Genomic DNA, 144,179 nt, shown 5'->3' on the forward strand with positions numbered 1-144,179 from the left:
ACGAATCATAAGTTTACCCATGCCCAAATTGGTCTACATAAACCATAAAAGAGTTCGGGAGCGAGGGTACTAAAATAACGTTCCTTTTAGGGAGGAATCGCTATTCTAGCCCTAGTGTGGCCTCTACTAGCTCTTCCTTTTTCACAATTTCATCACCAAACAATATATGCAATGTGATAACTAAAACTAAGTTAGTTGATTTTATTTACACGCATTAATCATGTAGGAATTACATTGCAAAAGTCGTTATTCTTATTTAATCAATATTTGTGAAAGAACAATAAATAAACAATATTCGCCTTGTCTTAAGTGATAAAACAACAATTAATTATTCAAATTCTAGTATTGATTAACGAAACAGTACTTTATGAATTAATTAATTAAAATTTTGTTTAAAGTGATCAAACAACACTAATTAATCAATTAAAGTTATTTAAAAAATAAAAGAAAAGTGATATATCTAAGTGCTCAGCAAACTAACCGTTCTTCTTTTATGTTAAATCTCCGTTTAATGTGTTTATGGACTTTGTTTCTTCTTCGTACCTTCAATAGCTTCAATGGATGGATTAGGGTTGAAGATTAGTTGGGAAGAAAGGGGGAAAAATAGTATGATTGTAAGAAGGCTTGAGAGAGATTAGAGTTTTCATAATTTAGGGTTTAGTATTCTGATTTTTCTGTGTCTTTAGTGCTGAATGAAGACCCCTATTTATAGGCGTAGGAACCTATGTTTAGAGTTTTAGATCCGTGGAATCAGGTAGTGCACGCAACTATTTGAGTCACGCTTGGTGCCGCGAGCATCTCAATGAGTCGCTCGCGCCAGGCACGCCGCACACGCAACTTATTGTGTTGCTCTGCTTTGCGGTTTGCCTTTTACCAAAACGCGTTTTTAAAACTTCCATAACTTTTGATTGCAAAGTCGGATTTAGGGGTGTAAGATATCATTGGAAAGCTCTGGATGTCTACTTTCGAATGCCGGTTAAAATCTGGTATGGATAAAAGACATGGCCGTTGGAGTGCAAGGGTGTCGGTTTTAAGGCCCGAGTTAGTGTTTTAATCATAAGTTCTTACTTTTAGATCAGAATTGGGCGTATAATATACTGTTGGAAATCTCTTTGAAAGGGTTATCCATCTGTATAGGACTTGCATAAGATTTGATGTTTGGTTCATCTGTTTAGCTCAGTTTTTCAACAATGTAGGTTCTATTGGATCCAATCATTGCATTGGACGCATTTGGATCCGTTATTAATCAAGTTTAAACATGTATGAACATGTTTTAGGTTTAGTTATTAATCGGACAAGGCTCTAAGATAAATTGGTCTCAAATATGTGTTTTACCTTACTTCATAATTCTTTTCATAGTCCATAAATACTTTAACTTTAATCTAGCATGAAGAACGGATTTTTGTAACATCATCGCACTTCCTTTCGGGACAAGAGACCAAAAGTAGGTGTCTATAGTTATCCCCAACTTTGACCGAGTGTAGAATAGACGATGATCAAAGTAGTCAAGGAAATAAATCCGAGACTCATTCTGTGAATTTCCCTAAGAATAGAGAATCTTTCAGAAATCTTAAGGATGTCGAAACGAACCTTGTTTTGCTAAGTGTTTGAAACAAGTATCTATTAAGGATAGAAAAATTTATCTATAGTCTCAACGCGCTAAAGAATCTAGATTGATCCTTTGTAGTTGTAGAACACTTTTACAAGTAAAGGTATTCTGGGTGATGTTAAGTCATGAGAAGAGATCGGTTTAAAAAAGGAGTAAAGGGGATGATTTCCACTCAATCATGTCATCGTTTGTCTAAAATCCCTTGATATGTCATTGAAACTTTAGCCTAACTTTAACAAAGTAAAAAGATGAAAAAGGTGTTTTCGGCATTCGAGCCTAAACGTTTCGCCGTTCGAGCCTAAATGTTTCGACATTCGAGCCTAAATGTTTCGGCATTCAAGCCTAAATGTTTCATCATTGGAGCCTAAATGTTTCAGCATTCGAGTCGGATGTCCACAAGATAGAAATACATGTCTCAAGACTGGAGGCACATATCCAAATCCAATGAGAGAGAAGAAAGTCAACAACTCTCTTAACAGTTTTGTCCACAAGATGAGTACACGTGTCTAAGGACTGGGGGCACGTGACTACATAGGTGCGACATCATCTTGTCGCTCTTTATACAGGGGGTGGACGGACACCCTATGTTGGGGTTTGGTAAGTCCAACTTACCACGGAAACGACCCCGACCCAAAGAACCACTCGCAATTAATAAAATCATAAAGCATAACAAATAAACATAAAAGGATAAAATCGGAATTTACCTTTGACGCGTGCTTCCCCCGACCTAATGGGACCTTACTTGAAAGCTTTAGCTTCGAAAATACCGAGCCTCCAACGGTATCCACCCACAAAGGACGAACACCGACTTTTTAGATCCGCTACCTTGGAGTTAGCAAGGTCCGACCAAAACCCGAGTGATTAAATGAGTTTAAAGGTTTTCACAATGGTGATGCGTTTTTCAACTCTCACTCAAGTGATTTTCCCAATACCCCAACTTGGGTATTTATAGGGAAAACAAGAGAGTGAAAAAGCTCTCCCATCAATGAGGGAGAATTTGATTTTTCCATTTTATTTTAAAGCTAAAATAAAATAAATAATCAAACTAGTAATAAATCAACAAGTGGCAAGCTCATGAGAGAGGTTAGGTGAGGACCATTTGGAGGAAGGGGGGACCAAACTTGCTCCCCACTCCCTCTCCAAAAACCGGTCAACTCATCCCTCAAGTCTCCTCTTACAATGCGCCACATGGCACCACACTTGGGCACCAAGGCACCCAAGGTGGGCTGCCATGTGCGGCTGCCAGCAGGCCCAGCACAAGCGTGATGGCTGCTAGGCGCTGCTGGCCAGCAAGCCCAGCACGGCTTGTGCGGGCTGCTCGTGCACTCGGCCAGCAAGCCGCGCATCAAGGATGCTCCTTGCGCGCGTTGGCAAGCGCTGCTAGCATGCGATGCTAGCATTGGTGCGCTAGCACGCACCAGCCAGCCACCATGCTATACCAAATGCCCCTAGCACTCGGTTTGCTCGGGCATTTCGATGCTAGGGGTATTTTGGTCTTGTTGATTTATTAATTTCATGTCTCGTCTTTTACTATTTTGACTCGAATTCCCATGCTCGGTTTCGACGCTCTAAGCTCGAATTTTCGACATCTAAATATTTAATACTCGGGCGACGATTTTAATAATGAGAAGAATACTTTATGACGATTTTCAATCTCTAAAGTATTCTCATAGGTCGATCAAGTATGATTCTAAACCAATACATGTGCAAATGATTTATGACAATCATGTACTCGTAGCATAAGAAACAATTCTATAAATCAAACTACACACTAATCTCAATTGGTCATTAATCGTCCATTGTTTAAATGACCTCGATTAGGGAAAATTTTCGATTATAATATTCAATGTTTACTTAATAGGTGTTTCCTTATCAAGACTTGTCTTGATACCCTATTTTGAATATTCCAAGAATCGAATGGACTCATTATTTAATCCTAAACCACAATTAAATAGCAAACGGAGTAATAAAATATTGCATGAAATTTATATTACTCCAAAACTTGAATGATTTTTCTTAGTGTCTTACATTAAATGTTCAAAATTTAACTAAAACACTAAACAGGGAAATCAAAGCCAGTCTCCTACATGCCTGATTCCCATTGCCTCAACGTGCTTGTTGTGCTTCACTTGAGGCAAAGGTTTAGTAAGTGGATCGGCTACATTGTCATCCGTTCCAACTTTGCAAATTTTGATTTCACCTTCTGATTTTCATTCTCGAATCATGTGAAAACGCCGTTTGACATGTTTGAATTTCTAATGTTCCCTCGGCTCTCTGGCCTGAGCAATAGCTCCATTGTTGTCACAATAGAGGGCTATTGGACCCTTTATATAGGGTACAACATCAAGTCCACCAATGAACTTACGAATCCAAACAGCCTCCTTAGCCGCTTCAGCAGCTGCTAAGTAATCGGCTTCAGTTGTAGAATCTGCAGTTGTACTCTACTTGGCACTCTTCCAACTGAACGCTCCTCCATTTAGATAGAACACATATCCAGATTGCGATATGAAATCGTCTATGTCTGTCTGGAAGCTTGCGTCGATATAACCTTCAAATAATTCTTCTGAACCACCATATACCAGGAATTTATGCTTGTTCCTTTTCAGGTACTTTAGGATATTCTTGGTCGCAGTCCAATGGGCCTCTCGTGGATCTGATTGGTAACGACTCGTAGCACTCAAGGCATACGATACATCTGGCCTAGTACATATCATGGCATACATGACCGATCCAATAAGCGAAGCATATGGAATCAGATTCATTATTTCCCGCTCATCAGGTGTCTGTGGACACTGCTTCTTGCTCAGGGTTATGCCATATGACATCGGCAGGTGACCTCTCTTGGCCCCTTCCATGCTAAATTGAGCAAGTACCTTATCAATTTAAGTAGTTTGACTCAATCCAATTATCCTTTTTGATCTAACCCTATAGATCTTGATGCCTAGTATTTACTGAGCCTATCCTAAGTCTTTCATTGAGAAACATTTTCCAAGCCAGGACTTTACAGACTCTAACAACGAAATGATGTTTCCAATGAGCAATATGTCATCGACATATAAGACTAAGAAGGCAATGTCACTCCCACTGACCTTCTTGTAAACACAAGATTCATCTGGATTCTTGATAAAACAAAACTTACCGATGGCTTCATCGAATCGCAGATTCCAACTTCTTCTAGCTTGCTTTAGTCCATAAATGGACTTCTTAAGCTTATAAACCTTCCCAGCATTGTTTTGGTCGACAAAACCTTCTGGCTGTGTTATGTACACAGTTTCTTCCAAAATACCATTTAAAAAGGCGGTTTTGACGTCCATTTACCATATTTCATAGTTATAATATGCAGCAATCTCTAGGAGGATCCGAACGGATTTAAGCATTGCGACTGGTGAAAAGGTTTCATCGTAATCAATACCATGAACTTGTCTATAACCTTTTGCCACCAATCTAGCTTTGTATATGAATACATTTCCATCTTTGTCGATTTTCATCTTGAAAATCCACTTACATCCGATAGGTGTATAACCTTCGGGTAACTCAACCAAGTCCCAGATTTGATTTTCAAACATGGAATCCATTTCAGATCTCATGGCCTCATGACATTTAGCAGAGTCGGTGCTTGCCATCTCTTGTTTGTAGGTTGCCGGTTCATCTCCATCCATAATCAGGATGTCCTCTGATATCTCAGTTAAAACTAAACCAATATATCTATCAGGTTGAGATCTTGGCCTCTGAGACCTACGTAGGGTAATGGATTGAGCATTTTTATTGTCGGTTTGACTTTGCACATTTTGATCATTTTGACCTGCGTCAACAGATGTTGTTTGAGCACTTTGACTGTCATTCTGATTTCGTTGCTCATCCTCACGAACTTCATCGAGTTCGATTTTCCTCCAATTTTGGAAAGGTGTCCATTCTCCAAAAAGACACCATCGCGAGCAACAAACACTTTGTTATCCGATTTGTTGTAGAAGTAATACCCTTTGGTTTCTTTTGGGTAGCCCACAAAGTAAACCTTGTCAGATTTTGGATGAAGTTTGTCAGAAATCAATTTCTTGACATATGCTTCGCATCCCCATATCTTTAGAAAAGACAACCTAGGATGTTTCTTTGTCCATAATTCATATGGAGTCCTTTCTACAGCTTTTGATGGTGCACGGTTCAGTGTTAGTGCCGTAGTTAGAAGTGTGTGTCCCCAGAAAGATATAGGAAGATCACTAAGACCCATTGTTGATCATACCATGTCCAACAAGGTTCAATTTCTCCTTTCGGATACTCTGTTCCATTGAGGAGTTCCTGGAGGTGTCAATTCTAAAAGTATACCTTTTTCTTCCAGATGGTCATCGAATTCTTGGCTCAAGTATTCACCACCTCGATCTGATCGAAGGGATTTGATTTTCTTGCCAAGCTGATTTTCAACTTCACTCTGAAATTCTTTGAACTTTTCAAACGATTCAGATTTATGTGACATTAGGTAGACATAACCATATCTACTACAGTCATCTGTGAAGGTGATAAAATATCGGTGTCCATTTCTTGTGGTTGAGCTCATTGGTCCACATACATCCGTGTGTATTAAACCTAATAAGTCTCCTGCCCTTTCTCCTAGCTTGGAGAATGGCTGCTTAATCATCTTGCCTAATAAACATCCCTCGCAATTCTCAAACGATTCTAAATCGAAAGAGTCAAGAACACCTTCTTATAGAAGTCTCTTGATGCGTTTGATGTTAATGTGGCCAAGACGACAATGCCACAAGTAAGTTTGGTTTGACTCCATGGTCTTAGCTATTTTGGTATTATCATAAACAATTTTGTCTAAACACACAAAAGGTGTAATTTCCATAAATATAAACAAGACATTTAAACAAAAGGTCTTGTGATTAAGGTTTAAAATGACGTTCAACGTCGCAAGATCAAAGTATGGTAGATAAAACTTAACAAGTTTTAGACAAAATACATGAGATTACAAGCTTTCTTTGGATAGACTTTCTTCATCTTCCACTTGTGTACTCATGACCACTTGAAAAAAATCGCTCATTTCGTTCCTGAAATAAGATCATAAAATGAGTCAATTTTTCGGTATCTAATTCCTTATAAATTGGTTATTTTTAAGTGTGTGGATGATACCTAAGATTGAGGCTATATTTCCTCTTGCCTCATCTTCCAGATACTCGCTACATTCTCTTTTGTAGTGGCCTTGCTTACTACAATAGAAGAAGCGCATCTTTGCCTTGTTTTTGAACTCCTTTTTCTTGAGCCTCAGAGCAAACGTAGTCACCTTGCAAGAACAGGTTTTCTAGAGCTCTTGGACAACTTCCTTGTAGGACAGTTTGTTCCGATTGTTGGTAAGTCGCATCTTAATTGCAACATACCCCGAGTGGAGTGAGCTTAGAAGCATATGAGTCGCTTGCTCATCCTCCACCGGTTTACCAATCAGTTTTAGATGGTTAAATAACCTTGTCATCTTTTGCACATGGGCTTGAAGTGGCATCTCGGGTCTAAGTCTTGCACTATAGACCCTAGCCCATACTTCTTGCCTTTCTTTGCTAAGACATCCATCTTGTGGTGGCTTGATCCTCATGTTAGACAATGACCTAGTCACTTCTTCCACGAGTCCATCATAGTTGCCCTTGTCGCTCTTTGTTACCCTCAAATTGACCACATCTTCCAGAGCCTTGAGAAGTACATCCGAAAGGTAGTTGGAGAATTTCTTCTTCCACTGTTCCGGAATTGAGTTTTCCATGAGTCGAGAGACTCTCTTGCTATCATAACTCAACTCCTCATGAGCCATATTGCTCATAATCCCTTTTGAGTAGAAACTCGGGATGGGAGTATCCAAGATATGCTCTAGGTAGCAATTGCGGAGGGTCAAACGGAGTTCCTCTTCCCATTCCTTGAAGTTTACCAAATCAAGATAAATGATAACTTCTCAGGAAGTTCTGGGAACATACGATTGTTGTCGATAGTTGAAGACATGATTCTACATTTGAAAGAATTTTGAAATGAAAAACCATTCATGAAATTTAAATAAGATTGAATTCATGCGTTTTAATCAAACTTATTTAAAACGTCTTATTCACACATTTAAAGTTGTCCTCGATTTGTTGAGAATAAGTCGATTCCAAGATACAAAGAAACAAAGAGTGGTTAAGCATGCTTTGGCTTGTCTTAACACTTAATCTCCTAAGGTAAGCAACGCTTTGCTAATGGCTTCAAGCTACTCTTGGTTGAATAAATCGTCGCATCTAATGCTCTCTCAACAATTTATTCACTTTGCCACGACATGTTAAGACTCCATCACGACATGTTGAGTACAACCAAAACCAACTTGCATACCCGGTATGCCTTACTTCCTAGGAGAGGTAGTGATGCCTCGCTTTGGCGTAGCCCACAACTACCCTCGTTCGGCCGGTAAGTGTTGTTTTGGAATGACAAGTTTTTACTCAATATTTAGGGACCTAGGGTTTCTATGTTGGTTGATTTAAGTGAACTTAATTAATCATCACAACATTTGAAATCCTAAACATGCATCTAACATATAATTCATATACATAAACATATATATATATATACATATATCGAAAAACATAAATATAGATGCATTTGGCAACTAGCATGACCCCTTGATATCTTCAAATCTTCAAAAGGTCTTCATTTGCAACTTTATGGCTACGTCTTCCAAGAAACTCCATCTTCAAGACTTGACCATAATTAAATGCAACTACTAGTATCTACGTTTGGGACTAATCTAAAAATTAAGGTACAAAAATACTCAATGGTACGCAGACCGTATTTAGATTTACAAAAATACATCACGGATCGCAGTCCGTATTTTCTATCCTAATCGGGCCCCGCTAGTTGCCATTTCATAAAACCTGTGAGAGAATATACATTCCATTCATCCATTCACTATTTGTGAATGGCCTATGCATTTTACAACGATAAACAAGTAACAATGCAAAAAACACGCGTGAACTAGTAACTAATCTAGGTGGTTAATCCAATTAACATGCCTAATTAAAACTAGTCAAAGTTGTTTTCACCGGTTATGTAAATAATCGCAATTTAACATTTGAAGCTCCCACTAAATTTCGCATCCAATTTAATTAATCCAATTAATTAAGCCGGTAATTCCCAATATTTGTCAAAATAAATTTTGCCAATGCCGCTCGAAACCGAGGCCTGGACTCCAAAAATTTATTAAAATAATTAAAACAAATTAGATCAATAAAATAATTAAAACGACAATTATTAAGCAAAAATACGTAGTCCAAAATGTCTAAGTGCCTAGCACTAAGACACGGAGTGCTCACATTTCGCACAACCGTTAGATGCTCAATGAACGTGGAAGTGGGCCCGATGTCGCTAAGCGTTACACAGCCCACATCAGCAGACTTTCACACATCAAAAAACGTGGCCCTTGATGGCCCATGTTGAACGAATTCATTGCACTACATTGCTTCGCAAGCAACGTCTACGCAAACCCCTAATTACACGATCCATGCACCAAGTCCCAAACGATGTACCATGTGCTAGTGCCCCACATACCCGCGCCAAAGCAGCCCCAAGTACACGCAACACAGCACACACGCACGCACGCATATGGCAGCGTGCTGCTGCTGTGCTGCGACGCTTGTGTTGCTGCTGCTTGCGGCCGTGCGCACCAGCCACGCAAAGGCTGCACGCACAAGGCATGGCAGCCCCTTTGCAGCCACATGTGGGCTGCTATGCAGCCCGGCTAGCCAAGGGCGCTCATGCCTTGTTTTGTGTGCCATTAGCCTCAGGATTTGATCCCAAAATTTTGCGTGACTTTTGCAATTAATTCTAAATTAATTTTAGAACTAATTTAATGAGCAAAATTAAAAAATTTAAACAAGTCTAACTTAAATAAAATTTTAAAAGTGCATGTAACCAAAATAATTCCCAAAAACCATTCTTTAATTTAAGTGGTTTAACTTGGTGCAACAAAATTAATAGGGCAAATACTCACTATTAATTTAATTAATTTAAATTAACTTTGAGAGTTTTTGACAAAATAAGAGAAAGTTGGAAAAATAAACATAAATTTAATAAAGATTCCAATTTTAATACTTGTGAATCCTTGAGAAAATTATATCTTCCAATATGAAGATAAACAATTTTTCTATCACAGAGTTTCAAACTTTATGATTCCAATCAACTAAAAAACGATTAAATCAATAAAGTTTAACAAAAATTCATGGAATTTAGTAATATAAAGTTTCAATCACTTAACATAATTAAAGATTAAATCTTTAATACTTGGAAGCCTCAAAGAACAACAATTTCACACTTAATGCAATTAGTTTGCAATTATGTGAAAAAATAAAACCAAGCATTCAAGCACAAATTACTACAAAGTAACCATGCCTAAAAAGGTTTAAAATTGCATATAAAATATGTATTGAACCAATTACATAACCACGATAAATATGCAATTAATTTTCAAGGTTAGAAAGACTTAAAATTTTTCGTAAAAACGAAAAAAACCTTAGAAAATAGCATTTCTGGTCGTTTTTTGGCTAAAAACCGCTCCCTTAAAGAAAAAACCATTTCTAGAACACATTTTCCACCCAAAATTCACTATTTTTGGGTCGAAATCTGGGTTCGGGGCTGAAGGTAGCTTAAATACGAGGTTAAAATAGATAATACGAGCTACTAATCTAATTAGCAACTTAAACCAGAAAAATTAAGCCATAAAAGTCACCTTGAAAAATATTATGATTTTAAAAATAAATGAGCGTGGCTCCGATACCGCTGTTAGGTGATGAGTGACATTTATGTCACTCTTAGGGAGTAGTTTTAGAGTTATTTCCGTGTTTATTTTCCCTTATTTTCCTTTTATTCTCTTGTTTTCTCTTTAATAAAGTTTCTAGTTTATTTTGGTAATTTTGGAGCATTTTAGTTCATTTTCTTTTTTTTTATTAATTTTAGTTTATTTTTGTATTTTATTTTACTTTATTTGCTTGTATAGTTTTTTGTTTTATTTTTAGTATTTTCTATTTCATTTTGTTTATTCCTAATTTATTTATTTTATTTTATTTTATTTGTCTTGGTTTTGTTTTATTTCGTCCTTTATTTATTTTCATTTTATTTTATTCTTTTTTTCTTTGTCCCAATACTTTCTCGGTTTTGTGTGTAGGTGTTCGGGTTTCGTGTCAAGTGAGTTTGGGTTTCAATTTGAGTCAAATGCCACCTTTCCCCTTTCACCACCGCACAACAACACCAGAACAACCCCTTAATTTCAGCCACCACCAGCCTCCAATCTACCACCAAACACCACCAATTTCACCTCGGCAACCAACACAGCTGCTGCCACCAACACCACCACACAGCAGCCGTAACAATCACACGCACATCTCCACCTTTAGCCACCTAAATCGGCACACACATCAACCCACCAAAACCAATCAACATCCCCTGTTCCTTTTACTTCCACTCACACGCACCTGACCACCAGCACCACCACCTTCACGCGCAGCCGCAACAACAACCCAGCCTTTCCCCCGCAATTCCAACACCAACGCGCAACCCCACAACCACCAACAACAGCAACCACAGTACTTTCCACCACCAATCCGCGCACCCACAAAAACCCACAGCTCTACCACGCAGCACAGCCACCAGCCACCATCACAATCCCCTGCTCCTTCGCCACCACAATCAACCACAGCAGCCACCAATCACCCCCGTAACAATCACCCACTCACCTGGGAACAACCGCACCACCATTCTCACGCACCTAAACCAGCAATCAGCCGCACCTGCACCACCGTCAACAACCAGCATCAATTAAGCAACCAATCGACCCAAAAATTAGAGCAAATCACAAATTGATCGGGTTCGAGCAAACCGTTGAGGGTTCGGTCGAAGTACGAGTCAGAGACTTTCAAAGTTCTGTAAATTGAAGAGGTGTGGTCGAACACACCCATGGTTCGACCGAACCAACCCGTAGTTCGGCCGCACCAACCCATGGTTCGACCGAACCACTTCACGAGCCTCGCACATGATTTTTAATGAGGATCGAACGATTGAAGCTTGGTGATGGTCGTTGATCTTTGATTTGCGATGATGATGTGCGGTGATGATGGATTTTGATGAATGGTGAAGATGATAATTGAAGCAGCCAATTTCGAAGAGGAGAGTCTGGTTGTGTTTTGTGGGAATTGATTTTGGTTTATTTTCTTTTTATTTTTATTTCTTTCTTTTCTTTTATTTTTTTTTTCTTATTTCTTTATTTTTTTTTATATATTAGTTTTCTTATTTTACTTTTCCTTTTTAATTTAATTTATTTTCTTTTCTTTTCTTTTTCTATTTTTCCTAGCTTAGTATTTATACACATTTTTTGGGGATAATTAGAAAGAATTCAATTACTATCTATTCCACTCTCTAATTAGTTTTAGGAGAGCTTCTCTCTCTAGGTTTAGGTTAGGATTAGGATAGTTTAGAGAGAGAAAGTGAGGGTTTCACTATTGTTGAGCTTGGATATTAAAGAAGAAGATTGACTATCTTGTTTGTAGATTTCCACATTCAATCAATGAGAATCTCTAACTCTCTCTCCTCTATTTTTATTTGCTTTATTTTGATTATTATTTTAGTTGTTGGTATTGTTTGTTAATCATGTTTATCCTTGATTGTTTGTTAATTAATCTTGATATTAGCATGATTAGTGAGTAATTTCCCCATTAAGGGTATGGTTGTGGTGTAGTTGAATCTTGAGCATGTTTAGTTCATAATTAATTCAATTTATATGCCTTTGTTTATGTTCAAGTGAATGCTATACCTAAACCATTTCCCTTAGTGTTTTATTTCTTGTTTTAGCATATTTAGACTTTAGTTTATTTATCTCCTATTCCGGACTAGCTTAATTGTCTTTTGGTGGTGTTTATCCGTTCTCTGTGGTTCGACCCCTATGCTTTCCTTATACTCGTATTAGGTTTGTTTAGGTTGTATAAATTGTATTTGATCTAGGGATAGACAATTGACGACGCGTTTATTCCCTGTCAAATTGGCGCCGTTGCCGGGGAACGGCTTCCATTACCGTTATGTTATCTTATTGAGACTAGTCCATTGTATATATTTTTCTTTTGATTTGTTTTTGTTCTCTTTGTTTTGTTTTTGTTGTTGAAAAATGGCACGTTTTTCTTTTCCTCAATATGATGATGAGTCTTTTTATGTCTACTTCCATAGACTTGTTGGGTTTTTGAACTACAATGGTTGTAATCCTTGTGAAGCTTGTGAGATTTGTTATTATGGCATGAATGAACAAACGAGATATGAAGTTGAAAGTAGGTTTAATGGCGAATTTCAAGCATTATCGGTTCATAGTGCTTGGAGCTTTTTTGTACGGTTTGCTAAGGAAGTACGCAATAGGGCATGTAATGTTGCTAATTTTGATTCTCAATGTGATAATAGTTTTATTAGTGGCATGCATCCCCATGATTTGTCTTGTGATCCTATTTTTGAACCTAGTACAAGTGATTTCAACTCTCTATCTCCTATTGTTGATGATGAATCTCATTTTCTTGAATATACCCCCTCTCCCCAATATGATGGTGCTCATGTTTATAATGTGAATGATCCTCCCTCCTCATCTTCTTGTTCTTACATGGCTTCTAATGATTTCCCTTATGCTTCTAATGAGTCCTTTTATGAGGGTAATTCTATGGAAAATTTGAAGGAAGAGAAGATAATGAAGATAATGGAGATGATGGAGAAGTATAACGAGATGAGGGAAGTTGAGAATAGGGAGACGGAAGCTAGAATGAAGATGCTTGAGAGCCAAATTCTCCAACTAGCCAACTCTCAAGAAAATGCCCTTCCTTCTTCTTCTCTTCCCCATATGAGTGAGGATCTCATTAGAGAGCATTCGAGTGATGGTGAAGGAGTTGAAAATGAAAAGAGTGTTGATTTTGAAAATCCTAATCCTTCTTCCCATCTTGATAATTCTCAAGTGTATGTTTGTGACCCTTCAATCTATGAGTATATAGACTCTTTTGAGGTAATGTCCCACACATTTTTCGAGAGTCATATGAGGACTTATAGATTATTGGATGATTTCATCGAGAACTCTTCTTGGGACTTAGATGAGTTTGAGATGAATCTACCTCCATTCATGCACGGTTTTGGGACCTTGGGTTTTGAGATAGTTGAAGGAAAGGTTGTTTATTGTGGTGAAAAGGAGGATAAGGTTGATTCCCTTGGAGTTTTTGAGCTTGAGGGAGATGTAGAACATGAGGGTTCTTCATTTGAGGATTCCATGATTGATTTTCATTCCCTCATTAGTGATGTGAGATCTTGTGATGAGGGATTAGCTACCCCTTTTTCCCTTTCTCATACACCTTTTTCCCAAAGGTTTAACCATATCTCCTCCTATCCTATGTTCCTCCCTTCTTTTCTCAAAGAACCTCTTAGGGATCCTCTTCCTATTCATGCTTCCGAAGCCCCTAACTCTTTCATTGTTGATGAGGAAAATAGGCTTAAAGAAGCTCTCAAGCTGGTAGCCTAGAAAAGCAGAATCTCTAAGGCTTTCAACAAGAGAGTCAGGCACCGAGAACTGCTACTCGAAGACTTGGTCCTCAGAAGGACAACGACAGTTGGGAGAGGAAACTAGCATGGAAAGTTATCAGCCAATTGGGAAGGCCCCTTCATCATTCATGAACAAGTGGGACCCAGAGCTTTCCTCCTTGCAGATCAAGAAGGTCAGGTCTTAAGGAATAGTTTCAATGCTGATGCGTTAAAGAAATACTATGTTTAAAAAAGCAAGTAGCTAAGTAGAAATCGGAACACTTTGCTTTAATTATGCAAGAACCTTGTTTAGTCCATATCATGTTAATCAAGTCATTCAAGCCATTTCAATTCAATGAAGTACAAGCCTCTACGTGAGGAGTATATTACATAAACTTGTTTAAATATGTTATGCTTTAGCATTACGCACTAACATGCAGAAAAGACTATACAAGTGTTAAAAGCAAAAAAGCACCACAACATGGTGCAGCAGAACAACAATAGGTAGAAAAGAGCACCCTTCCTTGAAGTTTACTTTATCTGCTAAAAGTAAAACAGGGAACCACCTTGGGGACGCTTGAGGTGGAGGCCTGACACGTTTAACTTAGGCAAGGAAAGATAAACGAAGCGTAAAAAGATGAGCTGAGCGGGCAACACTTAGGTTCTCTTAGTCCCACTCAGCTCACCTCTTTGAGGGGGGGAAAGGAGGAGATGGACAAATGATAAGCCCTTACAAAGATAAGTAGGAGGCATAAAACAGCATGTCGCAGCAAGATAAGCTGAGCGACAAAAATAAGTTGCAGCAGAAACAAGCTGAACGACACAAAAAAGTCATAGCGAAACAAGTTGAATGACGCAAAACGAATAACTAAAAAGTTGAATGACATGAATAAGTCACAACAGCACAGGCTGAACGAGGCCCAAACAGTTTAAATAAACTAAGTAGTATGCAAGCAAGTCTCTACAAAAACTAAGTAGAGTACATAATGCACAAGCATCTAGCATGAACAAGATAGGAAGAATAGAGCTCATCAAAGTTCCGGCTAAGTATTGCAAGAGGCCAGAAAACGAGAAGGGCCTCTACAACCAAGTTAAAAAGAAAAGTTAGAAAGACGGGGAGGCCCAACCTACGAGGCTTCACCGGGCTCAGCTCGACAAAGGGGTTGCTTAGCCAAGGTCTAGGTACTACACCATCGCCTAGAAACACATCCAAACAAACGTACAGGCTACAAAACAAGTAATAGATGAAAAAGTAGAGAAATTATTAAGTACATGTAATATAACAGGTAAGAGTAAACATTCAGTAGGAAAGTTATAATATTCACAAAGCTGAACCCTCGCCCACCAAGGCAAGGAAACATTCAGCCAAATAGTTAAGAAAATACAAAGTTCAAGTTAAGCTGGACAAGCCCAGCAATAAAAAAGTAATAAAGAGTTATTGGAAAGTATGTAGAAAATATAATCTTTGGCGGCTATACACCCCAAAGATAACAACAAAAGCTACCTAGTGACCACATACCTAGGAGAAGGAGACTCCGATGAACCGCTGAAGTATGGGGAGAAATCCGCCAAAACCTTTATGGCTTGTTAGCCAAAGTCTCCACCCCAATGGCCGCAGCAACATCGGCGCACAAAGGCACCTCCAAATTCAGCACAACATTGTTAGGAACTCTGCAAGTAGTAACGCGAGGATGAGTAGTTGTTAAGTCAAACAGGCCAGCCTCCCCATCAGCCTCAACCTTGGCCCAAAACGCATTAAAACAAACCTGCTGCTCCTCACCTTCGCCATAAAGACCACTCACGCAACGAGATGCAACCTCCCAGCCTCCATCGTGGCGATCAGCAAGCAGCTTGGCAAAAGCCGGAGAAAGCACAAAAGATCTAAGTGCCTCCCTCCTAGCAGCCTCAAGCTCAGTCTCATGCCTAGCTCGCAAATCAGCAATCTCCGCCTCCAACGCTTGCACTCTGGCTTGAGAGGTCCCCAACTACTCCTCGCGCTCCACCAACTTGGTTTTGGTTAGTTGAAATTATCCCAGTTGGAGTTGTTGGGCATCCGCCTTCTCTCTCAGCGAAGTCATCTCACCGCCATTGCACCCCTCTTAGAACGAGCCTGCTGAATCTCCTTACTGGTAGAATCAGCAGGGAGACAAACCCCCTGAGTAAGGCGGTATCCCAGAGTGTCGCCATTCTAAGGGTTGTCCACAAACAAGGACTCGTCAGCCCTAACGTTCATTAAAGGGAGGAAAAGAGCATTCTCAGCTCTAGTAGGGCACATCAAGGGTCGGAGTGAACCATCAATGGGCACTTCAGAGAACTCAATGGGTCCAGTGGGACGAAAGGTACCTCCAGTAGAGAGTGAGGTCGTAGAAAGCAGTTTCTCAAAAACATCACCTAAGAATTGGTGAACGAAGCGATTAAGTTCGCTGGAATTCTTAGTGACAACCTCCCTACCAGCATTCTCAACCTGGAGCCTAGTGTTAGTAGAGTGAGAGGTAAAAGAGTCGAGGGCTGAAGAAGTTCGAGCCTTTTTGGCAGCGGGCTGATCAGCATCAGCCGCGGGAGAGGTCACACAATTATCCTCCAAATTTATGACTAGCTGGTCCTGCTTTTGAGTACTCCCGAGTTGAGAGTAATCGTCCCTGCTAGCACTCCGCAGGAGACTCCGCAACCCGGATGGGCGAGGTGAAATCCGGGGAAGCTCCATAATAGTTTCATCGGGGAGCTGACAATCAAAGGCGTTAGCAGAAGGGCCAGTAGTGTCCTTAGCAGCAACAGTAGCATCGGTCTCAGTAGAAAAGAGCAGAACATGCTTAGCAGAAGTTGTGGGCTTCATACCCGCAGCGGTAGCAGTCTCAACCTCCTTGTAGGGAATAATTTCAAGCTTTAATCCCACTAGCTTGAACCCCACTGTGATCATACACTAAAGTACGGTGGCGTCCAAAAGGGAAGAATATAGAGCAAAAGAGTCGCCAACAAGTTTTTTAGGAACTTGTAAACCGTTCATAGGATGAATGTTACACCCCTTAATGATCCAAGAGATCGTCAACTCCATAAGGTCTAGAACCAAATAAGGGTTCGGGGATGAAGGTACAAATCCAACCTAAAAGAGATTGAACCTGCTCTAATAATAGGCCTCTACTTTATTCAGATGGTATTCATGTGCGCTTTTTAATTAACATGCAATCAATAGATTTAACCAGAACCTGTTTATCTATGTTGGTTGAATTTAATGCACAAACAAATCGATTATTGGCGATCACTTGAAATTATAATCACATTAACCCTAAACAAGATTATTAAATATCTTATTAAGCGTGATTACAAGTACCAATTCCCTTTTAAACATGCATAAAAGGTGTGATCAAGCAATAAAAATAAATGATCAAGAAACATAATAATAAAAATCAATATCTTGAATAACAATTAATAACCATAATAATAATCATGTTGATCATAATAATAATAATTATAACAACAATAAAATTATAATCATAACAATTATAAATATAATCATAGATCATGTTAAAGCATAATAATAATAGCAAGATCCTAGGCATGATACTAACAAGATTAATAACAAACCCTAGCATGTCACTAAGCAATAAAAATCAAATCTTTAAACCTAACATGATACTAACAATCATAAATATTAGGAAGAACATAGGAAGCATCACAACAATCATATTTAATATTAAAAATACCCTAGACATGATACTAGGAATATCATAACAATAATGTAAACATGATTTCTAAATCATAATATCAATTAATCAACTAAAGTACTTACTTTGATGCTTCGTACCTCTTTCTAATAACAAAATACACACATTAGTAACTTCAAGGAAAATAATAAACAAACAATTAAATTAAATAATTGAAATAGAGATTTGGGACCAAACCCTCAGAAATTAAACCTTTCACGTCTAGGGCGAAGGCAACTTCGAATATGGCTAGGTGTTTCTAGATCTTGCGAATGCGGAATCTTGTATGAGAAAACAAAGTTTAGAAAAAGAGAGAGAGAATTATCAAGAAAATCTTGATGAAAGTTGGTCAATGAAAACGGAGTTTTTAATAGGATATTTATAGAGAAAATCAGCCAAAAAGATAAAATAAACAAAATAGAGTCTGACGCACAAAAAACAGAGTTAGCGCAAACCCTGGCTAATTGGCGCCAGGCACCAACACTAGCGTCAGGCGCCAGTGGCTAGCGCCATGCCTGGTTCTAGGCGCCAAAGCCACTGGAGGATAAAATCATATAATTTCCTCAAAAATTCTATTTGATCTTAATTAAAACTCTGAAAAGTCAAAAAGTCAATTTATCAATTTTAATTGAATTAGGAATGAAAAGAACCTTCTAGAAGATTCTAGAAGACTAAAACCATTTCTAATTGCATTAGGAATGATAAATCATATTAGACCCTCCCTAAGATCATTGGGCCATATATAAAGCTCAAACCGGGCCCAATTTAGTAAATTGGCCATAACTTCCTCAATATTCATCGGAATTGGGCTTATAATATATCGTTGGAAAGGTCTTTGCAAACCCCATCCAACTACACTACTATTGGACCCATATCATGGACCAACCAAACTGGATTGGCTGTTTTCTTAAAATAGGTTTTCAAAACAGAGAGAATAGAAAAGCAATTAAAACTATCCGCAACACTAGACTTTCCACACTTTTGCTTCATTCGATTATGATTCGACGTGAAAGGTACTCATCACTGGGTTTGGTTTTGGGGAGACACAAATGGGTGTCTACACTCCTCAAAGGGGAACTAAAGAACACTATCTGCGAAATCGTCAACATTATTTTTTGAATCATCTAAAGCTTGATTAAGTGGCTCCTTTGCCACAGAATTCTGAGGTTCCACCTGGCCAAAAGCCGTAGCAGACTGCTTCTTAGGAGAAGCATCCTGCGCCACTAATGCCTCAGACCCTAAAGCAATTTCCCTAGGTGCAGGGCGAGTCTCACGCCGACTCCTAATAGTGCTGGAGGAAGGTTCAGCCTCAGCATGGCTAGACCCTGCGCGGTCAGCAGCTGTCACAGTACCAAAGACAGCCCGCAGCTCGGCTGGAGCCAAGCGCACCTCCTTCTTCATAGAACAAGCATAAACATCTAAGGTCTTAAAAAGTTCTGGGGGTTATCAAGAGTGGCAGTAAGGGGATCCTTCTAGTTGTCAGCCGGCCCAAGAATGCGCTTGTCCCGCTTGTCGTAACCTGAAAAACAGCTGGCCAAGAGACAAAAGGCGTAAGGTAATAAAACAGAAAGAAGAAAAAAAAGAAGAATACTTATTAAATGTGCAAAAAAGAAAAACAAACCTTACCAGACTCATGTGTATAACATAACTGCATGGCAGAGAGCTGCTCGTTGCCTACAATGTATAGAGAGTTAGGCAGCTAAATTTTGGAAAACTTTGCATCACCCGTTCCCGCTCCCTAAAAACCATCAAAGGCTTCTGTATCACGAACAAGCTCAGATGGGGAAACAGTAACACCAGCCATGTTGGTGCAAATCTTCCGAAAGTTACGCGGTACAACAAAAGAGGAAGGCACCTTAACCCAAAAGAATTTACTAGTATAATCCCAAAAGCAGTCAAGCTTCGGGTAAAAACTCTGCCCTCCTTGGGGGCCACGTAATGCCATCCAGACACAGAATCGGAAGCAGACCTTTTCAAGCTCATTAAAGACGTAAATAGGTGCAAGGACTCAAGATATCTCCGAAACCGTAGAAACCAAAACAAGCATATCAGAGTATACAGAGTAGTAGGGTGCAGCAAAGCAATGCAAAGGTTGAAAGCACGAGATACCTTCTCCAGGGTGGGGTCAAGAGGAAACCTCAAACCTAGGTCGGCTGGGAAGCAAATACTGCACGCAATGTGACCAGCCGGAGGAGCAAACAGCTTTGCACCCTTAGCAGGAAGGACTATCTCATAGCCTTGACCTCCTGGCATCCTTACGCCAATTAGAATCCAGCACACAGCTCTTGGGACCATGGCATTTTTCATCCAAAAAGAACTCAGATTTGCCCTCCTCAACAGGCTCAACCACATATGTAGGCTCACAATCATAAAAGGCGCGCTTACTGGGAGACTCGGCCATTCTGTCTGAGGCAGCAGCAGGAGAAGGAGACAACGAAGTCGTAGCAACGTTCCCACCACGTACTACATATTGGTCAAACCGATGTATGTCATCCATGTGATCAAGCCAAGCAAAAGAGTTTAAAGGGTGAACATGGGGAATGGGGCTAATAAGGGAAACATCAGGGGGATTAGCCTTAACCATGTCAGCCAAAATCTCATGGCGCATCGCGCACCTCCTTAAACGGGCGAGGTGGGGAATGGGCACCCCGTCCTGGAATAGTTCCCGTTTACAGTAAGGGTTGAAGAAGTCAGGACGAGGACTAGGTCGAAAAGGGCGGAACGCACTGCTTTCAGCATGGCGACTACTACCCGTCTTAAGAGGAGAAGAAGAAGCCATGGGAATACCCGCCCTGCTCGCAGCGGGGGATGATCAAAATACATAACCATTTGAATAGGAAGGGCGGAAGAAGCAAGAGAAGTAAAAGGAGTGTGCGTAGAGCGCTCACCTAAACGAGAATACTCGGAAGAAGAAGAGTCTTACTCAGTGGCCGCGCGGGGCTCTTTCATATTTTGACTATCAGAAGCGTCAGACATTCTAAAATCTACAAAGACTAAAAAGCCCCAAAAGAAGAATAAAAAAATGGGGAGCCGAAAAACAAAAGTCAGTTTACTTGATAAAGACAATGGGGAAGAGTGAAAAGAAAGAACCAAGAATACAAATACAACAATAACAGGGGAAAACATGATAATGGCAGTCAAAATCGACAAAAAGACGCAATTTTACGAGGAAAAATACACAAAGAAGCAAAATTGGACATACAAATACAAGAAAAGGTACAAAGTTAATACCTTTATGACAAGAAGTTGCATAAACAACAGGTTACAACAACAATGGCAACCCAAGAAACCAATCAGAGAATAAGCTTTCAAACTGCAACCAAAAAAGAAAAGCAATTCAGCGAAGAAGAAGTGTAAAAGGAAGTTAACAAACACAATAAGAAAATAAATCAGGAATGAGGATGAAAAGCAAGAACTTACCACAGCAATGGAGGAGTGACGCACGTCTGAGAAGAAGATGAAGAGCGAAAATTTTGAAAAGAACGAAGAAGGAAAGGAAGATGAAAAATATTGTGAGGGTAAAAAGAAATGAAAAAATGGATAGTGAATTTGATAGGGAGTAAATGGGCGGTTGGGCAAGAAATGAAGCGAAACTGCCATGTCACTTCAATAAAATCAAATTGACGGCTCGGATGATCGACACGTGTCCCACTCATGCAAACACTGTTTTCGCAATAATAAAAAAAAAAAACTTCAGCAGGAGTGATCTAAATTCCTCTCCGCAAGTTCGTCACTTCTCTAACTTCAGCGAGAGTGATCGATATTCCTCTCTGCAAGTTCGTCATTTCTCAGACTTCAACGAGATTGATCGAAATTCCTCTCCGCAAGTTAGTCATTTCTTAGACTTTAGCGGGAGTGATTGAAATTCCTCTCCGCAAGTTTGTCATTTCTCAGACTTCAGCAGGAGTGATCGAAATTCCTCTCCGCAAGTTCGTCATTTATCAGAATTCAGTGGAAGTGATCGAAATTCCTCTCCACAAGTTTGTCATTTCCCAGACTTCAACGAGAGTGATCGAAATTCCTCTCCGCAAAGCTAGTCATTTCTCAAACACTAGCAAGAGGGATAAAAATCTCTTCTTGCAGTCTTGTCATGCCACAACAAGGCAGGCACATCATAGAAAGAAGAAGAGCCATCTCTAATAACCAGCAGTACAACCGCGTCACCACCAAAATTACAACCTGTAGGGAATATTTCAAGCGTTAATCCCCTAGCTTGAACCCCACTGTGATCATACACTAAAGTACGGTGGCGTCCAAAAGGGAAGAATATAGAGCAAAAGATTCGCCAACAAGTTTTTTTAGGAACTTGTAAACCGTTCACAAGGTAAAGGTTACACCCCTTTAACGATCCAAGAGATCGTCAACTCCATAAGGTCTTGAACCAAATAGGGTTCGGGGATGAAGGTACAAATCCAACCTAAAAGAGATTGAACCTGCCCTAATAATAGGCCTCTACTTTATTCTGATCGTATTCATGTGCGCTTTCTGACTAACATGCAATCAATAGGTTAACCCTAAACCTGTTTATCTATGTTGGTTGAATTTAATGCACAAATAAATCTATTATTGGCGATCACTTGAATTATAATCATATTAACCCTAAATAAGATATTTAATTATCTTATTAAGCGTGATTACAAGTACCAATTCCCTTTAAACATGCATAAAAGGTGTGATCAAGCAATAACAATAAATAATATCAAGCAACATAATAAATAATCATAGATAATAATAATAATATTCATAATCACGAAATTATAATCATAATATTCATGTTAAAGCATAATAATAGCAAGATCCTAGGCACGATACTAACAAGATTAATAACAAACCCTAGCATGTCACTAAGCAATAAAAATCAAATCTTTAACCCAAACATGATACTAACAATCATAAATATTAGGAAGAACATAAAAGGCATCGTAACAATCATACTTAGTATTAAAGTTACCCTAGACATGATACTAGGAATATCATAACGACAACCTAAACATGATTTCTATATCATAACATCAATAAAAACCATTAAAATACTTACTTGGATGCCTCGTACCTCTTTCTAATAACAAAATACACACGTTAGTAACTTCAAGGAAAATAATAAGCAAACAATCAAATTAAATAATTGAAAGAGAGATTTGGGACCAAACCCTCAGAAATTAAAACCTTTCACGTCTAGGGCGAAGGCAACTTCGAATATGGCTAGGTGTTTCTAAATCTAACGAATGCGGAATTTTTATATTTGAGAAAAGCTAGTTTAGAAAAAGAGAGAGAGAGTAATCAAGGAAATCTTGATGAGAGTTGGTGAAAGAGAGAATAAGAGAGAATTGATGATTGTAGGTGAACACTGGTTTTTAGATGAAAACTAGTTATCGAAAACGGAGTTTTTAGTACGTTATTTATAGAGAAAATCAGCCAAAAAGATAAAATATCAAAACAGAGTCTCGCGCACGTGAAACTGAATTAGCGCCAACGCTGGCTATTGGCGCCAGGCGCCAATGCTAGCGCCAGGCGCCAAGCGTAGCGCCAGGCGCCAAGCGTAGCGCCAGGCGCTACAGCTGGCGTTTGGCGCTGATCTGGAAATTCACGCGTTTTCTTAAAATCAGATAAAAATTGCCGTACAGGAGGATAAAATCGTATTTCCCTCAAAAATGCTCTTTGATCTTAATTAGAACTCTGAAAAGTCAACAAAAGTCAATTTATCAATGCTAATTGAATTAGGAATGAAAAGAACCTTCTAGAAGAATCTAGAAGATTAAAATCATTCCTAATTGCATTAGGAATGATAAATCTATATTAGGCCCTCCCCTAGATCATTGGGCCGCATATAAGGCTCAAACCGGGCCCAGTTCAGTAAATTGGCCATAACTTCTGAAAATTTTACCCTACACCCTAGTGTAGGGTGTGTTCCCTACACCCCCCCTATGCTACGTCGTTTTGTAGCTGGTATTGAGTTCCCTTTTGCGATTCTTTCCTTTTTTTTTTTTTCCTTTTTTTCTTTTTTTCTTTTCTTCCTCTTTTTTCCTTTTTCCTTTGATTCTTATTATTCAATTTATGTATATATATGATTTTAAACCCTATTTTTTCTCTCTCTTCAATTGATCAACCAACCTCCATTTTTGATCTACATTTTTCTCTCGCTAATTCATCTTCTTCATTTGATTTTTTGAACGAATTCGTTAATTGTTACCGATCATCAATGGCGAATTCTGCATCTGGAGATTGCGTTGATTTTGATCGCGATTGCGAGCGTGTGTTTCCTTCTGGAATTTGTTTCGTTGATTCGTTTGTGCAACAATGTGAGTAATTGTGATCATAATTTTTCAATTTTTAATTATCCCTAATTTGTTCTGTTATAATGCTCTGTTAATTTGAACTTAATTGATGTATTATTATTCACTTTCGATTTTTGAATTTACTACTTTGATTACATTATGATGAACGTTTTTGGATTGTTGTACTTTGTATGAACATTTTGTTGCTTCATTTGTTGTTTCATTTGTTGTTTTCTCTGTGTTTTAGAATTGTGTGTTTTTGTCGTATATTTTGTAAATTATACTTTCAATTAATCGTTTATGTTTTCTTATTCATTGTTACTAATGTGTTTATGTTCAGTCTTAAAGTAATTTTTGATCATTTATTTTTACATTTTTATATCGATATTATGTGTAGTGGTAAATAATGAAAATATTGTTCAAAATATTATGTGCTGAAATTCTTTTTGCAATTGATCATGTGCTGTTTTGATATTGAACATTTTACTTATTTGTTATTGTTCATTCATGAAACTCTTTATGATCATTTATAATTGTATATTGTGCAGTGGAAAAAATGATGATATTATGTATTTAGAAGCAGAACAGTCTGAATTAAAGGATAAAGAATTTAAATCTGAAGATGAAGCTTTCGAAGCGTATAATGAATATGCTTTTAGGAAAGGTTTTGGAATTCGAATTGGGAAGAGTAAGAGAAGAAGAGATGATTCTTTTTTGATGAAAAGATTTGTTTGTTGTAATGAGGGATTCAAAGATAATAAGTGTAAGAATAAAAGGATTTATGAGAAGTTGGATCATCGAACTGGTTGTTTAGCTTTTGTGCAGTTTCATATTGATCATTTAGGGGTCTATACATGTACAAGACATGAAATGGTTCATAATCATGCTATGATTCCTCCTGAAAAAAGGCATTTGATAAGGTCTCAAAGAGATGTGAATAAAGAGCAGCTTCTTTTCATTTCAACAATGAAATTGAGTGGAGTCAAAGTTATTGATTCTTTGAGGGTTCTAAAGAAGGAGGTTGGGGGATCTCCTAATCTTTGTTTTACTGCTTCTGATGCTTATAATGCATTGTCATCTGAAAAAGATGCCCAAATTGAAGGATGTGATGGTAACCAATTGATTAAATATTTTGCCAAGAGACATGTGGATGAGACAGATTTTTATTATGATTTTGAACAAGATGATAGTGGTGCTTTAGTTAGTTTTTTTTGGCGTGATGGTAGGATGATGAGAGATTATCATTACTTTGGAGATTTGTTGGTTTTTGATACAACTTATAGAACTAATAAATATGGAATGATATGTGCTCCATTTGTTGGGATGAACCATCATGGTAACAATGTCATGTTTGGTATGGGATTTATTCTTAATGAGCGCACCGAGTCTTTTGATTGGTTGTTTGATACATTTTTGCACTCAATGGGGAGGAAAAGTCCCATTACAATTATGACTGATCAAGCACAAGCGATTGCAGCGGGTATAAGAAACATTTTTCCTTCAACTGTTCATCATCGTTTATGTGTATGGCATCTTGAACAAAATTCTAAGAAACACATTGGAGCATTGAGAGCTTTGGAAGGCTTTACAGATTTGTTTGGATATCTTTTGAAGTATTGTGAAACTCCTGCTGAATTTGAATATTTCTGGAAAAGGTAAATTATTGTTTTTTGTATTTATTTTTTATTTTTATTATGTGATATATTTGATTATTATGTGATATATATATGAACATTTAGTGTTTTACATATGATCATACAATTTACTTTGTTATGTATGTTATCATAATATTATTAGTGTCCATATTGTTTATGATCATTATTCTTTACACAAATGTACATATTTTAATTTATATTTTGTTCATTTTTAAATTAATATATGATCATTTCTGTTATACAGGATGTGTGATAAATACAAATGTGAAAATGATGATTGGTTATGTGATTTGTATAAAATAAAGGAAATGTGGTGTCCTGCTTATTCTAAGAAGTATTGGTCTGGTGGTATATTGTCTTCTCAACGTAGTGAAACTACTAATAAGTCAGTTTCACAACGTCTTAATAAGACTCAAGGTTTATGTGATTTTTATCATGTTTTTCTTGATGTCATTTCTGAGTGGAGAAGTAAGGAAGGTGCAAGAGATTACAATACCCTGAGGGGTAATAGGCACCTAGCTTTTGCTAATATTGGTATATTAGTTCATGCAAGATCATTGTACACTATTCAAGCTTATGTTCTTTTTGAAGAGGAGTTCATTAGGGGGACAGCTTATGATCATGTTGATAATGGTTTGCGTTTTCCAGAATATTCATATCTTCTTTGGAGGCCTGGGAAGGATATAATTAAGCATGAAGTTGTTTTTAATAAGGAAACACATGCAATTTGTTGCACATGCATGTACTTTAGTGAGACTGGTTTACTTTGTTCTCATTCTCTTCGAGTATATCATTTGCATTGTGTGCGTAATATTCCACAAGAGTATACAATGAAACGATGGACAAAGGCTGCCATGTGTAGTCATGGTATTGAAGAACCTACTTTGAGGACAAATGTTGTGGCTACTAGTGTTTGGAGGTCACAAACAATCAGAAAGTTTGTTAAGTTGATAACAAGTTGTCAGAATTCTTTGAATGCAAGGGCAGAGGTTGAGTGTTATTTCAATCTGTTAAAAGAAAAGGTTGAGAGTGTATCAGGTGTAATTGACTTTAGTGAACCTGTTAAAGAGGTTGAAATTGTTGATCTTGAGATCAAGAATCCTCCAAAAGCTAGGCCTAAAGGTGAGAGGAATGTAAGGCCTAAGAGTACCTTGGAGAAGCAGTGTAACAAGGCAAAGGGTAATTTCAAGAGGAAAAAGTCTCTGTACACTCCTTACAAAAGGGGTATAGGGCAAGCAGTTGTACAGGTATATGATCATTTCATATTTTCAAATTGATCATTTCAGTTTTCGTAAATGATCATTTATGTTTTTTTTTTTTAAAATAGGAACTTGATGAGAACGGTTGTGTTGTTACTTATGCTAATTCTATTAGTGATCCCATTGAATTGATTGTTTTGAGCAATAAACGGGCTCAGGTAAATTCAAATGTGCCAAAAAAAACATTTTATTTATATTTTATTAATATTGATTTTTATAATTTAAAAATATAGGCCGGCTTAAAATCAGCTGTTGTAGAAGAAATTCCTTCTAGTTCTAAGGAATCAAATCATAGTATTTCCAATGATTTTGATCAGGTATATGAACATTTATGATCTATATTATAATTTTTTTTTATTTAATTTTTTATTTTTTATATTTTTTTTTGGTTTTTTTGTAGGCTACTGGTGAAAGCTCTCTTTCATCTATCATATCTATTGATGTTGATATTTCATCTATTGCTAAGGTTTTTTTTTTCCATATTTGTTTGTATAAGTGTTTGTAACTGATCATATACTGGTTTATTAATGATCAATTTAATTTTTTTTAAAGGCGAAGGATTTAAATCTTGAAGGTGTTTCTGCTGTTCAACCTTGTTCTAATTTTGGTGCAAATAAAGGTGCTTCTGGTGTTAAAACTTACTCTCAAATTAATCCAAGAGTTCCAATTCATACTAGTGCGTCAACAAAATCTCCTGTTGTTATTCAACCTACTGTTCCCAGGAATGTTCAAAATCAAACTCAGAATTGTTCAAACACCAATCCAGAAATGATCATATCCAACTCCAGGAATGTTCAATCAACAAATGTTCAAGTTATTTCTCCTACGGTTCAAATAAATGATCAAGGATTTCCTGTTCAGAATGTTCAAGTTACTCCTCCCACAGTTCAAAGAAATGATCAAGGTGCTCGTGTTCCAATTCTTCAATCAAGAAATGTTCAATTAGGTTCTAAAAAGATTTCTTCTAAATATGATAGGTTGTTAGCCTTTTTTGATACAAGTGTAGCTAAACGTTTGGCTAATAAAGATAAATAATTAGTATTCCAGAACTTTATAAACATTAGACTTTTTTGTAATGTTGATTTAATTACTATTTTGTAATTTTGAATTTTCGATCTATTATATAAAAAACTTTCATTCAAAGATTAAAATGAAATATCAATTACAATAATATTAAAATAAAATCCATAAGTCTACTTCTAAAAAAAAAAAATAGTCATATATAAGAAAGGAACATATACATAGTTGTAAATGAACATTTGAAACTACAAAGTTGCAAATTTTCTAGCTTTCCTTCTATTTGCTCTTGATTCAGTGTTTTCTTCAAATAACATCAGTTCTGCTGTGTATTGGAGCCTTAGATTTCTAATTTGTTCCACCTGTTGAACAAAATGAATTGTCAAATTTTAATTAAACAATCTTTACTGTTTCATAAATGAATATTATATCTTAAATAATTGATCATTTATAACTCTTACATTGTTTGGTTTTAAATCACAAATCCAGCTCTCATTAGGATCAGCAGTGAAGGTTTCCATATGCTTCATAATGTAAACTCCACAGTTTGTATAGTCATTGTTGCTACGCCATTTCATCTTTTCCAAAACAACTGTGTAGTCTTCAATTCTTTTTGCATCTTGATATCCAAGGTGTTTCATGTACTCTGCCAATCCTTTTAACTGATAGAAAAAAGAGTAAAAATTGTTTAGAAGTTTGTATTGTGATGAAGACATGAACAATTAATAAAATATAATTGATCATGTAGTCAACTATAAATGAACATATTATCTCACCATCATTTTTGGTTGTTCTTCATATTTTTCTTGGACTGATACCTTTTTTGGTAGTTTTCTATTGTCAATTATATGAATTTTGTCTTCTATATGATTGACGCACAACAGAAAAAATGTTGAGAAGTTGATACTGGGAAGAAGACCTGAACAAATTATATAATGTTATTGGACAATATATTGAAGGTAATTGAACATTTGTATTAAACAAGAATTAATACCTGTTTATATCCAACAATGCTGTCAATTTTATTCAACTTCAGTTCATTGTCAATTCTTTCTATGAAGGCATTAATTCTTGTCTTCATTGATGATCCTTCTTGACAAACTCTATTTGTGCACATAATGTGCTGTTGAAATACAAACAAACATATAGAAGTTAAATGAATTTTTAGCAATTATTTATCATAGGAAAATAGAATCAATAATATAAAAAAAGAAGAAAGACTAACATGAAGCACTGTTGAGAAATAAATCTTGTTTCTCGGCTTTTTATGATTAAGAAACCTTGCCCATCCATCTATGACACAATTTGTCACTTCAACATCATCTCCAAGAGTTTTCATTTCATTTCTATTGATGAGATTCAAGCCATCATAGTATAAGAGTGCACTGCATTATGAACATTTAATAATATGAATGTGAACATATTTTTATAAAAGATATTAAACCTTAAGTTTAATTAGTGTAAGTAATTACCTTTCATCTTTTCCACCAAGAGCAAAGTCTACTGCAATTTGGTTCATGGCTTTCTCATCTTTAAACAGATCCTTGTACTTGACCAAGTAAGGAGATCGGAAAGCAGGAGGAATTGTTTTCTTTTCGCGTTTTGGTCTTGTTGTTCAATATAAAATATTGTTAAATTAAGAAAATTATGAGGAACATAAATGAACATTTGAGTGTATATAAATAAATTTGAAATTATACCTTTCAACCTTTTCCTTTTCAGTTTTTTTCTTCTTTTCTGCAATTGACTTTTTCTTATCATCATTCCTGGTCATATTACATAACACAAATGTACATTTAGGTATATGAAAATGTTCATTATTATTTTTGAACATTTACTTAATATAAATAATGTACCTTTTTGTGACTTTTGAGGATGAAGCAACAATCTTCTTGTTTTCACTGAAAAGTGAAACAATGTCAGTACATATTAATAAAATAAAAGCTTCTTATGTAACACCCTGAATCATTTTCAATTCATAAAATGAAAGATATTGATTTAACATAAACCTATTGATTTAACATAAACCACACATTCATATTACATATTCAACAAAATAATGTTCACACATACAATAGTTTGAGAAACACCAGTTTCAAGTTACAACACGATAGTAACATAAGTTAAATTGTTCCATCTAGATATTTTATCCTACACCATTACATAACCCTAATAGTAAGACATGTCTTCAGGATTTTACCCCTCCACTTTTTCATCATTTTTTGTTTTTTCAAAAACATCTTCCTTGTTTTGTTTTCCACCTCCAACTGTGTTTTTTGGATCATCACTTTTTTCACCACCATCTAACCTAGGGTCAGCATCAACCACTGAACCAGATCCTGCATCTAAGAAAAAATTTAATTAGATATAATATAATTTCTTTGTAAATGAACATTTGAGTATTTATAATTGAACATTATACCTGTTCTAGGCAATCCTTCATTATCTGACCTAGTGTCAGCATCAAATTTTGAACCAGTTGCTGCGTCTAACAAAAAAATACAATTAATAATGAATATTTCTTGTTTGTAAATGAACATTTTACACTTTTTAATTGAACATTATACCAGTTCTAGAAAATTCTTCAATTCTTTGTTCTGAAGCTGCTGAAGTTTTACCCACATCCTTTTCTCCAGCTGTATTATAAATCATCATTTTGGAGATACACTAAGTTAATAGTATTTACACATAATAATTAGAAATGAACATTTCTACTTAAGTTTATGTACATTATTATTAAATATATGAACATATTACCATTTGTTGAAATTATTGGTTGTTCAATTATATCACCAAGTGTTGAAAAGGTGGGCCCTGTTTCTGTTTAGGACAATTTAGACCACAAATTTAGAATTTTTCATATAAAAATTAGGATATATAGTCTCTTTTAGTTAGAATTTACCAATGGCTGGAGAAGGTGGAGTCAACCCCAAGCTGAAAGCTTTTCTGATGTCATATTCTTGTTCTTTTTCCTTTCCCTTTTTGGTTAATTTCTTCCCAGTCATTTGCTTCTCAGTTGTTTGCTTTTCAGACCCTTGCATCAGATTCTTCTCAGCTTGTGCAAGTGCATTTAGGAAATCCTCACTGCCAAAGAATTCTTCATCTTGGCTTAGAATTGATGGTTCCCTAGCTACCACCTTTCCTAAAACTTCATCAACTTTTTTCACCAAGTCATTTCCAGGGAAGATATCCTTTGCCTTCACCAATTTTGAAGAAAGCTTTGACAGGTTTGAACAAGTTGTTTTTACCAGGGAAACAAAATCATCCATAAAAACCTATATGAATGAATATTAAAAATTATGCAGTTGAACATTTCAGATTATACAAATGAACATTTATGTTAACAAAAGTGATCATTTTATAACCTTAGGACTTTCTTCAACTTCTGCAGCAATCCTTGGTAGAATTTTCCCTCTCCCAAATCCCAATTCTAATTCAATCTTCAACCTCTCAAGAACCATGTCTCTATTCCATGCAGATATGATAGGAATTGTTCTTGGAGGCCTTTTGTCTAACCTCTGAACTCTATCAAAATAGAACAACTACAAGAAAAAAGAAAACATGGAACAGAACATAAACAATAAAAAAAAGTGCATTTATTTAAATTTAAATGAACATCTTGTATCTAAGAATATACCATCAGAAATTGAAGAGGGCCTTTGTAGAACCCCTTGCCTTGCTGCTTTCTCCAATCAACATGACATTTGATAAGTGAGTCATATACAAACTGACACCAGTTCAAATTTTTTATGTTTTCTTTGTCCATCATAGAATAAAGAAATTTGAAATGGCATTGATTGTTTGATACACATTTCATCAAGCAGTTCACAGCCACTGCTAAAAAGTTAGTAATGAAATGTTCACTTGGTGGTCTGTTGTTGGTGAATTTATCATTTATGTATCCATTCACAATCTGCAAACAAAATGAACAAAACATTTATACTTTTGATCATTTAATGTATTTAAAATGAACATTTAAAACTGATCATACCTGACTCACTGATGGAGTTTTTCCTGACCATGATTTTCTCCATTTCTTCAGAAATTCTGCATACTCCTCACTAATTTTATCAGACTTTGGCTCAACAATTGGAATTTCTCCTGTAGGCAAGCCATAAACTACCCTAACATCCTCTACCTCAATTTCTATTTTTTCATTCTTTGGTAGTTCAAAACACTGGCTATTTTCTTCAAAACTTCCCAATAACCAGTTACAGAACTTTTGATCAAGTTGAGGTAAACTAATGTCAAGAAGTGATCCTAACCCTATATCAATAACTTGTTGTTTTTGGGTAGGTGTCATCTTTTTTATCCATGCAATGAACTTCACATGTCCTCCTCTCTTTGAAGATTTCTCTTCCTCAAATTCATCTTCCTGAATTTCCTCAACTTCATCAGTTTCTATTGCTTGAACCATTTCAGTTTTCATTTTCTTTTTTCTCCTACCTTCAATCTTTCCTTCATCATACAGTACCATCTTTTGCTCCTCCTTTTCAACCTTTGCCTTCACTGAATTCCCTTTCTTTGCCTGTTTCTTCCTTGGCTTTACTTCTTCCTCTTCCTCCTCTTCCTCCACCTCATAATCATCCTCACTGACAGGCTCTTCTTCTGCTCTATAAACTGACTCTTCACTATCATCATCACTGTCAGTAGAACTTTCATCAGTAGGATCTTGAGAGGGTTCATCTGATGGTACTTCTTGTATTTTTTTTCTCTTTCCAGCATTTCTCTTGGCAGGACTGACATCTGAAAATTAAATATATAATTTTGTTTAAGTATTGAAAATGTACAGTAAGCAAATGATAAAATGAACAAAATTGTTTTCTCAAATGATCATTCTATATATAGAAATTGAACATTTATAATATATCATTATATACCTGCTTTTCTTTTGCCAGCAACCTTAGAAGTTTTCTTCACTTCTTCTAGAGTTTTCTTTTTCCCACCTATATATTGAAATTGAACATTAATGATATACCATCATAAATGATCATTCTATACATTAAGATTGAACATTTACCCTTTTTGCCTTGGTCTGGAGGATATTCAGCAGGAGCACCTGCCATTTTTTTTATTGGAGTAGGTGCTGGAGGTGGTGCATCAGCTTCCTTTTGAATAGGAAAATTCCTTGTAGACATTCTTCTCTTCTGTCCTATTTTTGCGGTTTCTTTAGCAGGTTCAACATCCTTCTTCAGGCTTCCCTTTTCAGATTCATCTAACAGAACATCTATTGTTTTTAAAAAAATTTATGTTAGTATATTTGAAAGTGTAATATTTATTGTGTAACAGAAAAGTATTATGATTACCTTGGCTCCTTGTAATTCTACCACTTGGCACAACAACAAGGCTTTTGTTTTTGTTTTTCCTTGCAACCATTTTGTATCTTGTTTTCATTTTGGTTGACTGATCACTTTTTTGTGATGATGGAGCTGTCTCCTCACTAAGTTTTGTGGAAACTTTATCATCATCTTGATCTAGAAGATAAGTTTCATCCTCAATTTGAACAAAATCAGGTGCAATTTGTGCTGCATATGAAATGATCAAATATAAAAGATTAAATAAACATTTATTAAATTGGATGACAAATGTTTACTATATACAATATAAATGAACATTTCAGGTAATGAATATGTACATTTTCCACTATTTACCTTTCGGATCTGTTGTCTTTGTAGACTCATCTTCCACTGTTTTCTCTTTAGGGATTTTCTCCTTTTCAGGCTCTTTTTTTCCCTCTTGTCCTTCTATGAAAATTTAATTAGTTAATATTTATATATTTTTTTAATCTTATTGAACATTCAATATTATGTAGATCCAATATGAACATTTTATGTAATAAAAATGTACATTTATAAATTTTTACCTTCTACATTTGTTGTCTTTGGAAAGACATCTTCCACAGTTTTGTCTTTAGGGCTTTTCTCTTTTTCAGTCCCTTTTTTTCCTTCTTGTCCTTCTATTAAAATTTATTTAGTTAAAATTTAATTTTTATAATCTTATTGAATATTTAATATTATGCTTTTCCAATATGAACATTTTTTGTAATAAAAATGTACATTTTAAAATTTTTACCTTTTTCCACAGTTTTCTCTTCTATTGGCCCTTTTTCTTTCTTTTTTGCTTCACCTTCAAAAGTAATAGTATTGTTAAAATTGATATTTATGACTATTAAACAAAAATATTCAATAAATATGATCATTTACCTTTCCTGATTTCCTTGCTTGCCTTTTCCATTCTTTTGAGATTTCTCATAATTCTGATTGTCGATTCTTTGTACTTTCTGTAAATGTATGATATTAACTTTGAAATATATTCATTAATTGATTAAATTAATTCAATTATTTAAATTTAAACATACTTTGGGTTTCTCTCTATGTCTAAATGTATTTCTTGCATCTTGTCCTTTAATGTTGTTATTCTTGAATCATCTTTGGGTTTTCTGATATTTCATTAAAAATATGTTTGAATTTACAATTTTGATTAGTAAATAAAAAAATGAACATATAACTTATATTACTATTGGCCATGAGCAAACTTTTTTGTACTGATTTTCAAATGAACATATAGTCTATCTAAATTGAACATTTAAGTTTTCTTACTTTTGGCCAAGACTATTCTTTACTGGATTGCTTTGCACTTTTGGTTGAACTTCTTCTTGCTTGCTGAAATCAATATTAAGAAATACTTTAAATAAAAAATGCACATAAATTGTACATAAAATATACTGTTATAAAAATGAACATTTGTTTATATAAAATTGATCATTAGTAAACCTTTCATCCCTACTCTCTTTGTCAGTTGTGTTATGTGTAGCAGACACACTCTTAGTTGTTGCATTAGTAGCAGGAATGTTCTCACTTTGTTCACTTAAAAAAAACAGAATTATTTTATATAATATGATATTAAAGTATGAACTAATTTATACAATGAAGAAGATAATTAGTTATTTTGTATAAAGCTTTTATACCTTATTGTTTGATTTGTCTCTGGTGGTCTTGATTTTGACATAACAAATTTCACTCGAACCTTTTTTTTCACTAAAATTTTAAGAATTACCTAATAAGTTTGGTATATATATACAATGTACAATAATTGAATGTAAAAACAATTATTTTATACATATAAACTTACTTGTTTAAAGTGTATCTTTCATAACTATTACCATATTCATTTTGTTCTATAACCTTCTTTAGAGTTAATGGTTCAGATTTCCCATCTCTAAATTGAAGCAAGTGTATCACTCTAAATGGCACATCACTACATTATAAATTAATTACATGACATTAGTTTGAATGCATATCACTGAAATGATTATTATCATATTTATATATGTGCATGATGATTTAATGAAATGTATATTTGTTATTTAAATCTCAATGAATACTCAAATGAACAAATATACATATATGATCATAATTATATCTATAAATGAACATTATGAGTATCAAATATGATCATATACAATGATGTTTCAATGAAATGTACTTTTTTTTTAAATCTCAATAAATACTCATATGAACAAATATAAATATATGATCATAACTATATCTATAAATGAACATTATGAGTATCAAATATGATCATATACAAATAACATATTAAACAAAGATAAAACCAATTTTATCAAATACAACTAGCATATTAGACATGAACATAATATATTCTGTAAATGACTAATTACCTTGGTAGTGGAGACATTGTTAAATCCGTACCAATTGACTTGTCAATATCTTTTAAAAGTTCCGGATCTACAATTGGATCATTTTGGCGGTTTTTTTTCAATTTGTCTACTCTTGACTGAAGAGGTACATCATCATCATCGTCTCTGTTTTATTTAATAAATTGTTAATGTTTTAGTTATTTTCAGTAAAATCTTAGAACAATTACTACAATCGCAAAAAATTTTAACAAAAATTAGGTTTTACAAATAAATTCGCTCTATAATTTTCATCGCAAGAATATGAACAAATTAGGTTTTACAAAAGTTAGGGTTCATACATTTCTTCAGAAATTTTCAACAAATTACTCGTCTCTGAAGTATTCTTCTCCAAAATCATACTACAATTGCAAAAAATTGAACAAAAATTAGGTTTCACACATAAAATCGCACTATAATTGTCATCGAAAGAAAATGAACAAAATTACTTACTCTTTAGATACATTTTGCTCCGATTTTGCAGTTTCTTCTTGCATATTCTTCTCTGTAGTGGTTTTTTGCAAAATCGCACTACAATCGCAACAAAATGAACAAAATTAAGGTTTCACACATAAAATTGCACTACAATCTCAAAAAATGAACAAAACTAACGAAATTACTTACTCTTTTTGTTGTGATTGTTTAATTTCTTCTCGAATATCAGACATTTGAAGCAATTTTGGAGTATTTTGAAGCAATTTTTCAGTGATTTAAATTGAAATTTGTTCCGATTCGTTGGGTTTGATGAGAGAGAAACTCTAGAGAAATGAAGAAGATGGTGTTTAGAGAGAGAGAATGATTTGAAATTGATTTTTTTTTTTTTATTTTTTTTATGTATATATATGTGGGGTAGGGGAAGTTAGTTATGCAGTTACTGTGGTTATTGTGGGAGTGGGTAATTATTGTGGGTTAGTGGAGGGGGTGTGGGTGTGGGTAGTAACTCTAAACGCTGCGTTTAGAGGGAGTGTAGGTTGGGCTACCTACACTAGGGTCTAGTGTATACCAATTACATAACTTCCTCAATATTCATCGGAATTGGGCTTATAATATATCGTTGGAAACCTCTTGTCAAGCCCCATACAACTACACTACTATTAGACCCATATCATGGACCAACCAAACTGGATTGGCTGTTTTCTTAAAATAGGTTTTCAAAACAGAGAGAAGAGAAAAGAAATTAAAACTATCCGCAACACTAAACTTTCCATACTTTCACTTTATTGGATTATGATTCGACGCAAAAGGCACTCATCACCGGGTTTGGTTTTGGGGAGACACAAATGGGTGTCTACCCAACCTGACCTCCCAAGCCATAAAATCGCATCACCGGTTCAGAGACTTGAGGGGCTAGGAGCGTATGGGGTAATTTAGCCAAACGACTCGTTGATCAACGGCAGGTGAGGCTACACGCTCAGAATAGCTGGCATGGATGACCTCACACCATCTCTTGAGGGGCTAGTTGTAGGGGATAGCTCCTGCTGAGCTGTTCCTTCCTGATGAGATGTTCCAGCTGGGCTCAGAAGGAAAGACTGCACCGTGCTGACAAGAGCCAGCATGAGTGACCTCATACCACCTCTTGAGGGGCTAGTTGTATAGGGTAGCTCCCGCTGAACTATCTTCCAACTCCCAGGGTGCGCACTCATCACTAGAAGAACGACTAAGAGGGGCTCACCAGCCCGATAGAGTCAGCCCGCAGGATTGACCTGGTAAGACTCTCCACAAAGGAGATTGTACATATAAATAGAGGACAAAGTACAATGGAAAAGAGGTTAGACACACAAGTTATTACATTCTCTACATCTCTTTCAGTACACTTTCTCTCTCTAAACACACTCTAACTTATGCATCGGAAGGGGGGTTCCTCGAGCCACCCCGAGGGTAGTTCACGTGTGTTTCCCTGCGTAGGCTGTTGACCAGACCCAGCTTACAACAACAGAACCCTTGGATCCATACCTTGAACAATTATTATCATACATCTTCCAAGACCATCTTTATTCTTTCCTTCTTTCTTTTCCAAGTTTCTTCATCGATGCTAAGATCCCCATTGCAGTCCCAACACAGTAAATCCCATTTGATAAGGGTCAGCTCTATAAGGCCCAACTTTATAAGGCCTAGCTTTATTAGTCCTTTTGTATAATAAGGCCCAGCTTTATAAGGCCCAGATTATAAGGCTATTACTAAACTATACGGCCCATGTTTAATAATTGATCATTATTATAATATTCCAACATTTCCATTGTAGATGATTGTGTTAATATTATCAGTAATGTTACTAAAACTTGTCAAATTATGGCAGATATCAAATTATGGCATGGCATTTGTAATTCAATTTACTTTTAACTATGTACCTTATGATAAGCTTAGTTTAATTTACAACTTTGTAGTTTCAAGTACCTCATAAATTGACACAACAGGTAGGCAAAAAATTTACACTTTTGGCCAATAATATAATAGGGTAAAAAAATTGTTCAATACCTTATAGTTGATAGAGTTTAGTCCAAAAAAAACATCAATTAAAGTCACACGACCTTTATACATTGTTGAGTAGCTGTAAAACATCTTCCCTTGACTCGTTAAACTCTAACAAGAGGTCTTCACATACCACCCATGACCTCTCGAACTCCATATCATAAATCTGCACGAACATGGTTGAGCTTGGTTGAATAAGTTTAATAATATTATTAGAAATTCAAAAGCCAAAGAAACTAGAACTCACTTCGGCCGTCTCTGTCAAAACCTTGTCAGCGTTTGCGCTTAGTTGCAATTAACATATGAATTCCATAACTACATCGGGGCGAGGGGTAACATGTATAATGATTAACTAAATAGAAGTTGTATAGATTAAGTAATTATTGAAAACACGATAATGCAATGTAACGTACAAGTTTCCTTGGGTGTTCATGTTAAGGGATGACTGTGGCCAATTAGAAATGGTTCGTGTTTGCCACTCTTTGTCCATATTCTGAAATGCAAGATCCATTGCTGCAGCCTGAAATGAACCACTGAATGGTTAACTTAATTGAAGAATAATATGTGTAGACATCAAACCACCTGCGTTTTATTCAATCCCACCAGGTGATCTACTTTACATTTCCTACGTGAAGCCGCACTGGTGGTTAAAATGGAATCAATGATGAGGACCTCCTGTCTGTTAATTAAGAATGCAGCGCACCACTAGTGGTGTTTGCGGAAGACTAGCACAAAAACCTATCAAATAAAGGAATTGTCACACACACAACCGACCTTTGACAAGGTACATATAATTCCAATTAAAGAGTTGTAAATTCATACCACATTGAATCTGCTTGAGCCAGTTTCGTACATATAGTGCGTGTAACTATTGAAAACCTTACTGACCTCTAGGTTCACCTTTTATTTGTCCCTTTTCGTATTAAGAGCCTGCAAAACCAACATCTACAGATAAACAGCTAACTATGTCAGCTGTTGATTTATGTCACATTAACCAAATCCAAAGTAGGTAATCAAGGTTATAAATGCAAATGCAGGTTCGTCATTATCGCCTGCTGCGACCCGGGAATTTCCTCTCCCACACCTTTTGATACACGTATCCCACAACCCCTGACATACTACAAAAAGAAAATCACAATTGCAGTCAATTTACATTTCCTAACAAGTCATTACCTTAAAAATAATACAACCCTGTGAGTATCATACCTAATCACTAGCCTCCTCAAGATTCTTAATCAAATGGCCACATAAGGTAAGTTTTACAAAGTCACCATCACAACTAAAGAACGTCGGTTCATTCCTGCCATTGTATCACATAAATTAGTATATTACATACAATGAAAATGAAAGGCAAAGTTAAAGATTTTCAAGACTCCAAACTCGTCATTTTTAATCTCTCGAATGTTGTATGACATGTGTTCATCCAAATAATTATGCAGAGGCACCCTAAAATGAAAAATACCCTTAAGCCGCCAATGATTGATACACGAAACAGGTAGGGTAAGAGGCTTTGTTATCTTCCACTGTTTCCTACTTAATTGGAGCATCTTCTTCTGCGAATTTGTCCTTTATAGCACTAGAGTACTAGGTTCTTCTTCAGAATCATAGGTGGCATCAACTTCCCAATTCTTAGGGCTTTTCAGGATAGCGCTACCTACCCCCAATTCTTCTTGGTTTCCCCCATCATCGGTTACAACCTTATTTGGAGCACCGGCAAGACTACCTTCTTCCCCTTTTGAAGCACCAACAAGGCTACCTTTTGATTTAACAGGCACTATTTCTAAAGCACCAGGCCACCATCAAGAGCACATTTAGGAGGAGTTAAATTCTCAAAAGCACCACCATCTGGAGCACATTTAGGAGGAGTTGAATTCTTAGAAGCACTAGTTTTAGGAGCAATTCAAGAGCCGATGAACCCAAGACTCCAGCATCAGTTCGAAGAATGTACTTCACTCTAACGCGTAGAGGGTCATTCTTTACGCAAATTGAATCACAAATTAAAGAGTCAACACCTTGATTTTTAACGATCGCATTTATGTCTAATTGATCTAGGTCTGACTGATCAAGACTTGCGGACTCAACGTTTGTTTCAGTGGTCGGCTCTGTAGTAATTGGTTCTTGGTCATGCTCATGACTCACATTATCCTTAGGCTCTCATCACTAACAACCTCTGCCTCCGCCTTAGGTTCATCATTATCAGCCTCCGTTTTAGCCTTAGGCTCATCAGTAACAGCCTCCGCCTTAGGCTCATCAGTAACAGCCTCAGCCTTAGCCTTATCACTAACAACCTCCGCCTCCACCTTAGGCTAATCAGTCACAGCCTCTGCCTGAGGCTCAGCACAAACACCCTTCACCTCAGACACATCACCAATAGGCCCATGGCCATTTGTTTCCTTATCAGTTTCTTCTTATTCTACAATTAAAAGTTCATACCCAATTGCAAAATTGAATACAAGTACACAAAGCCAATTGGAAAATATTTAAAATGACGAGAATAGGACATTATCTTCTGTCTTCTTGTTCTTGCTCGCATCCTCCTCCTCCTCCTCCTCCACCTCCTCACTGACCCCATTTGCTTCTGCTGGAACAACCAGATAGTAAAAGTTATTAAATGACAATTTAAATTTTTCAGATGAAAATTTAAATTTATCAATTTCATAGTTTTGTATTCACCTTCTGACTTATTCTTGTTGTTGTCCTTCTTCTTCATTTTTTTTCTTATCAATCACCTCATTTTCTTCTGAACAATTTAATAATAAATGTTATTTCTCTCTATTATTTTGTAAATGATAAATTTTATTAATGCAAATGACAATTTAAATGAATCAAATGACAATTTATTCACCTTTTTCCTTCTTATTGATATTTCGTTTCTTCCTTTTGTTTGTTGCTTCAGGGATTTGAACCTCATTCAGTAATTCTTTACAACCAAAAAAATGAAATAGTTATAAAACTATGAACCATCTTAATAACACCATTAACACGACAAAATTATGTAGTTACCTCATAACTTCTTCTTCCTTTGAAATGCATACTCATCTTTAACCAAAGTTCTTCTCACTACAAGAAAAATCTCTTTTCGTAGCGATTGTACATTCACTACAATATGCAGGTATGTTTGTGAGATAATTAAGGACGTCGTATCATTTTTACAATTGCCATGGTTTTCCCATATAAAATCGATACGGAAAACATAATAATACATATCCAAACTATTTTTACACATTTATATCATTTTGAGAAATCGTATCATTTACAATCGCCACTAAATCCTAAAAATCGATACGAAAAGCCTTTCCAACACTAGATATATAAATATTGTTTGACAAAGAATACATAAAATATGTCATAGCTTATTGGTGAAAATTTTAATATAAGAGTTTGAAGTTGCATGTTCGAATCTTGTAAAGATCATACACAAGTTTTTTTTTTTTGAAGAAAATGAGTTAAACATTTATAGCGATTGTAATCGCTACAATAATCACCACGATTGGATGTAGTTTTTCGTATCGATTATTGAGGCCAACCCCAGTGATATTGAAAACCACTACTAAAGGCTAAGGCAACGGGGGATATTGTATCGAATTACCATTCGTTGGGAAAGCTTTTTGTTGCAATTACAATCGATACTAAAGGTTAAAATAATCGCTACAAAAAGATTATTTTCTTGTAGTGTCTATTTTTCACATCTGTAGTAAGCCATGCCAAATCCTCATCATCAATATAAGCTATTCCTTTATCATCCTCTTCTATTTTCCTTTTAGCTAGAAAACAATCCTTTGCCTTCAACGGGTGACCTTTATCTCCCCAATGCGACACGTCTAGACACTACTATCCACAAAAGACACAAAATTACAGGTTAAAAGTCACCAATTCTAAACCAATCTTCTTTAACAAATTAAGCAAATAAAATAAACAATTACCCCCATTCTTCCAAAGTCACCCGTTCCGAATCGATCTTCTTTACAAGCTTTGATTATCTCCTTTGTTGTCTATACTTTTAACCTCGGAAACTCATCCTACTCAAGTGGATTCCTGTTCAGTCTATAAAGATACAACAACTACATTTTACATAAACAAACATAACATCAGGTATATGAATTCTAAGTGAACTGAACATTGGTTTATATTCAGATCTTTTCAGGAGTCAACTTACTGACAAAAAACAAAGTACACCCACCACTTCCACCTGCAAACCCATTATTGTAAAACCTTTAAGCAAAGCTTCCCATGCATGTAATAACTCATCCAAAATGAGAGAGCACCAATTATACTGTGTAGAATCATTCGCAACTGCAGCTGCATGCAAATGTTTTCGCTTCAGGCGAAGACAAGTTGTTGAACATAGTGTATTCATCATCAGCAACACAAAAACCTGCTGAAACTCGTCCTCATCAGTTTATGGAGCCTCCAAAGCCTCAATCAAAGTCATCCTTGTTATCCCTTATGTCCTAGAATTGTAAATGGTGTGGTACTTTATCCACAACCTGTATTCTAACTCCTCATCAACTACCTTCGTTGTTACCGGATTCCGTCCGTGAGGTAGACCCATAATCTAGTAAACCTGAACAAAAGAAAAAGGGAAAACTGTCCCATCTGCAAATCAAAGGAAATTCTTATCAACATCTACCCAAGTACAAAGCTAGTCGCCAAAAGTCGAGGTAACCTCTTCCCAACAGCATAACATAATGTGCCAAAACCCATTTCTCTAACTAATTGAGTCTTTGTTTCATCAAATTTGCCTAATACCCTACCAAATGTCTTAAAAGGGAAATTTACATACATTGACTGCAAAATAAAGGCAAAGTTTTAGAATAAATAAAACTCTCAATGTATCTCATAAAACCAACAAAGTCTTAACAAACATACCGTCTTGTCATATTGTTGGAACGTTTCGATAACTTTCCCAGCCTCCTTTAGCCTACTGCCTACACTTTTTGAATTATCCTTTTGCCATAAAAATAAAAAGAAATGATCCTCATAATACAACTCATATCAATTAAACTGAACAACAAATAAAACAACATATAAACAACTCATAACAATACCGTATAAACAATTGGCTTAATGTCTTTTATCATGTTCTTCGACTTCACCAACTTCGCCTTTCTCTTCACCTTCACCTAAATTGATAAACAAATATATACACTCATTGGTAAAACAACAGTTATTGTACTATACCACAAGTAAAAGCAACTTTACCACTCCCTGAATTATGTCCAATTATAGGTTATCAAAACAAAACTAAGCATCAAATTATCCAACTTTAAGAACAAATATCAGCGCATCACAAAATTTGATCTCAATCATTAGGTGCACTGTAACACCCTAGAAATTCCTTTCTTTTAATACCCACTTTACTTTTTTAAATACGATTTAGGAATATCTAAGATATTACCGCCACCATGAAAACGACTAAGGCAACTATCAAAGATACACAGCGGAAGACTTTAAATTAAAAACCGTTTAAACAAGTCAACTCAAAAGTCAACCAAACGAAAGTAAAGTTTAAAACCAAACAAACAAAGTCAAATAAAATCAAATTACAACTTGGAACCATTAAAGGCCCTTATTCAAAACCGTTCCAAAACCAAGCTTTCGCGTTAATCCACATGAAAAGTATCATAAATAAACAAAGCATAAAACACATCGTAAACTATTGGAAACTAGCATGATTCACTCTTCACTCATGCCCTGTCATGAATATTCTTTAATACCTGAAAAGTTTATCTCTACTTGTCCCCACTACTCTCCATTAAAAATGGGTCATCATAGGGCCAAGATAAAGACATGGCCAAACACATAAACACACACAATCAGCAAAGCTGAGTACGTAAGCATAATTAAACACACTATCATGCTTTCACCTATTAACACACACTTACCACAATGCACCTGTTTACAAGCACACACAACAATCAACAAGACACTTTAACTAGACACTAAATAATTCATTTAGCGTTGATTACGCATCGAACGGGTTTCCAACTATACCTCCCCCAAATAAATTGAGGTTAACTGACACGGGAGCTAACCGTGCCAGCGACAAAACCACTCAAAGGTGGCGGAATTCCTGCGCATAATAATAAATAAAAAGGAACGTACAACGTTCTGTACTCCATTAGAAGTTATGGTTTAATATAAAACCCCATAACTCCCCCCATTGTTCATACTCAAGGTATATACGTTCCAAGAGTTTTGGTGCGTAATCTCTTTCACTTTACGTTGTTTACATGTTACTGGACTTGGTGATGACTCTCAAAGCATAATAAATCAATCAACAATAATTATTCAATCAACCAAACATACCAATTTAATTCTTGAATAATTAGTGACCACATATTATTTAATGTTGAACCCTTTTTAATTCTACCTCAGTGTCAAAGACACCTTAAACACATAAAGCGCCAAAATCCTATCCCTCGGTTTTAAAAACACCTTAAGTGCACAAAGGCACCAACATACAATTTATTCCTTGTGTACATAGACACTTTTATAGCTCCTTCCTCGTGCTTAAAGCATCAATAAAAATTATTTGAACCATAATAAAATTCCTTTTTAATATTCCAAACATAACTAAGCATGTAATTTAATTAATCATGCATTCTAACATTCCATAAATAAAAGTGTGGTTCAAACACAACATGCCAAACATTAATTTTCCAACTATTAATCCATCTCAAATAAATCATGCTTTCTAATTTAATTACCAATATCAATAATCCACAATTTCCAATCATAAAACTTAACATGATACTATTTAGGATTAATTAAATCAAGCCTATCATGATACTACATCACCAAAAATATGCTAAGTACGCGAACGTACCTTGAGTACGATTTTAAAATTGCCACGACTAGAAGAAATTGCTTACTTTAAAGTCTCCTACACATTAAAATCATAATAGAGTATTAAAATCCACTCTAAACAAATTTCCAGCAATATATACTATTTTAAAACCCCTCATAATTTAATTAAAGTAAGCTGAAATTATATTTAAAACACCATAATTAAGTCCCAATTAATGGGTAATTAAAATTTCTTCAAGAAACATAATATTAAGTGTTCTACATAAAATTCCAACACTTTATTTTAATTAGGAAAATTTGTCAAGAATAAGCCAACCTTTGTCCGGTTCGCTCAAAATAAGCCAACCTTTCGATTAACTCAGAATAATCCAACCTTTATAAGGTATCCACTTTAAATGAGTCAAGTGACCTACAACCATTTATTAACCGGTTATTAATGTTAATTGTGACACGAGTCATCACGTGGTTCGTCATTTTTCTTATAATAATTAATTAGGAATTATTATATAATTAATTATTAAAAAATCTAATAATTATAAATTTAAAAAAAAAGAAAAGAAAAAAACCCCAACCCCAGCTCACCCCCCTCCCCTGCCAGGCTGTCGGTGCCCGGCGACCACAAAATTCCCTGGCGCCGACACCGACGGCCTCTACCGCCCACCCACGATGCTCCCACCCAACCCCACTCCTTCCCCTTCCCCATTCACCTTTCCCCACCCCGACACGACACCACCCCCTCCCCTTCACCCCCTGCCGGAAACAACCCCCCTCCCCTGTCTCCCTGTAGAAGTCGACCCCTCCCTCCCCTTCCTTACTATCTGTCGACCCCCCAAACCCTTTAACCCACCCTAACGAAACCCTAACAAAATCGGAATCGGGGTTCAAGGGTTTTGGGGTGTCGATTGACGGTGGGGAAGGGGAAGGACGGGGGTAACGGGGTGGGGAAAGGGGGATGGGGAAAGGGGAAAGGAAAGGGAAGGGGAAGGGTGGGGGCGTCGTGGGTGGGTGGAGAGGCCGTCGGTGCCGGCGCCGGGGAATTTGTGGTTGCCGGCTATCGGCGGCCTGGTAGGGGAGGGGGGTGAGCTGGCAGGGGAGGGTGAGGGGGTTGGGGTTTTTTCTTTTTTTTTTTATTTTTTTTTGAAATTTATAATTATTAGTTTTTTTTTATAATTAATCATATAATATATCCTAATTAATTATTAATAGAAAAATGAGGAATCATATTCTAACACGTGTCACAATTAACCTTAATAACCGGTTACAACAGGTTTTGACTCATTTAAAGTTAATACCCTATAAAGGTTGGATTATTCTGAGTTAATTGAAAGGTTAACTTATTTTAAGCGAACCGGACAAAGGTTGACTTATTTTTGACAAATTTTCCTTTTAATTAAAACTTGCTGTAATTAAGCCTTAAAACACTTAAAACAAAGGTCTACCCCAATATACATCATAATCCTTCAATAACTCATAAATCAAGAACCTAGGGTTTCAAAAATTGGGGCTTTTTAATTAAAAACCAAATCTGAAAATTAATTAACATAATTATAATAATCAAACATCAAAATTAAATCTCAAAACTCATAGTTTACAATTAAATTAAAGCATAGATTAAATTTGAGCAAGAAAGATTTGATTTTTAATTTTTTTTTTCGAAACCCACGACTGCTGACAGCAGGCCGGCGCCACTGCCGGCTGCTGCCAGCACTGGTGGTCGCCGCTGCTGCCGGCTGGGTGGCTGGTGGTCGGCGGCCCACCGGTGGTGGTGGTTGCCGGTGGTGGTGGTGCAAAAACAAAAGGAGAAGGGGAAGGAGAAAGAAAAAGAAAGAAGAAAGAAGAAAAATAAGGAGAAAAGGGAGAGAAGTTTACCTTGGGTTTTCTCCACTCTGGGCAAAGTTGAATTGCCTCATAAGAGGGATATTTATACCCCTTCTTTATCACCCTTTTACCCTAAACTTTGCTCCTTTAGTTTTTCCTAATCCCTTCCCTACTAAAACTTGTTAAAATCATAATTTCCTAAAATAAAACCCCAACTTTTATAACATAAATAATTAAACAAACTTTCCTTTAGTAAAAATATTTCCAAACTTACATAGGATAAATAATTAAAGCACCATAATTAGAATATTAAAATTATTTAAATACCCTTTTAAAATACATATTTTAAATAAAATACATATTTTAAATAAAATACGTATAAAAATACGGGGTATTACATGCACACTCAGTCACAAAAAGGGAAACTCAAAGGTGAGCTTAATCATTAAGTGCACATGCACATTGATAATCACTATGGCAGAAGTACCAGGTGCACACATACACAATGATAATCACTAAATTGCACACATATAGCAACAAATAGCTTAATCATTAGGTGCACATACACATTCATAATGATTATGGCAGAAGTGCGAGGTGCCCACACACACAATGATAATCATTAAGTTGCTAGCTCAATCATTAAGTGCATTATTTTGATCTCAATCATTAGGTGCTCAAAAGGGATGATATGTACCAAGACAACAATATCCTCATTTATTAGTTTTACATTAGTCTCTGCCCTCTCTACTTAAACCTCCCTACTTAAAAAGGACCACATAAGAACCAAACCCAACCCATGCGGCAAGAAGGGGATGATAATATAATGTTCACTCAATAAATGTCATATTGACCAAGTGTTATATCCCAATTTAAACCTCTTCAAACCTTGTCATACTAAAACTTATATTACTTACTATTAAAATTCTTGTCATTTATATTTCTAATATGTCATAAACCTATAATAAAATCTATAAAAATCTATATTACTTACTATTACACTTCTTGTCATTTATATTTTTAATAAAGACATATTAAAATCTATATTATTCCTAATTCACAAATTATCACAAACCTGTCTCACAAATTATCACAAACCCTAATTCTGCTAAGTTTTTAACGAAATTTCAAGTACCAAAGCAACTAAATTTGTTGTATAAAACCGAAATTTAGTACAAACTTAGAATCAAGAAAAACTAAAAACATGCAACCACCTAAATTTCAATAATTCGAAAATGCATCTTTCACAAAATTGCCTAAATTAAGTAAGAATTGTAAATTAACTTGATAATTGCTAGTATATAACCAAGTCACATGCAATTTTAACTAAAATTACATAGATTAAGCAATCAAAGGCTCACCTCGACGCCTCATTTTCGTCGGTCAATTGCGCACGAAATTGTCTGAACTAATCTTTCCTCGAACAGGTTTTGATCGCGAATCTCTTTACTCGACAATCTACGCGCATAAATAATTGGTCTACTCTCGATTCTTGGGACCTCAATTGTTCAACAAGCTTCAGAGAACAGAAGCGACTGTGAACAGCTTAGAAATTTTACCCTATGGGCTGAGACCGACTCTTAAATTAGTCCACCCTAATAATTACCCTCTAACAGCTTCTCTCAATCCAGGCAAGGCCTTACCATCACTCCACCCCTTCCATTGAAGCGTACTCAAAATTGTTAAAGCAGCTTATGAGCTTTTTCTCGCCATTAAAGCAGCTTCCAAGGTTAGAACTGTTTTTGCCTCTTTAATCATCGAATATCAAATCTAATCTTTAATTTAATTGTCGGTATAATTCAATTTAGGGTTAGTCTTAGGTAGATTATTGTATTGGTTATTATAATTACAAAAGTAATGATAAATTATAACTAGCGATTTCGTTGCTAAAATTCTTCTATTCATATACTTAAGTTCAAAGAATGTAATTTGATTTTTCGAACTTACTCTGATACACCACCAACAACAACAACAAAGTCTTGGTCCCAAAATGATTTGGGGTTGGCTAACTTTAATCGCAATTTATAGACCTTACTCTGATAATTGAGTAAAATTAAATTTAATTTGTCGCAGGAATTTGTTTATATAACTCTTTAATGTTAGGACGAAACTATGAAAATGGACCTTTTCTTCCGGGTTCGGGGCAGTTGCTGCTCCTGCCCTGGCTCACGGTTCGGTGATAAATGGGTTGTTGAAATAATGTTTGAATGTTTGTTTGTCATCTTAGTTAAGAAGCATTGCAATCTATGGATTTTAAACAATTTCTAACTGGGGTTTTTGCAGTTTGAAAAATGGAACAGAGACTAGCTAATACTTGGCACATGTCTATAAATGAGAAGAAGTTTATAGAGACTGCATTGCTTTCAGATCTTAGAGCTGATGGAAGGTGCCCATTTGACTACCGCAAATTAACAATTAAGTTCGGTAGGTAAGTGTTTTGTACAGCTATGTTCGTGTCCTTTTTGAATTAGTTCTAAAATATGTTAGTCCAACATTGGTATAAGTCATGGGGAGGTCTGTGTTACTATCGGAGATTGGTCAAACTCATATACTTGTAAAGTAAATGCACTAATTGAATTTGTGGTTAAAGTATAAGGTTTTACTTTGTTCATGTATGTTAACATAGATTTCGTCTAAGTGTTAGCCTGTGCATATTCAAGTGTCAAACATGGGTTTGAGGACATAGCTAAATGTTGTATATGAAGCTAGTAGGAACACACGAGTTGATCCATGAGGATGTGAGTAACTGATGTACTCAACACAAACACTATTGAATTGTAATATAAGGATTTGATGAATTAATGAAAACTTAATTAATAAAATATCTGAATTGATAATTAACTAACGATTAGTGGTAATTGTCATTCACAGTGTAATTAACGTGAAATAACTCACAATAATTCCAGAAAATTTTATTAAATTTTGTTCATGGATGTGTGTGTTAATGGTGAAAAATGTATGGGATGAACTCTATTACTCAATCTCACAAATTAAAGGGTATCTTCCTAATCAGATTATTAATAATATACAAATCATATCAAATGTTGTTTAGATTAAGCAAACCAACAAATCTATGAAGTTCTCTTTGTCAACAAGCTATGCTCAATATAATTCCATTTAAATTTCGGTTTTATTGAATGATATGCATGCCTGTAAATTGAATAATCTAGGATCCTTACTAAACTGAGATTTGAATCTATACAGTTAGATCTAAAAGATAATATTGACTAATTAAAATCCTACTGTGACTAGACCACAAACCTGACTGACATGGCAGAATTGTAAGTAGAATTCAAGCTGTATGAGGATTCTAATTACAAAGATAATTTTGAAAATAACAGAGTCTTACTGTGCAGGGAATTCAAGAATCGACCATTATTTCAAGAAAGCTGTTTTCCTCATAAAGATCTAAAACATCCATATAAATAAGTGATATCTTGGATTGGAGCTGATTTATGCATACTTGCATAGTAAATAAAAGTAGCCAGTTTTGGGTTCTTCATAGCTTTTATTGTCTGTAAATGACCCCAAGTACAAGAGATTTTCTGCTTTGCGTCACTTAAAACCTTCTAGGATGCATTCAAGAATTGACCATTATTTCAAGAAAGCTTTTTTCTGGAAATCTTCATAGACATCTTAAAACATCCATTTAAATTAATGGCATAATTGGAGCTGCTTGTTCCACATGATGGTTTTGAACATAAGATTGATTCATGAGGTGTTTGCTGCGAAATTAATGTATAAACTGTCTTTTAACTTTCTAGACTCTTGAATGGTTAGAGAAAATGATGTACATCTAGGTGTTCTCTGCCTCCATCCTTCGCAGGTTTAATATTGGATATATGTTATTGCTTGCTGATATGGTATGTGAAATATAATTATTCAATCATTGTGATACAATTGCAGGAAAGACGGATCAACTGAGGTACAGCTTGGCCAGACTCATGTCATGAGCTTTGTCACTGCTCAGCTAGTTCAACCTTATAGAGACAGGCCAAATGAAGGATCACTTAATATATTCACAGAGTTTTCACCTATGGCTGACCCGTCATTTGAGGCTGGTCGCCCTGGAGAGTCAGCGATAGAGTTGGGACGCATAATAGACCGTGGTCTGAGGTTTTTCCCTACTGATATTTAAATCTTACATTATTGCCGTGTGTCACCTTATTGAATCTGTTGTTAAGTGTTTGCTTCTGTCATGAAACTGAAACCTATTTTTCTTAGAATAGATTTTTTCTGGATTAATTATTTAACAGTGTGCCCTCCTGGGAAAATTTTATGATGGTCGATCTAGTAATTTTACACCCTGAATGCTGTAAAAAAAAAATGTGTTCAATTATGACAGTGTTAACCCAGTCAATTAAAATTTCTAATTGGGTGCTTATCTCTGTTATCTACTTATCTATCCCAAATTGCTATAGGATTTGAATAGAGGATTTGATTCTTCAAATTGCCTATTTGGCCTTCAGCTTTCATTTGTAGGTTTTTGTATTCCAGATGCGGTATTATGGCTCGGCCGCATCATGGCCACACTGTAAAGGTTATTGAGCTTAACGTGACCGTGATAGGCCGTGGCAGTGGCAGACCATCCACATAAACCATGAAAGTTGTTCAGTGAATTTGCAATTGCTATTACGTTCGAGATTTGAAACCATCCTACATCTTAGAAAACTCATTTGTTTGAGGTGCTGGAAATCATGTTTTGGGGTCATATATGAGAAGAAAACCATTTCAAGGTTCACTTGTGTCTCTCAAGGATTGGGCATGAGTTAGTTGGTAATATCTTGTGTCTAATGGTGATCACCCCAATTTGTCTGAGTCCAGTCACATTGTATTGCTAGTCTAAAAATGCTTTGTAATTTTCGAGATTTGAAACCACTCTACATCTTAAAAAAATCATTTGTTTGAGGTGCTTTGGAAATGATGTTCTTGGGTCATGTATGAGAAGAAAACCATTTAGAGGTTCACTTGTGTCCCTCAATGATTGGGTTTGAGTTGTTGGTTATATCTTGTGTCTAACGTTGATCACCCCAATTTGTCTGAGTCCAGTAACATAGTATTGCTAGTCATAAAATGCTTTGTAAAATATTAGATTTGTCTGAGTCCAGTAACTGATCGCAAGTGTTGTTTTATAAAATCATTAATCAAAATACTGGATTCTCTTTTAGAATCTGATCTCTTTTGGATGGCCTTAGTGTCCACTGACAGCCTGATGCTATACTTGACACTTCAGAATTATTATTATTATTTTTTTTTTGGGGTGGGGGGGTTCATCTTGCCTGCTTTTTAATTCTTTGGTGACGCTGTTGCTATTTGTAATCATTATATTGAAAAAGATTACATCTTTTTTATTCCATCTACCATTTCTCCTTCTCTTTCTGTTTGAGTGTTTCCATGTTTAGGGGTTTGTAGATTATGATTTTTAAAAGTGTGAAAGTGATGCTGCAGGGAGAGCAGGGCAGTTGATACTGAATCACTTTGTGTTCTAGCTGGCAAGTTAGTATGGTCTGTCCGTCTCGATCTTCACATTCTTGATAATGGAGGGTAAGCTATAATATTTTTTTATCTGAAGAACCTCAGTAAGTTAATGTGACATCTTTACAATTTACAAATTATCCTGCTGGAAACAGAAATCTTCTCGATGCTGCAAATGTTGCTGCTTTGGCATCTCTGATGACATTTCGACGGCCTGTATGTACTCTTGGAGGAGAAGATGGTCAGGAAGTAGTTGTGCATCCACCAGAGGTGTGTTCATAGTTCATACCCTTTTAATAAGACATATGATTTAATCCTTGTCTATCAGTGCCATCAATGAACGTGAAATTCATGAATGTTACAGACTTTTACCCTACGTGTAATTTGTCTGGTTACTGTTGGCATACATGCTACCCTTCTCACCCTTCAATATATGTATTTTATAGTATTTAAACTAACATTATCTTTATTTATGACTTGCATGATTAAATTTCTATGTTAAATGTGCACTTCACTATACGCATGCATGTGTGTGGTGCACTCATAGAGAGGTAATGTGGAAGAACATCTGTAAACAAAATTCTTTATTCAAATCATTCTAGATTGCTTTAAATAATACAAAATATTGCAGGTCAGTTGGTGGGGGTTGGTACCCTTGGCCTAAACACTACTTGGAGAATGAGAAACAATTGATTACTAACATAATTAAATATCCCTACCATTCTGTAGACCTATACATAAATAATAAAATATTTCACCCTCCTTTTGTGTCATCGTCATAGCCTCCCTCTTAGGAAAACTTGGATCATGACCTTTGAAGAGGGAAGAATCTATGGCCATGTTAGGGTTTGTTGATCAAGTTGTCTTCATTGGGACACTTGTAGATGAAAAGAAGATTCTTGATTGATTGGTTGTAAACTTGTAATGTTCACAAGGTTGTTTGTGATCAAACATTTAGTGAGATGATATTGGGGAATTTACTCATTTTCAGGATATTCTCGATTTCTTGCACAACTCTTGCTTGCTAACTGTTTGTGCTAGTTTTGGTCCAAGGTCAAACTGCCTAGGCCACCTATTTATCTCATTTGTGAAGGAGACCAACATGATTGATAATTGTGCTTTCTGCAAATGAGGTTTGTTTAGTTTGAGGAATTGTTGAGTGAAAGGCAATGCTAGTCTATTGATGCTCTTTTTTGTATATTTGTGAATGGGCGTGTGATCTTTATGAATCAAGAGGTGTTGAGAGAACATAAGGCTTATGAATTGATTGGCTTTGATCCTTCTTATGATAGGATTATAGGCATGTTTTTATAGCATGTTAGTATCTAATAGAATGTTTTTAGGTGGTTTGTAATGCTGTTAAAGAGATTGAAATAGCATGAAGTTGAAAGTTGGTTGTGTCCGTGCTAATCTGAGTTGCGCAAGCTATTGAAGCCTTATTTTCGACCAAAGAATCTTCATGGCTGTGACGAGGGCTGTTTCTACTGCAAAAAAATTTGGTATTTCCTTCACTGCTCATTACTCACAGCTGGGGTGAGGAACTTCATAGCCGTGTTTTCTGTCCACTGCATTAATAATTATTGTAACAAGTTATTTAAGGGCCATGGTTAAGTGGTCCATACGGCTAAGCTTCTTCCTGTAACACCATTATACATGTGTAGTCAAGAACTTCATTAGCTTAGGTTTATTGTTGAGATTTAGAGAAAACTTTTCCTTTGTGAAGATTATTTTTTTTACTTATTATAATTATTATTTTTTTGGATACAAGTCGTCCTATTGCTTCATCATCACTCGTTGGATTATTGAAGTTCTTGAATTTTGCTTGGCACTTCTGCTTTGTGCATTGAAAAGCCAACTCTAAGTTCTTATTTTTCGATTATTCTCCAAATTATATACAAAAACTCAATTATATCATCTTTATGGTGGAGTAATTGAACAAGAAGATTGATATCCTACTACATGGATGTGCATGGTGCTGGGGTAAGGATCAGATGGTAGGCTATGACTGACTTTTCTCTGTTAATAATTTGCTGAGAGTCATACAACCAAATTGCCAATGTGAGCTCTTAGACAGTGAGTGGTTTTCAGTTCTAGTTTTAAAGTTAGTTCTCGTTTATCAGAAGTTGCTGACTATCAGCAACACAACCAACACATATTGTGGCTGATGGAGTATTTAGCTAAGTGAAAGTATGCATTAGCTGATATTTCTTTCATGTGCCTACTATCTAATAGCAACCGTCAAAATGTAAACAATAGGCTAGATGATTATGTTAATGAGTTTAGCTCTTGCTATGATAAAGTTATTTATGGCTATATTCATGTAACTTTTTTGTTTGTGTTTATGGTTTTAAAAATTATAAAATGCTAGGTAGTTAATTAATTAGGAAAGATGAAGCATCCTTTAAACGTGAAGTTTCTTATTACGTGCTCCAATGACACATTTAAATGCTATAATGGCTAACCTGGACTTAAATGGTTAATTTGCTTACCCCTGCATTTATTATATCAACAGCTTGCCAACCACTACCGTCCATGTTCACTCCCATGCTTGGCCCCACCAATGACCAATCCCACCATCCCTACAGGCCTACACACCTACCTTAGCCACCACATCTTCTCCTTCCTATCTTCATTATATTTTGTGTTTAGAGGTGAGGAAAGAGAAAGTAAGATGGGAGTGAAGGTGAATGTGGTTTTCAGTCGGTTAGATGGTTGTTTTGGCGGTTTCTAGAAGTTTTAGGGATTTATGGTGGTTTTTGCCTTTTTGGAGAGTTGGGTGGTGGTTTTCGGTAGGTAGATAGGGTTTTCGAAAGATGGGTGGTGGCTTTAAGGGTTGGGTGGAGGTTTCGAGGTCGGGCAAAATATTTCAGTTGGTGGGTGGTTTTATTTGGTGGTTAGCTGGTCACTTTTGGTGGGTGGAAGGTGGTTTTTGGTGCGTCGGGTTGGGGTTGTGGGTGGTCAGGTTGGGTTGGTGAGGGATTTATGGGTGGTTTGGGTGATGGTCTAAGTTGGTCAAGAGGGGTGTTAACTATGGTTAGGTTTGTAATATAATGTTAAAAATTAAAAATCAGTTATTTAATGGTGAGTTAGCCATTTTCAAATGAGCTATTGGGACATGTTATGAATATATGCATACCAATGGGTCACTTGAAAAACCAGTCAAAAAAAAAAAAAGAAAAAGAAATAGAAAAAAAAAAACCTCCTTGTGGAATTTGCATTAGTGTGAGGTCACCATGCCAATTGCCAATACCTTTTTTTCTAGAGCAACATAATGAGATCATTTTTTTGAATTGGCCTACTTAATGGTCTTAATCCATTAATGCCATTGATCATAAGGTTTGTTTTTTAATCAGTTCTTTTGCTCAGCATTTCCACACTTTTTTCTCCTTCACATATTTGTGCTGCCCACTGTTGATATTCCTTTTATCACTGTTCCTCTGTTTCGAGGTTGTTAAACTATCTTGATAAAGAGCTCGGTTCCTGCCTTTCTTGATAGTGATCTTGTTCTGGTAGTTATGTCATTTGTGATTTGTGATTTGTGTGTGTAGTATGATGTATTATCTGCCTTAAACTTTTCAATTACTCCTTAGGTGCATCGGAGAAACAGTCTCTGCTCTTGTTCTTATGATATGTGACCACTGTATGTTCTGTAGACATGTGTTGGGATGATCTATCCGTTTGATTAACTGTTTGCATGTGATGTTTCCTTTGCAGGTGCAGGAACCACTTCCATTGATAGTTCACCATCTTCCTATAGCTGTGACATTTGGATTTATGACTGAAAACATTTTGGTAAGAGGTGAAGATACAAAACAATACCCTAGTGCTGTTTGGCCTTGTCATTTGGGTGGATTCAGCATGTGATGTGATGACTCAGGTGGTAGATCCTACTTATTACGAAGAGGCTGTTATGAAAGGAAAATTGACAGCTACAATTAATGCAAGTGAAGATGTTTGTGCCATTCAAAAGGCTGGAGAAATTGGCGTCGCCCCAAGTGTTGTTATGCAATGTTTGCGAATTGCTGCTGCGAAAGCTGCTGATATGACCAGCAAGATTGAAAATGCGGTAAGTCAATGTTTTCAATATTCAAAATCTCTCTCTCTCTCTCTCTCTCTCTGAAATTAGAGATAGCCAGATACACTCATGACGGTCGTGTTCATACACCTACGCTGCACTGCAATGAAAACAGAATGAGAAAAATGATTATACTAAACTTAAAGTTAGACATGTGTGAAGTGGAACACATACGGAAACAAGTAACCGATATCTTTGCTTTGAAATGCGACCAAAAATAATGACAAATTGAAAGTATTAAAGGTAGTTGAACTAGAGCTGTCAAAAACTAACCCGACCAGAGAACCCGACCTAAACCGGCAATGATCTGAACTTGATGTGTACCCGAATAATAGGGTGAAACTAGTGACCTGTAACCCAACCTGAATCGACCTGATGTTGACCGACTACCAATTTGATCCAATATTTTATGACCTAAACCCGAACCTGCACCCCGATGTGATAGTAACCGTCAACCGATTTAATAAACCCGAACTAGTACCAGACCCGATTAGAACCAGAAAAAGATTTTAACCCAACACAACGTGTTATTGACACCTTTCGTTGAGCTGGTACAGTTCTGTAAACCCTCAATCCTTGACAAAATATTGGTACAATTTGTTCAGCTTATTATATACCTTTTGTTCTCTATTACTTCGCATATAGGCTTAATAAAATCTTAATAGTGTTTCATCGAATTGTAAAAGGGCGTAATTATATAGGCTCAGCTTCACCACATCGATATTTATTCGAATTGAACTTGAACCAAAACCAAGAATGATCAAACTTTAAGATTATCCGACCAAATAATTATCTAACCCAAACCTAACCCGAACCTGAATTTACCATCTATTAACCCGCCCAAGCCCGACTCATCACAACCCGAACCTGAAATTGAACCCGATCTGAATTTGACTCGAATCGAACCCGACCTATACTCGAAAAGGTAAACAACCTGGAATAATCTAAACCGAAATTGACACGACCTGAACCTGAACCTGATGTGAGGCTAGATTGACCCGACATAACCTGACCCTAATTCAACTCGAAACCTGATTTGACCCGACCCAAACCCGACTTGAATACCCAAATTGACAGCTCTAAGCTGGACTCATAAAAGAAGTGAATGGTTTAATTTGGGACTTCAGAGAGTAAACTTGAATTTAATTTTATTATATTTTATTATTTATTTATGTATTATTATTTATTTTTTTTTGTTGAGGTTTCCCCTGATTCCTTCATTTTCTGACTTCTGAGTTTGAGTTTCCATGTTCCTGAAATGGGAAACTCGAGCTTCATCAAAGAATTTTTCTTTTAGACAACTACCTTGTACCCTTACTGTGATATTGGTCTCTTTCACTGTCTCACTCTTGTATAAAACCATTAGCATCTGACTGGTGTGAGAGTGTCAGACTGACACTCAGAAACCCTTAAGACCACTCTTGTCAACTGGTATTGCCTAACTGGTAAGATAAGTATTTCTAGATGCTATGTGCTTTGCTCAAAGAGTAAAAGATTTAATACCATTGGAGCACTTGTCAGAGACTCCACAGCTGAATCTCAGGCAACATCACTAACCATATGATAAGGTATTGGGTTGTTATTGCCAGCATGTAACAGTTTCGCGTGGGGAATGATCTGCTGGCTGCAACATTCAGACATTTCACCAGCCTCTTTTTAATGCAAAACCTCAATTCTCTGATATCTGACAGCTTATCCCATATAAGCCTAGGTGACCTTTCTTAATTGATGCTAAATGGCCCTTAAATCCACTCTATCCACGATATTTGCTCTCTGTTCTGACTTTTGAGTTGAACTTGATGTTCAGCTGGAGATGACATCAAAAAGCGCTCTCATTGATTTTAGGCCACCCTTGTATGTAAAGTAATTCATTATTTAGAAAATTCCTTGGCATAACTAACATTCAAAATTTCACACAAACTCCATACCTAAGGCTTGTTATCTTCTCAAGTGCATTATATATATATAGAGTCAGACTTGAATATATATATGGCCAATTGACCATATTGGTATAAAAGTTAACACCCTTATGACAGATTGGTATAAAAGTTATTGACGGCGACATATTGGTATAAAAATTAACATGTGGCGACATGTTGGTATATAAGTCAACAAATCGCGACATTTACCTCTATTTTCTAGTCGGAGGATATGCGTATGATACACACGCTTAATTTTAGTGCTAATATCTTTTATTTGACATTTTGTTTTTTGTACTTTTCTCTACGTTTTATATTAATTTAAAAAAATTATGAAGTAAAAATCCAAAAAAAAAAAAAAGTTGAAAGCCCAAAAGTGATGAGAAAGAAACTAGGGGAAAACGAATAGGAAAGCTTGAGTAAAGGGATATAAGCTTGAATGTATTGAGGGCGTTGGAGCCGTTGGTCATTGAAGCATCACAAGGGTAGAATTTTTTTTTTTTTTTTTTTTTTTTTTTTTTTTTTTTTTTTATAAAAAAAACACTCATATATATATATATATATATATATATATATATATATATATATATATATATTCTTATTATATTGTTGATTTACAAAGTTGTGGGTATAATACAAATGAAGTAATAATGAAAGTTAGCGTCTACTGGTAATTGGTTTTGAAATTAAATAACTAATATTGAGATTTTGTCTATTGTTTATTAGTTCTTTGGGGTTTTATCGTTTGATTGATTTATCAAAGTTATTGTATTGAAAGGGAAGAGGGAAAAATTATTATTTGGTGCTGAATAAGTATATTATGATAATAAATAAGATTGCAAAAGTAATTAAAACAAATTTTTGAAGTATACAACACGCTCTTTCATCCGAAGAAAAAATAGGGGTAAATGCCACAATTTGTTAATTTATGTACCAATATGTCGCCACATGTTAATTTTTATACCAATATGTCGCCGGCAATAATTTATATACCAATATGTCATAAGGGTGTTAACTTATATACCAATATGGTCAATTGGCCATATATATATGGTGGGGGAATATTAGTGTTCCAAATTTCAAATATGATATGATATGAATACACTAGGTCAAATTGTTCAACACTGATCGAGAACAGCAAAGTGTGAAGCGCCTCTCTTCTGTGGCGTTACTGAATATTAGTACACCGATTTCAAGTACTATCAATGACAACAGCCATTCTATTTGTGAACAAACCACTGTATTACAGCAAATGCGGAAGTCAGCATGCCAAGAACGTTATGCTAGTGAAAGAAATGTTATGAAAACTGAAGAACCTTCATGTAGAAGAGAGGTAGATGCAACTACTGAAGCTAAGAGGCTCATGAAGGGTCCTTCTTGTTGGTATGTGAGTAGTGTTCAAGGAAGATGTGAATTATTTTTGATTTTTTTTAAAATGGTACCGTTCTTGAGTTCATTAGCTTTATCAAAGGCTTGTGGCATTTACCAATTTTTGTTGCTTTTTGATAGGGATCCCTTTTCCAGAGGTGTGGATTCGAAACATCTGAAAGCTTCTCTTGTGTCTTGTGGTAATCATCTTGTTCAGCTAATAACCATAAAATTATAACGTGAATTTTTTGTTTCATTTATTCGCTCAAGTTTTATTGAAGATGAGGAATGCCCCCCCAAAAAAGAATTCCATTGCACCTTTGCTCTTATTGCAAATCAGTCATTTTGCGGGCTTTAGGTAGTTCAGAACTATTGAGAAATGTTGGAACTTTTCAAATTATCTATACTTCGTATTAACGTAGTCTGGAAGCTATCTAGTTGATTCAGAAGGGGTTGATGACTTGGTTGAATCTAATTTGGCTCTTCAAGCTTTTATCAATCTCTGTTCTCCATCTAGTCCAGTGCATGTTTTGTATGCGTTTTCCCTTGATTAATCTGTTCTGCCTCCCATGGCTTTACTCCTCCCTGCCCCTTTGCACTTATGATCTAACATATTGATTTGCTTACATATTTGGTTTCTTTGTAGGTAAACTAATGGAGAAAAGGGAGAACGAACAAATTGTTAAAGGCAAGTTAATGGACTCGGACTCCGCTGAGATACTAGAGCAAAGGAATCCAATAGCATTTGCTACAATAGCTACTGATGTGATATCAAATTCTCGTGAGATTAAGACCCTACAAGATGCTGTAAAACCAAAATCCAAGAGAAAGAAGTTTTCTGCTTCGAAGAGTTCGAACTGAAATTAGTTGCACTTGTTAGCAAGCTACTTTTCAATTTATTCTTTTACCCTTTTTTTTTCTATTGAATATGAATTTTATACTCTTGTTAATTATGCGGATATGGATACGATCCATATTAGCATGTTTGTTCAGACGCCTATGGCTAATTTTAATAATAATGGAGCCTCATTTTTCAATCTATTGATAGTTAACGTATCATGAAAAAAGTAGTCTTGTAAAAATTTTGCTCCAATTTCCTAAATATTTGGGAATTTTCCAATTTCCAAATTTTTTTTTTAAAAAAAAGGCAAAAGTTTCATGTTCGGTTAAATGGGAGGCTAGCCATTTCCAACACCATATTTCTCTTCTCCACCAACTACACCACCGTTAAGCCACTGATAAAAATGAAAAACCCATGAAAAAGAGGTAATTGAAGACATAGCCAGCCCTAAAGGATACGGTGATCATGTCATCTATTGAACTTGATTTTGTTGATTGACACTTCTGAAACATTGATGGACCTCAGATTTCAAACTCTAATGATAGACATTCTTAAAAAAACTCGGTTTGAGTCCAATTTAGCTTAATTGGGTCAGTCCATAAATGATTCAATTAAAGCCCAAGGTCAAAGGTTCAATTCTTCAATTCATGCCAAGTCAAGTCAAGGGTCTAGCCAACATGGCCAGCCCACTTGGCTTCAAGCCAATTTCTCCTTATTGTGCTTAATTAGTATACACTAGACCCTAGAGTAGGTACCATAACCTACACCCCCTACATAACGCAGTGTTTTGCGTTTTTCCCCTTCCCCCACAAACTACAGTAACTACCCCCACTCACCCCCACTAACCACAGTAACTGCTGTAAATTAGAAAATAACTTCCCCTACCCCACATATATATATATTAAAAAAAAACTATCCATTTCAAATTATTTTTTCTCTCTAAAAATCATCTTCTTCATTTCTCTAGAATTTCTCTCTCATCAACACCGTCGAATTGGAACGAAATTCCCTTCAAATTATTGCAAAACTGCTTCAAAACACTTCATAATTGCTTCAAATGTCTGATATTCGAGATGAAATTAAACAATCGCAGCAACATTTTGATAAAGAGTAAGTAATTTTGTTCATTTACTTACGATTTTAGTACAATTTTTGTATGAAGCCTAATTTTGGTTCTTTTTCTTGTGATTGTAGAGTGATTTTGGAAAAAAAAACGCTTTATAGAAGAACATGCAAGATGAAACTGGAAAATCGGAGCAAAATGTTACCAAAGAGTAAGTAATTTTGTTCATTTTCTTGCGATGAAAATTATAGAGCGAATTTATATGTAAAACCTAATTTTTGTTCAATTTTTTGCAATTGTAGTATCTCTTTGGAGAAGAACACTTCAGAGACGAGTAAATCAGTGACAATCCTGAAGAAATGTATGAACCCTAATTTTTGTTCAATTTTGTTCAATTTTATGTATGAACCCTAATTTTTGTTCATATTATTGCGATTGTAGTAATTGTAGTAAGATTTTACTGAAAATTAACAAAATAACTAAAACATTAACAATTTATTAAATAAAACAGAGATGATGATGATGATGATGATGATGATGATGATGATGATGTACCTCTTCAGTCAAGAGTAGAAAAATTGAAAAAAAAAAAACCGCCCAAAATGATCCAATTGTAGATCCTGAACTTTTAAAAGATATTGACAAGTCAATTGGTACGGATTTAAAAATGTCTCCATTACCAAGGTAATTAGTCATTTACAGAATATATTATGTTCATGTCTAATATGCTAGTTGTATTTGATAAAAATTGGTTTTTATCTTTGTTTAATATGTTATTTGTATATGATCATATTTGATACTCATAATGTTCATTTATAGATATAGTTATGATCATATATTTATATTTGTTCATTTGAGTATTTATTGAGATTTAAGAACAAAAGTACATTTCATTGTAACATCATTGTATATGATCATATTTGATACTCATAATGTTCATTTATAGATATAATTATGATCATATATGTATATTTGTTCATTTGAGTATTCATTGAGATTTAAATAACAAATGTACATTTCATTAAATCATCATGCACATATATAAATATGATAATAATCATTTCAGTGATATGCATTCAAACTAATGTCATGTAATTAATTTATAATGTAGTGATGTGTCATTTAGAGTGATACACTTGCTTCAATTTAGAGATGGAAAATCCGAACCATTAACTCTAAAGAAGGTTATAGAACAAAATGAATATGGTAATAGTTATGAAAGATACACTTTAAACAAGTAAGTTTATATGTATAAAATAATTGTTTTTACATTCAATTATTGTACATTGTATATATATACCAAACTTATTAGGTAATTCTTAAAATTTTAGTGAAAAACAAAGGTTCGAGTGAAATTTGTTATGTCAAAATCAAGACCACCAGAGACAAATCAAACAATAAGGTATAAAAGCTTTATACCAAAATAACTAATTATCTTCTTCATTGTATAAATTAGTTCATACTTTAATATCATATTATATAAAATAATTCTTTTTTTTTTTAAGTGAACAAAGTGAGAACATTCCTGCTACTCATGCAACAACTAAGATTGTGTCTGCTACACATAACACAACTGACAAAGAGAGTAGGGATCAAAGGTATACTAATGATCACTTTTATATAAACAAATGTTCATTTTACATACAAAATTTGTTCATTTCTCATAATACAAATTCTAATTAATGAATATATACAATATTTAGTGAAAAGAATGTAGAACAAAACCAGGATACAATTGTACCTGAAAAGGACAAACATGATGAAGATATAAGGTAATAATGAATAATTTTCATTTAATTTTTGATAACTGTATATTTTGTGTACAATTTATGTGCATTTTTTATTAAAAGTATTTCTTAAAATTGATTTCAGCAAGCAAAAACAAGTTCAGCCAGAAGAGCAGAGCAATCCAGACAGGAATACTCCTGAGAAAAAGGACAAAAATGAAGTTGATCAAAGGTATAAATATATAATGTTCATTTCATTTTTGATAACTATCTATTTTGTGTACCATTTATTTCATTTTTATTTAAAGTATTTCTTAATATTGATTTCAGCAAGCAAGAAGAAGTTCAACCAAAAATGCAAAGCAATCCAGAAAAGAATAGTCTTGGCCAAAAGTAAGAAAACTTAAATGTTCAATTTAGATAGACTATATGTTCATTTGCAAATCAGTACAAAAAAGTTTGCTCATGGCCAATAGTAATATAATTTAAATGTTCATATTTTATAGACTTTATGTTCATTTTTTTATTTACTAATCAAAATTGTAAATTCAAACATATTTTTAATGAATTATCAGAAAACCCAAAGATGATGCAAGAATAACAACATTAAAGGACAAGATGCAAGAAATACATTTAGACATAGAGAGAAACCCAAAGTATGTTTAAATTTAAATAATTGAATTAATATAATCAATTAATGAATATATTTCAAAGTTATATAACAGTATCATACATTTACAGGAAGTACAAAGAATCGACAATCAAAATTATGAGAAATCTCAAAAGAATGGAAAAGGCAAGCAAGGAAATCAGGAGAGGTAAATGATCATATTTATTGAATATTTTTGTTTAATAGTCATAAATATCAATTTTAACAATTCTATTACTTTTGAAGGTGAAGCAAAAAAGAAAGAAAAAGGCTAGTAGAAGAGAAAACAGTGGAAAAAGGTAAAAATTTTAAAATGTACATTTTTATTACAAAAAATGTTCATATTGGAAAAGCATAATATTAAATGTTCAATAAGATTAAAAAAAAATTAAATTTTAACTAAATAAATTTTAATATAAGGACAAGAAGGAAAAAAAGGGACTGAAAAAGAGAAAAGCCCTAAAGACAAAACTGTGGAAGATGTCTTTCCAAAGACAACAAATGTAAAAGGTAAAGATTTATAAATGTACATTTTTATTACATAAAATGTTCATATTGGATCTACATAATATTGAATGTTCAATAAGCTTAAAAAATATAAATTTTAACTAATTAAATTTTCATAGAAGGACAAGAGGGAAAAAAAAGCCTGAAAAGGAGAAAATCCCTAAAGAGAAAACTGTGGAAGATGAGTCTACAAAGACAACAGATCTGAAAGGTAAATAGTGGAAAATGTACATATTTTTACACAAAATGTTCATTTTAAATCTTTATAATTATAATTGTTCAAAAATATTAATGTATTTCGCTAATAAAAATTACACAGATGGACAAAAGGAACACACACAAAAGTCTAAAGTAATGGAAGATTCAACTGCAAAAGAGAAAGGTAATATTCATTATCTGAAATGTTCATTTATATTGTATATAGTAAACATTTGTCATCCTATTTACATAAATGTTTATTTAATCTTTTATATTTGATCATTTCATATGTAGCACAAATTGCACCTGATTTTGTTCAAATTGAGGATGAAACTCATCTTCTAGATCAAGATGATGATAAAGTTTCCACAACACTTAGTGAGGAGACAGCTCCATCATCACAAAAAAGTGATCAGTTAACCAAAATGAAAACAAGATACAAAATGGTTGCAAGGAAAAACAAAAACAAAAGCCCTGTTGTTGTGCCAAGTGGTAGAATTACAAGGAGCCAAGGTAATCATAATACTTTTCTGTTTCACAATAAATATTACACTTTCAAATATACTAACATAAATTTTTTTAAAAACAATAGATGTTCTGTTAGATGAATCTGAAAAGGGAAGCCAGAAGAAGGATGTTGAACCTGCTGAAGAAACCGCAAAAATAGGACAGAAGAGAAGAATGTCTACAAGGACTTCTCCTATTCAAAAGGAAGCTGATGCACCATCTCCAGTACCTACTCCAATCAGAAAAATGGCAGGTGCTCCTGCTGAATATCCTCCAGCACCTACTCCAACCAAAAAATTGCTAGGTGCTTCTGCTAAAAAAAGTTGTACAAGACCAAGGCAAAAAGGGTAAATGTTCAATCTTAATGTATAAAATGATCATTTATGATGGTATATCATTAATGTTCAATTTCAATATATAGGTGGAAAAAAGAAAACTCCAGAAGAAGTGAAGAAAACTTCTAAGGTTGCTGGCAAAAGAAAAGCAGGTATATAATGATATATTATAAATGTTCAATTCCTATATATAGAATGATCATTTGAGAAAACAATTTTGTTCATTTTATCATTTTCTTACTGTACATTTTCAATACTTCAATAAAATCATATATTTAAATTTCAGATGTCAAGCCTGCCAAGAAAAATGCTGGAAAGAGAAAAAAAATACAAGAAGTACCATCAGATGAACCATCTCAAGATCCTACTGATGAAAGTTCTACTGACAGTGATGATGATAGTGAAGAGTCAGTTTATAGAGAAGAAGCAGAGCCTGTCAGTGAGGATGATTATGAGGTGGAGGAAGAGGAGGAAGAGGAAGAAGTAAAGCCAAGGAAGAAACAGGAAAAGAAAGGGAATTCAGTGAAGGCAAAGGCTGAAAAGGGGGAGCAAAAGATGTTACTGTATGATGAAGGAAAGATTGAAGGTAGGGGAAAAAAGAAAATGAAAATTGAAATTGTTCAAGCAATGGAAACTGATGAAGTTGAGGAAATTCAGGAAGATGAATTTGAGGAAGAGAAATCTTCAAAGAGAGGAGGACATGTGAAGTTCATTGCATGGATAAAAAGATGACACCTACCCAAAAATAGCAAGTTGTTGATATAGGGTTAGGATCACTTCTTGACATTAGTTTACCTCAACTTGATCAAAAGTTTTGTAACTGGTTATTGGGAAGTTTTGAAGAAAATAGCCAGTGTTTTGAACTACCAAAGAATGAAAAAATAGAAATTGAGGTAGAGGATGTGAGGGTAGTTTATGGCTTGCCTACAGGAGAAATTCCAATTGTTGAGCCAAAGTTTGATAAAATTAGTGAGGAGTATGCAGAATTTCTGAAGAAATGGAGAAAATCATGGTCAGGAAAAACTCCATCAGTGAGTCAGGTATTATCAGTTTTAAATGTTCATTTTAAATACATTAAATGATCAAAAGTATAAATGTTTTGTTCATTTTGTTTGCAGATTGTGAATTGATACATAAATGATAAATTCACCAACAACAGACCACCTAGTGAACATTTCATTACTAACTTTTTAGCAGTGGCTGTGAACTGCTTGATGAAATGTGTATCAAACAATCAATGCCATTTCAAATTTCTTTATTCTATGATGGACAAAGAAAACATAAAAAAATTTGAACTGGTGTCAGTTTGTATATGACTCACTTATCAAATGTCATGTTGATTGGAGAAAGCAGCAAGGCAAGGGGTTCTACAAAGGCCCTCTTCAATTTCTGATGGTATATTCTTAGATACAAAATGTTCATTTAAATTTAAATAAATGCACTTTTTTTTATTGTTTATGTTCTGTTCCATGTTTTCTTTTTTCTTGTAGTTGTTTTATTTTGATAGAGTTCAGAGGTTAGACAAAAGGCCTCCAAGAACATTTCCTATCATATCTGCATGGAATAGAGACATGGTTCTTGAGAGGTTGAAGATTGAATTAGAATTGGGATTTGGGAGAGGGAAAATTCTACCAAGGATTGCTGTAGAAGTTGAAGAAAGTCCTGAGGTTATAAAATGATCACTTTTGTTAACATAAATGTTCATTTGTATAATCTTAAATGTTCAACTGCATAATTTTTAATATTCATTCATATAGGTTTTCATGTATGATTTTGTTTTCCCTGGTAAACACAACTTGTTCAAACCTGTCAAAGCTTTCTTCAAAATTGGTGAAGGCAAAGGACATCTTACCTGGAAATGACTTGGTGAAAAAAGTTGATGAAGTTTTGGGAAAGGTGGCAGCTAGGGAACCATCAATTTAAAGCCAAGATGAAGAATTCTTTGGCAGTGAGGATTTCCTAAATGCACTTGCACAAGCTGAGAAGAATCTGATGCAAGGGTCTGAAAAGGAAACAACTGAGAAGCAAATGACTGGGAAGAAATTAACCAAAAAGGGAAAGGAAAAAGAACAAGAATATGACATCAGAAAAGCTTTCAGCTTGGGGTTGACTCCACCTTCTCCAGCCATTGGTAAATTCTAACTAAAAGAGACTATATATCCTAATTTTTATATGAAAAATTCTAAATTTGTGGTCTAAATTGTCCTAAACAGAAACAGGGTCCACCACTTCAACACTTGGTAATATAATTGAACAACCAATAATTTCAACAAATGGTAATATGTTCATATATTTAATAATAATGTACATAAACTTAAGTAGAAATGTTCATTTCTAATTATTATGTGTAAATACTATTAACTTAGTGTATCTCCAAAATGATGATTTATAATACAGCTGGAGAAAAGGATGTGGGTAAAACTTCAGCAGCTTCAGAACAAAGAATTGAAGAATTTTCTAGAGCTGGTATAATGTTCAATTAAAAAGTGTCAAATGTTCATTTACAAACAAGAAATATTCATTATTAATTGTATTTTTTTTGTTAGATGCAGCAACTGGTTCAAAATTTGATGCTGACACTAGGTCAGATAATGAAGGATTGCCTAGAACAGGTATAATGTTCAATTATAAATACTCAAATGTTCATTTACAAAGAAATAATTAATATCTAATTAAATTTTTTCTTAGATGCAGGATCTGGTTCAGTGGTTGATGCTGACCCTAGGTCAGATGGTGGTGAAAAAAGTGATGATCCAAAAAACACAATTGGAGGTGGAGAACAAAACAAGGAAGATGTTTTTGAAAAAACAAAAAATGATGAAAAAGTGGAGGGGTAAAATCTTGAAGACATGTCTTACTATTAGGGTTATGTAATTAGTAAGGATAAATTATCTAGATGGAAAAATTTAACTTATGTTACTATCGTGTTGTAACTTGAAACTGGAGTTTCTTAAACTATTGTATGTGTGTACAATATTTTGTTGAATATGTAATATGAATCTGTGGTTTATGTTAAATCAATATCTTTCATTTTATGAATTGAAAATGCACACAGAGTGTTACATAAGAAGCTTATATTTTATTAATATGTACTGAGAGTGTTTGACATTTCAGTGAAAACAAGAAGATTGTTGCTTCATCCTCAAAAGTCACAAAAAGGTACATTATTTATATTAAGTAAATGTTCAAAAATAATAATGAACATTTTCATATATCTAAATGTACATTTGTGTTATGTAATATGATCAGGAATGATGAAAAGAAAAAGTCAATTGCAAAAAAGAAGAAAAAACTTAAAAGGAAAAGGTTGAAAGGTATAATTTCAAATTTTTTTATATACACTCAAATGTTCATTTATGTTCCTCATAATTTTCTTAATTTAACAATATTTTATATTGAACAACAAGACCACAACGTGAAAAGCAAACAATTCCTCCTGCTTTCCGATCTCCTTACTTGGTCAAGTACAAGGATCTGTTTAAAGATGAGAAAGACATGAACCAAATTGCAGTAGACTTTGCTCTTGGTGGAAAAGATGAAAGGTAATTACTTAGACTAATTAAACTTAAGGTTTAATATATTTTATAAAAATATGTTCACATTCATATTATTAAATGTTCATAATGCAGTGCATTCTTATACTATGATGGCTTGAATCTCATCAATAGAAATGAAATAAAAACTCTTGGAGATGATGTTGAAGTGACAAATTGTGTCATAGATGGATGGGAAAGGTTTCTTAATCATAAAAAGCCGAGAAACAAGATTTATTTCTCAACAATGCTTCATGTTAGTCTTTCTTCTTTTTTTATATTATTGATTCTATTTTCCTATGATAAATAATTGCTAAAAATTCATTTAACTTCAATATGTTTGATCCTATTTCAACAACACATTATGTGCACAAATAGAGTTTGTCAAGAAGGATCATCAATGAATACAAGAATTAATGCCTTCATAGAAAGAATTGACAATGAACTGAAGTTGAATAAAATTGACAGCATTGTTGGATATAAACAGGTATTAATTCTTGTTTAATACAAATGTTCAATTACATTCAATATATTGCCCAATAACATTATATAATTTGTTCAGGTCTTCTTCCCAGTATCAACTTCTCAACATTTTTTTTCTGTTGTGCGTCAATCATATATAAGACAAAATTCATATAATTGACAATAGAAAACTACCAAAACATGTATCAGTCCAAGCAAAATATGAAGAACAACCAAAAATGATGGTGAGATAGTATGTTCATTTATATTAAGCTACATGATCAATTATATTTTATTAATTGTTCATGTCTTCATCACAATACCAACTTCTAAACAATTTTTACTCTTGTTTCTATCAGTTAAAAGGATTGGCAGAGTATATGAAACACCTTGGATATGAAGATGCAAATAGAATTGAAGACTACATAGTTGTTTTGGAAAAGATGAAATGGCGTAGCAACGATGACTATACAAACTGTGGAGTTTACATTATGAAGCATATGGAAACCTTCACTGCTGATCCTAATGAGAGTTGGATTTGTGATTTAAAACCAAACAATGTAAGAGTTATAAATGTTCAATCATTTAAGATATAATCTTCATTTATGAAACAGTAAAGGTTGTTTAATTAAAATTTGACAATTCATTTTGTTCAACAGGTGGAACAAATTAGAAAGCTAAGGCTCCAATACACAGCAGAACTGATGTTATTTGAAGAAAACACTGACTCAAGAGCAAATAGAAGGAAAGCTAGAAAGTTTGCAACTTTGTAGTTTCAAATGTTCATTTACAACTATGTATATGTTCATTTCTTATATATGAATCTATTCTGTTTTTTTTCATATACAAATGACTAAATAATCATTGATAAATGTAGAATTTTAAAACATATAAAATTCTAATGACTAAATAATCATTGATAAATGTATAATTTTAAAAACATATAAAATTCTAATATAAAGTTCAAATATACTAAAAATAGTACTATATAAAATATAATATTTATGTCTTTTACATAATAGATCGAAAATTCAAAATTACAAAATAGTACTTAAATCAACATTACAAAAAAGTCTAATGTTTATAAAGTTCTGAAATACTAACTTATTTATCTTTATTAGCCAAACGTTTAGCTACACTTGTATAAAAAAAGGCTAACAACCTATCATACTTAGAAGAAATCTTTTTAGAACCTAATTGAACATTTCTTGATTGAAGAATTTGAACACGAGCACCTTGATCATTTCTTTGAACTGTGGGAGGAGTAACTTGAACATTCTGAACACGAAAGCCTTGATCATTTATTTGAACCGTAGGAGAAATAACTTGAACATTTGTTGATTGAACATTCCTGGAGTTGGATATGATCATTTCTGGATTGGTGTTTGAACAATTCTGTGTTGGATTTTGAACATTCCTGGGAACAGTAGGTTGAATAACAACAAGAGATTTTGTTGACGCACTAGTATGAATTGGAACTCTTGGATTAATTTGAGAGTAAGTTTTAACACCAGAAGTACCTTTATTTGCACCAACATTAGAACGAGCTTGAACAGCAGAAACACCTTCAAGATTTAAATCCTTCGCCTTTAAAAAAAATAAATTATATGATCAGTTACAAACACTTATACAAACAAATAAGGAAAAAAAAAACCTTAGCAATAGATGAAATATCAACATCAATAGATATGCTGGATGAAAGAGAGCTTTCACCAGTAGCCTACAAAAAAACAAAAAAAAAAAAAAAAAAAAAAAAAAATTAAATAAAAAAATTATAATATAGATCATAAATGCCAAAAAATAAAAAAAATTTATAATCAATAACAAACAAACATACCTGATCAAAATCATTGGAAATACTATGATCTGATTCCTTAGAACTAGAAGGAATTTCTTCTACAACAGTTGATTTAAAGCCAACCTATATTTTTAAATTATAAAAATCAATATTAATAAAATATAAATAAAATGTTTTTTTTGGCACATTTGAATTTACCTGAGACCGTTTATTGCTCAAAACAATGAATTCAGTGGGATCACTAATAGAATTAGCATAAGTAACAACACAATCATTCTCATCAAGTTCCTATTAAAAAAAAACATAAATGATCATTTACGAAAACTGAAATGATCAATTTGAAAATATTAAATGATGATATACCTGTACAACTGCTTGCCCTATACCCCTTTTGTAAGGAGTGTACATAGACTTTTTCCTCTTGAAATTACCCTTTGCCTTGTTGCACTGCTTCTCCAAGGTACTCTTAGGCCTTACATTCCTCTCACCTTTAGGCCTAGCTTTTGGAGGATTCTTGATCTCAAGATCAACAATTTCAACCTCTTTAATAGGTTCACTAAAGTCAATTACACCTGATATGCTGTCAACCTTCTCTTTTAACAGATTGAAATAACACTCAACCTCTGCCCTTGCATTCAAAGAATTCTGACAACTTGTTATCAACTTCACAAACTTTCTGATTGTTTGTGACCTCCAAACACTAGTAGCCACAACATTTTTCCTCAAAGTAGGTTCTTCAATACCATTACTAAAAATGGCAGCCTTTGTCCATCGTTTCATTATATACTCTTGTGGAATATTACGCACACAATGCAAATGATATACTCGAAGAGAATGAGAACAAAGTAAACCAGTCTCACTAAAGTACATGCATGTGCAACAAACTGCATGTGTTTCCTTATTAAAAACAACTTCATGCTTAATTATATCCTTCCCAGGCCTCCAAAGAAGATATGAATATTCTGGAAAACGCAAACCATTATCAACATGATCATAAGCTGTCCCCCTAATGAACTCCTCTTCAAAAAGCACATAAGCTTGAATAGTGTACAATGATCTTGCATGAATTAATATACCAATATTAGCAAAAGCTAGGTGCCTATTACCCCTCAAAGTATTGTAATCTCTTCCACCTTCCTTACTTCTCCACTCAGAAACGACATCAAGAAAAACATGATAAAAATCACATAAACCTTGAGTCTTATTAAGACGTTGTGAAACTCAGTTATTAGTAGTTTCACTACGTTGAGAGGACAATATACCACCAGACCAATACTTCTTAGAATAAGCAGGACACCACATTTCCTTTATTTTATACAAATCACATAACCAATCATCATTTTCACATTTGTATTTATCACACATCCTGTATAACAGAAATGATCATATATTAATTGAAAAATGAGCAAAATATAAATTAAAATATGTACATTTGTATAAAGAATAATGATCATAAACAATATGGACACTAATAATATTATGATAACATACAAAAAAAAAGAAAAAACTGTATGATCATATATAAAACACTAAATGTTCATATCTATAACACATAATAATCAAATATATAACATAATAAAAATAAAAAATAAATACAAAAAACAATAATTTACCTTTTCCAGAAATATTCAAATTCAGCAGGAGTTTCACAATACTTCAAAAGATATCCAAACAAATCTGTAAAGCCTTCCAAAGCTCTCAATGCTCCAATGTGTTTCTTAGAATTTTGTTCAAGATGCCATACACATAAACGATGATGAACAGTTGAAGGAAAAATGTTTCTTATACCCGCTGCAATCGCTTGTGCTTGATCAGTCATAATTGCAATGGGACTTTTCCTTCCCATTGAGTGCAAAAATGTGTCAAACAACCAATCAAAAGCCTCGGTGCGCTCATTAAGAATAAAACACATACCAAACATGACATTGTTACCATGATGGTTCATCCCAACAAATGGAGCACATATCATTCCATATTTATTAGTTCTATAAGTTGTGTAAAAAACCAACAAATCTCCAAAGTAATGATAATCTCTCATCATCCTACCATCACGCCAAAAAAAACTAACTAAAGCACCACTATCATCTTGTTCAAAATCATAATAAAAATCTGCCTCATCCACATGTCTCTTGGCAAAATATTTAATCAATTGGTTACTATCACATTCTTCAATTTGGGTAGCTTTTTTCAGATGACAATGTATTATACGCATCAGAAGAAGGAAAAGAAAGATTAGGAGATCCACCAACCTCCTTCTTTAGAACCCTCAAAGAACCAGTAACTTTGACTCCGCTCAATTTCATTGTTGAAATGAAAAGAAGTTGCTCTTTATTCACATCCCTTTGAGACCTTATCAAATGCCTTTTTTCAGGAGGAATCATAGCATGATTATGAACCATTTCATGTCTTGTACATGTATAGACCCCTAAATGATCAATATGAAACTGCACAAAAGCTAAACAACCAGCTCGATGATCCAACTTCTCATAAATCCTTTTATTCTTACACTTATTATCTTTGAATCTCTCATTACAACAAACAAATCTTTTCATCAAAAAAGAATCATCTCTTCTTCTCTTACTCTTCCCAATTCGAATTCCAAAACCTTTCCTAAAAGCATATTCATTATACGCTTCAAAAGCTTCATCTTCAGATTTAAATTCTTATCCTTTAATTCAGACTTTTCTGCTTCTAAATAAACAATATCATCCTTTTTTTCCACTGCACAAAGTTTTAATATACAATTATAAATGATCATAAAGAGTTTCATGAATGAACAATAACAAATAAGTAAAATGTTCAATATTAAAACAGCACATGATCAATTGCAAAAATTTCAGCACATAATATTTTAAACAGTATCTTCATTATTTACCACTGCACATAATATCGATATAAAAATGTAAAAATAAATGATCAAAAATGACTTTGAGACTGAACATAAACAAATTAATAACTACAAACAAGAAAACATAAATGATTAATTGAAAGTATAAAATTAATCTAAAAAATATACAACAAAAACACACAATTCTAAAACACAAAGAAAACAAAAGAAGCAACAAAATGTTCATACAAAGTATAACAATCGAATTACATTATCATTATAGTGTAATCAAAGTAGTAAATTCAAAAATCGAAGATGAATAATAATACATAAATTAAGTTCAAATAAACAGAGCATTATAACAGAACAAAGTAGAGATGATTAAAAATTGCAAAATTATGATCACAATTACTCACTTTGTTGAAGCAACGAATCAACCAAACGAACTCCAGAAGGAAACACACGCTCGCAATCACGATCAAAATCAACGCAATCTCCAGATGCAGAATTCGTCATTGATGATCGGTAACAATTATCAAATTCGTAAAAAAAATCAAATGAAGAAGATGAAATAACAAGAGAAAAATGTAGATAAAAAATAGAGGTTGATCAATTGAAGAGAGAGAAAAAATAGGGTTTAAAATCATATATATATACATAGCTTGAATAATAAGAAACAAAGAAAAAAGGAAAAAAGAGGAAGAAAAAAAAAAACAGGGAAAGAATGGCAAAATGAAGCTGCACATGAGAACTCTACCCCAACTACAAAACGACGTAGCTTAAGGGGGGTGTAGGGAACATACCCTACACTAGGGTGTAGGGTAAATTTTTCATATTGTGCTAAGGTATAAAAACCTTAACTTCTCCCATATTGCATTCATTCACATATAGCCTCAAGCAATTAATACTCTTACATAACACTTTCTCTCTCTACACTATAGTGACTTTGACATCGGAGGGCCTTCCTCGGCACACCCCCGGTGCCACTTTACGTATGTTTGCTGTGCAGGAAATCCTCGGCTCAACATCACTTGGATAGAGCTCAGTCTTCATCCACTTCATAGGACCTTCGACAGGGTGCTATTGTTTCACCCGAAAAAATTTGGCGTATTCTGTGGGGAAGACTTTAAAAAAATCTTTAAGCTAATCTCAATTGTTCTACTCTAATCTAACCGTAAGAGCAAGAAATCCGACGGGAGTGGCAGCTCTTCGTCAAAGAGGAGCCACGGGGTGCCTGAGAAGCCCTCGCCGTCTCCGCAAGCCTCACCGACCAGGCATTCCTCCGGGGAGGCCATCTCAGGGGGGCATCAAGAGAGAGAACTCAATCTTCCTCTCATCATTCTCAACGGACGAATTCTCAGCGTCCGAGTCACTCCAATGCTTGAAGTCCACCTTTGAGCATCCACACTCGCTCCCAAACTCAGTTGAGGACCCCTTAAACGGGACCCTCAACCGAGGAAATTGCGAGAGCTCTAGCGGTCTTCATAGAGGCCATGAAGGCTGGAACCATGCCTCCTCTACATGACCGATCACCTCCGCATACCAGGCATCAGCGGAGGAGAATCAGGCAAGAGGGGGGAGGCCCAAATCCTTCAAAGAATTGGAGGACAAATGGGAAGAGGACACATGGAGAACTGAATGGGAAAGGAGTAAAAACCCGCATTTCTTCAAAGAGTCCGACACCGTGATCTTCCAAAGCAACAAAAGCAGCAATTCTGCCTCTTGGCCAGAATCTGCTCACCGGAGCGTTTATGATCGTCTCGATGTAAGGGAACCGAGAGTGCACATCCGCCTCTCTTTCCTTGATCAAGTCGGGGCTCATCCTGAATCTTCCCGGCCACTTCTACCTCTCTGAGAGGGCGGAGCGCGGTCCCTTTGGTCAGGAATAAAGGAAAGGCTGTAATGCTTCCCACCATTTCTCCAATTGAGTGATGGATACTGGAAGAACATGTGCCGATGGTTAAAGTTCCGTCACACATCACCTATGATTGTACTTCGGATTCGAAGGACCAAATTTCCTCTTACGAGGGGCACATGCATCTGAACCCCAGGTCCAAAGCGACCTGGTGTAAATACTTTCCTACTACTCTCAAGGGGGTCGCGCAAGCGTGGATCTCCAAGGGAGTCAAGGAGGGTTCGATAATGGGGTGGGACAATCTGTCCACCAAGTTTAAAAGCAAGTTTTCTACAACAAACTGCCGAGAGAAGGCAACATCAGAGCTCATAGGACTGCAACAAGGGGAGACCGAAAGTCTCCGAGACTATCTGACTCATTTCAGCAACGAGTCATCTGGTATTCTAAGCCTTGACCAGGGGCTGGTCGTTTTTACTTTACATCACGACCTTCGAACTGGACCGTTTCTCGACTTCATGGTTATGCATACCCCGGAAACCTTGGAGGAAGCTATGAATGCTTCGGATTAGTTCATCCGAGCTGAAGAGTGGAACAAAAAAAAAATCCATCCTCAAACCGCGGGTGGGAAACAAAAACAACAGACCTCGTCTAAAGGCCAAGGCCAGAAGGGGAAGGGAAAGGCGAAAGCCTCGGAACAAGCTTCGGCCAATGAGCCGAAGAAGGATAAGTCTACACCTCATTTGGGCAGATGCGAGTCCTACACGCTGCTTGCCCTTCCTCACGCGAAAATCTACAGCGTGACCAAGGACGAGCACAAATATAAAAAGCCAAGACCACTTTCTCAGTGGTATCAGCAGAAAAATAAAGATTGGTGGTGTGAATTCCATGAGTCCCCTGGACACAACACCAAAGATGTATCCAGCTGAAGGGCCAGATTGAAGACATGGTCCGAAGGGGATACTTGAAAAAATACCTCGCAAATCACCACAAGGAGAAAAAAGCTGAAAATGCCGAGAAAGACTCTTGGCAACAAGTTGAATTCCCCCGGAAAAACAACAAGGCACCGGACAAAGAGGGATACCCTCCTATCCTTGCCATTTCCGGAGGGACGTGTTCTCGGAGGGAGCAAAAACGTCACCTTAGGGCGCTGACCCACCAGGTGAATCACGCTGACATCTAGCCTCCTGAGTCGCCGATGCCAAACATGACGTTCACAGCCGCCGACTGCCGGGGGGTGACGTACCCTCACGAGGATACCCTGGTGATCATCACCACGGTGGCCAACCACAACGTCTGGCGTACACTCGTCGATGGTGGTAGCGGAGCAAACATTTTTTTCCGAAAGGCCTACAATCAAATCAAGCTGAAGACCAGGCACCTAACGCCTGTACCTTACCCGATATCTGGATTCAACGGGTCTTCAACTTACCCCGATGGGAAGATACTTCTTCCTGTCACCATCAGCCGCGACGAAGCAGCTATGAATGTCATGGCTGAGTTCTTGGTCATTGATGCTCCTTCAATGTACAAAGTGATCATGGGGAGACCTTTGATTCACGAGATTCAAGGAGTAGTCTCCACGTATCATCAAATGATGATTCACGTTTCAGACACCGGCTACCCGAAAGAATCGAGGGACGCCAAAAGGAAGCCCGAAGGTGAAATTACCTCAAGTTGTCCACTAGTCGTTTGGAAGACGACGACGATGAGGATGAGGAGGAAAAAGAAAAAGAAAGAGAGCCTAGCGCAAAGAAGCCGAAAGGCCTAAGCGCTTCATCTCAAGGTTCTCTGGCGAGAGAAAAATCGCTAGAGAAAGATAAGGTTGGACCTTCACCTGGGCCGAAAGACTCAGAGGACTGGCCGAAGAAAAAGTTTGGGAAGCCAGCTGACATCGACATCAGGCCAGATTGTGAAGAGTCCGGCCCCAAAGCTATGAAGCTGGACCATCAGACTGAATTGGTCGAGTTGACTGAAGGAGACCCTGAAAAGTGCGTCACAATCGGACATGATCTTGATCCAAACGATCATGTAGAGCTTATCCAACTCCTTTGGGAAAATAGAGATGAGTTTGCTTTCTCGGCAGCTGATATGCCTGGTAGTGATCCAAACCTTATCTCCCATAAGCTTAAGGTCGACCCAACGTGTTGGATAGTTAAGCAAAAGAAGCGGAATTACTCCGCAAGCAAGAACCGAGACATTGCAGCTGTAGGGAATATTTCAAGCATTACCCCAAACTTGAACCCCACTGTGATCATACACTAAAGTATGGTGGCGTCCAAAGGGAAGGAAGCTAGAGCAAAAGAGTCTCCAACAAGTTTTAGGATCTTGTAAACCGTTCACAGGGTGAAGGTTACACCCCTTAACGATCCAAGAGATCGTTAACTCCAATAGGTCTAGAACCATGACTGGTAGTTCGAGGATGAAGGTACAAATCCAACCTAAAAGAGATTGAACCTGCCCTAATAATAGGCCTCTACTTTATTCTGATTGTATTCATGTGCTCTTTCTGACTAACATGCAATCAATAGGATTACCTAAACCTGTTTAATCTATGTTGGTTGAATAAATGCACAAACAAATCTATTATTGGCGATCACTTGAATTATAATCATGTTAACCTTAAACAAGATTATTAATTATCTTATTAAGCGTGATTATAAGTACCAATTCCCTTTAAACATGCATAAAAGACGTGATCAAGCAATAACAATAAATATCAATATCAAGCAACATGATAATAATCATAATAATAATAATCATCAATAAAATAATCATGTTAAAGCATAATAATAGAAAGATCCTAGGCATGATACTAACAAGATTAATAACAAGCCCTAGCTAGTCACTAAATAATAAAAATCAAAGCTTTAATCCTAACATGATACTAACATACTTTTAAGAAAGAGAATATGAAGCATCGCAGGAATCACAATTGTCATAATTGATATTAAAATTATAGTTATTACCCTAAACATGATACTAGGAATCATTGTTGTTATTCAAAACATCAAATTAAGAAAAGCATCCTAACATGATACTAGGAATCAACATAACAACCTAAACATGGTCTCTATATCATAACAACAATAAATCAATTAAAGCACTTACTTTGTTGCCTCGTACCTCTTTCTAATAAAAAAATACACACGTTAGTATATTCAAGGAAAATAATAAAATCAAAACAATTAAATTAAATAATTGAAAGAGAGATTTGGGACCAAACCCTCAGAAATTAAAACATTTCACGTCTAGGGCGAAGGCAACTTCGAACTTGGCTAGGTGTTTCTAGATCTTGTGAATACGGAATTTTGTATGCAAAAGGCTAGTTTAGAAAAGAGAGAGAGAGAGAGTAATCAAGAGATTCTTGATGAGAGTTGGTGAAAGAGAGAATTAGAGAATTGATGATTGAAAACGGAGGTTTTAGGAGGCTATTTATAGAGAAAATCAGCCGGATGTGATAAAAAACGAACCAGAGTTTCGAAAAGAATAAAACACGATCGCAGCGCCAAACACGCGCGTGGCGCCAAACGCTGAGCTTTATCATATCTTTTGCGCCAGATGCTAGGCTTGGCGTCCGGCGCTGCAAAACAGTTTTTGCGGATTTTGTTTTTATTATATCTTTTGATCTAGAAGTCCAAATAAGTTATATAATATGTCGTCGGAAAGCTCTTGAAGTCTAATCTCCAACCCAATTGAAATAAAATCAAAATATTTATTAGATAAAAATATATGGCTGAAATAGTAGAAGGGTGTTAGTTTTGGATAGAGTTTCATATCTCATTCATATCTTTTCTGTTATAACTCGGATTTAATATTATAATATATCATTGGAAAGATAATTTCAAGATCTATCCAAACATATAAGATTTGGATAAAGATTATGAGGCACGAAAATAAAATCTGAATATATTCCACTTCGTATAAAACAAGGATTCTAAAAAGGAGTAGTTTCATTTAGTTTCAAACTCTTTGAAACATAATTATCAATCCTAACTCCATTAGGATTTAAGAGAACCTTTTAGAATATTCTAGAAGACTATATGTAGGCGTCGTTCAAAGTGCGCCTACGTTAAAGCATGTGGTGAATATGCTTGACACTCATAGGAAGTGGGAATTGACGTATACGATTAGGGACAAGGAAAGTAGGGAGCCGCCAACAAGTTTTTAAGGAACTTGTAAACCGTTCACGGATCGTAAAAGGCAACCACGAATAAGGGACAACGAAGGCAACAACGATTGACCCGTGAAGGTTACACCCCATTCATAATCCTTGAGATTACTAACTTTGGTTTGGAACCATGAAAGGAGGATCGGGGATGATGGTACGAAGTGAGTCATGGAGTCACATTCGCCCGTATTGGCCTCTACTCAATTCTTATAGTGAAAAGTGATTCCTGCGATCTCAAAGGCATACAAACAAAATATTCAATTCGCTCAAAACTATTATTTAACTAAATTGGTTGAATATTAATGCACACATAATTCTAAAATATTGGTGATCACTTGAATTAATTAACAAGATTAAAAAGGATCCTAAACCGGTTGTCCAAATTATCTTATTAGGCGTGATTTTCAATTACATATTCCCTTTAAACATGAAATATGGTGATCATAAATATAATAAAACAACATTAATATTAAACCCAATTTAATCACAATTCCAAAAAACATAAAATCGTTAGAAAAACAATTAAAATAAGAGCATGACCCTTACTTTGATTCTGTTTGTTTGCAACTACAAAATAATAAACGAGTTAGTAACTTCAAGAAAATAATAAAGCAATGATTAAATTAAATTAAATAAAGTAAGGTAGATTTGGGGCCAAACCCTCAAACAGTTCTACCTTTCACGCCTTGGCTTAAGGATAAAACCACGAGTAAAGTATGGACTCCTTTGAGTACTTGAAGAAGGAATTTTGAAGTAGAAAAGGGGTAGGCTAGTGTTTAGGCTAAAGCATTGAAGAGAGAAAATAAAATAATCGAATTACTTGGTGCCCCGTTCATCAGAAATGAGAGGGTATTTATAGGGAAAATGTGCTGAGGGAGCACACGGAACCCTAAAATGATAAAAACCCTAAAAAAGTATCCCGTGACACGGTCAAACTGTACCGTGACACGGGAAGCTCCACCGTCAGACGGTACACTTTCCCGTGACACGGTACATTTTTGGTGTGACGCGGGAAATTTTCAGAAAACGGGATAAAAAACGCGTTAAGGGTTTACGCGGAAAAGACACGTAATGTCCCGTGTCACGGCAGACCTCCCGTGTCACGGGAAATCCCACCGTCAGACGGGAAGGATTCCCGTGACACGGTAGGTATTTGCCGTTGCGCGGGAAATTCCAGCCTGTTTTTCCGTCTAAATACATTTTTAACCCTAATTTCCTTCGGCATTTTAAGTGCCGATTGATAATTTCGGGCCTTTTCTGACTTTTTATTATTCGGGCTAAAATAAGAAAATAATTAAATTAATATAAATAAAGGGTTTGGGCCAAAAATAAATAATAAAACAATAAAATAAAAAAGGCTTGGGCTAAAAATTAATTAATAAGTTTGGGCTGAAATTAAAACTATGCTTTTACCAAACATCAAGACTAATCCATGGACTGTTCAAAAATATGAATTTAATAAAATACGATTTTTTAAGCACTCTCGGGATTAAATACTAAACCCGACCAATAGTGGCGGTGAAAGGTTGTTCATCATCGGGTTTGGTTTTGGGGAGACATTTTTAGGTGTCTACACTATAATAAATTCTAATAGCTTTAGGAATGATAATTAATAATAGACCCTCCTCTAGAGCATTGGGCCGTATATAAAAACCAAATCGGGCCCAATTTAGTATTTTGGCCATAACTTCCTCATTATTCGTCGGAATTGGGCTTATAATATATTGTTGGAAACGTCTTTTAAAGTCCTATCCAACTACACTATTATTGGACCCATATCATGGACCAAAATAAAATGGAATTCACGTTTTTTATAAATAAGGTAGGAAAAGAAATATTTTCAAAAACAGAAAGAAGAGATATTTTAATAAAAACATCCTCATCACTAGACTTTTCACACTTTCACCTCGTTCAATAATCAAATGACATGAAAGGTATTCATCAATGGGTTTGGCTTTGGGGAGACACATTTGGGTGTCTACAGCAGCCGAAGTCAAAAAGTTGTTGGATGCAGGCTTCATCTAACCCTGTCAGTATCCAGAATGGTTGGCTAATGTGGTGATGGTTCAGAAGGCAAATGGAACCTGTAGAATGTGCGTTGAATTCACGGACCTAAATAGGGCTTGTCCAAAGGACTTCTACCTGTAGACATCTACTTTTGGCCTCCTGTCCTGACAGAAAATGCAATGACGATAAATAAAGCCATCTTCGTGTTGGATCAAAGTGAAGAATACTTATGGATAACTAGTTAAGTCACAAAACACAAAAGACTAGCCCAAATTAAAGAAAACCCAAAACAAAGATCCAATTAACTAAACCCGATCATAATTAGGCTTAGTCCGATGCTTAAACCCTAACAATGACAGATTTAGGAGCGCCTAGGTTAAAACTTAGTGCTTCTGCAGAAAAATCCGCACGCATCTCACAAAGTCGCGCAGGGCTTCCGCGCGCAACTAATTCAGTTGCGCACGACACCTAGCGCAACTTTCAGAGTTGCATGATATGTCCAATTTATATAGTGTTTTACCCCCGTCCCTTGGTCATAATTAGTAGTGTTTTTGGCTCTTTAGAGCCAATTTTATTACTAATTAGTGTTTTCTAATTTTTTGTAGTTTTGCTTGAGTTTTGTAGGAAATTGTACATTTGGAGCGTTTTTCGGGTTTTTCATGAAGCAACTACGAGCATTAGGAGGACACGACCGTCTTTGAAGCCTAGGACCGATTAAAGCTGGTGATTAAGGGATCAGTATGTGATACCGGGGCATTTGGATCGAGTCTTCAAGACCCGAAGAGGAAATCTGGATTGGGCCGAAGAATCAGCCCAATCGAAGTCCAAGCCTCTAAGAAGAGCCGGGCCCGATCAGGCAAGCTTGCGCCCGATCGGGCGGGCGCGCACAAGGATGCACCAGCAAGAAGGCGTGCCCAATCGGGTGAGCGTAAGCTCAATCGGGCGCGGCTGCCCAGGAAGAGCGAAGAAAAAAAGGCGGGCCCGATCGGACGGCCCTTCGCCCGATCGGGCGCGTGTTTTTGGAGCTGAAGTTTTAGTTTTCAATTAGGATTTGTTTTAGGGATGTTTAAGTACGATTTTTGTACGTAATTTTGATTACCTTCTCTTTTAGACTTTCTCTCTCTACTTAGGATATTTTCTCTCTCTTAAATTCTCTCAACTTTGTTCTTAATTTCATTCCTTAATCCAGATTTCTTTTGGTAACAATTTCTTCTTTTTTAATTCAGTTATTTTCTTTAATTCTTTCATCATCTCTTGTTTTATTTTTTTGATTAGTCTAGATTTAATCATGCTTGAGTATTTTTATTTCTAGGGTTTATGGGGATCTAATAAATAATATGAAGGGGTAATTTGTGATTGTTGATTACCAATGTTTGATTAATTTCTTATTAATTGATTTAATGCTATGCAATTAGGTTTGGCCAGATTTAATTGTATGAGTTTAGCAATATTAATTCGAGATTTGACAGATGAGAATTAATGTTTAGGCTTAGTTTCAATAGGCGGACTAATTTATAAATGGTTAAGTCGAGATTTGAGAGATGAGATTTAATACAGGTAAATTAACTCTGTGTAGTGATTGTAATACGTAGCGAAAGCCCTTTATAATCTGATTAATTGATACTTGATGATTGCTGATTATGATTTACCTTGGAGTATTGTTTATTAGTGAACCTATGCCCTAGGTTTTTCCTTCATTGATTTATCTCCTATTTGATTCCCTTCTTACTCTTACCTTTAGTAGTTTAATTACTCTTTTACAACAATGTTGGTTACTTGATAATTTAGATTGCTTTTATTTAATTAGAAATAAATTGACTTGTTTCCATGTGGTTCGAACCTTCCTCCCTATCTACGTAGTTAGTGGATTTAGGTTTTATTTTTGATTAGGTGAATACGACTTGAGCCTGTCAAAATTTGGCGCCGTTGCCGGGGAAACGGTTTTATTTTTTTTTTTTCTGATTATTTTTGTAGTCTAGATTATCCCCTCTTGTCTCAGAGAACGTTAGTTCTTTGAGGCAATTCTCATATTTGTCTTTTAGTTCCTTGTTTATTCCCAGGTGTTCCAGATCAGGTTACATTCCATTCGATCCTGAGATCGAGCGCTCGTTTCATAGGCAAATGAACCTTTATAGACAAAATCTTGCGGGTTTTGAGGAAGACAACAATCGAAGAGACCCTCCCTTTGATTCTAGCGACACGGAAATTCCTTCAGATTCAGTATCAGAGATGACGACCCAAAAGAAGCTCAGTGACTACTCGCAGCCAAAGCTCACATATTTTCCGCACCTTACTCCCACTCCGGCCCTAGATGGAGTACAATTTGAAATCAAGCCCCAATTTATCACTATGATAGAGAGGAAGCAATTTAGTGGAGCAAAGGGTGAAGATCCTAATCTTCACATTGCAGATTTCTGCCAATATTGTAACACCATTAGACAAGCCGGGGTCACGCAGGACCAAATCAGGGAGATTCTTTTTCCCTTTTCATTATGTGGCAAAGCTAAATTATGGTTTAATGGTTTGAATAGAACTGCACTTGTTATTACTGATTGGGAAACTCTTGCCTTGAATTTCTATAATAAATATTACCCTGCAGAGAGAACAACTGTACTAAGGAGTGCTATTCAGAACTTAGCTCAAAAGGTCGATGAAACTTTATATGAGGCTTGGGAGAGGTTCAAGGATCTACGGAGAGAATGCCCCCACCACAATCTAGCACAAAGGCAATTGATAAAAGCTTTCAACAATGGACTTTGAAATTCATCTAGATCAGTTCTAGATTCTGCAGCTAGTGGGAGATTCATGAATTTAAATGTGGACGATGCTGGACAGGTTATCGAAGATATGGCAATACACAATTCCCAATACGCGAATCCGAGAGGGTTTGCAAATAAAGGAAAGCATAATGTCGATTCCGTATCCTTTTTACAAGCTCAATTAACATCTATTTGTCAAAAATTAGATAATCTTACTGCTACTCCTAACTCTGTAGCTAATGTTTCTGCTGTTGCTAACAATGAAGCTTTTTGTGAAAATTGTGGAATTGTAGGGCATTGGGAGTAAGATTGTAGCTGTTCCATGGAACAAGTTAATGCCTTCCAAACCTATAGGCAGAATAACCCATACTCCAACTCTTACAATCCTGGTTACCGGAAACATCCGTATCTTTCGTACCGGAGTACCAATGTACAAAACCCTCCACCTCCACAACAACCACAACAGCAACCCCCACCACAGCAGAAATATTACCATCCAAATTCTGGCCAGAAAAGCCAAGCACAACCATCATCATCTTCTGACCCTGCTATGACAGAAATTAGAGCAATGCTTACTAACATGCAAAAGCATATGGAGAGTAGGGATGCGCAAATTGATTCTATTTTAGCTCACAATAAAATCATGGATAATCAAATTTCACAACTTTCATCTACCTTACAAACCCGTTAGCAGGGAGCTCTATCATCACAACCAATCCATCCCACAGATCATGCCAATGCAATCACTCTATGGAGTGGTTCACATTACGATGGACCTCCTATGCCAAAGGAAGATGGACCAGTTCCTGATCCAGATTCCTCTATACCAAACGCTAATCCTGCAGGGCTACAAACAGATACTAACCCTTCTAATGTTTCTTTGCAGGGTAAATCTCATGATAAGGGAGGAGATGTTCAGAGCCCGGTTATCAAACTACCGTTCCCTAATAGACAATTGAAGAGTAAGTTTGATAAATAATTCGGTAAGTTTTTGGAGGTTGTGAAAAACTTGCAGGTAACAGTTCCTTTCACTGATTTAATCACTCAGGTTCTTGCATATGCTAAATTTACGAAAGACATTATGACTAGGAAAAGGGCCTTTAATGAGGTAGAAACTGTAGCCTTTACAGAGGAGTGTAGCGCCTTATTGCAAAATAAATCCCCTCCTAAATTAAAGGATCCTGGTAGTTTTTCTATCCCTTGTCATATAGGGAATGTTTTTATTGATAAAGCTTTGTGTGATTTGGGTGCCAGTGTCAGTGTTATGACATCGTCTGTCTGTGCTAAACTTAATATGGGAGAATTAAAAGTTACTAATATAACTTTGCAAATGGCAGATTGTTCTGTAAAATACCCCTAGGTATTTTAGAGGATGTCCCTGTCAGAGTTGGTAAATTTTTTATCCATGTTGATTTTGTTGTTTTAGACATGGTAGAGGATACACAAATACCCATTATGTTAGGTAGGTGATGAGTGACATTTATGTCACTCTTAGGAAGTATTTTTAGAGTCATTTTCGTGTTTATTTTATCTTATTTTCCTTTCCCTTTTATTCTCTTATTTTCTTTTTAATAAAGTTTCTAGTTTATTTCTTAGTTTTAGTATGTTTTAATTTAATTTCTTTATTTAATTAGTTTCTAGTTTATTTTCATATTTTATTTGCTTTCGATTTATTTTATTTCGTTCCTTTTCTTTGTTACTTTCATAGTTTTTATTAGTTTTAAGTTTATTTTTTTATTTAATTTTATTTAATTTAATTGTGTAGTTTTATATTTTTATTAGTTTTAGTTTTATTTCTCTTATTTATATTTTAATTTTATTTATTTTAATTATTTTGGAGTGTTTTTCATATTTTATTTGTTTGTGTTTTATTTAATTTTGTTAGTTTTAGTTTTAATTCTCTCATTTTCTATTTTAGTTTATTTAGTTTTATTTTATTACTTAGTTCTATTTTATTTTTCTTAATCCCTTTCCTCGGTTTTGTGTGTAGGTGTTTGGGTTTTAAGTCAAGTGAGTTCGGTTTCCGAATTCATGTAAAAAGTTAATTGCCGACTGCATAAGCCGCCAACACCACCGCAGCCACCTCCTATCATCCTCCACCACACCATTTCCCCTGCTCCCTCCGCACCAATTAACCACCTGACCACCAACGACCACCACTGTTGCCTCCTTCCACCACAATCAGCCACAAACCAACAGCACCGCGCAACACGACTCACCTCCAATACACCAAGCAGCAGCAGCACCTGCTCTCACCACTTCTCACGACCACAACCAGACCCCCACCAGCTCACAACTCCACCTCACAGCCGCTGCTGTACCCCTTCACGCAACACCAACCAAATCAGCCCACCAGTTAACCGCATCAACCAACACCAACACCACCAATCAGAATTCAGGAGCAGCCCCTACTGCCCTTAATCATCTCTCACATCACCTCACCTCCGTATCCACCACCAGTCGCACCACAATTCTTAATCACCAACCGTCAACAGCCGCATCACCAATTTACAGCAACAAATCAGCCACCAATTGCAACCCCAAATCGCCCAAGCAACAGCCCCAATTTAGAGTAAATCACAAATTGATCGGGTTTGGGCAAACCATTGAGGAGTTCGATCGAAATGCAAAAAGAGTGAGGAACTTTCGAAGTTCTGTAAATAGAAGAGGTGTGGTCGAACACACCCATGGTTCGACCGAACCAACCCCGTAGTTCGGCCACACCATCCCATGGTTTGATCGAACCATTTCACGAGCATCACACGTGATTTTAATGAAGATCAACCGGTCTAATAATGATGATGATGATGCTATTGGTGATGATAGCCATTTATTTGGAGCATTGATTATGATCGGATGGTGGTGATTTCATATGGAAGCTTGATGATGGATTTTGGTTAGGCGCAAAGTAGGGGATCATCTCCCATTTTTGGAGCAGCTAAAAGATCGAAGAAGGGGGAAGAGGGGTCTGAGGTGTTTGTGGGATTTTGGGTTTTATTTTTCCTTTTTCTTTTATTTTTAATTCTCTCCTTTTCCCTTTTCTGATTTCTTTCTTTTAGTTTTATTTTCTTTCTTTATTTTTCCTTTTTACTTTTTTTCTTCTTTTATTTTTCTATTTTCTTAGTTTAGTATAAATACCCATTTTGGGGGTAATTAGGAGGAGGAAACAATTACCATCTATTCCATTCTCTAATTAGTTTTAGGAGAGCTTCTCTCTCTAGGTTTAGGTTAGGATTAGAGTAGTTTTGAGAGAGAAAGTAAGGGTTTCACCATTGTTGAGCTTGGATATTGAAGAGGAAGATTGATCATCTTGCTTGTAGATTTTCACATTCAATCAATGAGAATCACTAACTCTCTCTCCTCTATTTTTATTTTCTTTATTTTGATTATTATTTTAGTTGTTGGTATTGCTTGTTCATCATGTTTATTCTTAATTGTTTGTTAATTAATCTTGTTATTAGCATGATTAGTGAGTAATTTCCCCATTAAGGGGATGGTTGCGGTGTAGTTGGATATTGAGCATGTTCTAGGTTTTAGAATTAATTTATTTGTGATTAAAGTCTTTATATGCTTGATATTCTTTAATCTTCTTGCAAGTGCACATTGTTGGTTGATTAAAGGTGAATCTTTGCTAACAAGGAACGGAAGTTGACTTAGTTAAGGTTCATTACTATCGATTGTTATTTAATAGTACCTCTGAGTATATGGTTCTAATGTGGAAACATAGAGGCTATGTTAGGAGAAGCCAATTGACCCCGGAAGGCGGCTAGATTGGATCCTTTACTTTGATATTCGAGCATGTTTAGTTCATAATTAATTCAATTTCTATGCCTTTGTTTATGTTCAAGTGAATGCTATACCTAAACCATTTCCCTTAATGTTTTATTTCTTGTTTTAGCATCTTTAGACTTAGTTTATTTATCTCTTATTCCGGACTAGCTCAATTGTCGATAACATTTGGTGGTGTTTATCCGTTCTCTGTGGTTCGACCCCTATGCTTGCCTTATACTCGTATTAGGTTTGTTTAGGTTGTATAAATTGTATTTGATCTAGGGATAGACAATTGACGACGCGTTTATTCCCTTGTTAGTAGGTCTTTCCTCCATACTGCAAGAGCCATTACTGATGTAAAAATGGTAAACTAACCCTTTCTGTTGGTGATGATAATGTTACTTTTAATTTAGGGAAAGTTTTGAAAGGGCCTATGCTAGAGGAAAATTGTTGTTATATTGAAGTAATTGATATAATGGACGATATTTGTGATGATAGCTTGCCACAGGTTCTTGCAAGGGATCCCCTAGAGGAAATTCTTTGTGGGAATTTATCTGCAGATAATGCAAGCATCTGGGGTAATGAAGTACAGGTTATTGAAAGAGCTCTTTCCTTAAAAGAGTTAAACCCCAAAGAGACATTGAAGGTAGTAAATTTAGTTCAGGAATCAAAACCTGCAGAGGTCAAGAAACCTAAACTTAAACCTCTCCCATCTCACTTAAAATACATTTTTCTAGATGTGCAGGAACTATACCCCGTGATCATCAGTACTGCACTTAATGACCTACAAACTTCCCAACTTCTAGAGGTTCTTCAAACCCATAAGAAAGCAATTGGGTACAGTATTGATGATCTCAAGGGTATTAGCCCTGATTTTTGTATTCACAGGATACATTTAGAGGATAACTATAAGCCCTGCATTCAACCCTAGAGAAGATTGAATCCTAACATGCAAGAAGTAGTCAAGAAAGAGGTTATGAAATTACTCGATGCAGGTATTATCTATCCTATTTCTGACTCCAAGTGGGTAAGTCCTGTGCAGGTAGTGCCTAAAAAAGGTGGGATGACTGTGATCACTAATGAGAAAAATGAATTAATTCCCACTAGAACTGTAACAGGGTGGCGTATGTGCATTGATTATCGTAGACTAAATATCGCCACTAAAAAGGACCACTTCCCCCTCCCCTTTTGACAGCCTAAAGTCGTATCACCTAATCAAAATTAATTCCTAAATCCTCTAACTAATGTAGATAGGGAAGTAGGGTCGAATCCACAGAGAAACGAGTCTTTCTATTCCTAATTAATTAATATAATCTAGATTTTAAAGTAACCAAAATATAATAATCGAAGGAAACTAAACTACGAAGATTAAGAATAAGGAGAAAACAATGAATAAAAGGCCTAGGGCATAGGTTCACCAATAAATAATATTCTAGGGTAAAGTATAATAATCAATCATCAATGCATACATTAATCAGATCATAAAGGGCTTTCGCTACGTATTACAATCACACAATTAATCTACCGGCATTAAATCTCATCTCTCGAATCTCGACCTAACCATTTATAAATTAACATGCCTATTGAAACTAGACCTAAACATTAATTCTCATCTTTCGAATCTCAAATCAAAATTGTTAAACTCATGCATAAAAGATCTGCGCAAATCTAGTCACAGAGCATTAAATCAATCAATAGGAAATTAATCTACCATTGATAATCAACAACAATAAATTACCCCTTCATATTATTTATGGATCCCCACAAACCCTAGAAATAGAACTACTCACACATAATAAAAACTAAACTAATCAAAGCAATAAAACAAGACATGATCAAAGGAATAAAATAAATAACTAAGATTAAGAGAAGATAACTCGTTACCAAAGAAATTTGGAATTGAGAATAGAGTTAAGAACAAAGTATATGAGAGAGAAACTAATCTAAAAGCTAAGTAGAGAGAGAAAATCTAAGAAAGAATTAAGAAAGAGAAAAAGAAGATCCTAAACTCGCTTAACGGAAAAGTATTTATACTAAGCAAGAATCCTAAACTAAAACAAACTTAAACAACGCTAATCGTCTCTTAATAATAACACGCGCCCGATCGGGCGATGCACCGCCTGATCGGGCGCGCCTTTTTTCCCTAAGATGTACTTCTTTGCGCCTGGCCGGGTGCGAGATCGGGCGCCAGCCTTGCTTCCCTCGCCCGGCCGGGCGCCAGCCTTGCTTCCCTCGCTCGGCCGGGCGCCAGCCTCTTTGGCCGGGCAACACTCTTGGGCCACTATTTGGACTATGATTGGGCTCCAATTCTTCGAGCCAATCTGGGTTTCCTCTTCGGGTCTTGAATACTCGATCCAAATGCCCCGGTATCACATATACCGAGCCCTTAATCACCGGTTCGATGACTAACCGGCCCTGGGCTATAGAATCTGGTCGTGCTTCTCCAATGCTCGTAATTGCTCCATAATATCTCGGGAAAATGCTTCAAAAGTGCAAATCCCTGCAAAAGTCAACCAAATCTACGAAAACACTAGAAAACACCAATTAGTAATAAAAGTGGCTCTAAAGAGCCAAAAACACTACTAATTATGATCAAGGGATGGGGGTAAAATACTATATAAATTGGACATATCACCTTTATAGATCAAATGCTTGAGAGGTTAGCTAACCATAAGTTCTTTTGCTATTTGGATGTGTATTCGGGATCTTACCAAATTTTGATTCACCCTAAAGATCAGGAAAAGACAACCTTTACATGCCCTTATGATACTTTTGCATATCGTAGGATGCCCTTTGGTTTATGTAATGCCCCCGCTACCTTTCATCGTTGTATGATGAGTATCTTTTCTGATTTCACAGAGTCTATTATGGAAGTCTTTATGGATGATTTTAGCGTGTATGGTTCTTCATTTGATTCATGTCTAATAAATCTTGCTAAAATTTTGAAACGATGTGAAGAATGCAATTTGGTACTAAACTGGAAGAAATGTCACTTTATGGTGACAGAGGGAGTAGTTCTAGGTCACATTGTATCTGACAAGGGCATACAAGTAGATAAAGCTAAGATTTCAGTGATTGAGCAATTACCTCCCCCAGTTAATGTTAAGGGAGTTAGAAGTTTCTTGGGTTATGCGGGGTTTTATCGTCGCTTTATCAAAGACTTTTCTAAAATTGCAAAATCACTGACTCAGCTTTTACTCAAGGATGCCCCTTTTATTTTTACTGACGAGTGTCTTGAGGCTTTTAACAGTATTAAGGAGGCTTTGATATCGGCACCCATCATATGTGCTCCCGATTAGAATCTCCCTTTCGAGATCATAAGCGATGCAAGTGACTTTGCACTAGGAGCCGTGCTCAGACAGAGAAAGGACAAGGTTTTGCATGCTATTTATTATGCAAGCAAAACTTTGGATGAAGCCCAAGTCAACTATGCCACAACGGAGAAGGAGTTTCTAGCTGTCATATATGCTTTAGAAAAATTTAGATCATATCTCGTTGGTTCTAAAGTCATTGTTTTTACTGACTATGCAACTTTGAAGTACTTGATAGCTAAGGCGGAATCAAAGCCAAGGTTACTCCGTTGGGTTCTTTTGCTCCAAGATTTCAATATCGAGATAAAAGACAAAAAGGGAGCAGATAACGTAGTGGCAGACCACTTGTCACGTATCAGGTATGATGAGGGTAAGGATTCTCTTCCTATAGATGATTCTTTCCCTGATGACAACCTATATGCAGTTGTAGAGCAACACCCATGGTATGCTGACTTTGCTAATTATTTAGTGGGTGGTACTCTACCTCCTGAATTGTCCTACCAACAGAAAAATAAATTCCTTTCTGATGTTAAACATTATTTTTGGGATGATCCTTTTTTGTTTCGTGAGTGTGCAGATGGATTATTTCGCAGGTATGTTCCCGAATGAGAAGTTCACGGTGTGCTTACTAGTTGCCATACCTCACCATATGGAGGAAATCATGGCCCCACCAAAACGGTGGCCAAGATTAATGAGTCAGGTTTCTATTGGCCTACTATGTTAAGGATGCTAACATTTTTGTGCAGGCTTGTGACTCTTGCCAGAGGACTGGCAACATCTCACGGCAGCATGAGATGCCTCAAATTGGAATTTTGGAAGTTGAAATTTTTTATGTTTGGGGTGTTTATTACATGGGACCGTTCCCTTCTTCAAAAGGGAACCACTATATACTTGTTTCTGTCGATTATGTATCCAAGTGGGTTGAGGCCATCGCTACTCCTACTAATGATGCCAAGGTGGTCCAGAGACTTTTTTAGAAGACTATCTTTCCAAGATTTGGCGTGCCTAGAGCTATAATCAGTGACGGAGGATCTCACTTTCATGAGCGGAAGTTAGACACCCTCCTCAAAAATTATGGTGTCTACCATAGGACAGGTTTAACCTACCATCCCCAAACTAGTGTCCCAGTTGAAGTTTCCAACCGTGAGATCAAGGCCATTCTAGAAAAGGTGGTGGCAAAATCAAGGAAAGATTGGAGCGATAAGTTGGATGACACCCTCTGGGCATACAGAATCGCGTTTAAGACCCCAATAGGTACTACTCCATGCAGACTCGTGTACGGTAAAGCATGTCATCTTCCGGTAGAATTATAATACAAGGCATATTGAGCTATTAAGGAGCTCAATTTGGATGCCAAATTAGCGGGAGAAAAGAGGTTAATTCAACTTAACTAACTCGATGAGTTTAGGTTGATGGCCTATGATAGTGCTCGTGTCTACAAGGAGAAGACAAAGAGATGGCACGACAAGATGATCCTTCCGAGAGAATTCAAAGCAGGTGATAAAGTGTTGTTGTTCAACTCTAGACTTAAACTTTTCCCAGGAAAGTTGAAGTCAAGGTGGTCGGGTCCTTTTACTGTCAAAAGAGCTAATAGATTTGGTTCTGTGGAGGTTTTTGATGAACATGGTAACGAGTTCAAGGTTAATGGCCAAAGAATCGAGTTATATCATGAGGGGGCTACGATTGGTGCAGTTGAACTACTTCACCTAAGCGGTTCTGATTCATTTTGAGCTTCAATGTGGTAAGAGGGTCGTGCCGGACCTAGATAAACCAGCGCTTTGCGGGAGGCAACCCGTATTTCCTGCTTTCTAGACTAGTTTTTCTTTTATTTTACTTTATTTTATTTTTATCTTTTTTTAGAGAGGTGAGGAGAGTGAAATTTTACCTTTCATAAGTTTTTTTGTACAGGTTTTAGATTATAAAGTAAGGAGTTTTCAAGAGAAAAATTTTGAAGAAAAAAAGAACCATCCGATTGGGTACGGGCCCGATCAGGCGAGGCTCGCTCGATCGGGCGCGCACCTAGAGGTCAGAAATCGAGCAAAACATGCCCGATCGGGCGCGAAATATGGATTTTATTGGAGCTTTAATTTGCCAGATCGGGCAAGGCACGCCCGATTGAGCGCACAAGGAAGGAAGAAAATCAAGGGAAATTTCGCCCGATCGGGCGAAATTTTGGAGAAATTGAGTGACACAAAAAGAAATGTCGGGCGAGCAAAATGGCGATTTTAAGGTTCGAGTTCGCGCCTGATTGGGCGGAGGTCGCCCGATCGGACGCGCATTTTACATATCAGCAGAACCATCATTCGCCCGATCGGGTGAGGCTCACCCAATCGGGCACGCCTAATTTTCTCCAGGTTTATATCTCTTTCTCCCCCTTTCTTTTCTCTTTCTTTCTTACTTCTTCTTCTTCATTCACACTTTCTCTCTCTAAAACCTCCATTTTCAAACCTTCAAACTCACTTTCCTTTCAGGATCTCCTCAAATTCATCCATCAAAACTCAATTTTTTTTTACATATTCTTAATCCTTACACCTTCCTCTACATTCTCCACTAAATTTCTACCACTTTCTCTCAAGTTTTCTCAAAATTCTTAGAGAGAGAAAGCATCAATTCCTAACTTTTTCACTACAAATGGCTTCAAAGAGATCTAGACAACAAAGGGGTGAAAGTTCTAGGCAACAACAACAACCGATGGTCGACCTGGAGCTTCAAATACCGGGATGGGAGGAAGTTTTTATCACCTCAACGGAACAACGAGCTAGGATGCTCAACCTCATCAAGAGGCTGGTAATCTCTACTTGATTTGTTCATCATCCTACATTGTCTAGGCTAGGTCTTGATAAACCTGTAGAGAAATTGTTTAAAGGTATAGGAATGAGTGGATTTATCCAAATGCATTATGATACCTATGATTATTTGACATTAGAATTTATTTCTAGCTTCAATGTTATTAAAACTAATGCTTTAATCACTCATGTCCAATTCCGATTGCTAAACAATGATGTGCGATTAACTTTACAAGAATTTGGTAAATTGTTTGAGCTTAAATCGGACAAACCTATGAAACCCTCCCAAGACCACATTGTCGTGGTCTATAAGAGACTCACCGGGGAGGGTTTGCTTAACCTCCAATATGCCAAAGGGACGTGGATTGAACATCCCGTCCCAAAGTTTTGGTAAAGGTTTTCCGGCCTCACAATTTTTGGGAGGCATGAACCGGCAAACGTTAGGAGGGATGAACTTGAATTGTTGGCGTCCTATATGATTCCTAACGCTGAAAAACAAAACATACCACATAAGATAGCCCAACATTTTCAAAGGGCGGCCAATGCGGTCGAGGGGAGTAGGTCTAGGGCGCCTATCTACTTTGGGGGGTTGGTGACCTATATAGCTGTGAAACACCTAGGATGGAACCCGACTGGGCATAGGAAAGTGGAGGGTTCTACCCTCATGGACCTAGCATACTTTGGGCGCCTAAACTGGGTGCAACCTATGGGCCGTGAGACATGGTGGATAGTCCACCGGGAATCGGGTAGGAGAGACCAAGCACTTACACTACCCAACCCTGCCTTGACCAAATTTGAGAAGGGGAAGCCTTCCTATACTTTTGAGAAAAATGGTCAAGGCGAGGTTCAAGAGCCTCACCTTTCACCACAACCCCACCATTCACCCCAACACCATTCACCACATTACCAACCACCACCACCCCAACCCTACACCTATGGCATGCCCACCTCCTCCGTCAATTATAATATCGACCCCCATGCCCCTTATGACTTTCAACTTGACCGCATAGAGAGAGGGCAAGGGAGAGTGGAGGGCATGGTGCAAAACCTAGACTCTAGGTTAGGCACTTTAGATAGGAGGGTAGGTCATGTAGAAAGGAACCTCGGGAGGGATATGGGGGGAAATGTAGACCCTTACTACTTTGCAGGTGGTTCGGGCTATGGTGGTGTTGGTACGAGCCAGGGTGGTGCCGGCTCGAGTTTTGGAGGAGGCTACGAGAGGATGGATGATGACGAGGAGTAGCTTCTCCTAGCTACAATCCCAAGTCAATGAGGGCATTGCTTGATTTGGCTTGGGGGGAGATTTCTTGTACATATGGTAACTCTTTCTCTCTTTTCTCTATTTATTGCTTTTCTAGTATAGATTTTATTGCTTTCCCTTATAAAAAAAATACGAAAAAATTCAAAAATATAAAAATTCAAAAATACGTTCCAATGAATTGTAAATCATGCTTCCCTGTGTCCCATACTTGGAAAATATTGTTTTGATTATTGGTATATGATAATGAGCTTTGTGAATTTGTTGATCATGATTTGAAGTTTAATTGTTTGGATGCCTAAACATGCGTCAATTTTGCCAACTATTTGTGAATATAGTGCTTGACTAGTTGATTTGGTTAGGAATGTGTGATAGTTCCTGGTATGTCAAGGAATTTGGGTATTGGTTTTCAACTACTAGTAATGTTTGTATGGCTCAATATTATGCACATTGAGGAGGACGAAGGCATTTGTTCTCTTAGATAGCCTTCAGACGATATTAGATACATTTGTTCCCTTCTTGTTACCCATGTTGTTTCTTGTGCCCTTTTTATTGTATATTTAGCCACATTACAAGCCTATATGAGCCCCATTGGTCACTAGTCCCAAGCTTGGCTTGGGGGAGCTATTAGTTGGTGAGGTGAGGGAGTTGTGGTGTGCATATTATTTGCACAATGTGGGAATAAAAGAAGAGTGATTGTTCTTTGATATTATGATTGGAAATTATTAATGTTTTTGTGTTTTAAAGTTAAAAATTTCCAATTTGAGGTAAAAAGAAAAAAAGAGCAAAGAAAAAAATTGTTTCAATTGTTCAAATGTTCTATGTGAAGGTTGCTCAAGAAAAAAAAAAAAAGAAAAAATGTTCAAGTTTGAAAAAAAAAGAAAGAAAGTAAAAAATAAGTAGTTCAAAGTTTGTTTTAATTCACTCTATTTTATATTATCATACTTTGTGAGTGAATATGTAAGTGTTGGGATTGTGTTGTGTATATGATTGTTTGGTGAATTTTTGTGGAAGTTAAGTTGTGATTGGAGATGTTTTGGTCATCACTTGTTTTTGACCTTAGGTTTTATTAGGATATGGCTCCCTTAAGCATGGCTTTACTCTCACATTTTCCTAAATTTATCCTACCCTTTACCCTAGCCTTACATTACAAGCTTTAAAGACCTTCCGAACTTTGTGCATAAGAGTTGTATGAATGTTAAAGTGTTGTTTATCAATGCAAGTTATGATTTGACATATTTCGAGTTGACTAGTAGGTTGAGCGTACATTGTTTTAAACACACGAGAGTGTGAGTTGGGAGGGTATTGTTCACATATAAAGGGGTTGGTTGGAGAGCGATCGAGTACATCTTTTACTCGCCACATAAATGAGAGTTGAGTGTGTGAGCACTAGTCTTGAATTCTATATGCTCATGTGGTTTGCTCTAATTGACAATTGTTGGGGTGGAATAATGATTAGATGAATGAGATTGATTGACATTGAAGCATGTTCATTAGAATTGCCTTGAATCATTTATGCTTGATTTTGTTAACTTGGGATGAAGCATGTTTTATATGTTCATTGATGAGCTCTTTGCTTAGGGACAAGCAAAGGTTTGGCTTGGGGGAGTTTGATATGTCCAATTTATATAGTGTTTTACCCCCGTCCCTTGGTCATAATTAGTAGTGTTTTTGGGTCTTTAGAGCCACTTTTATTACTAATTAGTGTTTTCTAGTGTTTTTGTAGTTTTGCTTGAGTTTTGTAGGAAATTGCACATTTGGAGCGTTTTCCGGGTTTTTCAAGAAGCAACTACGAGCATTAGGAGGACACAGCCGTCTTTGAAGCCCAGGACTGGTTAGAGGCGGTGATTAAGGGCTTGGTATGTGATACCGGGGCATTTGGATCGAGTATTCAAGACCCGAAGTGGAAATCCGGATTGGGCCGAAGAATCGAGCCCAATCGAAGTCCAAGCCTCGAAGAAGAGCCGGGCCCGATCGGGCAAGCTTGCGCCCGATCGGGCGGGCGTGCACAAGGATGCACCAGCAAGAAGGCGTGCCCGATCGGGTGAGCGTAAGCTCGATTGGGCGCGGCTGCCCAGGAAGAGCGAAGAAAAAAAGGCGTGCCCGATCGGGGTGTGTTTTTGGAGCTGAAGTTTTAGTTTTCAATTAGGATTTGTTTTAGGGATGTTTAAGTACGATTTTTGTACGTAATTTTGATTACCTTATCTTTTAGACTTTCTTTCTCTACTTAGGATATTTTCTCTCTCTTAAATTCTCTCAACTTTGTTCTTAATTTCATTCCTTAATCCAGATTTATTTTGGTAATAATTTCTTCTCTTTTAATTTCAGTTATTTTCTTTATTTCTTTCATCATGTCTTGTTTTATTACTTTGATTAGTTTAGATTTGATCATGCTTGAGTAGTTTTATTTCTAGGGTTTATGGGGATCTAATAAATAATATGAAGGGGTAATTTGTGATTGTTGATTATCAATGTTTAATTAATTTCCTATTGATTGATTTAATGCTATGCAATTAGGTTTGGCCAGATTTAATTGTATGAGTTTAGCAATATTAATTCGAGATTCGACAGATGAGAATTAATGTTTAGGCTTAGTGTCAATAGGCGGACTAATTTATAAATGGTTAAGTCGAGATTCGAGAGATGAGATTTAATACCGGTAAATTAACTTTGTGCAGTGATTGTAATACGTAGAGAAAGCCCTTTATAATCTGATTAATTGATACTAGATGATTTCTTATTATGATTTACCCTGGAGTATTGTTTATTGTGAACCTATGCCCTAGGTTTTTCCTTCATTGATTTATCTCTTATTTTATTCTCTTCTTACTCTTACCTTTAGTAGTTTAATTACTCTTTTACAAAAAATTTGGTTACTTGATAATTTAGATTGCTTTTATTTAATTAGAAATAAATTGACTTGTTTCCCTGTGGTTCGACCCTTCTTCCCTATCTACATAGTTAGTGGATTTAGGTTTTATTTTTTATTAGGTGAATACGACTTGAGCCTGTCATTGTGCTGCGGAAGATTTGTAATTACTTGGAAATTATACGGAAAATATAAAATCGAATCTTACCATAAAGCCGCGCGCAAGACCAATAGTTGTGTTGCACATAGCAACGCAACTCTATAACTTGCGTTGGGTTCCCGCGCGCAACTTTATTTGTTGCGCGTGACACCTGCTGCGGAAGATTGCTCGAAACCCTAAACCTAATCCTTCTCTATAAATACGAGCTTAAACCGAGGCTTCAACAGACAGAAATTAACCTAAAACTCTGGCGAAATAACTTGTGAACTTGTGCAACCTAGCCCTCTTGTCCTAAATACTCACCCTTTCGATACTTTGTTACTACGGTGTAGGTTCCCCAACAAGAAGGTGTCCTTAAGTTTTCTAAACGGAGATCTAGCAAAGAGAAGTGGTAAATTGCCGAGCACTTAGTTAAATCACCTTTATTTTTCTTGTTTAAAAGGACTTTAATTAATTAATTAGTGTTGTTTGATCACTTTTAAAATAACTAATTAATCAATTCCACATAGTATCTTGCGTTAAATAAAGACTAGAATTGAATTAAATAATTGTTGGTTGATCACCTAAGCCAAGGCGAATCTTGTTTATTTATTGTTCTTTCACGAATATTATTAAATAAGAACAATGACTTTTGCAATGTAATTCCTATGTGAATTAATGATTGCAAATAAAATCAACTAACATAGTTTTAGGTATTGCGCGTTGCATATATTGTTTGGTGATGAAATTGTGAAAAAGGAAGAGCTAGTAGATGTCGTACTAGGGCTAGGATGACGATTCCCCTCTAAAAGGAACGTTATCTTAGTATCCTCGCTCCCCAACTCATTTCTGGTTTATAGACCAATTTGGGCATGGGTAAACTTATGATTTGTGCTAATTATTCCATGAACTCCACATGGAAGAAAGGCATGAACGAGGTTTATGAGTTTTTCCAAAAACTCATTGGCGACTCCTACTTGTTCCTTATAAAAAAGCGTGATCATATAATCAATTCTAATTCAAGGTCCCCCAAACAGTCAAGAATTCAAATCCTACTACACCTTAACAAGTGTAAACTCCTAGGCTTTTAAATGATCAAGGGCATTTAAGAAGAGTACCCCTTACGATGGGATCACCCTCCTTACAGTGGCGACTCCACTGGGGACTTAGAGGTTACAAGATTAGTTCATAGTTATGGTTCAAGGTTTTCAACACTAGGTTGCCTATGGATTGTAACGTGAACTAACTTGGATAATCTCTAGTTAGAAAGCGAGACTCGAACGCATAATATCTTCTTTTTTCAAAAAAGTAAAAACCGAACAAGCAACATTGCATCATGCATAATCATAGCACAGTTTAACCATTGGAGATTGGCTCATTGACTAGGGGTTTCCAACACTAGGCTTCTATCTCAAAATAAATAACAATCATCCCACCCATATCGTCAACAAAATGTTGAAAGGGTGATGTCATGAGTCAACACGTTGAGTGATTGATTTGTGCATCGTTTCTTAAGATATAGTACCCTTGGACACCCAAGCCTTGACCTTAGAATGGCATTGTATGCTTTGACTGTTCCTTTTATGTGCTTATGTGACTACATGAATATGTGCTTCGTGTCTAATCCAACTAATTCCAACTTGTTACCTAGAGATATATTAAAAAAAATTCGCAAAAATTATGGTTCGACAAAAAAAATATATATATATATATATCGTTCTTTTTGCGTTTTCGTAAAAAAAAAATTGTTGAACCTACCAGGTGGCATGCGCAACTATCAAAGTTGCTCGAGCCCTCCTAGCGCAAGTTCAGAAGATGCGTGGCACCTCCGCGCAACACTGTGTCTTGCGCGCACCCACTATTCAACATTGACTTTGATTCGTTACGAGCAATATCATACGGAGAAAACAATATTATCGCTTCAAGGTTAATCGTTAAGTAGGTGCTAAAAATATCTCTTTGGCTAACAACGTTGTCTAACTTAGTTACCTTTACTTTGATCGTCGTTTTCGTTTTTTTTCTAAAAAAAATAAATTCGAAAAAAATGTTTTTTATCGTTCCTTCTGCGTTTTTGCAAAAATAAAAAAATAAAAAAAATTTGTTTTTTACTGTTCCTTTTTTGTTTTCGAAAAAAAAAAACGCATGTGGCAGATGCTACTCTTGAAGTTGCACTTTCCACCTTAGCGCAAGACGGAAAATTGCGCGCGATACTATTTTTGATTATGATGATTCGTTTACGTACTTTATAATCAAGCTAATGACATTACTTCTTATGAGGTTCGTCATTAGAAGTTCGCATCTCTTAATAGGACATCATCAATATGTTTATTCTTAAACGTGCCTATTTTCGTGTTCATCATTTTTTTTTTGTAATTGGTCAACCTGGATTTAAGAGTATAATTTATTTACCTCTTCTATGGTTTAAAAAGAAAATCCCGAGAACTTTACTTGGGATGATTGCCCCACACAAAAAAAAAAAAGAAATATCGTTCTTAAAAAAAAAAGAGTATGATACAAAAATATATATATATATATATATCTATATATATATATATTATCCTCAAAAAAAAAAGAGAAGATAATGAATGATAAAACCGAGAAAATGATTTAATTATTTCTTGGATTTTACATTCGGAGGCCATCATTTTTTTTAAACAAATAGTAATATATTATCCTTTAAAGATAAGCAATATGAGAATCATAATTTAAAAAAAAAAACGATATTGATCTCTATTGTAATCTAAATGATCAACAAATACTATAGTATATTTGATCATTTTAAGGAGTGTGTTCGGGTCGATTAATATTTCTAAAAATTTGATGCGCACTTTCAATCTGACTTTCTTCTCTTTCTATTCTACCTTTTTCGAAAACAATTAATTTGAAGTAAAATCCTTAGATGAAACCTTGTTGAAGTCAACACAAATGATGACATTCCATTAATGATTGTTCGTGAATTTTTTGACATTCTTTATCAACAAGCTTGCTTAAAGTGAATTCGTATTACAAGGATTAAAAAAAAGGGAAATAAAACAATCATTTTGACTTTGGTTCATTGTTTGAATGCTTGGCAGAAAAAGGTTTAAGTGAACGCGCTCAATTTCTCGTGATACACATTACTAGATCATCTTCCACATTCGCATACTAGTCCAATCATGGGTCACAAAGCAGCATTGGAGAAACTTAGAGGGGAACTCCAAAACCTAAAGGCCCTACGAGAAGAAGAAGCCCAAATGAAGGCTCATAAAAAAGCAGAAAAGGCTAAAATAAATGCAGAAAAAGAAAAAAAAATATTCTGTAAGAAAAAGCAAGAGCCAAAAGAGTAGAGGCCTTGGAGAAACTTGTCCTTCGAGCTAACTGGGGGAATATGTACTTCAATTATGAGTTTGCACCACAACCTAGTGGAAAGACTCGCCCAGAAAAGTTCTTGACTACGGATTTGCCAACCTTTAAGGTTACAGACAATCCTAGGACTCACTTAATGAGCTTTATTGGAATTATGTCATTGAAAGGGGTTGAGCCAAGCCTATATGCATGTACTTTTCCTCTTTCATTGGACCCAAATGCTAGATCATGGTTTTATAACCTCGATGTAAAACAAAGTTCCACTTGGAGTGACGTTGTAAAAGCGATTTTAACCCAATATGGAGATAACATTGAGCTCACAACTACCTTGCGCAATCTCGAATTGCTTAAGCAAGGGGAAGAAGAAGGATTCATTGACTTCTTTTCTAGGTGGCGATCAAAGGTTGCTCTAATTCCTCAAAGACCTCCGGATCATGAACTTGTCCCAAAGTTTATAGACAATATGTCTCCACCATACAAGTGCCATTTACAATACCTTGGTTTAGACACAATTCAAAAAGTATATACTGTGGGAATATTAATTGAAAGGGACTTGATAAATGTAACCATGAATCATATAGATGGACTTTATTTTTATAGAGGATTTCACCTACGTCGGAATCGAACAAAGCTCGAAGACGCAATCTCAAGAAGTTGTCAACAATTCAAGATGTAGCACCCTAGGTCTTGTTTTGTTTCTTGACTTTGTTTTATGATAGACTAAGGGATTCATGTTGTCGAATCTACTTATTTTGTACTCTCATTAATTAATGAATAAAAAATATATTTTCAAGTACGTCTATCTCGTTCTCTTTTCAATCTCTTTATTGTTATTGACTTGAATTAAATAAAATGTATACATATAAACAGGCAATATCAAAAGGCATACATACTCAACACTTTAAGAATCTTGAAGAGCTTTGGCTTACAAGATGTATTGAATGAAAAAGGCCCATCTTAGGCCCACAAAGAAATGATATGGTGATTTCACCAACACAGGAGGCAACTTGAAACTCCATAAATATAATCCCATGTTCTTAACCTTAGAGAAAATCCATATTTTTGGCAGCCCTTTTGAGCCTCATCAATTGAGTCTTAGTTATTCAACCTACATTATTCCATACTTTGGGATGGGAATGGTGCAAAGATACAAATAGGAAATTGGGGGAACGAAACATAAGAGGGGGACACAAAGTTAGTCTAAACCCAAAAGGAAAGATCCAATGCAAAAGAAAGAAAGAAAAATCGTTATAAACCCAAAACAAAACTTGTCAAAAAAAGAAAAGAAAGGAGAGATGACAAGGAAAAGACACCTAATGTAGGAGTTATCACACAAAGTATAAAGGTTTTAATTTGAGAAGCACCAAAAGTAAGGGATTTTGGGAGTATATTTGAGCTTGTCCATTGTTTATAACCCCAAGCCTAACCACGTTACAACCTTGGAAAATCCCTCCTTGAGGTAGACCATAACCATATACCAAAATCATCATTCCATGAAAATATGTCCAACCTTAGGCCTTTGCACATATGGACCTACTATTGAATAGTCATGCCCATATATAAAATTCATGAAGTGTTGAGTTATGATTACAAGATCATATAAAAAAAATTCAAATGATTTGGATGATTTGATAGCCATTGGATTGATTACATCATATTAGTAAAGCAATGAAATCAAACTAAATTCGATGTTTTCCATATCTTTTTCCAAAGAAAAATGAGATGATTATCATTTTAAAAAAAAAACAATCATCTTATTTTCTTTTTATAATAGTGCTATTTATTACTGAGGTAATACAGGTTCTATATACATTACCTAGAAAGAAAAAAAGCTAATACAATAAATTGATTATATATATCGACAGCCTCGACGTCAACTCTAGATGTCTTTTACAACTATTGAGAATAGGTCTTCTCAGTTATATGTCCGCTTGCGTGGGATATCTCCATCTTCTCTAAGCGAGGAACATTGATTGAACATGATTGCTACATGAAAAAAATTATCGTTATCGCTATCACACGTATACCTCACTGCTAAGTCATCACGATGATTCAAATATTAAGTCAATAATCCTTACTTTTCGAAAACATGTCTAATTTTCTTTCTTTGTTCTTCTATGGGAAAGTTAGATTCCCCTTTCCTTTTTATACAAATCCGTCTTTTTCGTTCATTTCTTTTTTAGGGGGTAAGTCGGGATGATCCCTCCCATTTGGCAACCAACTAAAATACTCGAAAATAGTATAATTTTTTCGCTCTTTGCCTCAAATTGGGGGCTTATAAAAGCCAGGACATCCCCACTTCTCTCTATTTATAGATTTGAACACGCTATTTATGCTACAAAATCAATGTCATGCAAAGCTTATTACGAACCATCTTAATAACTTTAAATGACAAAGGGAAGAATGCCACTTCCTATTATTTGACCAAGATAATTAATTATGTTACTTGATCAAACAATTTACGATAAACTTATGCAATATTCCGCAAATTGAAAATACAAATCTTGGGGCCTTAAATAAACATGAGAAACATCCCCTAGCATATGTATACATGAATTCCAAAAGCCACCTAAGTCGACACTTGGGGGCTTCAAATTAAAAATATAAGTCTCACCTTAACTTTCATTTTAAAATGAGACTATATTTTGGAAAGTGATTCGAATGATTTTATAAATTATCCTAACACTTCACTAAACCTAGGTTTGATAAACGTTTGTTTTCAAACTACGGTGCTTATTTAATTGAAAGAAATTCATTTTCAATTAGTAAAATATGACAATTATGACAAAAAGTAAAACTTAACCAAAATCAGATAAACGAAAGTTTGCTCACATTTTCAAATCTTTGTTGAAATAATTTGCAAATTACAACTTACCTTCATCAATATTGGACAAAAAAAAGTCACACTCAATTACGAGCTAGACTTTTCTTTCCATTTTGGGTTCAATTTTGAAAATAATATTATGTATTTTGCCAACTATAAAAAGTTGCTTTTCAAAACAAACTTTTATTTAAATTATTAGACCCTTTTCAAATTTTGAATTCTAGTTCGAAATAACCTGTTTCTAATAAAAAATAGTATCCAAAATTTCCTATATGAATTTTTGTTTCATTTCCTCAAATAAATAAATTTTCAGATTCTCAATAACCGTTTGAATAATACGTGTATGTACATTTATATGAACTAAGATTCGACTTCTTGGCTCGAACTTGTTCTCATTGGCTTAGGGATGGTAAACAAACCACCTGCAAGACCAAAATCAATGATTGATAAGAACAAAGAAAATATTTGATGTTGTAAATCAACTTTGATAATAAAATCACCACAATGATCATTACAAACGTTTAGACATTAGGTATGATATAATAAACTTTAAACACAATTGTTTTGGTTTATAAACAAGCAAAGAACTAACTTGTTTTCTCGAATATGACTTTAACTAAAATGTGAAAGCCATGTCATTGTCCTAAATATCTCAAAACAAAAATAGGACATATACATAGGTCCATCTCAATATCATGATTATATGAATGGCCTAAACAATAGCAAGTCATTAGAACTACCCCAAATTGGGGGCTCCAAGACTTGAGAAATAGCAAGAATGCGCATAACCCGACACATGGGGGCTCCAATATCCACAAAGAAACAAAATGAGATATTCATGCCATTCGAGCTACTTTCGAGAATCGCCTAAATAGTTGTAGATCTCGAGCCTTATAATTTTCAAATGCATCACAATGATTTATTAATCATTTTGTTCCTTTGAAAACTAAGTTTGCAACTAAACTTGGCCATGAAACAAGTTACATATTCCAGCCATTTTCAAGGTCAACTTCAAGAACTAATCTTAGTGCATAATTGTTGTTTCAATACTTCAATTTACTCAAGAAATTAGAGAGTATGACTAGTGTAATAGAGCAATAAAATCATACTTGCTCATACAAAAGGTTAGTACTCAATCATTCATCATGAAAATTGTATCAAGACACTTTAACATAATACAAACAATTTCATGAGTTAGAATGTAAACAAAAGACTCCTAAATTCTAAATTAAGGAATCTTCATTTAAAATTATTCTCCATTGTTGCACACATTGGAATTTCGCGAGGAGGATAACATCTACTTTCTCGAGCTTCAAAACAGTGACAAAATTTTAACTCAAAAAAAGAATTCAAAAGTAGCAAGAATAGAAGAAAAAATTTGAACAACATTTCATTTTTCCTCTTACTTGTTCTAATGAATGGCCAATATTACTAGACTTAGAAAATTTCTTTGTTTAAACTATGAATGGTCAAAAACGATTTAAACACACTAGTTTAATCGTTTCCAAAATCCTAGTTGTTATCATAATAAGACAAAACACAGGATTTCTAGACCCATTTCAAGCAACATGAAAGGGTCTAATTATTAAAAACAAACAAGTCATTGAAGCCACCCAACATTGGGGGATACAATATTTGATAATATAAAATGGGGGCTCAAAAGCCCGAAGTATAGCCAAACTACTCTAGTTCGATGATGTCTTCAAGAAGTCCCTAAACTAACGTTTTGTGCAAATCTTGAGATCATAGTTTTATAAGTGAATAATAATAATCATCGGTTATTTTTATCATTGATAAAACAAATTTTGAAACTCACGCATGAAAAAAATAAACATGAGTTGCAAGAACAAATTCATGCTATTATAAGAGTTCAAAATTTCATTTATAATTTTAATGCATAACTGTTGTTCTAAACACTTCAATTTAAATTAAAATTAACAAGTATAGTCTATGTGAGAAAAACAAGAGGGAAATAAAGTTCAAGCACAAAGTTAAAATTAGAACAAAAAAAACACATATATGCTTGACATGCTCATACAGGATCAATATTTTATCATTTCACATGAAATTTGTTGCAATATATTGCTTAAAAATGTCACAACGACAAACAAACAAATTCATGAAAACAAGTCAAATAAAAAACCCCCAAATTCAAAATTTGGGGTTTAACGATTCTAAAATCGCCCAAATTCAGCCAAGAATGAACGAATTAATGCAAATATGAATAAGGGACGAAATCTACTTCCTTTAGATTCGAAAAACAAGAAAATCCGAGCTCTTTAGAGAGAGAAAGAAGCGAAAATCGTGAAGGAAGGAGAGAGAAAGCGAAATGAAAAATCGCGCTCAACCATTCTCTTTTTGCTGACTTAAATGTCGCGCGCAACTGAATTAGTTGCGCGTAACAGACCAGCGCAACTCACAACGATGCGCGCGCTTGGCCAGCGCGACCTACTGCGTTGCGCGCGGGTACTGGTCATTAAATGACCGGAATCCAAATTTTGATCCGTAACGTCATTTTTTCAATGGTTTTTGCTCGTTATTTTTAAATTGCTTTGCATATTGTAGTTTGTTTTCCTCTTTGTTAGTTTTTTGCATCATTCTTGCATGCACATCGTGCTTTGTGCCTTCCCCAAGCATTCATTTTGAACGTTTTTTGTAAGAGTGCCTTAAGACGTTCCGTGGTGGTGCTTTACGTAAAAGCACCCATAGACAGGTTTGTCATTTTACTGTACTGACGTTATAAATGTCCGGGTTTTCTTCTTTTTTCACGTCCGAAGCAAAAAGGAAGACGTTTTCATGCAGTGTAAAAATTCAAATGGCGTATCGTACGGCGTAGGTGATGCGTAAAATTTCACTCAGCCAAAGCTTTGCGAGATCTACCTCTCGGAACTAATAGGTACATAATTACTGTAGGCGTTATCTCAACGAGTCGACAGGCGCGCCGAACCTTCAGGAACAATCACTTCTTCAATGGGAGCAAATACGGTAGTTAGTGCGCTTACTAACTTACCGGACAGTTAAGGTGTCGAATCCACCCCCAGTATAAAGAAGCGACGAGACTTTGTCGCGCCTATGTAGTCACGTGCCCCCAGTCCTAAGACACGTGTACTCATCTTGTGGACAAAACTGATGAGAGATTTGCTGACTTTCTTCCCTCTCACTGAATTTGGATATATGCCTCCAGTCCTGAGACATGTATTTCTATCTTGTGGACGGCCGGCTCGAATACCGGACTATTTCGGCTCGAATACCAAAAACCCCTTTCACTGACTTTCAAGCTCGATATATTGCTGACTTTCTTCCCTCTCACTGAATTTGTTAAAGTCGGGCTGAAGCTTCAATGACATATCGAGGGACTTTAGATCAACGATGACACAATTGAGAGCAAATCCTCCCCTTTTATCCTTTTTAAAACCGATCTCTTCTCATGACCTGACATCACCTAGAATACTTTTACTTATAAGAGCGTTCTACAATTGGAAAGGATCAATCTAGATTCTTTAGCGCGTTAAGACTAGGAAAAACTTTTTCTAGCCTTTATAGCTACTTGTTTTAAACACTTAGCGAACCAAGGATTGTTTTGACATCCTTAAACATTACTGAAAGATTCTCTATCCTTAGAGAACTTTGCAGAATGAGTCTCGGATTTATTTCCTTGACTACTTTGATCATCGTCTATTCTAGACTCGATCAAAGTGGGGGCTAACTGTAGACATCTACTTTTGGCCTTATGTCCCGACAGGAAGTGCAATGACGATAAATAAAGTCATCTTCGTGTTGGATCAAAGTGAAGAATACATATGGATAACTGGTTAAGCCACAAAACACAAAAGACTAGCCCAAATTAAAGAAAAGCCAAAACAAAGGTCTAATTAACTAAACCCGATCATAATTAGGCTTACTCCCGTGCTTAAACCCTAATAATGACGGATTTAGGAGCGCCTAGGTTAAAACTTAGTGCTGCCGCAGAAAAAACCGCGAGCATCTCACAAAGTCGCATTAGGCTGCCGCACGCAACTAATTATGTTGCACGCGACACCTAGCGCAACTTTCAGAGTTGCGCTGTGGAAGATTTGTAATTATTCGGAAATTATTCCGAAAATATAAAATCGAATCTTACCATAAAGCCGCTCGCAAGACCAATAGTTGTGTTGCACATAGCAGCGCAACTCTATAACTTGCGCTGGGTTGCCGCTCGCAACTTCATCTGTTGCGCGCGACACCTACTGCGGCAGATTGCTCAAAACCCTAAACCTAATCCTTCTCTATAAATACAAGCTTAAACCGAGGCTTTAACAAACAGAAATTAACCTAAAACTCTGGCGAAATAACTTGTGAACTTGTGCAACCTAGCCTTCTTGTCCTAAACACTCACCCTTTCGATACTTTGTTACTACGGTGGAGGTTCCCCAACAAGAAGGTTTCCATAAGTGTTCTAAACGGAGATCTAGCAAAGAGAAGTGGTAAATTCCCGAGCACTTAGTTAAATCACCTTTATTTTTCTTGTTTAAAAGGACTTTAATTAATTAATTAGTGTTGTTTGATCACTTTTAAAATAATTAATTAATTAATGCCACATAGTATCTTGCGTTAAATAAAGACTAGAATTGAATTAAATAATTTTTGGTTGATCACCTAAGCCAAGGCGAATCTTGTTTATTTATTGTTCTTTCACGAATATTATTAAATAAGAACAACGAATTTTGTAATGTAATTCCTATGTGAATTAATGCTTGTAAATAAAATCAACTAACATAGTTTTAGGTATTGCGTTGCATATATTGTTTGGTGATGAAATTGTGAAAAAGGAAGAGCTAGTAGAGGCCGTACTAGGGCTAGGATAACGATTCCCCTCTAAAAGGAACGTTATCTTAGTACTCTCGCTCCCGAACTCATTTCTGGTTTATATACCAATTTGAGTATGGGTAAACTTATGATTTGTGCTAATTATTCCATGAACTCCACATGGAAGAAAGGCATGAACGAGGTTTATGAGTTTTTCCTAAAACTCAATGGCAACTCCTACTTGTTCCTTATAAAAAAGCGTGATGATATAATCAATTCTAATTCAAGGTCCCCCAAACAATCAGGAATTCAAATCCTACTACACCTTAACAAGTGTAAAGTCCTAGGCTTTTAAGTGGCCAAGGGCATTTAAGGAGAGTACCCCTTACGATAGGATCACCCTCCTTACACTACCCCTTGCCAAAGATCGATCAGCTGGTCGACTCGACAAGCGGGCATGCTCTAATTAGTTTCATAGACGCATTCTCAAGGTATCATCAGATATTCATGCACCCCAACGACCAAGCAAAGACGGTCTTCGTCACGAACGCCGGGGTGTACAATTACAAAATGATGCCCTTCGGATTGAAAAATGCGGGGGCAACATATCAAAGGCTGGTGGATCAAGTTTTCGCTGATAAAAAGGCTGAAACATGGAATTCTATGTTGACGATTCTATCGTCAAAAGCAAAGAAGATAAAGACCATGTTACGGACCTGGACAAAACCTTCGCCACCTTAAGAAAGCATCAAATGAAGCTGAATCCGATGAAGTGTTTCTTCAGTGTGAAGTTTGGGAAATTCCTTAGCTTCATGGCCAGTAAAAGAGGGATCGATGCCAATCCCGCAAAGGTGCAAGCAGCACTTGATCTTCCCGAGCCGAAAACAAAGAGGGACGTTCAGCGGCTCACCGGAAGAATGGCTGCCCTTTCAAGGTTCATCTCTAGAGCCTCGGACAAGGGACTGCCATTCTTCAAAGCCCTTAAAATCCCAAAAACCAAGGAGCTCATCTGGGAAGACGAGCAAAAAGAGGCCTTCAAGTAGATTCAGGAGCATCTTGCTCAACTTCCTACGCTGGCTCATCCAGCTAAAGGGGAAACCCTGTACTTATACGTGGCAGTCAGCCCAGCCACTATAAGTGCAGTGCTTCAAAGGGAGGAAGAAAAAGTTCAGCAGCCGATCTATTTCGTTAGTCACACTCTGACGGATGCCGAGACCCGCTACCCCCTACTCGAAAGAGTTGTTTATGCAGTAGTGGTAACCGCTCGGAAGCTGAGGCCCTACTTTGATTGCCATCAAATAGTGGTCTTAACTGATCAGCCGCTAGAAAAAGTTCTCGGCAAAGTTGAAAAATCCGGTAGGCTAGCCAAGTGGGCCTTAGAGCTCACTGAGTTCAGCACCAGCTACCAGCCGAGAGTGGCCATCAAGGCACAAGCTCTAGCGGACTTCCTGGCCAAATGCTCGTACCAGGAGACGCTAGACGAAGAAAAGAAAATCAGGACCATTTTTACGGATGAATCCTCCACCGTAAATGGTTCAGGTGTAGTGATAACCTCACCCGAAGGCAATCCTTTGAGTATGCACTCAAATTTTCTTTCAAAGCTTCGAACAACGAAGCCGAATATGAGGCAGCGATCGCTGGCCTAGAATTGTGCATATCTCTGGAAGCCAAACATGTCTGTCTCAAGACAAACTCTCAACTAGTCACAAATCTGATCCGAGGAGAGTATGAGGTTAAAGATCCCTAAAAGATAGCCTACCTCGCCATGATCAAGACCATTATCGCGAAGCTGAGAACTTTCGAAGTTCAGCTGATCCCAAGGGATCAGAATGCTCAAGCCGACGCACTCTCCAAACTTGCTAGTTCAACTCTAATCGAGCTGAACCGATCTGTATATGTGAAAGTGCGCCGAGAAAGAAGTGTCGACGAAGCACCAGAAGTGTGCAGCGTCGACTATGAACCTAGATGGATGGTTCCCATCCTAGCTTACAAACTTCGGGGAGAAATTCCCGAGGACGGATTTTACCCTCTAATCTGAAGCGGAACAGCTCAAGGTTTATTGTCTTTAGGGGAGAGCTATTGAAATTTTTTTCTTAGCCCCGTTGCTAAAATGCGTGGGACCAACAGATGATGATTACATCCTTCGAGAAATTCATCTTGGCATCTGTGGGAACCACATCGGGGTAAGAAGTTTGGCCAATAAAGCATTAAGGACACGGTATTACTGGCCCATTATGATCTCTGATGCTAAGGAGCTGGTCCGAAAATGCGAAAAATGTCAAAAATTCGCACCAGTTATCCATCAGCCAGCCCGGGATCTTCAGCCGATCTTGAATCTGCTTTCCTGGGTCCCTTTCCAAATGCTCAATATCAAAAGAAATGGCTGATAGTCGGCATAAACTATTTCAACAAATGCATCGAGGTCGAGGCAGCCTCGAACATTATAGAGCAAACTGTCAGAAAGTTCATCTGGCAGAATATTATCACCCGCTTCGGCATCTTGAAGGTGTTTGTCTTTGATCATGGAAGGCAATTTGATAATTTACCACTGAGGCTGTACACTGATCAGTTCGGCATCAAATTGGGTTACTCAGGACTGTGTCATCCGCAAAGCAACGGACAAGCCGAAGCTGTTAACAAGCAGATTCTTAACGCTCTCAAAAAGAGGGTTGACGTTCAAAAGTCCAAATGGCTAGAGGAAATTCCTGGAACTCTCTGGTCACTTTGGACAATCGAAAAAGAGTCTATGGGCCATTCACCTTTTGAGCAAGTGTATGGAGCCGAAGCCGTCCTTCCACTGGCAATTGGCGCTGAAAGTCTTCGAGTGCACCACTTCTCAGCTGAAAATGAACTACCCATGAAGGAGTCCCTCGATTTCCTAGAGGAGGTCAGAGCTTCAGCTCGAGACAGATGGCTACATATAAGCAAAGAATAAGCAAGTTCTACAATCAAAGAGTTCATTCAAGGCCTCTCAAGATTGGAGACCTTGTCCTTCGGAATGCTCCAGCTGTGCAGAAGAGCCGAATTCATGGGAAACTCTGGGACCTTATGAAATTTACGATGAGCTTCAGCCTAGAACATACCGTTTTTGGCTCTTGGATGGAACAGAGCTGAAAAATCATTGGAATGCTGATGTACTTAAGAAATACCATGTGTAAACCCTTCGGGGCAGAGCAATCTTTGTAAGTGCATCTTTTGTTATTAATAAAAAGGCCTCCGAGCCACCATTTCTATAAACATTCGCAAAATTTTATTCTTTCACTTTTTTCCTTATTCTATCTACTCTTTAAGAGCTTTCTTCAGCACTATCCAAACCTTCGCCTCAAAAGGCATCAGGTTTCGGGCTGCTTTCAAGCTCGCCTTTAATTAGAGCGTTAGTCTTATAGTCGAAGCAAATGCTTTGGGCAGACACGTTATTCAAGGCAACGAGTCCATGGAGAAATCTGGGGTATGACCTTAACTGTGCCTTGTACCTTAGAGGGCTATTATCCGAGACATTGCCTTAAGTTGGCCCTGTGTCTCGGATGTCCATTCTCTTAGATAGACAGAAAAACAAGGATAATAGCGCAAAACAATAGAAATTTTGTTAACATTAAAAGTCATCTCAAAAAAGTAAATTACCTGAAGACCAAGTCATCTCAGAAAGGACAAAAAGGACAAAAAGTCATCTCAGAAACATAAAGACCAAGTCTTCATATTTTTGGGGGGAAATAAGCATACGAGTGCAAAGTACCTTCAGCCAAAATCTCCCAGGCCGAAGCCTTTTACTTAGTAAAATTTTTGCGCATTTTCGAAAGTTCATAAAAAGATAAATGTGCAGGCAATGGAAGGAAAAGCATCATATTCATGAAAATACGCTCGGATTTTGAGCTACTATAAGTTCAAAGTTTCAGAGCATAAAAACAAATATCGGCAGCCGCCCACAAGCGGAAAATTACAGCTGGCGAAATACGTACAAGACAAAAACTAAAAGTTTGTACATTAAGGCAAGCTGAAGCAAAAACAGACAAGGAAAAAAACATTCAAAAGCGGCAAGTTAGCAATTTAAGAACAAGTAGATCCGCAATATTCTGAAGACGAATGCCCGAGTTCCAAGACTTCAGAGGACCTGGCTAAACAGTGCTGTTGTTCTCTTTCTCAACGTCAGCTCCGGCTGTAGAAGAGGCAGGCTGAGCCCTTGACTTGGCCTCCTTCTCCTTTTTTTCAACCTCCTTCCTGGCCAGAGCTTCTTTCTTCTCAACAGCATCTAACCTGATCATCAGCTCAATTTCAGCCTGATGAGGGCTGACCATATGAGGGTCCTTAGCATCCAAGGCCCAAATCTCACACTGGTCCCAGCTGATAGTAGGATTGGCATGGTGGGCCAGCCTTCTAGCCACATTGAAGCCATAGTCATAGCTTAGGTCATACTCTTCCTGAGAGTAGATCTTGACCTTTAGCTGCACTTCAGCATCGGCTAGCTTCTTCTGGGCCTCATTGAGCTGAAGCGCGACCCTCCCAGCTTCTTCCCCTTGAGTCTGAAGCTAGTTGCGGACCAAGCCCACTACATTTTGAGATTGAGACAGCTCAGTTTATTTGTCATTCAGCTGGGCCTCCAGATTAATTAACCTCTAATTCCGGGCTTCAACCTGAGTGTTGGATTCGATCAGCTGGGTATCCTTGTTCTCAACAGCCTTTTTTAGGCGATCAACATCAGCCTCTAAGCCTTCAACCTTCAGCCAGATCTTCTCCTCCCGAGCAAGCATTCGGGTGTTGATCTCTTCTGCTATCTTCTGCTCGATCCGAGCCTTGAGGCTTGCAATGTCAACAGCCACGAACTCATTGATCAAGGCCTCACCCTAATCTATTATTGGGAGAACGTCCTTCTCCATCTCATTGCAGAAGATGCTGAAGGAGGTCTCGACCTGCTTGGCTCTATCTTCAGCTTAGCAAGCTTGGCCTCGGCTTCAGCCACTTTAACTTTATTCTACAGGGTGTCTATCATCTCTACAGTAAGAGTATGATTCTGCACCACCTGAGAGAGCCCGGGGAACAAGTCAGTTGAATTTTTTTTTTAAAAAAAAAAAAACAAAAACTTAAACTGAAGCAGAGGGTTAGAGTTATCTGCATCAGCAGCCGTTGGTTCTCTACTGCTGGGTTAGGAACCCTTTAACTGGGTTCCCCTATTCCAGCCGTGGCTTGGAGCGACCACTCTCTAGCTTTCTCCACCTCGGACGGGTTGGAGAGATCTCCGTAAAAGGCAAGAGCCTCTTCCCTAAGGGCCTGTTCTCATATGTTGAAATTAGTTTCAGTTCAGTTCAGTTTAGTTCAGTTCAGCTCAGTTCAGTTCAGTTCAGCTCAGTTCAGTTCAGTTCAGTTTATGTCTAATGATATTGTTAATGATATAAAGCATAATTTCATTCTTTTAAGCTCTTATTACAACGACGATAATAATAATAATAATAATAATAATAATAATAATAATAATAATAATAATAATAATAATAATAATAATAATAATAATAATAATAATAATAATAATAATAATAATAATAATAATAATAATAATAATAATAATAATAATAATAATAATAATAATAATAATAATAATAATAATAATAATAATAATAATAATAATAATAGTAATAGTAATAATAATAATAATAATAATAGTAATAATAATAATAATAATAATAATAACAATAATAGTAATAATAATAATAATAATAGTAATAATAATAATAATAATAATAATAATAATAATAATATTGATACAATTCATTGTTCAATGGTTCTATTTTTTTGATACACATTTCTACTGTTAAACTCATTGAGAAAATTAGAGTACTACACAACTTAAACTAATTTTCATAATCGGTTAGTTCTTTGTCTTCTTCTTGTCCACCAAGCTCCTCCATTACCTCGGCATTCCTCTGAACTGACTCCCATATCTGATCAGTTATTTCTTGTCATACAATATCCATAGCTGATTTTCTGTTAGGACCGTACATAGTATGATCTTTTCTTCGCTCCATGACTTCAACTTGGTGCGTGAATGGAATCTCTAGTTCATGTAAACGAATAGAATTGTGTAGAGTACAACAAGCAATGATTATTTGCAACTGAAAATGTAATTTTTTTTATTTTATTTTTTTTAAAAAAAAATTAAACAACAAAGTGTTTTGTGTTCTGTCATAATACTATTTTATTTTTAAATTATATAGTATATGTGTTTAAAATGTTTTGGGGTTTCATGTTTATAATATATTTTCCATAAATATTATAATTATAAAGTATATTTTTCATAAATATTTTAATATGTACATATGTATATACACATATGTATAGTAATAAATAATCAATAAATAATCAAAGATCACTAATCCGTAGTTAAAAATCACTAATTACTAAGTTCAGTTCAGTTCAGCTGATTTCAGTCAATAAGAACAGGCCCTAAACCTTCCCCATTAACATTTTGTATAGCTGAGGGAATAGGGACGGAGGCAGCAAACCCCATTTCTCTAGACTGGAAAGTCCGGAAGGAGGGGATTGAAGATGAGGGAGCCTCAACATTGGCATTCTCATCAGGTTCAGATTCATCCTCCTCCATTGCTCCCCGAGGTCTTCAACAGTGACTTCGGGCTGGTGTCCCAGCAGAGCATCGACTTCCCTTTCTATGGCTTAAGCAAACGCCCCTGTTGTGCCGATGATGGTGGGACCCTAGGGGCACCTTCCTTTAGCTCTCTAGGCTAACCCTTCTCCATCTGGTCAGAAGTCTTTTGATTTACCTCCACGTCCTGAGTGACTAGAGGCGGAGGAGGAGGAGTCTTTGACGGGCTCCCCGTAGGAATCCTCGGCGGAGCCCGGTCTTCGGGCTCTCTGATGGAATCCCAGCAGTTGGCCTTGCTAGGTTGAAACCCCCGGGTCGGACCACCGCCCTTTTCTTTCTCGGCGGCCCAACTAAGATCAGGTCCATGTCGTCCTCTGAGTCCGAAGAGCTCTCAGATAAATATTTTGGGCGAACAAGACCTTTTCCCTCTTTTCTTTTCACACCGTCTACTTCGTCAGACTGCTCAAAAAAAGAAGGGGGGGCAAGAAGTTAGAATAAAATTCAAAAGAAAAATTGCTAAGTCAAACTTAGAAGAGCTCACCGAAGCTTTCGGCAAAGACTCGTCTTCAGCGACAGCAGCTTGTACTCTTGCAGATCCAGAAGTTCCTTCCCCGCCTTCAAAAGCCCTGACTACCCTGGCGACTTCAGCAGCAGTCTTGGCAGCCTCTTCCTCTTCGGCGGATAAGCAAAGAAATAGATCTTTCTTTTCCCATCAAGGCTTTTGATTTAGGTAATCCGAGGCGGGGCAGATCTAAAACCCGTTCGAGTGAATGTGCAGAGGGCGGTCCTTGAGATCAGTGATTCGCGGCGCGTAATTAGTCACAACTCTTTCGGTGGTGATCCCTATACGCCTGTAGTCAATCTGGACATCGCTCTCGTGCAGCACTGAAAGACAAAAACTCAAGCCGTTAGTACGCTAAAGAAAAAGCTAAAGAAGTACTAAATTAAAAAGACAAGAAAGCTAAATCAATCGGCCCTAGCCGAAGATACTTATAGTCTCTGTACTTTCAGCTGAGGCCGATAGCAGCAAGAAAGTGTTCTTGAAACGCATAAAAAGAGTCCTGCAGCCACTTCTCCGACACATGCTTCAATTAGCAAGTCCCCACGGGATTGTCTTTCTTCCCGAAGATCTTCAGCTGGCCATAATCGAGATGGTTGGCAGCATCAGGATCTTTAGGGCCGATCCTCTATGTTAGGATCAAGCATGGATAGGTACCGAGGGGCACCGAAAAAGTTCGGGTGTTCAGGATCCGAAGCAGCTCTGACCCGGATCCATTGGCCTCGCCATTCCTTGTCCGAACTTTTGTTCGGCTAGACGGTCAGGTACCTCGGGAGGCTTTCAATACGCCACCTCCCGATCCCATGCTAGCCATACCCACTTTGAGTATTCGACACTAGCCTGTGCAATTTCTTAAAACAGTGCAAGTTCGGCTAAAAGCCATAAAACAAGCACACCCAAAGATAGGTCATCACCCTTCGGATGCTGACCGATGTCAATTAACATAGAGATATTCGGTATTTAATTAGTAGGTACCTCACAAAGGGAGGCAGGGAGTATCGAAGCCCGTACTGCAGTTTCCAAGTGTACACCCCCACATAGCCTGGGGGTGGACGGTGAATTCTGTCAGTCTCAACAGGCATTCGGCATCAATACCCGTCTTCTTCTAAAATGCCAAAAACTAGCTCCACTTGTTCGGCGAAACGATAATCTGCCCCATTCCTGACCCACCAGGGATATGGGAGGTTCGTCATCAAGCCGTAGTTTGCTACGAAGTCTACCCATTCGACGGCCCCGGGGATCAGGTCCCACAACACGGCGACCAGAGCCTCGTCCTGATCAGAGGTACTCATCTCCTCCGTTTCACGGGGAGGCACTGTATTCAAGGGTACGACGGGGATTCCTTCTTCCCGAGCCGGCTGAGGGTTCTCAGCACCCTGGTTGGTGATTTTGTCCCTCAGATGCCTAACGCGGCCACGAGCTCGGCCTCAACCATGTTTTGGGTCGCCGGAAATTCGAAAGAAAATCAGAAAAAACAAAGGGTACTTCGAAAATCAAAGAAAACCGAATCAAATTCGAAGAAAATTACCTTGAATTGAAGCGAAATTTGTCGATCTACCAGTTCAGAATGTCAAATTTCAGTTTTGAAGCCCAGTTCTTGGGGAATTAGCGAAGTTTTAAAGACGAAATTAAGGGTTTGTGCGAGTTTGGAGTGTGAATTTGTGAAGAAATGAAGAAAGAGAGTTCGAAATGGGGTTAATATTTCCAGAAATTGGAATTCTGGGAGTCCGCTCTTAATATCTCTTTAATCCTTCATTAAGTAACCGTTAAAACACATTCCCTCCAAATTAACTACCCATTATCCGTTCAACTTCCTTAATTATTATCCAAATGACAGTTATTTCCTTAATGACTGTTTAAAATTTAAATCTTTTGATTTAATTAAATCATTTACTTCCCTCCATTTTTTATTAGGCAGGGATTGGTCCACTTTGGGCCATCCTGAGGCTGACACGTGTTATCCTCTGATTGGACCACGTGGCGGGGTAAAATTACCCTAAACATTTGCCCCTCACAAATGTGACGTGGCACGCCACGTGGCATCTGTGACACGTGTCACGCTCCGATTGGTGGTAATTTTACCATCAAAGAGTAACCGTTCGCCTTCCGAGTAAATTACGGGAATGCCCCTGTATTTACCCTCTATATATAGTCGTTTACCCTCATAATATTGTACGTTTACAAAAATTTTCTAGAGAAACAACTTTGAGAGAGCAGAAGTCATCCGTTTGAGTCAGGCGCAAGTAAGAAAGCTCGTTCTTCGTCAACCCAGCCGGACCCGTCTATCTTCAGATATCACATCTAAAGGTACCGTCTCTGCCTCTCTCAGCTCTTTTTCTTGTTTCATCGCTTGTACATATTTCTTGCAATAAATGGATGCATCACCAACACACACGACACAGCCTAGGTTAGAGTCCAGCCGGTCACCAGGGACGGCTGAGTCTAGGACTGGGAGTGCCGTCTCGGGGTGTTGGGACCACCCTTTGCCTTGGATTCCGACCATTTATGTGTCTGTGCAGGACACAATGGCTCGGACTATGCAGACGGCCACCGATCCGAACTATAGAAGCGAGGGTTCAACCGGCCAAACGCCTGAGGGAGAAACGTCTGGTTAGAGAAACCAGACGGCTCTAGAGAGATCCCCTCCGCGTGCCCCTTCAACTTCCGCAAATTCCTTTTTGGAAGAGTGCGACCAAGGGGGCGATGAGGCCGTCTCAGCTCCTTTGACCCACAATGAGGAGGAGACGGAGAGCGACAGCTCCGCCTCTACCTCTGAGAGCAGCGACGACTTGCCCCCGCTTGAGGATAGCGAGGAGGAGGAGAAAAAGAAATGGAGAGAAAATCCGACCCGTCACTCTTCCAAATCGGGTTTGGTGGGCAAGTTGTTTGGGTCCAATTTAGCTTAATTGGGCCAGTCCATAAATGATTCAATTAAAGCTCAAGGTCAAAGTGTAATACCCCGTATTTTTAAACCCGTTTTATGAAATATTAATAATGTTTTGACTTGAATACGTCATAGTTTATTAATAATACATATTATTATGTTTTAAAGTGACATAAAAGAATTTTATTTAGTTTTATTTACGAAAATCATTTGGTTAAAATTATGTTTTATAAAAGATTTTGATATGCAAGCCGGGAATTTAGTAGCCGAAAATAAGATTTTTCTACTTTGAGTATTTCTTTGCTCCAAGTCAAAGGACCTAAGTCTATTTCTTACTCCTAAAGCATGACCAAAGTCACAAACTTCCTTTACAAGCTTGAATACTTGACCTCCAAGTTGATGACATCATACATGATGTCAATAGCATGACCTCATAAACTTCCTCTACAAGCTTGAATACTTGATCCCCAAGTTCTCAAATTCTATAAATAGAACCAAAGTTCAGCCATTTTAATCCAAAAGTATCTTGCCTTCTTAAAGCTTCATCCTTCTTTTCTTCTTTCTTCCTCCCATTTTCGTACTACTTCACCCCGTTTATGTTCCATGCCATTTTTCAACAACTTATGACCATTTTTAGCCTTTTGTAGTTGAGACAAAGTTGTTCCTCTCAAAAAATCCTTGAGGTTAAGCTCAAGAATCACCCAATTCAGAGTTATATACTATGAGATATGGCTTCTGCAAGATCTGACTCCTTTTTAACGTGAACCTTCCCGTGAGCTTTGCTACTTTATATTGTTTTGCGGTTAGTCAAATTTGATTATTATTTAAAATACTCCATATAATGTTTATTTAGGAGATAGTTCGTGATTGTAAATCTAGGTGGAATAGTTGTAAAGATCAAGGTACAACTCGTGGCTAGATCTTTAAATATGTGATTTTATAGAAATGTGTTTTGTGCTTTGAATGATGAATTATGTTTGAATGTTGAACAGAGGATTTATGAATGTTTACGAAATAAATATTGTAAAATGTTTTATTATTTGATCTTTGGAAATAATTTAGTTTCAATGTTCTAAAAGTTATTTATACACATAGTTGAATTTCAAATTCATTTTAAAGAGCAAATGTTGTTTAAATCCCATGCATGGGAATTGGAAGGTTGATTTATCAAAAACATATATTGGATTTTTATGACTCCCACTATGTGGAGATAAAATTGAAGACTATGGACTATGTATGACCTAGTCTTTCCCCTTGATAGCACTATGTAAGGAGTTACTAGCTTGGGGTTTGCACACTTAGGTGGAAAAATGGTTTACGAAAATATTGATCTTCCATTTCTATTGGAATCTATTTTGGGAAAGTCGTTGATTTTAAAATGTTGATAATTTTTGGAATGTTTCTAAATGTTTCTTAATGTGAAATTCCTATTTATGGAAGGTTTGAATAAATGTTATTTATAAATGCTAAATCTTACGAAAGCATGTTTAATTAAATAATAACTTGATTTTACGTATCTAGTATTGGTATGTACTTAGCGTTTTGCTAATATGTATTTCTCTTTTGTTTTGGCTTGATCCTACTTATCATTATGATAAGTAGATAGGTGATGATGACTCGACATGATCTAAATGTGGCATTGGGGATGAAGGGCGATAATCATGTAGTCTAGGTTTCATGGTTGACGTTTTGTATGAAGAGTGCTCATATGGTTCAATTTTGGAAGCTATTATTACTATTATTATCAATATATAAAGTTAAGTATGTATTTTCTCCACTGCAAGTCTCTGTTTTGAAATGTCTTACGTAATCACGTGGCGGTGTAGACACCTAAAAATGTCTCCCCAAAACCAAACCCGATGATGAACAACCTTTCATTGCCATTATTGGTCGGGTACAGTATTTAATCCCGATAGTGCTTAAAAAATTGTGTTAAATTAAATTCGTATTTTTGAATAGTCCATGTATCAATCTTAATGTTTGGTCAAAGCATAGTTTTAATTTCAGCCCAAACTTATTTTACTGTTTTATTATTTAATTTTAGCCCAAACATTTTTTGTTTTATTATTATTTATTTTGGCCCAAATCTTTTTATTTATTTTATTTACTTATTTTAGCCCAAATAATAATAAATCAGAAAATGGCCCAAAATTATCAATTGGTACTTAAAATGATGAACGAAATTAGGGTTTAAAATGAATATAGACGGAAAAACGGACTGAAATCTCCCGTGTCACGGGACATTTGCTGTCACACGGGGGTTTCCGTGTCTTTTCCGCGTAAACCCTTAACGCATTTTCTCCCCCCGTTCACTAAATATGTCCCGCATCACGCAAATATGTACCGTGTCACGGTAATGTTTCCCGTCTGACAGTGGGATTTCCCTTGTCACGGTACACAATGTCGTGTCACGGTATACTTTTTTAGGGTTTTTATAATTTTAGGGTTCCGTGTGTTCCCTCAGCACATTTTTTCTATAAATACCCCCTCATTTCTGATGTACGGGGCATCAATTAATTCTCTATATTTTCTCTCTCTTCTATGCTCTAGCCTAAACACTAGCCTACTCTTATTCTTTCAAAATTCCTTCTTCAAGCACTTCTAGGAGTCCATACTTTACTCGTGGTTTTGTCCTTAAGCCAAGGCGTGAAAAGTAGAACTGATTGAGGGTTTGGCCCCAAATCAATTCTATTTAATTTAATTTAATTATTATTTTATTATTATTTCCTTGAAGTTACTAACTCGTTTACTATTTTGTAGTTGCAAGCAAACAGAATCAAAGTAAGAATTATGTTCCTTTTATTTTTATTATTTTTCTAGCGATTTTATATTGTTAGAATTATTGTTAAATTGCTTCCAATATTAATGTTTATTCTATTGTTATTATGATCACCATATTGCATGATAAAGGAAATATGTAATTGAAAATCACGCCTAATAAGATAATTTGGACAACCGGTTTAGGTTCCTTTTCAATCTTATTGTTTAATTCAAGTGATCACAAATTTTATAGAATTATGTGTTGCATTAATATTCAACCAATTTAGCTAAATAATAGTTTGGAGCAAATTGAATATTTTGTTTGTATGCCTTTAAGATCGCAGGAATCAATTTTCATTATAAGAATCGAGTAGAGGCCAATACGAGCGAATGTGACTCCATGACTCACTTCGTATCATCATCCCCGATCCTCCTTTCGTGGTTCCGAACCATATGGAGTTAGTAATCTCATGGATTATGAATGGGGTGTAACCTTCACGGGTCAATCGTTGTTTCCTTCGTTGTCCCTTTATCGTGGTTGCCTTTTATGATCCGTGAATGGTTTACAAGTTCCTTAAAAAACTTGTTGGCGGCTCCCTACTTTCCTTGTCCCTAATCGTATTATATCAATTCCCACTTCCTATGAGTGCCAAGCATATTCATACATGCTTTTAACGTAGGCGCACTTCGAGCGACGCCTACAGGCGATAATGCTCCTAAGTTACTCTCTTAAATCAGGTTTTGTAATAATTATTATTGGAGAGTAATTTGGGGGTGTTACACAAAGATTCAATTCTTCAATCCATGCCAAGTCAAGTCAAGGGTCCAGTCAACATGGTCAGCCAACTTGGGTTCAAGCCCATTTCTCCTTATTGTGCTAAGGTATAAAAGCCTTCACTTCTCCCATATTGCATTCATTCACAAATAGCCTCAAGCAATTAATACTCTTGCATATCACTTTCTTTCTCTACATTGTACTGACTTCAGCATCAGAGGGGCCTTCCTCGACACACCCCCGGAGCTAGTTTATGTGTGTTTGCTATGCAAGAAATCCTCGGCCCAACATCACTTGGACCGAGCCCAGTCTTCATCCACTTCACAGGACCTTCGGCAGGGTCCTATTGTTTTCACTCGAAGCAAACTCTATTTTGAAATGAAATCGTTAGGAAGAAATATCAAGAAATGTAATCCTTAAGAAAAGGTTGTAAAACTCTAGTAATAAGCAATTAGACATTAACAACTTCTCAATGTTTTCTTCCAAGGTACGTAAAGTCACTCACCACAACTTACTAAGTTAAGGCAATACTCCATACACTTAGAGCAAGACACGAAAAAGTAAGACAAACACATAATAGTCTTTAGCATGATTAGTTATTTTTATGCTTTGCATCAAATAAAAGAGAAATCTATAATTAATGCCTCTTATTCCTCTTAGATCAAGTTGTGAAACATAACCTCTTTAATATATATGCATAGTCAATCACTTGTCACTTAAACATGGCGAGAATATAATGCACAGACATTCAAAAATAATTTTTAGTAAAGGATAAGGATTAGCGTAAAATATGAAATTAATCCAATACTCACATACAAATCATGGAATATGGAATCATTTGCTAAAAAGCAAATCCAAAATCGCATATATGCAGTAGAAGTAATACACTTTGAAATCATACGCAACACAAAATCTTGGCAATACATAGAAGTATATACACTCTTAAGACGTCATGATTAATCATGAATTATCCAACAACATATGAGCATGTAAACAATAGAATTAATGAATTATCTAACAACATACAAGTGCCTAACAGTTTTCTTCATAATGAATAATAATAAGTTGCTTCAAGTCTCCAACAAATTTGTAATAGAAACCAGTTAGGGTATCTCTAACTATTAAGTCCAAACCACAAGTATAGAACCAAGAAAAGAGATAATCGCATCTTGCATTGTATGTCACATATATATAACATGGATTATATATAAGCCCTTATTCTAATAATCATTTTAATTAATACCTCCGTTTCATATTTTTTGCAACTTTTTGAATATTTAATCTCTTAAAAATAATATGTCAAAGTTGCAAAAAATATGAAACGGAAGTAGTACTAAACCTTATTGACAAAAACAATACTCTGTATATAACATTCATTTATCAAAAAATCTCAAAACATATATGTCAAGAAGATTACTAGATATTAAACCACATGATAATTAAACATAATCAAGAAAATACTTAATTTAGAATGGACCTTCCTTCAATAAACTAAGTTATGTAAATGAGCTTTCTCATGATACACCCAATCATTCTCACCAAAAAACAGCTCAAAGATGTAATCATAGTTTACAAATATGACTAGAACTGTTGAAAATGAAGCCTAATATGTGTAATTCCCAAAATTTCAGCCAATACCAACCACGGATGACCTTCTACCCGGGGTCATCTTTGGGACTACTCCTAAGAAAATGTATGTGAATATAATAATTCTTCCCGTAAATTAATTTTTGAGCACATCTTTTGACCAATACCCATCGTGTAACCATTGAAAATAATTCCAACCGTTGCGCTGTCAAAGTTTCCGAATAGTTGTAAATAAATGGGTTTTTCAAGGCTAAAAATGATAATATAAACACGAAAATTGATTAAAGGGTATTCGTTAGCATGTTTTCTAAGGTTTACACAACACTCTCAAACAAACGCACTTTTAAATGAGATGTTCACATAAACTTATGCCCAAAAGAAGAGGAATATGTTTAGCTTTTTTATGCGTGTATATGTGTCTTTTATTTTTTCCACCAAGAGATTGTAATAATCAATAAAGTAAATGAAGAGATGGAGTTCAAGAGATCAAGCTATAATAAAAAAAAATAAGTGCCCATATAAATGTCCCATTAGTCATGGGTGTTGCAAAGCAAGAGAAAGAGTCATTTGGGTATGCTGACGACCACTTGTGCTCGGTCGGGCGGGAGTATTACATGATATCTCAACTTGAATACCCGCCGCCTGACTGGGACAAAGTGCAATGGCTGAATGGACAACTTCCTTTCCTCTCTTTACTCCAATAAACAGAACCTAAGGTTGCATAGATGATGCTTAACAAAGAAAATAAATCACATTGATCAATGCGTATATTTGTAGTAAACTCATGTCACGTTAAGAAATGCATTTAATACTTAGGGCCTGTTCATATTTACTTAATTTCATTTCAGTTCAGTTCAGTTCAGCTCCAATCAGTTCAGTTCAGTTCAGTTCAGCTTCAATCAGTTCAGTTCAGTTCAGTTCAGTTCAGCTTCTAATTTGCCTCTCTCATAAAATATTCATTTCAGCTCAATTCAGTTCAGTTCAGTTCAGTTCAGTTAAGCTCCAATCAGTTTAGTTCAGTTCAGTTCAGCTCCAATCAGTTCAGTTCAGTTCAGCTCAGTTCAGTAAATGTGAACAGACCCTTATACGATCCTATTACTATTTTTAATGTTTTCATATAAATATTTTGTTAAAATGAATAGTTAAAAGTAAAATTCTATCAAGTTTGACAATATCATTCTCATAATTTTATTTATTTATTTATTTTTTTTTTTACTACGGCTAAAATATAGGCTTTAGATAGCCCATACAAAAATAAAAACTCTTCAGTTGCAAAACTTTTGATAAAGGGAATTGCCGGATTAGTAAATCTTAAGGCACAAGGCGTGCTTGTTACACATTGTAAAAAGAGGACATGATACATATTTCATATTGGCTATTTAGCTTAGATTTTTCTCTTTTTTAAAAAAAAAATGGTAAGAAGACCAATAAATAAGTTTAGTAAGGTTGAACCCCTAGCCTCAAGCTTAGAAGCCGAAAAACCGGTCAATAACTCTAACCTCCTTTCTTAACTAACCTTAGATATTGTAAAAGGAAATAGACTTTCACATTTTTTTTGTTGCATATTGACTCTTTGGATTGGAAGGACTAACACAACATCCCCCACCCAAATGTTACTAGAGAACAACACTGGAATTTTGCAGGAACTATATTTAGTCATCTTCCCCCCCACCCAAATGGAAGTATGGAACTACTACACAACATCCCCCTCTAATATTTTTACGTGTTAGTATTGGTAGAATTACATGGTGGATATGCTAATGGGGTCTTAAAAGGAAAATGGGTTCTATTTAGAAAGAGGCAGGAACGATAATAAACAAACAGTTGGGGGTTGCACCGTTGGTCTAGCTCAATTAACCTCTCAGCCTCTTAACGAGGTTAATTATACATCTATGTTGGTTCTATCAAGATAGTAACCAAACAGTAAATTATCATGGTTAAACGCAAAGTTAATCCGTGATTCAGAACGTGCATATTATACAAAATAGAGCAGTATCAAGTTCAGCAAATCCAGAACCTAGTTCAACCGGGGATCAGTATTCAGTGATGGGGCGTCTTAGTCGATCCTTGAGATTTTTCTTTTTCCTGACTAAAGTATAATTCATGTATACTGCATCTAGACTACCACTCATTAAGTTGAATGGTCTTCTTCACTCTCATAACATGCAGAAATTTGATTAGACTGCTACCTCATATCAACAAGAAAACTCAGCACTTCAATAAGAAAGCAGCATCAACCATTTGGCAACACGGTAATGCTTTTTCAAAGTTACATTCGGAATACAATTTAAGTATTTACTAGCATATCCAAACACATTTGTACATCAAATATATCCTAATATCTCAATAGAGTTCAATCAGCAATTGTGTATCAGCAGAACTAATAAACTTCCGTAGCCCTGCATCTTTAATCATCAGTACCAAAATAACGATCCCCAAATTCTCCCAAGCCAGGTATGACACGATATTCTTCATTCAATGCAACATCAATCTCTGAAGTGACAATCTTCAAGGATGGGTACCGCTTGCAAACACAATGAACACCTTCAGGTGCCTACAGTTTACCAATTCAAATGTAAAGTATTAGTGCATTATTCCAGAGCCAAAGGTTATAGTCGCTGTTATAGTAAACTTACGGAAATAAGGTTCAGGAAAATAATATGGGCTTCAGGAACTCCCTTCTGTATAAGCAACTCAATTGCTTGGCAAGCAGAATTACCTTCAAAAATTCAATTGATCAGTGAGTTCTAATGTTAGAACAACAAACCAAGGCCATGTTCGACAAGAGCTTACAGGTAACAATAAACAATTTTGACTCAGCGAAAACACAACAGAAAGCATAAAGTATTCACTAACATGTCAATATAACTACTCATCCTGTGAAATTTGAGCCAGGGAAAAGGTCCACAGAATACAGCTTAGCAAAGTAATCTACAGCGTAAAACATATTTACTTGATCAAGCATCACCACAAATTACAATGAATACAGCAAAAGGTAATAGCATCTTCAGATATTTTATGAGCAGTGTAGTAAGTGAAGCATTTCCTGTATTACAAAATATAGTCTCAAACTCACAACAGGAAAAATTCTGAAATTGCATTTAGTACAATTTTCTTTTCTTTTTATTTTTTCCAAAAAAGAACTCAATTAAGCTAATTATTAGCACTTTAATTCTACTTGGAAAGTGGTCCAAACAACAGCAGGAATAGTTTATTTCACCCAAAAGCAGTGTTTGGCAACATAATTTTCTCACATGAAAATGCAAATTATAGAATGACATCCTACTTTTCAATTTTAAGAAATAGGTTGCACGGCTAAAGATGCACAGCTAATTGACATCAATATCTGGTTCTTGGAAACAAAGCAGTATATACAATACATAATAATACCTGTAGCAAGGACAGGATCTAAAAGCAAAACATGCCGTTCTGATATATCCTTCGGGAGTTTCTCATATATAAGCTGTGCAATCAAAATAAAGCTGTTGTTAGAGTTATAGCTAGAAGAAAGAGATAAACAAAATCATTAAACAGCAATTAAATATGAAAACCTGCTGCCCATCGTCTCCATCTCGATGTATAAGTATCTTCCCAATCTTTATTCCCTTGCAACATGCACGTAATGCATTTTCCATGCTTTCACCACTACAGTTTTTAAATAGTCAATATGTGTAAGAGGAAAATATAGAAAAGAAAAAAAGTGGAAGTGATCATGATGCAAGCAATGACAGACATTGCACTAAAGAAAGATTAGGCATTGACAGCAATAAAATTGCTTCAAATCAGTAAGAAATATGAGATAAACGTTAAAATATTACAACAGGCAGAGTTTTAGTGAGCTAACTACCATAAAGCATTAAGAAAACGAATAATATATTGTTATGATGATGCCAGAAAACTATTAACTAATACTACTTTGGCACTATATTCAGCTATATTTATATCACAAGCATTCAGACATCACACTTCATTCAAAACATAAAGAAAGATAATGAAGGCAAAACTATAAAATTATAAAACAAGAATGCCTCATAAAAACAATCACGAGATCATTGGTTATGTATCCATAGATGTCCCATTTATCAAATTCCTGTAGCACGCTCACCTTCTAACAATAGATACCCCACACAATTTTTTGCAAAAATCCACTCCAGTATACACTGACCCTGGAAAAAAAAAAGGCAAAATAAGCTAACTGGTATAATAAATTAGAGTGCAATTTAGTTCAACCTTCGCAGCACCAAACAGCATTTTGACCAACAATCAAATATACTTGGTAATTGTCTTGAAAGCCTTTGTTGGTGACTTGGTTTTCGTTCTCTTCCACCAAATAACACTTAATGACAAGCAGCCCAATTAAGATTTTTAGAGTTCTTACTCCAAGACTATACCATCAGTTTTCATGTAATAATATAAAATTTTGAGATAATTGTTCATCATGAGCTGCTCCTTGCTAGCAACTAACTCAAACCACCACCTAAATTGCAATGGAATGGTCGTTTTGCCAGCAAGTGATTTAAAGTCCTGATTGACTGGGAGCAAAAATAAGCAGGGTGGGGTGAAATCTTGAAAACTACAAACATATTTGTTACACCTCAAGCTATGACTAATATTAAAACGAATTTGTACTAATGTTGGTACTAAGCAACACACCTGTGGGAGTCATTACTTGCTTCTCAGTGAATGGCAAGTGGCCAAGACCATGCTCCACTACCTGATATATAAATGAATTTGTACTTATCTTGGTAAAAGACTCAATAAGACTATTTGGATTACAGTAAATCTATATTACAGACAGCCACAGAGCAGATTACCAGGCGAATTAGCCGATCTGAATAGAAAACAAAATCATGCTTTGATATTTCTTGGTCTCGAATGAGCGTATGCATGCCCCGAATCTGGAACATATTTCAGCATAATCAGTGTACAAAAAAGTTTGCATTAAATCCGATGCAAGAAAATCTCTATGTATCTTTTACAGTACACAGCTTGATGTAAAATGCACCCCTGGTAAATTTTGTTGCAGACTACATATTACAAAGGCCGAAAGGAAAATATTGGTGATGAAAAAAAAAAAAAAAAAAAAATTCAAGAAGAAAAACTAAGAATTCAGGATTTAGGAATAATGAGTGATTTTACTAGAAAAATATTTTAAAATTATGTAAAAATTGAAAAAATAAATGAAACCCTTAATCTTTAAAATCAAAAGGCAAAAGTTTTCCATTCAGCTATAGGTTTTATTATGGCAAAGCAAGCTTAAAGTTTAATATAATTTAGAAAGAAACCTTAAAAGCAAAAATGCTATGAGTCAATAGTTGATTACTTATGTGCTTCTACAAAAGATATTTTTTACGAGATACTTCCTCTGTTTTGGCATGTTACATATTAATTGCACCATTTCCCTATATGGAATGCTTTTTTCACTTTTTGGTTGTGTTCACACAGAATTCCCTAACTACCTGTGTTCACATATGATAACAACCATTATTACCCCACCTCTTTTATCTCTCATTTGTTTTTTTCACATGGGCGCTTTTGACGTACTCCATCTTTTACACTTTTTCTTAAATCCCGTGCCCAACCAAAATATTTTTTTTAAAAAAAAAAACAAAACAAAGGAAGCAATTAATAATTTAATGTCCTATGTATGAAGAGTAGCCTACTAATTTGGGATGTACGCAAATAGAAATGTAGCCTAATAGTGTGGGATGCTGGGAGTGTGGGACCGTGGGGTATTATACACTTCCTCTTTCTTTTTTAGATGAACTGAACACTTAAAAATTTAAACTATTCACAGACTACACAACTTTTTATGATTTATTCCTAAGAAAAAACACGGTCATGTGGTATCTTGTTTTCAAAATTTAAGTTGTTTTTTTTTTTATAATTTTTACATAATGATAGTTGAAGATATCAATGTTCAAAGATATCCATTGGTAAGCATGAATGAAATCTTTCATTTCCAAAAAACAAAGGACAGTTAATACCCCCTCTTTATGTTTTCAATTTGACTAAAACCAATAATAGCTCCAATTACATATTTAGTAGAAATTATAAAATCTGATATTCTTAAAGCACTCATTAATATAATCAAACAACACCCCAACATGACTATGATTTTGTTATATATTGTAAAGATTTTATAAGAAAGTTTCTTTAACTTGTGGTTGCAAGATTTCAAACAAGAACATAAAAAAGAAACAAAGGGAGTAGCAGACAGTTGACAAGGGAAAAACTAGAAATAAAAACAATACAGCCACCCGAAACTTATACACGCTAGTTATATCATCACTAACTCATCATACAGATACAAAATGCATTAGTCACAAGCTTTAAGATTTCAAATTACGATTAGCTATCATGGAATTCCACAAACTAGACATTAGGACTTCAAATTTAATTAAAGTTATTTATTGGTAAGCATGAAAATGAAATGTTTAAGGAATAAAGTAAGGTCTACCTGGAAAGTTGATTGAATGACATAGACATTGGGATATATTTTGCACAGATCATGCTGACCAAGCTTTGTGCTAATGTGCTGAACAATTAAATCAATTGCAACATGATTGTCACCTCCTCTTGGAATGATAACATCGGCATATTTCTTTGATGGCAGAACGAAATCATCAAAAGCAGGCTTGACAAACTTCGCATACTGCAAGCAAAGGGCATTTATTAGCATGATAAAAGCAAATGAAATGTACCAACATAACAAGAAACAGAAAATAAACTATGAATAGAATAAGCCAAACAAAAATATTATGCATCATTTACATGACGATCTATTAATATGTCCAATAAATTTCCTGTAGCATGGATGCATTCGCAGCACCAGTATTGTAACATTACCGCCCACAGGATTGACAGGGCAGTCCTACCAGAGGATTCACCAGAAGGGAACTCTATTGTCCAAAAATGTACCACCAATACTGATAAATGATAAGATCAAAGTAAACATCTTGCCTGCTCAAGAACAGAGTTTATGTCCCTACCCCTCTCAACTGTGTCACGCCTGATTCTACGTGCAAGCCTCACATCAGCATCTACATGAAAAACACATGGTTCACACAAAGGAACCAATAAAAGACGTAATAAAAAAGCAATCTAAATTAAAAAAAATTACAACTTAAGGGAATGGTATAACTATTTCAGGATCAAAGAGTAAATAGGTTTCAACTATAACGAATCCAATATTAGGGTAAAAAAAATACACCTGTATCCACGAATATCTTCATGTTCATTAAGTTTCTGACACGTGAATCATGAAATACCAAAATACCTTCCAAGATGATAACATCAGATGCATTCACCTGTCAGATTGTTAACATGAAGTTCATCAAGGGGCAAAATCAGGGAAGTGTTGGAACATTTTTGTTTAAGAGTCGTACGCCTAACTACATAATACTTACTACCCAAAAAATACTCCTCGATTATTTTCTATTGGTCCAATTTGCTTTTTGCAAGTTTCCCATGCACAATATATTAATTAAAATATCCCAAGCTAGATATTACAAAAAATGATCAAAAATACATATATGGAAATTAAAAATTGAGATGAATTTAAACAAATTCTACATAACTATGTTTTGAAGTATTGAAAAATGATTCCATTTGCATTGGAATAGGAGTAATTGTTACTCATTTTTACCCAAATAAATTTGGAGATTTATTTGATCTAATTTGGAGAGTTCAACACAAATAACCCCACTAATATGTATCCTAGTTAAACCAACAATAGGAAATACACTAAAATAGTGTCAGCTACCAATGTTGTTAGCTCAAATGCAAATTAAAAATTCACAAATTCATCAAATGATCACGACTGTTAAATGAACTAAAATTCATGACCTTGGAATAGTTAATCATTAAACGTACTCAGAAATTGAAAAATTTACCAGTTTTTCCTTCCTTCAAATAACATTAGACCTGAATTATCCCAAGACTTTACTTTAATAATGAAGCTGAATGCCGCCGCTCCAGTTATCATGTGACATTTTTTAAAAAAAAAAAAATAAATAAATAAAACTATATAGGCTACAGTTCATACTTCATAGTCATACATATTCAGAGCAAACACTTTTCATAAGTACCATTCATAACTCCAAACTTCCAAAGTTATACAACATCTTTGGAAATCCTATCATGGTTCAGTTAGCATCTCCACCATAAATGCATAAAATGGCGACCAAACAAGATTGATAGGTATATGACTAAAAATTAAATCCCTTCATTAACTTCTACCAAAACCTTAGCACATTATTAAAACCGAAACTACAAACATCCATGTACCTGCCTAAAAGTATCTGTGCGTCTCTGATGTGTCTTGAAATCATATATTGGAACTTGCACAGGTTTTCCTGATTGAAGCTTCTCAACACATTCAAGAAGCTGCTCGGTGTCAAAAGCATCTACATAACAGCCACCAATACTTCAACAAACTTTAGATAAAATAAAATGTAATTCCTTAAATAATAGCCAAACAACAAATAATTCCAAAACTAGTCCGAGCCCATGAGTTACAACACAACGAGCACAAAACGAGGTATAAGGAGGTCATTACCAGGATGATCAAAGTTATACTCATGAACACATTGCAACTCCTCAGCATTCAATCCCCGATAAAATGAATCCTACCAACATAATTGATTACTGATATTTATCAAAACTAATCATCAAGAAAAACAAACAATCCAAATTCCACACAAAACCCTACTCACAATTAATTTTCAAGAATTAAATAAACTCTTAAATTAATTAATAACTTAATTACCTGATTAACAAGCACAACACGATGATCATGAAGTTGTTGAATTATCATATCACATACCGTCGTCTTCCCCGAAGCCGTACCTCCAGAAACTCCTACACAATGAAAATCAACATTCAACAACAAAAACAATTTCTCAAAATAACCAAATTCTATAACAATTAGAGAGAAAAAAAAATCAAGCAGAAATGAAATTGAAAATTACCGATAACAAAGGGTTGATTAGGAAGATCGGAATCAGCTAACAAGGAGGCAGAAGGAGAAAAGGCAGAGGCAGAAGCAGAAGCACGAGGTGAAGAAGTAGAAGAAGGAGAGAGACGAAGGCCAGAGAAGTGAGGACCTGAAGCTTTCTCCATTACATAATCAATGGCGGTCGTTGATTCCGGCATTGTAGTGTCAACTTTTCTCTCTCCTCAAAGAATTGGATTGGTGGAATATGCGGAGGCTTACACCGGGGAAAAAAGAAGTATACAAACGCAGGTTTTGTCGTGTTTAGTGTCAAATGGATTTTAAAAAATGTTGTGATTAGGATGATGTTTGTTTAATTGTTTTCTTCGAGTAGAGTATTTAAATTGGCATATTCTAGTAATTGTCAACATAAATTATGTTGTAAAATAAGGAGAAATATAAAGATTGAGAGGGAATTGAAATGTGTATTCTACTTGTACTTCATATGATGGAGGTATATATATATATATATATATATATATTAGAATAATTGATAGAGTTTGCTTGGAGAATAATAAACTCTAAACTCTAGAAAGTTCTAGAGTGATACAAGATGGACATTCACAAATATGTTTAGATAAGATTAAACCATATATCTAGAATATTCCGGAATGATATAAGGAGCATAATGGTCATCCACACGATATTTCATAACACTCCCCCTTGGATGTCCATTATCGAAGACTGTGCCTCGTTAAAACCTTATTAGGAAAAACCCTGTGGGATAAAAACCTAATGAAAGGAAAAGAGTACAACATTCTTCGTAATACGCTCGATATGCTGCCTCATTAAAAACCTTACCAGGAAAACCCAATGTGGGACAAAACCATGGTCAAGGGAAAAAGAGTGCAGCGCGTATTTTCTCTCCCTGATGAATACATAACTTGAGATCTTCCAGTGCCGCAACAATGAATCCAATATGTTTGGATATCTTCTCATATGTAGTAAGTAAAATATCATATGTTGATCTTCGAATCTCCTAAGCTGAAGTTGCATCTTCAATTCTTCAAGTCTTCATGTGAACAAGTGAAGTGTCTTCATTTCACCATACATGTGTTTATCTCTAATATCATTATTTCAAATCTCTGTTTAATAGTTGATTTATAAATTAAACTTATGCGTTATCACTTCTTCTGGAAGTTGTTAATAATAGAAATTGATGATCATTATTTGATCAAACATTTATTAATAATCATTTAATCACAAAACTTGACATTATTAATGTCATTCTTCAATCTCATATGAATTATAACATATGTAATTATATACATTGATCATGGTTCTTCTGGACCATAAGAAACAATCTCACGCATAAGTATCCCGTTTCTTTAGAAGTTTCGTAATTAACTACACAATAATTTTTCTATGAATACAAATTGTAAATCTCACTAACCCTTATATGCTCAAACTTCAGGTTGAGATGTCACTGATGTATTTACATAGACTTTTCAAGAGTTTGATAGTAATTGCATTATTCTAGAGATAAACTTTGTAGGGCTAGATATATAAATACGTCGTATATAAGTTCTTCAGGAACTCTTCTTACATGATTCATAACGTGCAATTAAATAGGTGTCATCAATAATTTCATTACAATTGTAAGCCAATTGGAATATAAATATCTCTTTCTAATTTTCATCAAAATTGTAAATATGTCTTACTATACTTTGAATGAACATTCACATACACCACATTGTAAGAAACTAATCCATGCAATATGAGATATATAAAACATGATAACATATTAAACAAATTATACAATGAGTAATGCATCTAATTTCCTACATATGCAATAAACTATTAACCTATGACTCACATGCACATGAATATAAGACTCAAAATGATGTAAGACACTGTATAGTGTGGATTTAAAAATCCATATTTCATTGGACTTCGGGTCCATGATGAACTTATGATCATTATCATTATGTCGACATCAAAATGTACATATATTTCAGATCCCTTACTTATTAGTCCATTCCATTATGCTTATGCATATTATTCATCGGTTCCATTATGTACCGGTATCATAAAATTCCTTTATCTTACATTTCACATGCTATTTTACTATGATTTCTGAATACATTTCTCATTGGTACCATCATAATTTTTTCTTACATCATAGGTCATCTATTATAATAATTCAGATATCTATACCACTTTTAGGGTATTTCATACACTATGGTATTTATATACTATTACACTATTAGTGTCAACTGCACTATCTTGCCAAATATCATATCTATTAAACATATCTTTATTTTGGAATCGATCATATACAACCTACACTTCAGGTGTAGTGATTCAAGTACAATTGACAAGATTTTATCTCAATGTATACACATAATTAATATGACCAAAATGTATCTTCAACGCTATGCAACATGAGTCATAACTGAATACAAATCAAATCATAAATGTGCAACATATCTTGATAATGTATATACAAAAGTTGGCACATATATAACTTTTCAAACTACCATTATAGGGATCATATTTATTATTTATTTATTTTAATTAATTTTTCCAACTTTTGCTAATTCGTTCTTCTCCCCCTAAGTTGGTAAAATATCTCATTTATAGGGGTATCTTATTATATACCAACTTAGTAGACAAATTTGCATTAATAAAATTCACTTCATTAGGAGGATCAAAATCAAAATTTATCTCTTCTGGAGAACAATTTCAATGAAGAATTATTTATTCATTAACTTTATATTTCATGTGTATTTATTATTAAATTTCAATAATATTTTCTCTTTTGGAGATCAATGTCAATGGGGAGACATATGTTGTGCAGTTGTACGTTTTTCTTTCTTCTCCTATTTCATATGTGCTGACATATAATAGCCCAAATCAAAAGAATTGTTATACAAGCATAAATCACTTGCTCGTAATTCTAGTAAGTGATGATCTTCTGGATCTTTAAAGACTTAAATAGTATATTTGGTGAGCTTCTAATCGCTTGATAGTTGACAATAATATATAAGTTATTTTGGTGAACTTCTGGTCAACCATTACTCCTTTATATAAAAAAATCAAAACATATTAAATCTTGAAATTTTCATCAATACAAATTATTATAACTCAAAATCCAAATATAACCCAATCTCAATGTTACGTCTTGTCATTCAATTCATTTTATATATTTAACATTGAGAAAGCGTCAGCACATTATCAAATGAAACTTCAGGTTTCCATTGCGGGTAATTATTATTAAACCCGGATGGCCTAATTTAATTATCACATCCAATTACTTCTCTAAATTTGAACTCTGGTCAGTTTTCAACACTAGTGATCACTTTATTAAACTTACTATATGCATGGCCATGAATGTCATGTGATTTTAGAACACCAACATGTGTTTCTTTATACAATTGGCAAGACAATCAATTAATATTTTATCCAATAATTACTCATACTCTACTGGAGTTTAAACTATAAACTTGATACATGTTAATCTTATTGGATATTTCATACTCTTCTGGAGTCTTTTATATAATCATGAAACATATGAACTTTACTAAAAGTTATTTCTTCTAGAAATATAATGATATTTACCACTTCCTCAAATTTGTCATTATCAATAGTGACTCCTTTCCTTTTCAAAGATACTTAATTATCTTTAGAAACTATTGATTTATCATGCTTCAGGCATGCTATATGCTCATCAACAATTGATGTTGTACTCTTAGGACATCAATTTTAAATTAGAGCATTTACAACTAGTATATGATAAATGTGATTTGTCTATATCCATCTTCAGGATGGTATCATTTCAAAATATTTAATGAACATGTGGCAACTTCTATTAAATAAATCGTTGATATTTAAGTTATTGTATGTATCAAACTGACCATCAATATATTTTATTATTTATATGCAAGGGTTACATACAATCTCCCCCTAATCCTTGCAAATGGGGGTATGGAATGAATCAATCCAACAACCTTTAAAATCCTTGCAACTTTTAAGCCATAAATTAAGACATGACATAATCAGTCCGAGCTTTAATCAAAACATACCTTATTCGATCCACTCAACTATACTAGCCAAATTAAAATTAATCTTTGGAAACATAAGTAAACATGACATTGTGTTTATAGAATCACGTTAGTATGTAGTGGATATCTAAGCAACATGCTTTAGCTTTGTAGATCATGCACATTTCTTTTATGTTCAAGCTAGGAACTTTAAGTCTATGTGTGTGAATACTCTTTATAAATATAAGGAACTTCAAGTCCGCACATCATATTCAATTTACATTCATTCCAATAATCTAACTTCAAGTAGGTACATAATACTATAATTGAATGAGAAGGTAAAAATATGAAAACCTACTACTTCACGCTTTAATAAAAACATACCTGAATCGATTGAATCAACTATACTGTCGGATCAATTATATCAATATATTTCCTGATAAAGCTTAATTAGAAAATAGAAACAAGCACATAAGCAACCAAAATTAACACGTTCACGTTAGTGGAAAACCACATGTCTCATATCATACTTGAAATATAAAAACATAATTCAATACATAAATTATAAATAGTTTCACATGTGCCTTAGGCTTACTTCGTACATACATTCAAGGCATTAGACATAGAATTTCACAAACAAATTATATGGGTAAATAATTGCTAAATCAAACCATTCATATTTGCTATGAAGCATAGAGAAATAACCAAACTCATTTACTACGGATAGGAAAAGTAATACCAAAATCTAGCAAATATATGTAATACAAGTTCATGAAAACCATAGGTTCATAAAATTAACACCAATAATAATTCTAAATACCCTTTTAGATTCAAACTAAACAAAACTCATAGTCAAAACAAAACTACTAATTAGTTATTTTCTGCATCAAATCCAACTATTCCCAAATTGCTCATTTAACTCTAGGAATAATAAAAATACGAAAATTTGGGAAACAATATAAACATATTATGTAAAGGTTTAAAATTAACAATAACAGGTTAGTTGAGAATGAACTTTCCTGATATCAAAACCTTTCCCACCATAAAAACCAGCCTTATCGTCAACTTCATGTTGTTAACGTCATCTGCTAGCCTGTAACTCATGTAAACGTCAATGAAAAGAAAATAAAGTATAGCCCATGATTAAGGCTAATCTATTATATTATGGATATATGAGAAAGATGATTCAAGATAAACAAACCAATGCAACCGAAAAATAATACGAGCAGTTCTTTGTAATTAAATAAAGAGGCACTACCATTAACATTCCAAATTATTAATACCATGAGACTCCTTGTACTAGACCCAAATTAATTAATGAGGATTGGGAATGATATGACATTCTTGAAACATGTGATTTCATTATTAAAAGATCAAAACCCATGATCAAGATTAATCTCCTTCTAATTCCTTCCCAAGATGCGAGACAACAAGATAATAATGATTATAATTTAGCACATTCAGTATACAACGAATTAATCATTAACCTAAGAAATCAACAATAAAATTTACATATTGATTAGAGCTTTGGTGCTGATAACGTGTTGTAAAATAAGGAGAAATATAAAGATTGAGAGGGAATTGAAATGTGTATTCTACTTGTATTTCATATGATGGAGGTATATATATATATATATATATATATGTATATATATATATATATGTATATATATATAGTAGAATAATTGATAGAGTTTGCTTGGAGAATAATAAACCCTAAACTCTAATAAGTTCTAGAGTGATACAAGATGGACATCCACAAATATGTTTAGACAAGATTAAAGCATATATCTAGAATATTCCGGAATGATATAAGGAGCATATTGGTCATCCACACGATATTTCATAACAAATTATTCTTTTTTTAATTTATTTTTTATTCTTGACAAAGAGAACAATGAAAAAAAACAAGAAGCAAAGTAAAAACGAAAACTAAATAGCTAACGAGTCCACGCTAAAACAGCTAGGAAATGGGCATAAGCCACTAAGGATCTTGAAGCCTTCAAGATGCCACAGGCTGAGAACAAAAACATAGTATGACGAATATCTTGTAGAAGCCAAGCCACCAATATGTCACCCACATGACTATCCAAAATTAACTGTGAAACTGAGCCACAGTCTATAATAATACACACTAGTTTTGTCCTCGTGTAATGCACGGATTTATAAAGTATGATATAATAATAGTCAATTGAAAAAGAGTTAATTTGAAAATTAAATAAATTATGTAACACTTTTTTTTAAAAAAATTTGAATTGAATGATGTCTATCTTTTAAATTTTTTTATTAGATTTAAAAAAAAAAACAAACAAACAAACAAACAATTTTGGAGGAAAATTTTTCATAAAATCATGTCAAGTGTCCCTCCGGTGATTACTTTAGAATATAGTATAGATGTTACACAAGCCCCGATCCTTAGCATGCTGAAGACCCAATAAGGAAGCCCACAGTTCAGATTGAGTAGCGAAATTACAAAATCTCGCCTGAGCCCCACCTCCAAGATACTGAGGAGAAGAATCATTTGAAAAGAATCGACCTGCCAGCAATCAGAAGGATCCCAAGCCCCATCCACAATAAGATAAGTATCATACGAAGTCGCAAGGGAAATTCTGCCAAACATAGAAAGAGAAGCGGTAGAAAAATCCGGAGGGGAAGAAAGGGACTAGAAAGAAGAAAGAACACGAGCTTCTGAACTTCGCTATTTCCAATCCAAAGCAAGGGAGTAAATCGAGGCTGGAGAGTAGACCTCTGATCGGAACCGGAGATTATTCCTAGTCAACCAAATGGCCCGTAATAGACCAAAGATATAATCTAGACCACCCCAATTCTTATGATTCCCAAACCGAGAAATTAACTCTGAAAACTAGACCTCAAAAGGCTGAGCCAAAGCTAAAGGTAATGGAAAAGGCCAAGGATGACAATCCCAAACCTGTTGAATAAATGGACAATAATCTCTGAATAGATGAGAACATGTTTCCTTAGATTGACGACAAAAGCTATACATCCTATCCACCGGGATTCCTCTTACATGGAGCAAGGAAGCCATAAGAAGCGCATCATGAAGTAGTTTCCAGGTAAACAACTTCCACTTGGGAAGGATTGGAAAGCCCCATAAAATCTTCCACCAAGCAACAGATAAGCCGGTAAAAGAAGACGAATTCAAAGGCAATTGACTTATTAGTAAGGTGTAAGCCGATTTAGTTGAAAATGAACCACCCCTTGTGAATTTCCAGTATAGTCATCGATCAGCTTCCTGGGTCTCTCTAAACCTAAAATAGAAGATGTTGTCTTGGGAGGAAAAAGCCTATGAACCTCCGTCAAGTTCCACAACTAGGAATGAGAATCAATAAGTTTAGAGACTATGGAAGGGAGAATCGTCGAGGGAATTGTATCCTTAAACTTTACCTCCACCTAAGGAACCCAGTTATCATCTAAAATTCTCACACTCCTCCCAAATCCAATCTTCCAGGCGACTCCTTAGGAGATGACTTTAGCTCCTTCAAGTAAACTCCTACTACCCCACGAGGGGTGGGAGACTGTAATTGAAGCATTGTGTTGTAACAAATTAGGATATTTAGCTCGGTACACCCTTGAAACCAAGAGTTGAGGATGATTAATAAGACGCTTCACTTGCTTAGCTAACAAAGAGGAATTGAAGCTTGCAATGTGACGAATGCCTAACGTCCTTTTTACTTTGGATAAAAGGACGTTTGGTATATGGGAATGTCTAGGGATAAAATACTATTTAGGGCATGTTCTAATTTACTAACTGAATCAAGTTAAACTAAACTGAACAATTGTTTATGAGAGAAGGTGTAGGCGTCATTCGAAGTACGCCTACGTAAGCATGTTGTGAATATGCTTGACACTCTTAGGAAGTAGGAATTGACATATACGATTAGGGACAAGGAGAGTAGGGAGCCGCCAACAAATTTTTAAGGAACTTGTAAACTGTTCACGGATCATAAACACTCCAAGAAAATTGGCTTTTCGTAGCGATTATTTTGTAGCGATTGAACATTCGCAACAATATGCAAGTGTATTTGTGAAATAATTAAGGAAATCGATCGTATCATTTTACAATCACCATGGTTTTCCCATATAAAATCGATACGCATAATAATACATATCCACACTATTTTTGCAAATTTATAAAATTATGAGAAATCGTATCATTTACAATCGCCACTAAATCCCAAAAATTGATACAAAAAGCCTTTTCTACACTAGATATATAAATATTGTTTGAAAAAGAATACATAAAATATGTCATAGTTTATTGGTGAAACATTTAAAATAAGAGTTTGAGGTTGCATGTTCGAATCTTGTAAAGATCATATGTATGAATGTTTTTTTTTGAAGAAAATAAGTTCAACATTTATAGCGATTATAATCGCTACAATAATCACCATGATTGGATGTAGTTTTTCGTATCGATTATTGAGTCCAACCCCAGCGATATTGAAAACCACTACTAAAGGTTAAGGCAACGGGGGATATTGTATCGAATGAACATTCGTTGGGAAAGCTTTTTGTTGCAATTACAATCGATACTAAAGGTTAAAATAATCGCTTACTTATCAAAAAAAAAAAATCGCTACAAAAAGGTTATTTTCTTGTAGTGAAAAGGCAACCACGATTAAAAGGGACAATGATAGGCAACAACGATTGACCCGTGAAGGTTACACCCCATTCATAATCCATGAGATTACTAACTCCATATGGTTTGGAACCACGAAAGAAGGATCGGGGATGATGGTATAAAGTGAGTCATGGAGTCACATTCGCCCGTATTGGCCTCTACTCGATTCTTATAGTGAAAAGTGATTCCTGCGATCTTAAAGGCATGCAAACAAAGATTCAATTCGCTCCAAACTATTATTATACTAAATTAGTTAAATATTAATGTAACACGTGATTCTAAAATATCGTGATCACCTGATTAAACAACAAGATTAAAAAGGAACCTAAACCGTTTGTCCAAATTATCTTATTAGATGTGATTTTCAATTACATATTCCCTTTAAATATGCAATATAGTGATCATAAAAAATATAATAGAATTAACATTAATATTGGAAGCAATTTAACAATAATAGCGTTATTCAAATCAAATATAAATAAATCTAATCACGATACTAGCAATATTAAAATAAAATAAGAGTAATTAAATTAATTAATTACTCACATTCCGCGCGTTCCTTTAAATTGCTACATCATCAATAAATTGTTAGTAACTTCAATAAAAAATATAAATCAAATGAAAATTAAATTAAATTAATGTAGATTTGATTTGGTCCAAACCCTCAGTTATTTATACCTTTTATTCCTTGGTTAAAGTATAAAACTTTAGGTATTGTATGGACTCTTTGGAGTGCTTAGAAAGAACGGGGAGGCTAGTTTTTAGGCTAAAGAGGGTGAAGAGAATTATTTTGTGATCAATCTTGTTGATGATTGAAAAAGGGGAGATATGGCCTCTATTTATAAAGAAAAAGAAGGGTCGAAGAATTAAGAAAAGATAAGAATTCGAATTGGAATAATACTCTTGCGATAGACAACAATTTTTGTGGTTTTTGTTTTTATCATATCTTTTGATCCAAAAATTAGAATAAGATAAATAATATGTCATTGGAAATCTTATCAAGTATACTTTCTAACCCAATTAAAATCAGATTAAAATTCTTTGTAGAATAAAAGATATAGCCGAAATAGTGAGACGGTGTCAGTTTTGGATATAGTTTGGTATTTCATTCATATCTTTTCCGTTATAGCTCGGAATTGATATTATAATATATCATTGGAAAGATAATTTAAAGAGCTATCCAACCATCTAAGATTTGGATAAAAACCATGAGGAAATAAAATAATATCTGACTATCTTTGAACGTCTTTCAATTCGAATTGAATTAGGACTTTCAAAAAGAAAAGTTTTAATCAATTTCAAACTCTTTAATCTTATCTTTTCAAAAATGATAATTAAGATCTTTTAGAAACTTATATAAGCTTCAAATTAATCCTAATTGGTTTAGGAATGAGATTAAATCCTTTGGACCCT

The 144,179-nt window shown here is 35.6% G+C and overlaps 10 protein-coding genes across 17 annotated transcripts; 5 read left to right on the forward strand and 5 right to left on the reverse strand.

Moving 5' to 3' along the window:
- Positions 1-24,031: 24,031 nt before the first annotated feature.
- Positions 24,032-26,453, forward strand: LOC110739036 (protein FAR1-RELATED SEQUENCE 5-like). Its single transcript, XM_021919490.1, has 5 exons — positions 24,032-24,131; positions 24,448-24,454; positions 24,656-25,762; positions 26,007-26,321; positions 26,411-26,453. Exons 1-5 carry the CDS (start codon positions 24,032-24,034, stop codon positions 26,451-26,453), a joined length of 1,572 nt encoding a protein of 523 aa, XP_021775182.1.
- A 144-nt stretch (positions 26,454-26,597) lies between these two features.
- LOC110738991 lies at positions 26,598-28,079 on the forward strand. Of its 2 annotated transcripts, XR_002514714.1 has the most exons (4): positions 26,598-27,009; positions 27,090-27,338; positions 27,422-27,487; positions 27,574-28,079. XR_002514714.1 is itself a non-coding variant. In XM_021919438.1 (2 exons), exons 1-2 carry the CDS (start codon positions 26,617-26,619, stop codon positions 28,054-28,056), a joined length of 876 nt encoding a protein of 291 aa, XP_021775130.1. In that variant the 5' UTR covers positions 26,598-26,616; the 3' UTR covers positions 28,057-28,079. The 2 variants fall into 2 exon arrangements, 1 of the variants encoding a protein (XP_021775130.1); XM_021919438.1 differs by lacking the exons at positions 27,090-27,338; positions 27,422-27,487.
- A 182-nt stretch (positions 28,080-28,261) lies between these two features.
- On the reverse strand, positions 28,262-28,921 carry LOC110738993. Of its 2 annotated transcripts, XM_021919442.1 has the most exons (3): positions 28,815-28,921; positions 28,500-28,700; positions 28,262-28,400 (listed from the first exon to the last, which is right to left on the reverse strand). In XM_021919442.1, the coding sequence occupies exons 1-3, from the start codon at positions 28,818-28,820 to the stop codon at positions 28,287-28,289; spliced, it is 321 nt and encodes a 106-aa protein (XP_021775134.1). In that variant the 5' UTR covers positions 28,821-28,921; the 3' UTR covers positions 28,262-28,286. The 2 variants fall into 2 exon arrangements, with proteins under 2 accessions (XP_021775134.1, XP_021775133.1); XM_021919441.1 differs by having other exon boundaries at positions 28,500-28,827.
- On the reverse strand, positions 28,901-30,252 carry LOC110739037. Its single transcript, XM_021919491.1, has 6 exons — positions 30,239-30,252; positions 29,739-29,939; positions 29,511-29,645; positions 29,264-29,423; positions 29,033-29,161; positions 28,901-28,957 (listed from the first exon to the last, which is right to left on the reverse strand). The coding sequence occupies exons 2-6, from the start codon at positions 29,870-29,872 to the stop codon at positions 28,901-28,903; spliced, it is 615 nt and encodes a 204-aa protein (XP_021775183.1). The 5' UTR covers positions 29,873-29,939; positions 30,239-30,252.
- LOC110739038 (WD repeat-containing protein 87-like) lies at positions 29,987-44,325 on the reverse strand. Its single transcript, XM_021919492.1, has 33 exons — positions 44,309-44,325; positions 44,089-44,098; positions 43,252-43,326; positions 43,073-43,150; positions 42,870-42,991; positions 42,717-42,799; positions 41,049-41,123; positions 40,705-40,784; positions 40,343-40,509; positions 39,993-40,086; positions 38,617-38,723; positions 36,188-36,265; positions 36,037-36,096; positions 35,720-35,863; positions 34,812-34,904; positions 34,638-34,700; positions 34,397-34,477; positions 34,242-34,318; positions 34,111-34,164; positions 33,902-33,994; positions 33,690-33,782; positions 33,345-33,563; positions 33,059-33,265; positions 32,919-32,984; positions 32,030-32,784; positions 31,676-31,951; positions 31,404-31,580; positions 30,941-31,313; positions 30,796-30,858; positions 30,606-30,674; positions 30,461-30,526; positions 30,277-30,377; positions 29,987-29,998 (listed from the first exon to the last, which is right to left on the reverse strand). Exons 1-33 carry the CDS (start codon positions 44,323-44,325, stop codon positions 29,987-29,989), a joined length of 4,128 nt encoding a protein of 1,375 aa, XP_021775184.1.
- Positions 44,326-48,187: 3,862 nt separating this feature from the next.
- LOC110738990 (exosome complex component RRP45B-like) lies at positions 48,188-60,707 on the forward strand. 6 transcript variants are annotated; one of them, XM_021919433.1, is made up of 10 exons: positions 48,188-48,560; positions 49,115-49,259; positions 50,738-50,947; positions 52,280-52,375; positions 52,462-52,576; positions 56,021-56,098; positions 56,184-56,372; positions 59,409-59,683; positions 59,810-59,868; positions 60,315-60,707. In XM_021919433.1, exons 2-10 carry the CDS (start codon positions 49,123-49,125, stop codon positions 60,527-60,529), a joined length of 1,374 nt encoding a protein of 457 aa, XP_021775125.1. In that variant the 5' UTR covers positions 48,188-48,560; positions 49,115-49,122; the 3' UTR covers positions 60,530-60,707. The 6 variants fall into 6 exon arrangements, 5 of the variants coding, with proteins under 5 accessions (XP_021775125.1, XP_021775126.1, XP_021775127.1 ...); XM_021919434.1 differs by having other exon boundaries at positions 59,550-59,683; XM_021919435.1 differs by having other exon boundaries at positions 49,115-49,255.
- Positions 60,708-61,739: 1,032 nt separating this feature from the next.
- On the forward strand, positions 61,740-64,125 carry LOC110739039. Its single transcript, XM_021919493.1, has 9 exons — positions 61,740-61,783; positions 61,875-61,933; positions 62,136-62,256; positions 63,078-63,170; positions 63,276-63,344; positions 63,445-63,531; positions 63,630-63,692; positions 63,875-63,955; positions 64,041-64,125. The coding sequence occupies exons 1-9, from the start codon at positions 61,740-61,742 to the stop codon at positions 64,123-64,125; spliced, it is 702 nt and encodes a 233-aa protein (XP_021775185.1).
- A 463-nt stretch (positions 64,126-64,588) lies between these two features.
- Positions 64,589-65,526, forward strand: LOC110738992. Its single transcript, XM_021919440.1, has 4 exons — positions 64,589-64,666; positions 64,775-64,837; positions 64,948-65,166; positions 65,246-65,526. The coding sequence occupies exons 2-4, from the start codon at positions 64,810-64,812 to the stop codon at positions 65,509-65,511; spliced, it is 513 nt and encodes a 170-aa protein (XP_021775132.1). The 5' UTR covers positions 64,589-64,666; positions 64,775-64,809; the 3' UTR covers positions 65,512-65,526.
- Positions 65,527-71,513: 5,987 nt separating this feature from the next.
- LOC110739040 (protein FAR1-RELATED SEQUENCE 5-like) lies at positions 71,514-74,631 on the reverse strand. The gene is made up of 5 exons (XM_021919494.1): positions 74,532-74,631; positions 73,870-74,009; positions 73,564-73,732; positions 72,902-73,469; positions 71,514-72,654 (listed from the first exon to the last, which is right to left on the reverse strand). Exons 1-5 carry the CDS (start codon positions 74,629-74,631, stop codon positions 72,510-72,512), a joined length of 1,122 nt encoding a protein of 373 aa, XP_021775186.1. The 3' UTR covers positions 71,514-72,509.
- Positions 74,632-127,341: 52,710 nt separating this feature from the next.
- Positions 127,342-134,412, reverse strand: LOC110738994 (uridine kinase-like protein 1, chloroplastic). Its single transcript, XM_021919443.1, has 14 exons — positions 134,119-134,412; positions 133,917-134,008; positions 133,707-133,776; positions 133,436-133,554; positions 132,360-132,456; positions 132,110-132,189; positions 131,607-131,801; positions 129,961-130,044; positions 129,800-129,860; positions 129,252-129,312; positions 128,698-128,791; positions 128,537-128,609; positions 127,783-127,865; positions 127,342-127,700 (listed from the first exon to the last, which is right to left on the reverse strand). The coding sequence occupies exons 1-14, from the start codon at positions 134,300-134,302 to the stop codon at positions 127,554-127,556; spliced, it is 1,440 nt and encodes a 479-aa protein (XP_021775135.1). The 5' UTR covers positions 134,303-134,412; the 3' UTR covers positions 127,342-127,553.
- Between the last annotated feature and the right edge of the window lie 9,767 nt (positions 134,413-144,179).

Source organism: Chenopodium quinoa, unplaced genomic scaffold, assembly GCF_001683475.1.
Source record: "Chenopodium quinoa cultivar QQ74 unplaced genomic scaffold, ASM168347v1, whole genome shotgun sequence".
Classification (NCBI taxonomy): Eukaryota; Viridiplantae; Streptophyta; class Magnoliopsida; order Caryophyllales; family Amaranthaceae; genus Chenopodium; species Chenopodium quinoa.

What these genes read in the sequence shown, in the direction of transcription:
- LOC110739038 (XM_021919492.1), bottom strand. An exon ending in TCCAACAATATGACAAGACG is followed by an intron (nt 42,992 to 43,072) that starts GTATGTTTGTTA and finishes TTTATTTTGCAG; the next exon opens with TCAATGTATGTAAATTTCCC. An exon ending in TCCAGACCAAGGCAAAAAGG is followed by an intron (nt 32,985 to 33,058) that starts GTAAATGTTCAA and finishes TTCAATATATAG; the next exon opens with GTGGGAAAAAGAAAACTCTA.
- LOC110738992 (XM_021919440.1), top strand. Translation starts at nt 64,810, where the DNA reads ATGGAAGATTCAACTGCAAAAGAGAAAG. An exon ending in TTCAACTGCAAAAGAGAAAG is followed by an intron (nt 64,838 to 64,947) that starts GTAATATTCATT and finishes TTTCATATGTAG; the next exon opens with CACAAATTGCACCTGATTTT. An exon ending in TAGAATTACAAGGAGCCAAG is followed by an intron (nt 65,167 to 65,245) that starts GTAATCATAATA and finishes TAAAAACAATAG; the next exon opens with ATGTTCTGTTAGATGAATCT.
- LOC110738991 (XM_021919438.1), top strand. Translation starts at nt 26,617, where the DNA reads ATGTGTAGTCATGGTATTGAAGAACCTACTTTGAGGACAAATGTTGTG. An exon ending in TAGGGCAAGCAGTTGTACAG is followed by an intron (nt 27,010 to 27,573) that starts GTATATGATCAT and finishes TTTTTTTTAAAG; the next exon opens with GCGAAGGATTTAAATCTTGA.
- LOC110738990 (XM_021919433.1), top strand. Translation starts at nt 49,123, where the DNA reads ATGGAACAGAGACTAGCTAATACTTGGCACATGTCTATAAATGAGAAG. An exon ending in ATAATAGACCGTGGTCTGAG is followed by an intron (nt 50,948 to 52,279) that starts GTTTTTCCCTAC and finishes GTGATGCTGCAG; the next exon opens with GGAGAGCAGGGCAGTTGATA. An exon ending in ATGAAGGGTCCTTCTTGTTG is followed by an intron (nt 59,684 to 59,809) that starts GTATGTGAGTAG and finishes GCTTTTTGATAG; the next exon opens with GGATCCCTTTTCCAGAGGTG.
- LOC110739039 (XM_021919493.1), top strand. Translation starts at nt 61,740, where the DNA reads ATGCAAGATGAAACTGGAAAATCGGAGCAAAATGTTACCAAAGA. An exon ending in GAGCAAAATGTTACCAAAGA is followed by an intron (nt 61,784 to 61,874) that starts GTAAGTAATTTT and finishes TTGCAATTGTAG; the next exon opens with TATCTCTTTGGAGAAGAACA. An exon ending in AAAATGTCTCCATTACCAAG is followed by an intron (nt 62,257 to 63,077) that starts GTAATTAGTCAT and finishes TTTTTTTTTAAG; the next exon opens with TGAACAAAGTGAGAACATTC.
- LOC110738993 (XM_021919441.1), bottom strand. Translation starts at nt 28,754, where the DNA reads ATGTCTTCATCACAATACAAACTTCTAAACAATTTTTACTCTTTTTTC. An exon ending in GTGATTTAAAACCAAACAAT is followed by an intron (nt 28,401 to 28,499) that starts GTAAGAGTTATA and finishes TTTGTTCAACAG; the next exon opens with GTGGAACAAATTAGAAATCT.
- LOC110738994 (XM_021919443.1), bottom strand. Translation starts at nt 134,302, where the DNA reads ATGCCGGAATCAACGACCGCCATTGATTATGTAATGGAGAAAGCTTCA. An exon ending in GCAAGTAATGACTCCCACAG is followed by an intron (nt 129,313 to 129,799) that starts GTGTGTTGCTTA and finishes TTTTTTTTCCAG; the next exon opens with GGTCAGTGTATACTGGAGTG. An exon ending in ATGGAGACGATGGGCAGCAG is followed by an intron (nt 128,610 to 128,697) that starts GTTTTCATATTT and finishes TTGATTGCACAG; the next exon opens with CTTATATATGAGAAACTCCC.
- LOC110739036 (XM_021919490.1), top strand. Translation starts at nt 24,032, where the DNA reads ATGGCGAATTCTGCATCTGGAGATTGCGTTGATTTTGATCGCGATTGC. An exon ending in TTTGAATATTTCTGGAAAAG is followed by an intron (nt 25,763 to 26,006) that starts GTAAATTATTGT and finishes TCTGTTATACAG; the next exon opens with GATGTGTGATAAATACAAAT. An exon ending in TTAGTTCATGCAAGATCATT is followed by an intron (nt 26,322 to 26,410) that starts GTACACTATTCA and finishes TGCGTTTTCCAG; the next exon opens with AATATTCATATCTTCTTTGG.
- LOC110739037 (XM_021919491.1), bottom strand. Translation starts at nt 29,872, where the DNA reads ATGTTCAAAAATAATAATGAACATTTTCATATACCTAAATGTACATTT. An exon ending in GAAAAGGAAAAGGTTGAAAG is followed by an intron (nt 29,646 to 29,738) that starts GTATAATTTCAA and finishes TTGAACAACAAG; the next exon opens with ACCAAAACGCGAAAAGAAAA. An exon ending in GCATTGTTGGATATAAACAG is followed by an intron (nt 28,958 to 29,032) that starts GTATTAATTCTT and finishes TAATTTGTTCAG; the next exon opens with GTCTTCTTCCCAGTATCAAC.
- LOC110739040 (XM_021919494.1), bottom strand. Translation starts at nt 74,631, where the DNA reads ATGACGAATTCTGCATCTGGAGATTGCGTTGATTTTGATCGTGATTGC. An exon ending in TGATTCGTTGCTTCAACAAA is followed by an intron (nt 74,010 to 74,531) that starts GTGAGTAATTGT and finishes AACTTTGTGCAG; the next exon opens with TGGAAAAAAAGGATGATATT. An exon ending in TTTGAATATTTCTGGAAAAG is followed by an intron (nt 72,655 to 72,901) that starts GTAAATTATTGT and finishes TCTGTTATACAG; the next exon opens with GATGTGTGATAAATACAAAT.